Consider the following 144179-nt stretch of genomic DNA (forward strand, 5'->3'; position numbering starts at 1 on the left):
TTCTCGGCACCCCGCGACACACCTGGAGGCTCATTCCATGCATTCGAGAAACAGTCGTGCACACAAGTCACCTGGAGTGCTGCCCTGGAGGCAACTCGGATTGCCGTCCTCGCATCCGCTACCCTGCTGATCCTTCCGCAACACACCCGAATTCCTTTCCAAACTCTTTTGCCACCCAAACTGTTGGTTCCTCCAAAACCCGGATTGCGGATTCCCTAGCCCAACTCCTGGTGATTCTCCCCCGCCATAGTTTGATGCTCCAACGTGGCGCTGACCCTGACAATACGCTTGCCACCCCGGAAGAAGAGAAAATTTCGCGATCTAAACTAGGAAGCGGATACTTATTCCACTTACAATTCCGGAAGGCAATAGGCACTCTGCTTCCCTAACCCGGAGGCCAAAAATTAAAGAATCCTGGTGTTTTGGCCCGGAATGAAACTACACAGAGCATGGCCAAAACTTGCTAGATGGCAAACATAAGGTAGGCTTACCAGCAGAGATAGGTGATATCGACTGCATGGGTTGTGGGGCATCCATGCAAGTGCCTAAGATGTCCAGCTTGCTGCATATCAAGTATATGTGTTTTTGCAGATGACGACTCTCCCAAGAGGAAAGTCAGAGAAGAACTATCTGCAGGGATATAGGAGGAGCTCATAGTGGCCATAGCTAAGCTTTATTTGTTTTTCTGGTTTTCGGTAAGATCTCTTCTTCCTAGAAAGAAGGCCTGGCTTCAATGCACTCAAAGAATGTCCACTGTCTAAATTCATACCACAATTAATGTCAATAACATGGTGGCTGTCCCTAGTCAGAATGCGAGAAGTAAAAAAGCCAGTCTAACTCCGAGGTCCAAAGTCAGAAGTTTTGCATGGATTTGTGGGGGAGCCATCATGTTTGGTACTCAGGATGCAAAACTCACCAAGATGAGATTGATCGGAGTATCCTCTGAGGGGCTAAAATAGCAACCAAGGTGGACAACCAAACTCCATTAGATTCGGATGTACAGGAGGTGCCAAGTTTCTAGAGTGAATTCAGCATGTGCTACAACCAATATGCTAGAGCCGGGTAGACTTGGCTAATGGGTTGGAGAGTAGGCAAGCATTGTGCCAGCAATAAACATCGGTCTAGTGAATGTGTGACCTGTAGGCAGTGTGGCCAACACGACCATGGAACTCCATTAGATTCGGATGTACAGGAGGTGCCAAGTTTCTGGAGTGAATTCAGCATGTGCTACAATCAGTATGCTAGAGCCGGGTGCTAGACTTGGCTAATGGGTTGGAGAGTAGGCAAGCATTGTGCCAACACAATAAGCATCAGTCTAGTGAATGTGTGACATGTAGGCAGTGTGGCCAACACGATCATGGAACCAATGATTGCTTGTATCATGTATGTGGCCAATGCGGATTCCAAGGTCATAGCCTTCGGGTGTGCCCAAATGCATTGTTGGAGTAGTTCGGGAATGTGTAACACCAATGGCTCAAGCGGAAGAATGCACATCATACTTCCCGCCTTTTGAAGAGTAAAAAGAGGCTAAAGTAGTTTCTCAAAGATGTTTCCTCAGCCGTGGAATGACATTCCCAACACCCTTGAAAAGAACACTCCTTGTTGCAGGATATGGCGTGGACGATAATTGCAACCGAAAACTTCTTGTTTGATGTCAAGCATGCAATTGCAAACGTTGAGGATGAGGATAGTAGTTCAAATAGCAGTTTGGAGAGTGACTCTAAAGCTTTTGATGCTAATCCGAAGTCTCATTATGGTTTCCCTCATAATGGAGCAGATATGGCTGCAATTGACCATCCAAATGCAAAGTTTTTGGCTGCCCAAAATGTCCTTGAAGAGCATGGTGGTGATCAGCAAATAGTACATTGATTATATCCCCCATGTTAGTGATGGTAACTAGCATAAGCTGAATGAGAGCATGGTGGTGATCAGCAAATAGTACATTGATTATATCCCCCATGTTAGTGATGGTAACTAGCATAAGCTGAATGAGAAGCCTGTCTCTCTTCCCAACAAGGATGATACCGTATCACTTCCAAAAAAATCCCATTTATGATGAACTATATGTATGGCACATGTTCTCACCAAGCGGGGCAATAGAGGTCATGAACATTTGGGCTCAAATGTTTCCAGATTTTGTCTTTGTACCTCCTACATACCAACATCCACATGATCAATCCAGATTGGGTTTTGGCCAAGTGTGGCTAGATGCGAAATGTCCTAATGTATTGGAGAACAATCATCTATATAAGGATGCCCATCCTATGCCCAACAATCTGGCGAAGCAAGCTTTTGCAGAGTCTCCATCATATGCACAGTTGATGGGTGGCTGATTTACTGGATGATCCAGAGGAGGAAACTCTTGCTGGTATAGATGCACATGATGTATGTGGGAAAGGGTTGCTTTGGAATCCTTTTAATTTGGTTGATGATAACCCGATGGCATTGGCAACCCACACGAAGATGCCCCGATGGCATGCAACAGTGGTAGATGCCCATAATGGTTCATGGTGATTCCGCTGACCTAGTGGTTCATCCGGAAGATGCCCCGGTGGCATGCAGCAGTGGTAGATGCCCATGATATGGTTCATGGTGATTTCACTGACTTGATGGTTCATCTAGAAGATGCAGTGACCATACAAAATGAAGTAGAATCAATATAGGTTACCCACAAGAGCCGAACACAATCTGAATATGCAGGAGAAGCTGCTTAGAATCTTGGTGGGGATATGGTAGGGATCTTGCCTATATCCTTGCCAAGCGGAAAGCTCAATGTGATATGCATTCCATAGAGTCATGGTCATCAGATACTGTTGAGATGTCAAGCTCAACATGAGCTGACACTCACGAGGCGCCTACATGACTGTTTGACATTTATATCACTGGCGAGTTTGGTAGCTGGCATCGACATATCTTCGCTAGAGATTCGATAGCTGGACTACACTAACTAGTACACATCTACCCACTCCTCTTAGCATGTTCACATTATGGACCGCAGAAGATGAATTTTCAGCCTCTCACCTTGTGTGTTCTCTTCTAGGGTTTGTGTGAGTGTGTGTATGCTTGCAAGAGCTCAAGCTCTTCTCTCCCTTGCATCTTTTCATGGTATTAGAGCCTGGTTCATGCTAAGGACTGAGCAGCAAGAAAGAGAAGCACATGAAGCGGTAGCTCTTCGGGAGGCATCGGCAAATGAACTTCGATTGAGGAGAGCTTTCTTTGCAGTAGGAGAGCTACAAGGCAACTATATCGTCCACTGGACATAATTTTAGGGGCCGAAAAGGCGTTTCGAGTGTGCTTGGACCTCTATTTTTTAGTTCGCAAGCGTTCACAACAAGCATTGCGGGTAAGTTTCGATTCTCTGCAGAACTCTATTTTTGGAACTATAGGAAGGGCGATTGGTTGTGCAGACACTGTGCGTGTTGCAAAGAGGTCTCAAAGTTGCCATTGGGTGTATGTATGCAAAGTAAGGTCATTGGTTGTGACAATTTGGATGCAGTATGGTACCGCTGCTGCTGCTGCAGAGAATACAGTAGTTTGTGTAGGTCAAGCAGTAGTTTGTGTAGGTCAAGCAGAAGTGATGTTATTGGTAAATTTGTGTTGCAGAAAAGATGTCAAATGATGGAATAAACCAAATTGTTGCACAGAAGCTTGACAAGAACAACTTCCATGTTTGGAGGTTTAGATTGATAAATTTTCTAATGGAAAAAGGTTATACTGGGACTACATTGAAGGTGAGCATAAAGAGGCACCAGAGATACCAAAAATTAATCCAACTTCTATAGATATAAAAGAGTTCAAGGATCATCAAGGAGCAAGGAAAGTCATGTATTGGCCTTCTATCAGCATCATATAGGACACTATGATTGGGCATATATAGGATGACAAGTCACCTAAGGAGGCATGGGACACCTTGGTGAAGCTGTATAATACTAACACCAACAAGGCATGAAAGATTCAGTTGAAGAATGAGTTTCATACTGTGGAGAAGAAGAATATGTCTATGAATGATTATGCTTTGAAGATCAAGGGCATTGTGGAATCCCTTGCATCAATTGGTGTTTCTGTGGATGATGATGATAAGGTGGAAGTGTGTCTCCGTGGTCTCGGGCCATAATACAACGCGTTAAAGACGTCTATTCAAACTCGAGAGAACATTCCCAATTTCACAGATTTGGTGTCAATGCTGATCTTTGAAGAAAAGAACTTGGGTGAAGATCAACAGTCTTCACAAAACAAAAACAATTTGGAGGAGCAGGCCTTCTACACAAGTTCAGGTAGAGGAAGAGGTAGAGGTTGTGGATGTGGCCAAGGCAGTGGCCGAACAGGTAATCGGAATTACGGATAGTAGTAGCAAACAGTCCTAGGATTCACAACAACAACATACAGGTGAAAGAGACCAGTTTAGAGGCAAGGGAAGCTAAAGAGGTCGTGGTAATTGCCAAAGCCAACATAATGATACACGAGGTTGTTTTTACTGTGGTTAGCCTGGGCATGTGCAGGCAGATTGTTATAAGAAGCAGAGTCACATGCGAAATGGAAAAGTGCAACAAAACAACTATCCATCCTCTAGCAGAAATAATGAGGATAATGAGAGGTTGTTTGTTATAAAACATGTGGTTTAATGCTGTATATGTGTATGGAAATGATGTAGCATCATGTAAGGATGACTTATGGTATGTTGATTCAGATGCTTAGAACCACATGACAAGTCATGGTGAGTGGTTCAAGGAAATGAAGAGTCTTGAAAGACCAGGTTTTGTTAAAATAGGGGATGACACTGCTCATCCGATTGCCCATGTTGGAGATGTGCCATAGTCTATCAAGATTGTAAAGTGAAGTACCTTGTAGATATACTTCATGTTCTGAACATTACAAAGAATCTGGTTTCTATTTGCCAGATGATTGAGCAGGGTTTACAGGTTCGGTTTAACCCTGATGGCTGTTATGTAGAAGACTTTAAAGAGAAGTGCAGGTTGGTTGCAAAAGGCAACAGAGAGGGCAGAATATTTACATTGAATGTAAATATGCCTAAAGTGAGTGCTACAAAGTTTGCAAATGGTTCAGGAGTTGTCGTAGATACAGACATTTGGCATAAGAGAATTGGGCATGTAAATGTGCAAAGAATGAAGTCTATGCAGACTAAACAAATTGTGACAGGGCTGCCTAAGTTTAAAGTTGAAGGTATGCAGAAAGTTTGTGAAGCATGTCAATTTGGAAAGCAAACAAAACATGTATTTCCACATGACAGAGATGTGAGTAGGAATGTACTAGATGTTGTGCATTTAGATGTATGGGGTCTTGCGAAAACTATCTATGGGTACTACATAACATTCATTGATTACCACATGAGGAAAGTGTGGATACTACATAACATTCATTGATGACCACATGAGGGAAGTGTGGGTGTACTTCATGAAGGAGAAGAGTGAAGTGTTCACTCGTTTTCAAAATTTCAGAGTTATGGTGGCTGAAAAATAGATAGGAAAGCATGTGAAGTGCCTAAGGTCAAATGGAGGGGGAGAATACTTCTCTAATGAGTTCTCTGAATTCTTGCGAAAGAATGGCATTCAGAGACAATTTACATGTAGATACACTCCGTAGCAAAATGGAGTTGCTGTGAACGGAAAAACAGGCACATTGCAAAGATAGCACGAGCATTGATGGCAGAGAAGAATATGCCGCATAGCTATCGGGCTGAGGCTCTGTCTACAATTGCTTATATCGTGAACATGACTTCTACTGCAGCCATACATGATGTAACGCCAAAGGAGAGGTTTACTAGCAGGAAACCTGATTTGTCTCACTTGAAAGTTTTTGGATGTATTGCATATGTGCATGTGCCAGATGAGTTACGTACCAAGCTGGATCCAAAGGTTAAAAAATGTGTGTTTATTGGGTATCCCCTCGGGTATCCCCTCGAGCAAAAGGGATATAGATGTTATAATCTCGCTACACGTGAATTGAGGGTAAGCGAGGGGTAAGCAGGGATGTTATATTTGATGAGATGAGTAGCCGTGGTATGCTGCTGAAAAAGATGCTGTTGGGACTGATGTAAGTGGAAATGTGGTTGCATAGAATGCAAATCAGCAATCACAGTCATTGAGTGGACCAGGAGAGTCCTCATCCACCAGTGGTTGTGTTGATAGACCATGGAGTGGCAAGCTACATCATAATACCAGTTCTCAAAATGTAGTTGGTACATCACATAAAGGCAAAGAGAAAGTGGTTGAGCCCCTTGGTATATGCTTGATATTTTTGCAGGGCATTCTCTTGTTGATGGAGATACTAGTGGCTCGGAGATAAGCCTTGATGAGGAGCTTGGGATTCTAGCAATGAGGACACCTAGTGTGAAGAAGGCTATGGAAGCCATGAATACAAAGTTACGATTACTGGAAGAGTCAAAAATCCTGTGTAGAGGTTGACCTATGATGGTTATGTGGCACATCACTATGCGTATATGATGGCAAAAGTTATGTAGGTTGTAGAACCCACATGCTTTGATGAGGCTATTGGAAATGTGTGTTGGGAGAAATCTATGGATGAGGAATGGATGCATTGTATGGAAATGAGACTTGGGATTTGGTGCCATTGCTTGAAGGCAAGAAAGCTATTGGCTATAAGTGGGTGTATAAGGTGAAACATAACAGTGATGGTAGCATAAGCAGGTACAAGGCTAGATTGGTATAACCTTATGAACTGCAATAGATTAGAGTCTGGCGGTGTCCAGCGCTAAGAAAGTAGATGATAGAAGGGATAATGAAGTGGTTGATTACCATCTTTCTACCCCCAGGTTTAGATGCATTTTCTGCATCTGGTAAGTTTCTGTTCCACCTTGTTTAGCACCCACATCCATATTTGCTTAAGGGTGACCTTGAATCCCATGGGAATGCCCAATAATCTGAAAATTACTCCCTCTTCCAGGACTTTACAGCCACCTTGAATCAGCCCTGCAGTAAATGACTGAGCTAGAAGCCCTGCAGTAAATGTCTAAGCACTCCCAAAAGCACTTAATGCTTAGCTCAGTATTGGCAACCATGCTTCTGCTTGTGGATCTCTTATGTATGCTATGGTTGCTACACGGCCAGACATTGCTCATTCAGTGGGAGTAGTCAGTCGTTTTATGTCCAACCCAGGCAAAGCACATTGGGATGCTATAAAGTCTATTTTGAGGTACTTGAAGGGGACACTAGATTTGGTCAGGGAGAAAGTGTCAGAGAGCACACCATTGACGTTCACCCTAGCCGTGGCATTCCCAAAAAGAGTGCTCATCATCTAGATGAAGTGCTGACCTGCACCCATGTGTTTAAGGGATTCTAGAACATAATGCCAATCGAGCCTATCATAGGCTTTATCAAAGTCAATTTTGAAGAAGATGTAGTCCTGTTCCGATTCTTCTACATACTCCACACCCTCCCACAACGTGATAATGGCATCCAGAATGTACCTTCTTTTGATGAAGCCCTTCTGCTCTTGTCTGATCCAATTCTTTAGATGACTGGACAGTCTCAGCGCTAGGGCCTTGGCAAATATTTTGTAGGCACAGTTTAACATGGTAATCGGTCTCCAATTGCTTAAGTCATTCTTCTCCCCTTTCTTCTGGATAAGTTTCCACCCTTCATTGATCGGGTGAGGCAATGCCCCAAAAGAGACAGCCTCCTGCCACACCGCCAGTAAAGGAGACAGCAAGAGATCCTTGAACGTCTTGTAGAATTCAGCGGGCATGCCATCTATCCCTGGGCTTTTCCTCACCTTTAGGCAGTCAATGGCCTTGCCAATCTCTTTTTTGGAGATATTGTTTTCTAGCTCTTTAGCAAGTGTGTCAGGTATGGTTGGCTTCCTGGCCTGCGCAATGAGAGCAATGCAATTGAGTTGGTCATCGGTCACCCCTCCCCCTTTACTAAATATGTTGTTAAAGTACTGGAATACTCTTGATCTATTCCCTTCCTCAGAGGGGATATCCAGATAGTTAGGATCATGCAATGTAGGGATTGCATTCTTACATTGTTTGACTTTTAGCATTTTGAACATCTCAAGAGTGGGAAGGTCAGCTTTACTAGCCCACCAATCTCTAAAGAAAAGAAGGTCCTGCATACCTCCTCTTCTCTCCTAATTTCAGCCCTAGTACCAAGAACAGCTTCTTGAATAGCCGCATCTTCCTTATTGGCTGCCCTTTCCAGTTCTTTTAGTTTCAGATATAGCAGATCTCTTCTGTTTTTCCTGATTCTGGTTACCTCTTTCCTAATGCAAATCAAAAGAGCTTGGGTAGATTTGATGGCCAGACTCCAAGCCCTCGTCGGGGTAATGCCACAGCTGAAGAATTCAGTCCAGATTCTTTTGACTTCCTCCTGAATAATAGGCATTTTGAACAGGGCAGGATCCATGTGGAACCATTGATTAGAGACCTTTTTGTATGGTTGTCCAACACTAATATCACCAGGTAATGATCTGAGAGGCAAGTAGAGATGTCAGTTCTACATTCACATCTGATGTAGGAGTTACCGAGGGTTTTGCTAATGTATCCTCTGTCCAATCTTGCTTTCTTGGTCAATTTCCCATGGGCATAGTTCTGCCACGTGAAGTCTCCCATATTCCCTACGTCAAATAGCTCAAAGTGATCAGCAATGCGCTGCCAGGCTAGGAGCTCTGCCCCTTTAATGACATATCCCAGCCCTCTTAATCTGTCATTTTTGGATTCCACCATATTGAAGTCTCCCATTAGAATGATAGGATCAGGGACGCTTCTCAGGGTACCCAGGTTCTGATTTTGACTGCCTAAGGACCTCCAAGCATAAATCCCAATGAAGGAGAGGTTGTCATTTCAAATGCAGCCCGTTGATCAAACGTATCAATCCTCACGTCTTTCAGTTCATTCTGATGGTCCACATGCATACCCATAGCCACTCCTCCTCCAGACCCCTGATAGTGGGATGTGTAGATCCAGATGTGCTCTTTAGAGATGTTGAGCAACCTTTTTTCAAGCTCATCCCCGCTAACTTTGACTTCAGTTAGAGCTATAAAGTCAAATCTTCCTTGTTTCCTTAGCCATTGTTTCACTAGTTGGACTTTTGAAAGGTCAGTCAACCCCTTGACATTCAAAGTGGTGCATCTCATTTGCCCTTTTTCTAGAGTTGACCTTTTTAGGTCCCACTTTGGATGCAGCTTGAGGTGTGGTGGATCCAACCTGAGCATGCATTCTTTTCAAATCCTTGACTATCTCCATTTCTTTGGACAAGCCGTTTTCTGTATCAGACAGAGACTGCTCAACCCTGTCTTGCTCATCTCCCAACGGTCCACCAGCTGTCATTGCGAGGAGAAGGAGCACTTGGTCATGGTCCATTTGATTAGGTTCGGCCAAAATTCTAGATCTATCCAACGGTGTGGATTGACTGATCTCTTGGGAGTCAACCGAATCATCAGGGTCAAAGATGCTGTCTAATAAGGCGAAGGAGTTGGCAAATGCCCTCTGGTTTCCTGCCCTATTCTGTCTAAAGGTCTTCTTCCTATTGGGTACTGTAAACTTTTCTCCTTTTTCTTTTGAGGTAGAGGGAACAAGGGGAGAAGGCACAGTCATATTCTTATTCACTCCAGTAGGCTGAGCTTGGTTGATGGCTAGGGGAAGATTAGGGGCACTAATGTCACTCAAATTGGGGTATTTTGAAGGACACTCTCTGATAACATGCCCTTGCTTTCCACAATGGAAGCATGCATTGGGTAGGTGTTTGTATAGAATGCTTTGCTGGATGTTATACTCACCGCAATTGATTTCAATCTCATCAATAAGGGGCCTATCTAGATCCACTTCCACAAGGACCTGAGGATGCCAAGCTGGGTTGTAGTCATTCTTGGGTCTCATGCCTAGCACTTTCCCTATAGGGGAGACAATTTCTTTAAGCCAAGGGTACAAGTAAAAGGGCAGGTTAGGAAGCTCAACCCACACCGGGCAAGCTGAGGGTTTTGGACCTTGAGGGTTAAAGTTCTTGGACCAAAACTGAAGAAACAGAATGGGATGTTCCTGTACATCCATTGCCCTGAACCTAGGACCTTAAGGGCCATATTTGGGTCCTTGAATAGAAAGAGGTAGTACCCATTTGGGAGGGCTTGGATGATCTCTACCTCGATACCTATGGAAATCCAATTGTCTTTGACCCATCCCCTAAGGAAATCTACTGGTGGTCTTGGCCCAAACATTAACCCAACTAAACAACAGGCTGTGTAATCAATTTCCAACGAATGAACCAGCTCAGGTGGAAGACAAACCACAGGATTAATGGAAGAGGGTTTACCTGATGTGTCCTTAGCTGGAGCTTGCTTGTTGATTTGAGTCTCTTCTTCAACTTGTTTCTGCAGCAACATCAGATTTAGCTCTTCCACTCAGGCTTTGGACTCTTCCAACTGTTTTTTGGTGTCCATGAAGTCTTCTAACACCTGCTCATACTTCAGCATGGTTTCTCTGTTGCCATCCATGGCCGGGGGCCATTGTAGGAACTGCTGAAAGGCAGCTTGTGTGTTCTTAGCAGGCTGAGATGACTTATTCCCAGAGCAGGTTCCTTGTTCTTTGAGTAGAGTAGGGATTCCCCTCCACTCGGTGCCCATGCACCTGAGGGGGGGGTGCTGTGGAAAGTAAAGTACACAGAGGGCTTCAAGCCTCTTGGCAGGGCAGCAGCCCCGCAGAAGAGAGAGAGAGAGGCACTTAGCCGCAGCACAGCATCCTCTCTTCAACGGTCGATTTTTTTTTCCCTTCACGAGAGCGCTGAAGGATGACGAGCATCAATAACGCTATGGCCAATTTTATTTCCTGTTAATTTTAAGCCCATTATGTAACTATTTTTTGTTTTGCCATGCACTCCACTTCTTTTCTTTAATTTCATGGCCTTAGTATGTTAAAAACCTAGGTATTACTAAGTTTAATTTAATTACCAACTCTTAAATGAAATAAACCATTGATTTCTTTGTGGCACACAAAGCTTGTCGAGTCTATCTTTAAATCACCACTTTATTACATATTTAAAACTATGAGCTTGAAAAATGTGATGAATTACATTAATTAGTATTGATCGAGATAAATATGTAAATTATTGTTATGGCTTTGTCTGCGCTTGGAAATCCGCTGATCTCGTGGTCACGTATATCTCAAGTAAGTACTCTATCCGAGCTGCCGATTTCTGCTCGTTGATTTAAACTCACTTTGTCTAAGTCGTCTGTTGATTTTGCTCTTCTTAGTTCAAAAAAGAGCAGGGTTCCTTTTTTAAGCTTAAATATGAGAGAGAGAGAGAGAGAAAGAAAGAAAGAAAGCTATATTAAACGTCTACTAAAGACACAGTCGGCCAATGAGACCAAAGTGAATCTGTCACTGTCGCATAAGCTTCAATTATGTGCTATAATGGTGCGCTTACCACATGTAAACTCTCCGTGTGTGTGTGTGTGTGTGTAGAGAGAGAGAGAGAGAGAGAGAGAGAGAGAGAGAGAGAGATTGTATTAAACCTCTACAAAGGACCCAAAGGGTCTATGAGAAATGAGTACATATGGTCCATTGAATAACTAGATGTTGGGAGACATCAGAGAAAAGGTCAGTTGTGAGAAGAGAGCTGTAATACGCAGAAGCCACCTCCTTGACTTGCTAAGGCTGCAAGCTATGGAACCATCCGGCCTCTGAAGGGTGCACATCCCCCTCCGGCAGAAGTGGGGTCTGAGGTTGCAAACTTGCAAGAGAGTAATGATGGCGGATATGCCCTATCAACTACCTTTTTGTTGTAATAATTCTTTCTATTTGTTATGATCCTTGGTGCTAGGCTTCATTATGGTTGAGTCTGCCCTTTTATCTCCGGAGCTCTGACAAAAACTCAGTACACAGACCTTTGTATGAATGTATGTTGTGTGTGCGCGTGGGGTGTGTGTGTGTGTGGGAGCATATATTGATACCAAGTTCTACACCCACTATTGGGCACTGATGACGTTAGTGGAGATGTCATAGTATGTAGTCCATACTATGCATGATGGAGTTGATGGTTTATTGTCTTGTGGATTACTACCATGAGGTTAAAGATTGCACTTTCTTATAAGGCGAATTTGGACATGTTCCTAGATTCATCTAGGTATATATAACCTCTTTGCCTGTGTCAATGGTGGCCTTTACCCAATCCAACTTTCCAATGTCTTTAAGCAAGTTATTGAAACAATGTGCCGTGTATGGGCTCCATGTAATGTGCGGGTACCTGTGCTCTAAGGCCCCTGTTGCCTTGTTGGTACTCTCACCATCTGAAACAAATTGAACGACATTTTGTGGACCCACATACTACCCACATACTCAACAACCTCACTCCATATCTCACATAGCACAAGAGTAGTTTTTTGTCTCACCCCAGCTTCTGGCTTCTGTAGTGGATTTCCTCTACATGCTGCAAGAACGCCTTCCAATGAATGGCTTCGTATATCACTCCACCCGTCAGCCATTAAAGAGACCCCATTGTAATGCAGAGGGAATGGAAACAAAAAGGAAATAAGAGCTGAAAAATGGGGCTTTTTACTTCGCTATAGAAACAACATCGAATGGGGCTTTTTTTCTCACAGTTTTATGCACATGCCAATCTAGGTTTTTTTTTCTTCTCATACTTGTGGCTGTTTTTCTCACAGTTCAATGTGCAAATAGTTGGCCGATTTGGGCTTTTTTTTTTCTCATCACACCTATGGCCGTTTTTTGTACGGGCCACACATTTCGAAACAGATTCGATTGGCGGCCAGCCCGTTTTGGTCATTTTTCACTTGTGTACGGGCCACACCTGGTGGCTGTCTTGGGGCGTGTGCCCGTTTTGGGTTTTTTTAACGGCTTGGGGCCACGTGTAATGGGCGTTTCTCTTGGTGAGAAATTTCTCACAAGCCATAAACGCAAGAAACGCGTTGTTTTGGTTTGCAAGAAACGTTTCGCTGCGAGAAACGCGTTTCCAGCATGTCACCGGGGCAAAATGCCGTTTCAGCCCACACATATAGGTGTTTCCAGCATTTCCCGTAACTATGAGCATTGGTGCACATATATACATGGGTAGCCAAATCATCATATTCATCTGCTTTCCTCAGTGTAAGACTTCACGAAGTGTTAGCCAAGAGGGTAGAGTAGGTTGTTAGAAGTCATCTCCTGTCTATTTGTATACACCAGGGCCTCTGTTGTGGGTGTGCCCACCCGTATATCATTTTTCCACACTCCCCGTATTTTTTCCCATTTTTCCTAGTGGTGGGAGGGCTGCCAGATGATGCCAGGAGCACCCCATTGCTGGCCGACTGGATCTTCATCAGTCGTGGGCTTCAGGGCTGCTGGCCGACTGGTTTTGATCAGTCGTGGGCATCAGAATGCTGGCCGACTGCATTTATTCAGTCGTGGGATTATTTTCTCCAGTCGTGGGCACTCTTGCTGCTGGCCGACTGCCCTCTAGGAGATGTATATACCACCACTTTCTCGTTCAATGTTTCCGGGATCTTGTGTATAGAGAAGAGTTTACACACCTATCTCTCTGTGTTTCTTGTGCTGTTTATTTTCTGCAGTCTACTTGCTCTTGTCTACCCAAGTTTGGTTATCATTTCCGTTGCATGTTCTGACATGGTATCAGAGCCCTAGGCTCTAGGAGATCTTGGGCGTTTTTCTAAGCAAGAGGGGGAGCAACAGGTTGCTGATTGGTGGACTGTTTCGGGCTGAACAGGAAGAGAAGGTGCAAGAGGAAGGCAGGCAAAGGTGCTGGACAGCCACTTGCAGATTTTCAGATTTTTTCCCACCCACCCACCCTTTCAGGTTACTCTCCGCGATGGCAGATTTATTAGAGATGGCTGAGAAGCACGTGAAGATTCCGACTCTCCCCACGTTCCCAGTGGATCGTCAGTTGGACGGGTCCAATTACGGCATCTGGAAGGTCATGATGGAGTCGGTTTTGGAGTCATATGACCTTGCTGATTTTATTATCATCGGGGTGCCACGGCCGGAAGCTGAGGAAGGGGAGTTATTATCGACGAGGAAGGACCGCAAGGCACAGGCACACATGTGGGATCGTGTCAACGCCAGGGTCCAGTCGTTTATTTTCCTCAATTGCACACCACAGGTGATCAACCATGCGAAGCACATGACGCTGGCGAGAGGCATATGGGAGCACTTGGCTTCTTTGTATAACAGGGTGTCACCCATGAAGCGGATATCCTTGGAAGTGCAGATGCGGGTTATGAACCCTGCAAAGTCTTCGACGATGCGGAAACACATTAACAAGCTGCAGGCCCTTCAGCAGGAAGTCCTTCAAGCTGGGAAAGAGATATCATCCGAAGATATGGCCATCACGTTACTTTCCCACGTGCCTGGTCAGTATTCTGCTTTCTATTCCTTGTTGATCACGAGTGGCAGGCTCAGCACCATTACTTGGGAGGAGCGCCAATGGTCGAAAGGCCGTAATACCAACAAGGACAAAGGGAAGGCTTCACTGGAGAAGTCTTTTGAAAAGAAGCCTGATCCAGAACGAGAGAAGCTGAAGGCCGAAAGATCTTGTAATGATTGTGGCGAGAAAGGCCGAAAGATCTTGTAATGATTGTGGCCACTATTGGAGGAAGTGCCCTAAGCGGACAGGGAAGAGTGCTGATTCATCAGCCTCAGCTGCGAAGACTCCGGCATTTGTGCACTTAGAGATGGTGGACTCCGATGATTCATCATCTTCAAGCGAGGAGGCAGTTGGCTTCACCGCGAAGGATACCCGGGAATGGATTCTCGACAGTGGTGCTTCCAGGCACATGAGTCCATCCCGTGACTTCTTTCTGGATCTAAAACGGCAGTCAGGTCGTATCTTTATTGGCGATAACTCCACTATTCCGATACATAGTGAGGGCCGGATGGAGATTATTCCCAACGGCAAGGGGGGCAAGCATGCTTCCCGTGTTCTTTATGTCCCTGCTCTGGGTTTTCATCTTCTGTCAGTGCATGAGCTATGCAAGACTGGCTTTCGGGTGGAATTTGAGGAGCATTCAGTTGCTCTAAGGGACCGTGAGACAGGCAAAGTTGTTTGGGAAGGCGGTGTGGAGAATGGCATCTACAAGCTCTCTGCACTCTCCTCATTGACAGGCTCTCAGGTCGGAGATTTGTGGCACTTTCGTTTTGGCCACTTAAAACTTTGCCGCGCGCCTTCCGGGACCAGATGGTGGTTGGCTTGCCAGATGTTGGTATTAGGCAAGGACGCTGCAGTTCTTGCATACGTGGTAAGCAGCACAGGGAAGCCTTTCCGAAGCGGGCTTCCAGGCGGGCTTCGAAACCATTGGAGTTGATTCACACTGACTTGTGTGGACCACAGCAGATACCATCCTTGGGAGGATCTCTCTACGTCATGCTGCTTGTTGATGATTGTACCAGATTCACGTGGGTCTACTTCCTTTCCTAGAAGGACCAGGCTTTTGCTCGGTTCAAGGATTGGCACGTGATGGTGGAGAAAGAGTCTGGATTTCAGGTCAAGACTCTCAGGGCTGACAAAGGAGGTGAATTCTCCTCGACTGTATTTTTCCGGCTTTGTGCGGATCATGGCATCAAGAGGGAATTGGCCAATATTGGATCGCCTTCGGAGAATGGAGTTGTTGAACGTAAGAACAGGACTGTGGTGGAGATGGCGAGGACCATGCTGGAGCATTGTGATCTTCCTCGTCCACTTTGGGGTGAGGCTGTGGCAACGGCTGTCCATACCATTAACCGCTCTCCAACGACTTCTATACCCCATATGACTCCATTTGAGGCATATTTTGGCAGGAAACCCGATGTCTCGCACTTCCGTGTCTTTGGGAGTGACGCGTATGTACATATTCCGAAGAAGCAGAGGGGGAAGCTTGACTCCAAGTCCCGCAAGCTGGTATTTGTGGGGTATAACTCTCTTTCCAAGGGATACAGGTTGTATGATCCAGAGAGGAACGAGATTGTTGTCAGCCGGGATGTGGTCTTTGACGAGCATGTTCCAGCATCCACTGTCGAGGAGCCGCCACTTCTTGGAGATCCAGAGGAGTCTGATGATGATTCCCAGTCTACTACTCCAGTTGATCCACCTCAGTCATCACAGGAGGTTGAGCCCGCAGCTGGAGTTGAGCCCCCGCGATCACAGGAGGCTCCACGATCTGTTCGAGTACCTAGGTGGTTGTTAGACACCCTTCGGGAGTCAGGTGTCACGGAGCTACCCTCCGAGTGGACCACAGAGGACGGCCCTCGAAGATCACATCGAGTCCGAGATAAAAGCAACACGGCGGAGCTTCTTCAGGTGAAGTATGCTCTGATGTCTCGTATCATGCGGGATAAAGAGCCCACTTCCGTAAAGGAAGCCCTTTCACAGGATACTTGGAGGAAAGCCATGCAGGTGGAACTTGATGCCATCGAGAAGAACAACACTTGGGAGTTGGTACCGAGGCCGTCAAAGCGGTCAGTCTCGTTGGTGTCAAATGGGTCTTTAAGACTAAGTATGCGTCTGATGGGTCGGTGGACAAACACAAAGCCAGGCTTGTGGCTAAAGGTTATGCTCAGCGGCCAGGCATCGACTACGAGGATACCTTTGCACCGACAGCGCGGATGACCACGATTCGGACCGTTCTTGCCCTTGCTTCTTCTCAGAGGTGGCCCGTGTACCAGATGGATGTAAAATCTGCGTTCCTTAATGGTGACTTGCAGGAGGAGGTGTACGTTGAGCAGCCTCCAGGCTTTATTGTTCCAGGATCGGAAGGGATGGTTTACAGGTTACGTAAGGCCTTGTATGGTCTTAAGCAGGCTCCCAGGGCTTGGAATCAGAAGATTGATTCCTTCTTTATTCGGTCTGGATTTCAGAGATCGGTTGCAGATCCGAACCTGTATCTCTTTCGGGAACGCTGCATGGTCACACTCGTCATCCTTTATGTGGATGATCTCATTCTCACCGGCGGTCATGTGGAGCACATTGGAGTGACGAAGGCTGCCTTGTCAAAGGAGTTTGAGATGACCGACTTAGGCTTACTCCACTTCTTCTTAGAATTGGAGATCTGGCAGACCCAGAGGGGGTTTTTCGTCTCTCAACAGCGGTATGTTCATGAGTTGCTTGAGGCCTTTGGGATGGAGAACTGCAAGCCTATTACTTCGCTGATGGACCCGAACACAAAGTTAACCGTTACAGATCCTTGTGAGCCAGTTGATGCTTCGCAGTACCGGAAGTTGGTTGGTTCATTGATCTGGTTGCTGAACACCAGATTGGACTTGAGCTTCTCCGTGGGGCTGTTGAGCTCTTTTATGCAGACGCCATTGAAGACTCATTGGGACGCAGGATTGCGGATCTTGCGGTATCTTCAGAGTACGAAGGATCTGGGACTCTTTTACACAGGAGGGAATGGAGTCAAGCTCCAAGGTTGGAGTGACTCAGATTGGGGAGGAGATCCAGACACGAGGAGATCTACTTCAGGATACACTTTTACCCTCGGCTCAGGAGCAGTTTCTTGGAGCAGTAAGAGGCAGCCTACTATTGCCCTTTCTTCGACAGAGGCAGAGTATCGGGCTGCTTGTGGTGCTGCTTGTGAGGTTGTATGGCTGCGGAGGTTGCATAGGCGAGATTGGGTTTCCATAGAGGGAGCCCACAGTCATCCAGTGCGATAACTAGAGTTGTATAGCTATTACTCGGAACCCAGTTTTCCATGCCCGGACCAAGCATATAGAGATACAGTATCACTTTGTACGTGAGAAAATCTTGGCGGGTGACATCTTGCTACTTTATTGTTCGACGGAGGACAATGCGGCGGACCTCTTCATGAAGTCTCTACCTCAGGCTACGCTCAGGCGGCACTCCAGCTCCCTTGGGTTGGTTTCACAGCCAGGAGCTGAGAGGGGTTGTTAGAAGTCATCTCCTGTCTATTTGTATACACCAGGGCCTCTGTTGTGGGTGTGCCCGCCCGTATATCATTTTTCCACACTCCCCGTATTTTTTCCCTATTTTTTCCCATTTTTCCTAGTGGTGGGAGGGCTTCCAGATGATGCCAGGAGCACCCCATTGCTGGCCGACTGGATCTTCATCAGTCGTGGGCTTCAGGGCTGCTGGCCGACTGGTTTTGATCAGTCGTGGGCATCAGAATGCTGGCCGACTGCATTTATTCAGTCGTGGGATTATTTTCTCCAATCGTGGGCACTCTTGCTGCTGGCCGACTGCCCTCTAGGAGATGTATATATAGCCCCTCAGCCCCCACCACTTTCTCATTCAGTTTTTCCGGGATCTTGTGTATAGAGAAGAGTTTACACACCTATCTCTCTGTGTTTCTTGTGCTGTTTATTTTCTGCAGTCTACTTGCTCTTGTCTACGCAAGTTTGGTTATCATTTCCACTGCATATTCTGACATAGGTCACAGGATTGTGATTTGACGTCTTCATTCTCAGCCACTTGTACTAGAATTTCAATTGTATTACTTATTTCTTGTACATAATACAAAGTAGTAGCTTAGGACTCTTATGCATAGTTGTCTGCGGGACGTGTACCGCACCACAGGTACGTAAAAACCGACATGAAACAAGACGAGCGTACGGTACGAGATCCGGGATGTTTTTTTTTTCCATGATAGTTTTGCCATTGCGGAACGGTCTGTTTCGTACCTGATCGTTTCGTTTCGTACTTGGCCGGTACAATACAATAAAAAAAGATAGTTATTTGGCATTTTTTCTCACTATTTTTGGCATTGCTAACCGTTTTGGCCTCCTCCTTTATCTCTCCCTCCCTAGCCTCTCTCCTTCAACCCGCCATTCTCTATTGTCTGGTGTACCCTGCCTGCCCTGTACCCACCCACCCTTCGCTTAGGCCCCCAAGGTAGCAAGGCAACCCCCTTGGCCCCCATCTCTCTTTTTCCTCTCTCTCAAGCTCTCTAGGGCCTACTACCTAGGCTCTCCCTCTCTCTCTCTCTCTATATATACATATATATATTTATATATCTGTAACATGCGGAAGCTTCGGAGAAGATTGGTAACTTCAATGCTCAGAAATCAGCACTCTTTTTGCAACGGAATTAACGCACAAAACTGAATGAAGATGTGGAGAAAATAGAGAGAGAGAGAGGGAGAGAGGAGAGGACACAGTATTGGGTCCCAAATACCCTCTGTAGGGCCCCCACCACGGATGGTGTATTTGCTTTATTAGAATGATGTAAATCTGAAAAGAAAATACAGAAATCTTGACCTTTCTTGGCTGAGAAATCTCTGCCCTTGACCTGCAGTCCTCCACCCCTTTGCTTTAGCAACTTCTTGGCTTGTCTGGCCCTTGTTTGCCTTGGCTCTTGGTGAAATATGAGATAACACAATGGGATTGTGGGCTCACTATTTATACTACTCCATAAGCAGCAGTTGGCCAGCACTAATCCAGGCGGCCAGCATAGTTTCTGCCCACGACTGCAAAATCAGCATTAAATGCTGAATAAATCACATAAAAAGTTGTGCATCATTTCATGGCTGATTGGGCATCAGGCGCATGATTCTAGATGGGCTGGGCACTGAATCTAGACTGCCTTGGGGACTGGGCAGCCTGTATGAGCTTCCCCAAACTTGCCCTACAGCCTTATGAAAGCTTCATGTATTGTCGGCTGTCCCTGGCATCCCCCTAGGGCTCTCCTACAGCCCCTCCATGGCTGGTGGGTTCAGCCAGGGCCTTCGTGGCCCTCATGGGGGTGGTTTTACACTATCCCCATGCCCACACTAAGACTTGGGGTAGCCCTATGGGCTGGCCCCTATTCCTAAAAGCAAACCCTAACTATCTACACAATGATCTGGCATCCGGTACCATACCAAATACACAGAATCACTGTCATCATTCTAGAGGGAGACTCACAGCGTGGACTAGCACTGTTTCATGTGCAGGACAGTGCACACGTGACCTTGGACTCATGTGCACGACAATGCACACCTTACCTCGGATGACTGGGATGGATCCCTGGTTGACTCGTCCCGGACTGGGCTCACATGTGACCAGTTTACCATCCCAGGTCCTGCACCTTTTGTACAGATATGTCTACGTGGCATCCAAGTCCGGGATGCACGCGACATCCCCTTCTACTTAACTTGACGGAAGTTGCATAGCCTCCAAATAATCCGTCAATAACGCCGGATAGTCTTCAAAAAACTCTTTGTCAAGCCATACCGCTTCGTGGGTCCCTCGGTCCTGAAACTTCGTGAGGAACTGTCTTTGTCTTCGGTCGGAGCCATGCTTGAAACGGTGCAAAAGGATCTGTTCTGGAACCATAACTTCTGCTTCATCAATAATATCTGGTTCCGCCTCGTCTTTGACTTCTGAAGGGATTGGACATGCATATGGCTTTAACCAACTGACGTGAAACACATCATGCATAATCCAACTCGGAGGTAACTTTAACTGCATAGACACCTCATTAATCTTCTTCCTGATGGGAAAAGGTCCGAAGCTCTTGAAAGACAACTTTGGGCATCGCTTGCCCACCTGCTTCAACCCTTGCTTCATAATCTGAAGATAAACCCAATCCCCTTCCGAAAACTTCATATCCCTTCGGTCTTTATTAGCCTGTCGAGTGTAGGCCTCTTGCACTTTAGCCAATCTGTCTTTTACTGACTCTAAAATCTCCTGGTAAGACTCTGTCACTCTGTTCGCTTTAGGTACTGAAGACGAGGTCCTAGTCAACAATGACTGGAAAGGTCTTCCAAATGCTGGCTCTTATGGAGTCCTGCCAATAGCTGAAGAAAAAGAATCATTCAAAACAGCTTGAACTAAAGGCAAATAAGATTCCCACTTACCTTGCTGATCGTGGACAACACTTCAGCACATCAAAGGCCAACTGGTTGTATATCTCTGTTTGGCCGTGCGTCTGTGGGTGGAATGCACTGGAAAAATTCAATTTAGTATCAAAGTTATCAAACAATGCTCTCCAAAAATGGTAAACTTGGCATCTCTGTCTGACACTATGGTCCTAGGAATCCTGCCAATCGAGTACCAATGCGGAATGAACAACTGGGCAACATCCTCCGCGGTCACATTGGCCCTGCAAGAAATAAGCATAACAAATTTGCTAAATCTATCAACAATAGTTAAGCACTGCGTATTATGCTTACTCGAATTGGGAGGCAGATTCGTGACAAAGTCCATTGAAATATCTTGGAAAGGATCCTCAGGAATTGGCAAGGGTTGTAACAACCCTATCTTCTTTCCCGGAGGAGCTTTCACCTTTTGACAAATATCATAGCGTTGTACATATGTAAACACATCCCGCCTCATCTTTGGCCAATAATATTGCCGTTTCAATTTCTCCAGAATCGAATTCATGCCCCTATGACCACCAGTAATGGCGTCATGGGCATCATGGAGAAGAGCTGCCCTGAACGACTTCATGACACACAGTCGACCTTTGTAGAAAAGCCAACCATCACGTATCAGAAAGTGGCATGGTCCTGTGGCATCCAATGCCTGTTCCCACTGTGTACCGAATTCCTCGGAATGTGCGTACGTGTGCTTCATGTCATCTAGTCCTGTACCAACAAGATCGAGTCTGGTGGTCTGAATCGAAGTCACTTGTCCCTTCCTGCTCAAAGCTTCGGCCAGTGGATTGGCCTTTCCTGGAAGGTACTCAATCATACCACCGAATTGCTGGAATATCTGACTCCAGCGGTGTTGTCGATCACTCCACTGTGCACTTGGCATTGTCTGAATCTAGCGTAACACCCACTCCACTGTGCACTTGGCATTGTCTGAATCTAGCGTAACGCCTGATGGTCAGTGCGAACCTCAAAGTCACGGCCATAAAGAAAATGTTTTCAATGTTTCAAGGCCTGTATAACTGCTAGGTGTTCACGATCATAGACTGAGTAATTTTTCTCTGCAGGTAGTAACTTACGAGACATGTAAGCTACTGGATGACCATTCTGTTGTAACACACCTCCAATTGCGATGTTACTCGCATCGGTGATCACCTGAAATGGTTCGTCCCACGAGGCAAGTGCTAAGCAAGGCGCTTCTGATAAAGCCACCTTGAGGTTCTTGAATGCCTCCAACGCTCGTGGAGTCATTCGGATCTTTTGCCTTCTTGTCTTCATACTTTTTAGCAGATCGGTGAGATCCGCCGAGAGATCAGAAAACTTGTCTATGTGGGTGGAGTATGCTTGGCATATACCCACAAAGGATCTGATGTCGTAGGCTGTCTGAGGTACTTCCCAAATGACAATCTCGGCTACTTTAGCTGGATCAAGTCTGGATACCCTGTCATGAGGAAGGAGCCTCCAAGAAACAAACTCTATCATTGGTGCAAAGTTGATCCGGGTCCCCGTAGGGTTGGAGAAGCTTTGGAAGGAATGCGAAACGGGTGACAGTCTTCTGGGAAGCAGAATAGGGCTGGGGAGCGAAGGAGGCCTCTGGGTTTAGATAGGGGGAGGTTTAGATGGGGACTAAGGCTTTGAGGGGTCGAGAGGCGGCGCCGCGGCTGATGGAAATTGGAGCTTCGTCAGTATGAAACAACCCTTTGTATGTGTGTGCGTGAATGTAACTTGGTTGAACACAATGCTAATCAATACACTTAAATACAGTAAGATTTGATGGACACATGCTCAATACAAGAAGTAATTTGTTGAATTGACAAGAGACACACAATGAGCCGGAACGGCCGGCCCCTCCCTCTCCCTCAAATAAAGTATATTGATCTTGGGAGAATCAAGTACATGGTGTCATGGGCATTTCTGACTAGATTTTCATACCAATGCATATCAATACAGTATTGCAAACAAGTGATTGTCGGTGTAGACTTGCAACTTACACTATCCTCTCAAGTGCCCATGTTTCCTACCATCTGCTCTCTATTGTTCCACCAACACATGGTAGCAACAATCTACAAGAGAGCACGTAGGACAAGAGAACACTACACAGGGTATGTGATCTTGTAATCCGGTTCCTTCCTCCTGCTACTTGCTTCCATACTTAAGCATAAAAGCTTACCAATTGCAAGTAGAGTTGATGATAGTGGAAGTCTTCGCGATGGAAGTGCTTGGAGTGATGAAATCTTCAAATTGTCTCAATTCTTTGCGACAAAAGTCTTCAAGAGGATGAAGGGAACCCTAGGAAAGCTTCCCCTATGGTTCAACTTAAGAAAGGAGGGCTGAAATTAGGGTTTCAGCAAAAAGACTAGAAATTACAGCAAGAAAGAGAGCTGTTTTGCTGAATTTCAGTCATTGGGAGTGTGTAGGAGAGTGATTAGCACCCGGAAACACTCTTGGAAGCTTGGGAAACACCTTAGCAAGCTTGGATATGGATTCGGGAAGGAGAAAGTGCAGAAAATACAGCCCAAATGGCTTCATGAAGGAGACGCCTTCTTCTAGAGAGAGAGGGAAGAGTGAGGTGGTGAGTTGTCTACTCTAGGTGGCAGGCAAGTGCTTTGTGGAGCAAGCTAGAAAGGACACATGGCTGGTTACTCCCTTTGTACAAAGGGGATAAGGTCTAGGTGGTGGACATTGGGTTTTGTCTACCTCAGGACATCATTGTGTGTGAACACTGGGCTAGTCATAATTTATAAGTGAGTTTTGGTCGCCCAAAACTTAATTAAGTGTGAACACACTCACTTATAAATTAGTGTTAACTCCTAAGGCTAGGTTTATGACCAACACTTACCACCTGTCACATGCCACATAATCATGTCAGCAAGCAGACAGTTTCACATGCACGGTTCGCGGGCGGGCATCACCTTACCCGGAACTACACATTGGTCAAGCAAGCATGAAAACAGCATGCAATTTCAATTGCAAGCAAGCACATAAAGATGCTATGCAATGCAGCATTGGTTTGGACAATCCCCGTTCATGAGACTATACCAAAATAGACGTGCTCCATGCAAGTACACGAGGTACCAGACCCAGTGGAACACCAATCCACTGTCAGAATACGTAGCGGAGATGATGACCAGATCTGGGAACACGAGCAAAACGCATGCAAAAAAAATACAGCACAAGAGAGAGAGAGATGTAGGCGTGTAACTCTGCTCTATATACACAAGAAGATCCTGCAAAAGACTGAATGAGGAAGTGGTGGGGACATGGGGCCTATTTATATGCCCCATGTGAGCAGTCGGCCAGCACTGGTGGCCCTCCACGACTGCATGAGCAGTCGGCCAGCAAAAAAGAAGTCCACAACTGCATACATCCAGTCGGCCAGCAATACAGAAGTCCACGACTGATGTCTGGGCAGTCGGCCAGTCACAAGACTGCAGATGGGACAGTCGGCCAGCCACTAGGTGCTCCTACCAACCTCTGGCATCCCTCCACACCACTGGAAAAAAATGGGAAAAATAGGGAAAAAATTCGGGGAGTGAGGAAAAATGATAAAACACCTCATAAGGGTGGGCACACCCACAACAAAGGCCCTAGTGTATAAAACTAGACAGGAGATGACTTCTAACACCCCCTCTCAGCTCCTGGCTGTGAAACCAACCACAGGGAGCTGGGGTTAGAGTCACACGGCGACGGGGACGGGGTCGGGAACGGCAAAAAAAAACCTCTTTTTTAAAAGCAATTTAGAAGTTGTATGCATGAGATACATATAGAGACACACTTTGAACAAAATTTTACACCGAATAGACAAAAAAACAAGAGTCATTTTGAGCAAAATGCGCTAATAAAACATCGATGGCACACTGATTATGTGATTGATAGTCTGATAGATACAAAGAGATAAGTACATGCCTCATGGGCAGTGAGGGTTACAAAAAAGAGTGGGTACAAAATAGAGATACTAGATAGATCATAGATGATAGATCACAATAGATCATGGCCATTGGCAGTGGGCACAAAAAAGGTGAGATGGCTCAAGGCTCAAGAGTCAAGCCTCAAGCTCCTGAAGTGCTAGCCTTGCGGGAGGCTTGGAAGTCGAAGTCGTCGATGCCATTTGAAGCCTCCTCCTCCCCCTCAGGCTGTAGCTCCTCCTCTACCTCCTCAAGATGCTCCTGAGCTGCAGGATCCTGCTGTGCCATCTCCCATTCGGTGAAGGGATCCGCCTTCCCTGTTTTGCTGTCGCACATAGCATGCGCAAGTTAGCGCTCACAAAAAACCAAATCACTTGCCCTTTGCACTTCAAGGCGGTTCCTCTCCTTAGAGGCAATGTGACTGTAAACGCTCCAAAGTTGCTCCAAGCAACTAGAGCTCACAGCCTGGCTAAGGATGCGAATAGCCAAGCGCTGCAACTCCGGCCCATCTGATCCGTAATTCTCCCACCAAAGAGGAGACCCAATCTTGAGGCGGTCAAGCTGTGCATCTAAACATCCAAAAGATCCCTGCCGCGCCTTACTGAGATAGCTGGTCTCTGATCTTCCGCCTGATGGTAGGGTCGGGCTCTAAGCGCTCCAAAATGATCCGCCATCCCCTGCTTACTTCCTTGTCGGCCTCTTGCTTTCTGCCCTGGAACTCTGGATCAACCACAAAGGCAGCCACATGAAGAGGGGAGTAGTAGGAGTTCCACCTGGACTCACATAATGAGTGGATCTCCTCAAACTCGGCCCTGTCTGGCACAAGCTGCTCGAGTGACTCGATCATGCGATCCATGGCCTTATAGACCTTGCCGATACATGGTTCACGGCCGTCAATGACTCGTAGAAGGTGAACAATAGGCTTGACCAAGGCGTCGAGTGTCTTCACCTTCTCCCACCAAGCGGCATCGTCGGCGCGATCTCGGCACGTTCTTCCTGTTGCCGATTTTGACTCCGGCATGGCAGAAAATTCATCACTAAGGAAAAGCCCTCTTAGGGCTCCGCCACATGTAGACAAGCGGCCTAGCATGAGGAAGTTGTATGCAAACCTTGTCTCAGAATACTTGAGGAGGGAAAGAGTGCTCCTTTTAGAGAACTCATGTCGTAGCCTTTGGTGGTTGAGGACAAAGGATACAAGTTGGTTAGCCTCCTCAATGGTGGGTGCAATCCATGGCAAGGCACCTATGTCTTTGAGGAGGTTGTTGAGACAATGGGCCATGCAAAAAGAAACTATGATGGATGGATACATTGACTCAATAATGGTCCCGGTTGCCCTATTTGACGCCTCTCCATCCGCCACCATGCCGACCACAAGCTCCGGCCCAATGACCTCGATCGTGGACGCCCATTCCGCGGCAAGCACATCCACGGCCTTCCCAGTGCCACTCGCATCATGTGACTCGATGAAGTACACTTTGCCCCTTGAGTAGGCCACCACTCCATGGATGGAGCGCTTGCGCGTCACTCCATCCGTCTACAATGAGAGAGACTCCGTTAGTCTCCCACGTTGCCTTTGTATCCGCCGCCGCGTGCTCAACAGCCAACTTCTCCCTATCAAGCAAAGTGGTGCGAATCTTTTCCGATGAAGGTGGCACATAAGAGGGGCCATATTCCCCGATCTTTGTGGCCATCTCACGAAAGTAAGGAGACCTATTTCAAGTAAGGAAAACCATGTAGCATGTTAGCTTTTTTTGGCAATATGACAAATGCTTTGAAGCATGAGACATTCAAAAAAAAAAGAGTGAAGAGAGTTGAGTCTCGACTCTCACCGTGCCGCTTGAAACGCAATGTGGTCGTGGTAGAAGAACCTAGCCACCGACCTATCCACCTCATCCTTCAATTTTAGGTTCCAATTCTTGTTAAGAGTGGATTGACGGCGGATGGGAATGGAGGCACCCGATGTGGATGGAGTGGACTTGAATGGTTGAGAGCTTGAAGCAAGATTTGGGTTCCTCTCCACCTCCATTGGCGTCGGTTGCTCTCGTGCTCTCACCACATCATGAGGATCAACGGCAACATGTCACCCTCTCTTTGCCGCCTCGGCCACCTCATAAACCTTGAGCTTCTCAAGAAGCTCCGCTCGCTTCTCAGGAGTAATGCGTGCACAAAATTGCACTTGATGACCGGCCTCTTGCAAAAAGTGAGCTCGCACTTTGTTGGCGCCGCCACTTCTCTTGTAGGAACAAAGCTTGCAATTCCATGCCCTTGAACCACCGCCCACTCCACGACTAGTGTAGTGGACCTCATCCCACCATGACCATGTGTGCACCGCCGGCCTCCTTCGTGAAGAGCCCGCAACAGAAGATGTGGCGGCGGCGCCTTCACCTTGAGATGCCATGAATGATGATAGTGTGAGAGAGAGGGAAGAAGGGTGCAATAGAGAGTTGCAAGTTGCCGCTTGACTCTTGAGGCTTGCAAGTCTCAAGGGGGATGGATCATGGAACTTGGAGAGAGAGAGAGAGAGAGAGAGAGAGAGAGAGAGATGGCTTGGAAGTTGGCACAATGTAGATAGTATAGAGAGAGAGAGAGGGCTAACTTGCCACTTGGGCCTTGAGGCTTGGACAATGGAACTTGGAACTTTGGAAGCTTGAGGCTTGAGCAATGAGGCTTGAAGCTTCAAACTTGAGTGTGGAGAAAAGTCCTAAAGTGTGCCTTCTTTTATAGCTGGAAATTTGCCCGTTCCTGGTCGTTTTCTGACCGTTTATGACCGTTGGAGGCGTCCCCTGTCTGCGTTTCCTGCCCGTCCCACGTTTTGGGAACGCGTCCCCGGGACGACTTTCTGCGTCCCCATTCTGCACCGCGTCCCCTGTGTGTCCCCCCCCCCCCGTCCCCCCGGCCATCCCCGTCCCCGCGTCCCGCGTCCCTAAGGGCCGTCCCCGCGTCCCCGTGTGACTCTGGTTGGGGTGCCGCTCGAGCAAATCCTGAGATAGCGACTTCGTGAAGAGGTCCATCGTACTGTCCTCCGTCGAACAGAACTCTAGCAAGATGTCATCAACAACGATCTGTTCACGAACAAAGTGCCTCTAGATGACCATGGGTTCCTCCAGTGGAAGCCCAAACCTGTAATGCAACCTCTGCATCCTCACCACCGCACAAGCAGCATCACAAGCAGCCCGGTGCTCTGCCTCTGTCCGCGACAAGGCAAAAGATGACTGCCTCTTACTGCTCCGTAAAACTGCTCCTGGGCCTGAAGTAGATCTCCTCGTGTCCGGATCTCCTCCCCAAACTGAGTCACTCCAACCGTGGAGTCGGACTCCATCCAACAATCCCCTCCTGTGTACAAGAGTCCATGATCCTTCGCATGCCGTAGAAACCACAGGAAACGCAATCCTGCCTCCCAAAGAGTCATCCGCAACCATGAGCTCAACTGCCTCACCAAGAAGCTCCCGTCCAATTTGGTGTCCATCAACCAGATCAATGAACCATTCTGCTTCTGAGTCAAAGAGGCATCACACTGCTCACAAGGATCAACACATGTTACGGTGCACAAACAAGTCCCGGAAACCAGATGAAGACCACGCAAGGCCTTCTGAAACCTGTCAACCACCCCCTCTGAATCCGGAACCACAAAGCCTGGAGAAACCACCTCCTTCTGGAAGTAATCACCTGCCACTTGCCTAGCTTTCCGAAAGGTCCCCGTGGAAAGAACATCCTCACATCCCGGCTGCGAACCACTTTGTTGGTTGATGGCAACCACACACGGTAGCCCATCTCACCTTCATCACCGTAGCCAACGAAGGTGCCCTTCTCGGACTTAGCATCAAGCTTGTTCCGGTCTTCCTTGCGGATATGCACATATGCATCACAACCAAAGATGCGTAAGTGGGCATATGAGGACGGTTTGCCAGACCAAACCTCCTCAGGGATTCCACCTTTCAAAGCTGTGTGTGGAGATCGATTGCAAACATGAACTGCAGTTTTCAAGGCTTCTCCCCAAAAATCCTGAGAGAGATTAGCTGTGGACAGCATGCATCGAACTCTTTCACACAGTGTACGATTATACCTTTCAGCCACACCATTTGAAGAGGGGCTATAGGGGGGTGTAAGTTCCCTCTTAATGCCATTATCATCACAAAATTTCTGAAATTTAGTACTAACAAACTCACCCCCATTGTCAGTGCGTAAGCATTTAATCTTCACTCCAGTTTGAGTATGAACAAATGCATAAAACTTTTGAAATGCAGCAAAAGCATCATCCTTAGATTTCAACAAAGTGATCCATACTTTTCGTGAGTGATCATCCACAAAAGACACAAAGTACTTTGAACCACCTTTAGATTTAATGGGCATGCTGCATACGTCAGAGTGGACCAAGTCCAACTTTTCAGCCTTGCGAGAGGCACGAGAGGAGTAAGAACTCCTATTCTGTTTCCCATACAAGCAATCATTACAAAAATCAAGCTTGCTTCCTTTTGCATCAAACTTGTTCAAGGAGGACAAAATGGAGAGACCCTTATGGCTCATGTGGCCAAGTCTCTTATGCCAAAGCTCCATGTGGGAGCGTACCTCTGCAAAAGCAATAAACTTACCAGACAAAGCCTGACCATGAAGGCTATATAATGTTCCTTTCTTGCATCCTTTTGTAATCAGCCTTGTGCCTTTGGTCAATTTCCATGTGCCATTTCCAAATATGGCCGTGTATCCCAAGGCATCAAGCTGGCCCACAGACAGGAGACTGGTTTTCAAACCAGGCACATACCTCACATTTGGCAGCACAAACTCACTACCATCCTGCAAAGTCAAATTCACGGTGCCCATACCTTCAATATTGCAAGCATGATCATTCCCCAAGAACACCTTTCCTCGGGAGCCTGCAGTGAAAGTTGCAAAACACTCCTTGATAGGAGTTACATGAAAAGAGGCACCCGTGTCAATAATCCAAGTCTGTGAAAGCACATCAGATTCATACATCAAGGCATGAATAACATCTGGTTCTGTGACATGCAAGTTATGAACATCAAGAGCATTAGCAGAAAAAACACATAGCACATCATCTGAGTCAGACAGTTCCTCTATGACAACACCAGAGGCCACATTGGCCTTGCTCTTGTCCTTTTCGAACTCTTCTGCTTTGCTGGAATTACTCTCTTTTTCCTTCTTTTTGTCATTTGAATGATTGGATTTCTTCTTCCGGTCTTGCTCCATCTTGTAAAACTTGCAATCTGGCTTCTTGTGGCCTTTACGACCACACTGGTAGCATGTAACATCAGATTGCTGGCCCTTGTTCTTGCTTCTACCCTTTGAATTGGTAGTAGTATTTCCCTGCTTGGTCGTCCTCCCTCGTGAGACATTTGCAGAACCGCTAGTCTCTGAGGTCTTCCTCCGGATATCTTCATTGAGAATAGCACCCCTGACTCCATCAAAAGTTAGGTTGGGATTTGTCCCAAGTGACACCACAAGTGTTTCCCAAGAGTCAGGCAAAGTAGTGAGCAAAAAGATAGCTTTCAACTTATCATCAAAAGCAGGCAATCCAGAATCCTGCATCTGATTAAGCACCCCTGTGAAAGTAGTAATATGCTCTACTGCATTCTTAGAATCATCAAGTTGCATATTCATGAGTTTCCTGATGAGATGTACGTGGTTCACTGGCGTGGTGATCTCATAGGTGCTTCTCAGCTTCTCCCAGACGGCATAGGCTGTTGTCAGCCCTTTGAGGTCTACAAGAACCTCATCAGCAACAGCCATCTGGAGATAGGCAACGGCCTTTCTGTTCAGGATTCCCCATTCATCATCTGTCATAGCAGCGGGTTTGAACTGCTCAAGTGCAGTATCACATTCCCGCAGATAGAGGATATTCTGAATCCTCACCTTCCAAAGATCAAACCCAGTGTCTGCAAACTTCTTAATCTCTAGTAGACCCTTAAGATCACTTGTAGACGCCATGACTTATCAAACTGACACTTCAGAAAGTAAGCAATAGCAAGATGTTATGTACCAGATATGGGTTGAATGTAGGATGCTCGTAGATTGATGAAACAACTTCAAGTGAAGGAGACGGCGGAAGAGTATCACCGGATGTCGATGTAAACCCGAGGGGCAGTATGTTGCTGTCTTTTGGGGGTTGCTCGTAGATCCTGTCTGTTGGAGGCAACGTCGGCTGCTGCTAGTGGCCGTGGGGCTGCTGGCTGCAGCCCGGACTACTTGCTGGTGGCCTTGGGGCTGCTGGCTGCAGCGTTGGCTGCTGCTGGTGGTCGTGGGGCTGCTGGCTGCAGCCCTAGCTGCTGCTGGTGGTCGTGGGGCTGCTGGCAGCAGCGTTGGCTGCTGATGGCAGCCGTACAGCAAGGAGAGAACAAGGCAGCAAACGCTGCTGATTGCAGCAGCGCAGCAGCAGAAACGCAGCAAAGGGGGCAGCAAGGGAGAGGAAAAACGCAGCAGAAGGGCAGCAGGGGTGGAGCAGAAAACGCAGGAGAGGGGAAGAGCAAGAAAAAACCACAAAAGAGGCTCCTGCGTTAAAAAGAAAAGAGCAGCACTCTAAAAAAAAACGCACCAGATTGATGATAGAAGGGAGGTGTTTGACGCGAAAAACGCAGACGATCCCGTAGTAAATGGTGGAAGACACCTCTAACTCCATAGCTTCTGCATACAGCTTCCCTCCATAGCTCTGATACCAGTTGTTGGAAGAGAATGACTCAAACACAAGAGCTTGCAGCCAAGGAAGTGCAGAGGAGATAGAGAAGAGTGAGAGAGAGAGAGAGAACTCACACAATGCTCAAGAATATCTTGATTGTCTTGATGAGGCTCAAGGGAGACCTCGTATTTATAGTGATACAAGGGTAAAGTTAGGGTTAGGTCTAATATGGGCAGGCGCCCAACTTATGGGGCGCTCGGCGGACCAAATACAAAGAATGCCTTTACAAGGCCCAAATGAGGGCCAAATGTACAAGTAAATATATGGCCGCGAAGCTCTCGAAAAGAGCTACGCGATGATCAAGGTCCGGAGGCGAAACTGGGACTTTATACCCAACATGCCCAAGGGAGGCTCACATAGGCAGCAGGCAGGTCCACATGCGCAGTGGGCTGAAGGGCAGACAGGTTGGGCAACAACTATGGGCAGTCCTCTGTAGCTGAAGGGAGTGAGGAAGGGTTCTTATAGCTGCAGGGTCAAATACTTCTCCACAGCTTTTAACTTAAAATAATTGAACTTTTTTACACATGTTAATGCTGAGGGTGAAAGCGCTGACTGCCTTAACATATGTTGATGCCACTGTTTGCCTTGCTCTATGCGCTGTTCATTGGATGCGCCGGCTGCCCCTAGGTGTTGACCAACCCGTCTGCCCTTCAGCCCAGCTTTTAATAATGGCGATCAGCAGCAAATCAGCTCTGGAACATCAGAGCAGCTAGCATTTGTCACGTGCACACCCTTCGGGTTGCATGGTGACAAGCTGGCATCACATGATATCAGCAGCATCTACAGCATTGGAGGTCTAGTGAACCTGTTGGCAGCCACCGGTAGCCCCTAGGTGAACTAGACAGCAAGCGGCTGGGTACCACCGTGCATGGCATCAAGTGTGGACAAGGCAGAAGCAAAGCGCAGCATTTAATAGCACAAAATAATATTATTTGTCCCACAAAGCTGGCCGACCAGCACTCTAGAGGCATATATAACCATTCAGTCATTTTCAGCAAACATCAAGTTCATTAATCAGATTTTGAAGTTAACATTCAGCATCTCATCATGTAACATTGGTATTAGAGCACCTAGGGTAACCAGCCTCAATGCAGTCTAGAGCATATAGAATCTTCAGAATATGGGATTATTGTGTGTCTCTACCCCAGACCAGCTAGAATGCATGGTCATTCTAGTAGATCACTCCCACCCAACCTTCATCGCGCATTTGGTCGGCTCCCGTCTTCACTTGGCTACTTTTCACCTTAGCTTTCGCTTTGGCTAGATGTATTCCATTCATTCAGTAATTGCTTCCACTCAGATAAATACAGTATTAAAGATTTTACAAGTCATCATTATTACAGGCTTTAGCCTATATTTGCATTAGTGACCCTTCATTTGTATTTGCATAGCATGTAGGGTCGCATCATCTTGTGGGTCATTTTAGACCCGCATCTCATTCAGTCATGCATTAATCCTATGCATTCGCATGGCAGACAAGGCCATCGTTGGTTGTCGGGAAGAAGTTTGACACCTATCATCAAAGGGGAAAGTGGAATTTTGTGCATCAGTCGGCAGCTGGAAGTTCTCTTCCACATCACCAGTTTGCGCATGTCCCAGCAGATAAGTGGATCTTGCGTATGGTAGCAGGAAAGGGCTTCAACCTTCGCCTCAGGAGGTACGGAGTTTCATGCTTTCCCGAGATGATGTTTGAAAGGTTTCAACAGGCCAGCCAGTGGTGTGTTGAGTTTCCAAGCAGTTTTAGTGTAACATGTTACATGCAATGGAATTATGCGTAGATGAGGGATCATGTCACACAAAGTCTCACACCGCCTTCTTTATCCCGACTTTCGCGAGTCTTTAGCAATCCACTTTATCACTTCAAACTTTAAGAGATGAGAGAGAGAGATAGATAGATCTAGACACGTTATTGGGTCCCAAATTACCCACCGAAGGCCCCCCTTATATTGCTAGGAGTATTTACTTTATTATCTTTGAAGAGAATGAATGTAAGACTGACTTTGGACTGTAGATAAGCCAAACACAAGACCTTTGAAAGACCAAGAGTCGGGCTGAACTGCACCCGGCTGTAGAAGCACCAATGATGACCGATCTCAATGCCAATGCACTCTTCAAATGGAATGTAGGAAGGCTACAAACTGAGGCTGAGAGAAGGGCTGCTTTGGGACTGTTCTAGCTGAGTTTATACACTATGAATGAATGAACAATGCTGCGTTTACCTTCACTAAGATGGCTGTAGCAAACAATGTGATGTGTGAATGTTGAAAACTGCACAAGGGCTGATGCGCCTCCTTCCTTGGCTGATTTGTGAATGCTGCATTTTGCTGATGTGTGCCTATATGCTCAAGCGATGAAGCTCCCAAGTGATGAGGAGTGAATCGCTTCTCTTTGAATGATGTGATGATGATGGAATGAGCAAAGCAATGATATGCAAATGCAGAATGCTTTCTAATGCAAACCCTAAGGTTTCTACTGACTCTACATGCATGAATGATTCTCTCCAAGTGGGTTAAGGGACTTGACTGACAGACTGACACTCTAAAGTTGAGAAACGACCTACGTAGCTCATGCCTGACATATCTTAGACTAAGGATTACAATGGGGTAATATCAAATCCTAAAGGGTTCTACTGCTATACAATGGAGCACTGATGATGAGCCATCTTGTCACCATGCACTACAGTGCAGAGTGCATGTGACACATAGGCTGCATCGCCAGACAAGTTCCCGCAGTTCAGGACTCTTTGTTCATGTATTTCTCAGTTGCTCTTGCATAAGCCTCAATCCCCGCAGAAGAAGTATGGGGTTAGTGGCGTCAGTGGAGTTGGAATGAGTTGCCGGAATCAAAGTGTTGCAAGGTCTCCACCTTAGCAACAAGTTTAGCAGAAGGGAAAGTCACGTGCACGCCGTTCAGGTTGCACGGTAACAAGCTGGCATCACATGATATCAGCAGCATCTACAGCATTGGAGGTCTAGGGAACCTGTCGGCAGCCATCAGGGGCTTTCAGCCCATAGTTGGCAGCCCCTAGGTGAACTAGACAGCAGGCAGCTAGGTACCACCATGCAGGGCAGCAAGTGTGGACAAGGCAGAAGCCAAGTGCAGCATTTAATAGCTCAAAATAATATTATTTGTGCCACAAAGCTGGCCGACAACAGTACAGCTGGCTGACCAGCACTCCAAACTTCAAAGGCATATATAAGCATTCAGTCATTTTCAGCAAACATCAAGTTCATTCATCAGATTTTGAAGTCAACATCAACATCAACATCATAGATCTGTTCACAGATCTCATCTCACTTGTAATAATTTGCATCATTAATATAGTTGCATTGCATTCATCTAATCTCTCTACAATATTTTAATTAAGTTAATCAAGGCTGTGATTACTACGATCAACCCTCATCATGTAACAACATTCTTCAACAAAGAAAGATCTCCGCAGTTGTTTCTGGGGATTTGTATGAGATAAATATTCAGTAGTTTTCTTTCAGCTTTTAGGGTTGGCCATGGTTTGGCAGGCTTGTATTTAAAGCTATTTGCTTCCAGTTAATTTTGCAGTAGTAGAATTAGGTATCTGTTTGTGCAAGTTTCTTCTTGAGAGAATTAGGTATCTGCTTGTGCAAATTTCTTCTTGAGAGTCTTTGTTGCACTTTCCTTTCTGTTAATTAGCTGCACTTTAGATGGAGAGAGGCCTCCTTGCTGGAATTGATGGTTGGAATGGACTCTCGTGAAGTCAAGAATCAAGATGGCTTTTTGTTCGTACTACTTTGTATCCATGGTTGTATATTTCCTGCAAATGATGTATTATACAAGGCCTAACTTTTGAAGATAAGAGGGGAAAAAAGAAAATAAAAGGGAAATAAGGACCATGATAAATTTTCACAAAATTTTATGTTTTTTCATGTTTCATTATCTCAGGTCATAGTCATGGCAGATGAAGTTGTAGAGGCTGGAAGCAGACCTGCAGACTCTAAAGATCTACAGCAGCAAAGTAAAGCTCTAGACTCTCTTACAGATCATGTTGAAGACCGACAACTAGATTCAAACCGGGTTCAACAGGTACACATCTGCAGTCTCATGAATATTTATATTTTCTCAAGAATTGAAATTTCACATAAAGTTAAGTAGCTGAATATGGTGTGATTTTACAAAAAGACAGACCTTTGATGTGCAAAGACCTAAAGATTGTTGTGAGGGTCTGTTTCATTAAAGTAAGAAGTAAAGGACCTAAAGATTGTTGCGAGGGTCTGAAGTAAGGTGTTATGTAACCCGTCTGGGGTGTTTTAAGGAATTTTCTTGACTATTTAAACAAGAATCAAGGCAAGACAACATTTTATTGAATGATTCCATTATCCCAAACAACAAAATAAACAATAATAACATACTGGACACCACACTCGATTCCCCCTTTGGTATACTCATATTACAAAGGAGCATTTATGTACAACCTCGGGTGTCTGCAGGACCACCGGATTCTTTAAATGCTCGACCCCCCTTTCGTAATACTCATATTACAAAGGAGCATTTATGTACGACCTCGGGTGTCTGCAGGACCACCAGATTCTTTGAACATGAAACATAAAAACCATAGAGTAAACAATACCCAAGAAGAGTTCTGAAGGAACATTGTCCAAGGGTACCCTTCCCATACCACAATCCCTCATCTCCCATCTAGGAGCTGACATGATTTTCCTTGCCTAGTTACATGATGCCTAGTAAGGTGGAGGAATCTGCCACCTAATGCTCCACATCCTGCTCTACCTCAGGCCTTACTGAACTACACATGTACTTACCAACCCACTGCTAGAAACCCTACTGTACCTGCAGTATCTGCTGGAAACCCTACTTTGCAGTACTTGCTGGAAACCCCATTGTACTTGCAGTATCTGCTGGAAACCCTACTGTACAGCCTTCTGTACCTGCTGTACTTGCTGGAAACCCTACTGTACCTGCTGTACAGCCTACGGTACTAGCAGCTCTTGCTGAAAACCCTACTGTACTTGCTGTGCTTACAGTAGTACCTGCTGCACCAGATGTACTTGTTGTGAACCGGCTCCGCATGTACCTGTTTGAGTACCTGCTATTGGAAATTGCATACTAGTACCTGTTCGTGTGCGCCTCATTCCAATAGCTGAATGATAAGAATTATTATAAGCAAATTCCACCAAAGGTAAATATTCTTCCCATGAAGCTAATCGAGACTGAACATAATGTCGCAGCATTTCTTCCAGAATCTGATTAACTCGTTCCGTTTGTCCATCTGTCTGAGGATGATAAGCAGAGCTAAAGAGTAAATTTGTACCAAGAGACTTGAATATCGAAGTCCAAAAATGTCCTGTAAACTTTGGATCTCGATCCGAAACTATAGATTTTGGCAATCCATGAAGTTTGAAGATATACTGTATAAACAGTACTGCAATATCTGAAGCCTGGGCTGCTTTCTTGCACGGGATGAAATGTGCCATTTTAGAAAATCTATCAACCACCACAAGAATCTGTGTATTGCCTTTAGAAGAACGTGGCAATGAAGTGATAGAAGCCAAACTAATATTTTCCCAGCGTTCATTGGGAACTGGAAGTGGAAGAAGAAGACCAGCTGGAACTTGTCTGCTAGCTTTCATACGTTGGCATGAGAGACACGCTGTAACAAACTTAATACAATCTTGCTTCATTTGAGGCCAATAGTATGTAGCTGTCAAAAGACGATAAGTCTTGTTGATACTTTCCAAGATATATTGATGGATTTTGTCACAAATTTGCCTCCCAGTCCGGGTAAGCGTAATACGTAGTGCATAACTATTGTTGATAGATTTAGCAAATTTGTAATGCTTATTCCATGTAGGGCCAATGTGACTGTGTTCCATGTCAGTTGGTTGAAACCATATGTAGGTCCATTCCGAGACATAGTTAAAGACGAATCACAACCAAACATAGTTGGTAAAACTAAAGTGATCGTTCCAGAACAGATCCTTTTGCACTGCTTCAAGCACGGCTGCATCCGAAGACAAAGATAGTTCCTCATGAAGTGTCAAGACCGAGGGACGCACGAAGCAATTTGGCTTCACAAAGACTTCTTCGAAGACTATCCAGCTTTATTGACGGACTATTTGGAGGCTATCCAGTTTCCGTCAAGATAAGCAAAAGGGGATGCCACATGCATCCCGCACTTGGATGCCACGTGGACATATCTGAACAAGAAGGTGCAAAACCTGGAATGGAAACTGGTCCCATGTGAGCCTAGCCTGAGACGAGTTAACCAAAGTTTCACTCTAAGTGTCCAAGGTCAGGTGTGCATTGTCCTGCACGTGGAGAAGTGCCAGTTCATACTATGAGTCTCCCTCTGAATATGTCAGGTGACCTGAGTGTTTGGTTTGCAACCAGATGCCAAGCATCTGTAGGAAAAGCATGTAGGTTGCATGTAGAAGGGGTCCAGCCCTTAGGGCTACCCCAGAAGAGAGATTCTATCTCTTGAGTGGGCATTAGGTAAGCTCTACGCCACCCGAGAAGGGCCAAGAAGGCCCTAGGTCTTGCCCACTAGCCACCACAGATGGGCTAGGCAGGTTGTTGACCAGCCCAAGGGGCTTGGCCAGGCAACCGTCAGGCCCTAACATCCAGCCCATCCAGGCGGCCAGGCTTGATAGGCTGCCCAGCAACCAATCGGCCAAGGCCTAGGTGCTGCCCAGCAGCCAAGCACAGCCTGGACAGACAGCACAAGGCAACCAGACCAGCAATAGTGTGAAATGCTGGATTAAAAGGTTGCATGGACCAGGTCATGGGGGTATTTTCAAAACTGGCTGACCCCTATAAGAGCTAGCTGACCAGAAGATTTAGGGGTATAAATAACCCAAGCATAAATCAGCTCAATTATCTCATTATTCACAAGGGTTACTACAATCCAAGGGCCAGGACAACCAAGGGGAGTGCTACAGCCAAGGTGAAGAGTGCAGGTCAAGAACAAGATTTTATATGCAGAATTTGCATCATTCTTATAAAGCAAATACACCATTCGTGGTAGGGGCCCTACAGAGGGTATTCGAGACCCAATACTGTGTCCACTTCTCCCTCTCTCTCTCTCTCTATATTTATGCACATCTCTGTCTATGTTGTGCGTTATCGTCACCCGAACATTGAAGTTACCGATTCTTCCACCACGTTACGTTGGTATTCAGCATAAATGATCAATAATAAAAATCAGCATTCAGTCTATGAAATCAGAATCAGCCTTCATCCACTCCAAGCAACATTGAGTATTCTGCCAACATATGTACAGTCCTATAGCTATCCTGGACTTGCATAAGTGGCCCAGAAGAGTCTTCTACACTACCCTTTGATTGGTGGATTCACAATTGACACAAAGTCTTCCTCGTCCTTGCGTGGATTCTCAGTTGACGCACGGTCTTCCTTGTCCTTGCGCTAGGTAGTCATAGCTCTTGTTCTCTAGCATTGTACAGAAGTTCTCCAAAGAAGTAATATAAGCAAATACTCCTACTTGCAAGAGGAGGGGAAGGGGGGGAGTGGGGGCTTTCTGTGGGTATTTGGGACCCAATACTATGTCATCTACATTCTCTTCTCTCTCTCTACTCAATGAATGAACTTCCTCCTTGGCATTCATCTGTCTTGACGTTCCATCTCGGCCTTCAACACATTTGGCCATCTTCATGCATCCCTTGTTGACTTTGAGAGTGCTGTCCCACATGTGTTTGCTCCTCCACATATCCTATATGCATAAGCCTATTACCCAAAGCATCAGAAGCATGTGTACTACTCGGCTGGCCATGTGAACTAGGCCCTTTCCCACTCTCTGCATGGCTGTCCATAGTGTATGACAGCTGTTCACACGGAGCCCAATGCCCAAATGACTGTTTCCCAACTAAAAAGAGGGAAACAACCGTGTGGCGTGCTCTGATACCACTGTAACTCCATTGGCTAGGTGTGAAAGTCCTTGGGCACCAAGGTGCCGTCTCGTGAACAATACGCACGTGAACACTTAAATGTAATAGCCACAATGCACAAAACAACTGAAAGATACATCACTGCACAAGATAATATGCAAAAGACAAGCACTGCACAGTACACCACCACTGGAGCCGCAAATGGGCCAACCCCCACCTCAATACTGAAGTATATCATTGGAGTATTTTAATCTCTGTACAAGATTCCAAGTGCTTTCCAGCTAGATAATCCAATGCAAGTGCAAATATGAAGACAAGTTACTCAAACAAGAGTGTGTCGGAATAGATTGTCGAAGCCGGACTCATCCGAAAGTGTCAAGTTAGCCTAGCCACTAGTCTCATACACCTGGAGGGGAGTCTCATACACCTGGAGGGGAGTGAATGTGAAACTATCATTCTGAGTCCATGCAATGACACCTTTTCAAGCAGCTTATGGCCATACTCCACTTATTCCTGCCAACTTTGTTCTTCAACATAAAGTGGCTTTAGCAGACCACCTCATTCAGGAAATGCAAGATATTCTATTACAGATTAAGGATAAGATGATCAGCGTCCAAGAGCAATATCAACGCACAGCTGATAAGCGTCGTCGTCATATTGAATTTCAAGAAGGAGACTTGGTATTATTATATATTGCCCCTCATCGATACAAGACAGTGAAATCAATTTTCCCAAAGCTTCGCCCAAGATATTATGGACCCTTTCATATTATTAAGAAGAACTCATCTCTCAGTTATAAGTTGGAGTTACCACCTTCTTGGGGTAGAATTCATCCAACTTTCCACATTTCTTGGCTCAAGAAGTTTGTGGGCGGTGATTTTCTAGTTTTAGATCATTTGGATTATGTTCCAGAAATCAAAGATGAACACATACTCTTAATTCCAGAGATAATTCTTGATGTTAGACAGAAAGAAACATGACATAAATTCACTACAGAATTTTTGGTTAAATGGAGAGATCTTGAGGATTCCAACTCTACTTGGCAAAGTGATGAAGACTTATAGGAATATCCAGAACTTCTTCGGGAATTCTTTCAAAGACAACCATCTCTTCTTAGCCGGAGTCTTATTTTAAGTGGGAGGGAATGTCACGATTGTGACTAACTCTCTTAATCTCTCTTTAATTACTCCTTAATCCCTTATTAACTCAAAGGACACCTGTGAAGGGTCACATCCTTACACATGGGTCACTATCAAAGGACATGTCTATTCATTAAAAGACACACCCCTAAGTCCAAAGGACATAACCGTTGACACAAGAGCCACCCCTTCCCAAGGATGTGTCTCTTCACTTGTACCCTTTCGGCCTCTATTTAAGAAAGGCCCCTGTCTCAATGCAAACAACTCAATCTTTCTTACAGCATTTGTCTTATGTTTGTTAATTAAGTCTTGATCATGTTAATAAAGCTATAAAACCTTTACAACTACAAGTACAATAGGGTTTCCAACGGATGCTGCAGGTACAGTAGGGTTTCCAGTGGGTGCTGCAGGTACAGAAGGGTTTCTAGCAGCTGGCACCTAAATGGTAGCAGGTATAGCTGTGGGATGACAATCGACTTGCAGATGGGGAGGGACAAGGGGGATGTGCCAGCCTCACATGAGAGAGAGAGAGAGAGAGAGAGAGAGAGAGAGAGAGAGCCGTGTGCTTGTGTGGTGGGGAGGAGGTGGAGGGGTCTAACCTCCTAGTGCCTTGAGGCACTGCCCACCTTAAACTATGGTGGACACCTCTTTTTAGTGTCCACACACACTTATGTGCATTTACTTGGTCAAAAGAGTGCCCACAAGTTGGGCGGCCCATACATGGGTCCTTTGAAAAGCAAATGACTAGTGCCTTAAAAAAACCTTTACAAAAAAGAACAAAGGTTTAGATTAATATTTACCATTGTCCACACACACTTATGTGCATTTACTTGGTCAAAAGAGTGCCCACAAGTTGGGCGGCCCATACCTGGGTCCCTTGAAGAGCCAATGGCCACTGCCTTAAAAAACCTTTACAAAAAAGAACAAAGGTTTAGATTAATACTTACCACCTGTTCACATGCCACAAACCATGTCAGAATACAGGGCATTCACACAGTTCATGGGTGGGTGTTCCCTGCTTGTGAACTGGACACGAAAACAAGTCACGCGAAATTAGTTTCAATCAAGTAGAGATGCGTGCACATGCACTATGCGATGGATAGATCTCCCGTTCCTGGAACCTATAGATAGCAGGTTTTTCCAAAAGCATGGAATTGGCTCAGTGGGAAGCCCAAACTGGGATCCCTGACAAGTGGGTTCTATGTCCTAGCCACACTATGGGTGGCATGAGGCCTTGCCTCCGCGCGCCCCCCCCCCCCCCCCCCCCCCCCCCCCCCCCACACGGCTTCTAAACAATTGTCCTCACCTAAAAAGCCTCCAAATACGCCTGAAGAAGCTACGGGTAATCTCCTAAGTAGTCTTCATCAACCCATTTCGTGTTGATAGGCAAGTAGTTTTTGAACTTCACAAGGTATCATCTGGAAGGCTTACCACTAGGTAGCTTTCTCTCCTTGTGAAATACAATCTACTTAAGTTAAAGAACTTTCTCTAGCTCATCAACCTCTCGTGGCTCTTCTGTGAGGCTCTTTTGGCCTTGGCCCCACATACTTCCGCAATAGACTCACATGAAAGGCATTGTGAATCCTCTGATGATTAGGCAATGCAAGCCGGAAAGAAACCTCATTGATCTGCTTGATCACCTTAAAAGGTCCATAATACAGGATAGAGAGCTTAGGCCAAACTTCCTCCTTTCCTGGCCTCTTACAAAGTCTTGCTTTCTCAAAATTCAGCGGTACCCAATCATTCTCTTTGATGTCCACCTCTCTTCTATGCTTGTTGGCAACCCTCTATGCTTATCCTGTGAATAAGCAATAGCTGTCTGCACTTGTGTAAAGGCAATATCAAGATCTATGGCATACTCATCTGCTGCAAAGATCTCATCCTTGGTGCATAACATGGGTGGCAATAGCACTTTGCCATCACACTCCAAAAGAGACCCGTAGTCCTAGGATCTCTATCCCCCACAATATACTTAGGCATACCATGGTCTTTAAACACTTGTGCCACAAATATCTTGACCATATGCTTAGGCTTAATGGTCTTTCTAACCAACAACAAGTGTGCCTGCTTACTAAATCTGTCAACAATGGTCCAAATAGCAGCATTGCCTTGCTGACTACGTGGCAAATCCATGATAAAGTCCATTGCAATACCTTCCCATGGTTGTGAGGGAATAGGCAACGGCTAAAGCAAACTTGGAGCCTTTTGCCTATCAAACTTGACTTTCATGCACGTGATACATGCATGTACATATGCCTCAATATCCTTGCGCATACTTGGCCAAAAGAAATAGCGATCAATCATGAACATAGTAAGTATGATATCTCTATGTCTTGCATACGGAGGAGCATGGCACTCATCAATGACCTTTTGCCTCATGTTTGAGGCAACCCATAGACAATTATCCTTCATGAGATACCCCTCTTTGATATCATAAGAGGCATGTACATAACCAGTTATTAGATCAGTCCATATATGCCCAAAATAAGCATCTGTATGGTATATAGTTCACGCATGGCAGACAAGTCCCCATGTGAAGCAACTAACACTGTAGCCACATATGGCTTTCCAGACAATGCATCTGTCACCACATTCTTCTTTCTTGGAGTGTGCATAATTTGGAAATTGAACATGAACAAGAAGTTTTCCATCCTCATATGCTTCTTCGAAAGCTTTGTTTGTGTCAAGAAATACCTTAGGCTTTGATAATCTATCTTGACCATAAAATCAGCCCCAAGAAGGTAGTGTTTCCAAATAGTCAGGGCATGAATTACAACAAAAAACTCTTTCTCATAGATGCCCAAAAAACGTTCGGCGTGTGGGTTTCATAAGCTATGGCATGTCCCTCCTGATTTAGAATAGCCCCAAGGCAAGATGCATCACATGTCATGTGCACACCTATGTGCCACCCAAAGGCTAGCCCATGGCTACAACATTATTTAGCACCCTGTTTAGGGGTTGTTTACAGCCTTGGACGGCACTTAGGGCCAATGGACAGTATTAGGAGCCCGCCATGCTCCAGTCGGCCAGCATAAGTAGCAACCAGCAGCAGTAGGTCGTGGACAGATGGGCAATCGGCCAGCATACTGGACAATAGTGTAACCATGCGCAGCACTTAATGCTATCAAATAGCATTATTTTGACCCATAAAATAGGCCGGCAGCTACTGAAGTGGCTGACCAGCACCAATATACCATATATAAGCAAACGCTTAGTTGTCACGTGCATCCCGCACTTGGATGCCACATGAACATATCTGAACAAGAAGGTGTAGGACGTGGACTGAAAACTGGTCCCATGTGAGCCCAGTCCGGGATGAGTCAGCTAGGGTTCCCAGTCCGAGACGAGTCAGCCAGCATCCAAGGTCAGGTGTGCATTGTCTTGCACACGAAGCAATGCCAGCCCATACTATGAGTCTCCCTCTGGAATGATGTTAGGTGACCTGAATGTTTGGTTTGCAACCAAATGCCAGGCATCTGTAGGAAAATCATGTAGGTTGCATGTAGAAGGGGTCCAGCCCTTAGGGCTACCCAGAAAAGAGATTCTATCTCTTGAGTGGGCATTAGGTAAGCTCTACGCTACCCAAGAAGGCCATAGGTCTTGCCCACCAACCATAGATGGGCTGGGTAGGCTGTCAGCCAACCCAAGGGGCTTGGCCAGGCAGCCAACAGGCCCTAGAGGCAATCCCAGCCAGGCGGCCAGGCTTAATAGGCTGCCCAGCAGCCAGTTGGCCAAGGCCTAGTTGCTGCCCAGTAGCCACGCGGCCAGGGCCTAGGTGTTGCCCAGCAGCCACGCGCAACCTGGACAGACAGCACAGGGTGGCCAGACCACCAACAGTGTGAAACGCTGCATTAAAAGGGTATTTTTGCATGGACCAGGCTGTGGGGGTATTTTCAGAACTGGCTAACCTCTGGCAACATGTGGAGCATGAAAGATTTCTTGCGGCTTTAGACACAAAGGCGACACCAGCGGCTTCCTCAAGTCATCCTCTCGAGAGGATGAACTTCGGTAAGTATAATGGTAAACTCGACTCCACAACCCTTTATCCCTGGTTGCATCAATTTGAAGCTTATTTTGTAGCAGTTAGAAAGAATGATACTGACAGAGTGATCTTGGCTAGTTGGTATTTGGAAGGTGAGGCCATTCCTTGGTGGACCCAATGGGCTCATGCCCACACTAGATTAGGTATGGCGGCTAATGTCTCGGACGAGTTTGTCCTCGATCTTAAGTGGCGGTTTCTACCGCACCATTACCTTGAGCAACTCGAAGAGGAGTTCAGGGGAGCGTATCAAAACGCACAACCAGTCCTACAGTTTGCCAATAATTTTTGAACTTATGTTTGCAATTGGGCATATTTGACAAGGACAAGAAAGGGCAATTCCTTTATGGCCTTTGACACGCAAATCCAGTGAAAAGTGCATATGTTTTGGCTAGCCACCTTCGAGGCTGCACTCTTGCTTGCGTAGAATGTTGAAATGAAGTACAATGGCGGAAAGCCCAAGACTTTCCTAGCCTTCCACTCTCAAGGTACCTGCCTCCGGGGAAAAAGGCCAAAACCTGACGGGGTCTTCCTGGGACAGAGCACAGGAGCCGCTGGCTTCAAGAACTCAACCAATGCGCCCAAGCTTACTCCAAACCAAAAAGCTCAAAAAAGCAAGACCGGTGGGAAACTAAGTGTAGAAGAGAGCTCAGTACAAGGAGGGTAGGTGTTTCTTTTGTCACACAAAAGAACACACTTCTAAGGATTGTCCAAAGAAGATTACCACTCCACAAACTACCACCCCAGTCTTTGTCAGCCTTTGGCCTCTGGGAAATCCTGAGGTGAACAATCACTTACACACGGGCACTTTTTACCAGGTGTTGGCTTGGGTTTTTTCCCATGTGAATACCCCCTTGGTGTGTTGGGACACTTATCCCTAGGTGTACAGTACCCTGTACTTTCCACTCATTATCTATTAAGAGTACTTCCAACATACTTCTTCTCTCTCACATTTCTCTGTGTGCGTACTCTGTGTGTGTGCAGGCAAGCTCCCTCACCCAATAGTGGTATCAGAGCTTGGTTAGGATTAGGGTTTCCCCTATTGCCCACCTTCTCTGAGTTTTGGCCTATTGCACTCGTGCGCACGCTCTCCCTTAGCTCACACAACTTGTTGCATGCGCGGAAGCCTTGTTGTATTGATCCACAGCCCTAAGCATACTTAAGAACATTGATGTTAATTATTATATGATTAAGACACAGAAGAGAGAGATTAGTGTTCAGCTTTTCTTGTATTACTATGGTACAAAAAGGTGTCTTAATGCTTGTACATGATGTAGGCCCCATAGGCGTGACTTGGCCACTTCTACATGCTTCTAGCTGAAACTATATGATGAAATGCTCTACTAATGACTTGACTTTGCTGAAAATGACTACATGCTTAAATATTTTGATGGGACTGCAGTCGGCCAGTAGACCATCCTGTCGGCCAGCTTTGGTGGACAAAAAACTGTTCTTTTCTTCACTTAAATGCTGCGCTTCAATGTTGTCCACACCTACTGTTTGGCCATAATGATGTTGCTGCTGACCAGCTACTAGCTACTGGGTCCCTTTCTGGCTGCCGACAGCAGGATGAAGCCCCACTGTAGGCTGCCGACAAGGTTCCCAACCCCATGCTGATGATGGTTTCCATATTACGGCTGAACACCAGGATGTCGTCAAGATAAATAATGACAAACTTGTCCAAAAAAGGACGAAAAAGATCATTCATCAGACTCATAAATGTTGCAGGGGCATTGGTTAACCCGAATGGCATGACCAGATACTCGTAATGACCATATTTTGTGCGAAAAGCTGTCTTATATTCATCACCTTCGTGAATGCGAATTTGATGATATCCAGACTTAAGATCAATTTTGGAGAAGACCTTTGCATGGAGCAATTGATCAAACAATTCATCAATGCGTGGAAGAGGATACTTATTCTTGATAGTTAACTTATTAAGGGCATGATAGTCGATGCAAAGACGCATAGACTTATCCTTCTTTTTCACCAAAAGCACCGGATCTCCAAAAGGGCTTTTACTTGGTCGAATATGTCCTTTCTCCAAAAGTTCAGTAAGTTGTCGCTGTATCTCCTGAGATTCCGTAAAAGAAACACGATATGGAGCACGAGTAGGTGGAGCACTGCCAGGAAGAATATCAATAGCATGGTCGACTGGTCGACAAGGTGGGAGAACCACAGGAAGCTCCTGAGGAAAAAGATCCAAGTATGGAGCAAAGAAAGGTTGCCTGAGATACATCACTTTTGTATCTATGTCCTTGGGAGGGTCGTTGGTTGGATAGACCATTAAAAGTGCCGAGGAACAACCACTCTTGCGGACCCACCGTTTCAATTGAAGAGCTGAAAGGGTTGGTGTAGAAGGTTGGTCTCTGATTCCTTCGAGAGCCACAAGCATACCATTTTGAGCAAATTGTATAGAATGGTTCCGGAAACTGATCAAGGGATCATATTGATACAACCATTCTTGACCAAGGATCATATCATAATGTTCCAAATTCACGACTTGGAAATCCAATTTGTCACGATAGTGCTGAATTCGAGAGGAGAGGTGTTTGGCAATGGTGTTACACGAGGATGTGGAACCATCGGCAAACTCTACTTCATAAACAACAGTACTTGGAGAAGTCCGAATCTTCAATCTCTGAGTCAAGGTGATTCCCACAAAATTATGAGAACACCCACTGTCAATGAGCACCTAAATAGGGTGACTGGAAATAGAACCTTGAAGAACCAAAACCTGAGTAGACCGCTGAGGCAACGGTGAAGAGGCAGTTTGTGCTATAGCAGTAGCGGTAATTACTGAAGCATGTGCAATTGCATGGTGATTAACTGCACGCTTTCCTTTGTCAGCAACTAGGGGTTTCTCCGCAGAAATGGGGGGTTCAGCATTAGTATTCTGTCGATGGGTTGGTCTTTTGGGGGGCACTCAAACCAACGATGAGGTCCATTACAAATTGTGCACAATCCTGTCTTTTGTTGATCCCGTCCAGAAGGAACAGTAGAAGGACGACGATTGTGAGATTGGTCACGTCTTTGGTCCCGTCCACGATCCGAACTGCGTGGTTGGAAGGAGTGAGAACGTCAGAACTTAAAAGAGGACGATCCTTCTGATCGGCGAGGGTATTGAGAATTATTCCATTGGGGATTAGGCCGGGAGGTAGAAGAGCCAGATGACTCTCTGCGACTATCTCAGCTCATACGAGATCCATTGGTTTTCTGAAAGTCATTAGCTCGACCGAAGAGGCCGAATTTCGAGAATTAATGTCTGCAACGCGCTCGGCATATCGTATGGCATCGGCAAGATCGACAGGGTTATATTTCTGAACATCGGCACGCAGTGTGGGGTTAAGCCCTTCAACGAAGCCATGAAGTTCGTCCGCTGGGGACAAAGAATCAATCTCCAGTATCAAGTTGGTGAACTGGGAGATATAAGAGGCCAAGGAACCAATTTGGTTCAAATGGCGTAAGCGAGAACGGGATTGGAAATCGGCATTGGCAGGTATGAACTGCTTACGGAGGACCCACTTCTGGAGTTGCTGTTGGAACTGCTGTTGAGTTGCTGCAAAGCTGACTGCCATTCCGGAGGGGCTTGTATTTTAACAGGTTCTGCCATGAGAGGAGATGTTGATGTGGAGGCTTCAGGGTGATGAGGCTCTGGGGGTTTTTGCTGTTGATGACGCCACTGGGCTCTAGTAAGAACCGGCTGGAGAGTGCGGCATCTGGAGATCCCGAGAGGAGAGGCTACGTATTGGTGAAGCGGCTATAGACCATCGAGTATAGTAAGGGCGATCCTCTGGGACTGGGCTCGCACGAGAGTCTGCTACTAGAGAAGAAGGTACAGGGGTAGGGGCAGCTACTGGTGTCAAGGGTGTATACTCCGGTGTAGAAGGGCGCACCGTGAATGAAGATGGATGAATGTCCTCAGAATAAGTGCAATATTCATGAAAGATGATGCTACACTCGGGGAGGATAGCGCCCAGATAAGGATGACGCCTGAGTATAAAACAATAATGATCCAAATCCTGTGCAGAAGTACGAACACGGATCACCTACACGTCGAATTCTCGGAGGTGAGAAGTCGGTGTGGCTATCTGTATGCGGTAATGAGTGGGCTGGAAAAAGGGGGGCACACTCACTGGAACAGGGACTGGGACTGGTGGAGAAACACGGGTAGGAGAGGGCACTATGGACTGAGAGGGTGTATCCTGTAAATAACTGAAGTCATAGGTTTCCTCTGCCATAAGCCGTCGGAGAAGAGGGTACTGTGTGTCCACGTGATCGGAGAGGTGCTTTTGATCTCGTAAAAAGGAGTATTGGCCTTGGAGGAGTGGAGAGCCCGCAAAAGAATAAAATGGCGGGTTGCTAATATGTTAATACTCCACTTTGTGTGAAATGTGTATACTCAAGAAAATGGAAAAATCACACCTGAAGGAGGTTGCCATAATAAATAGTATTGCTAGAGAAGAAGCACCAAGGTAGTAGCCGTCAAGCCATGGAAAACACCAACTACACGTGGCTAGTCCAAACACCAACATAGAGCGCAGGAGCCTAGCAATGAAGAAGGCTGCTTTCGAGGAAGGGAGGCGGCAGCAAGTTGGCGCGTAGAAGACCAAGGCAGGCGCTGTTTCATAGGAACCTGTACGGTAAGTTTATGGTTTTTTTTTTTTTAATGCACTGGTCGGCAAGCCCTTGGGCTCTTTTTTTTTCTTTTTTTAGGTGCTGGTCGGCTGGCCGTTGGGTTCTCCTTTTTTTTTTTCCGTAGCGCTGGTCGCTGCCGGGTTGCTTTGCCGGGTCAAGTTGCCGGGTTGCCTTTCGCTGGTCAGGTTGCCGTTGGGTGCTGGCTGCCGGCTGCTCACGTGGCTGCTGGTTGAGGCCACGTGTATGGAAGGCTTAAGTATAAGCCTTAAATTATAAGGCTAAAACTTAGTTGTTTTTTTCGCCTTTTTTTTGTGTGAAACGTCACGTTAAAAAAAAAAAAAACATGAACAGTTGTCTTGTGAACAAGAAAAGTGGCGCCCCTTGGCTTGGATAGAGATTCAGCCCGAAAAGATGCGCTCAAGACCTCTAGAGGAATACGGGGCAGCATGCCAGCACATGGATGCAACCCTAGTGTGAGTCTCTGCTTCCCACTATTTTTTTTTTGTTTGAGAAAATTGGGGAAAAATGCTTAATCAAGCAAAATTGGCAAAATCGGGTAAAATTAAATGGGGCATTCTCTCTTGCTCTTCCATTCAACACTTGCTACACCCAATTTTAGGGTTTGGGCGGGCTGATTTTAGGGTTAGGGTTTGGACTGATTTTAGGGTTAGGGTTAGGGTTTGGGCATAACACAAGGCAGAAAGAAGTTTGCTCTGATACCACTGTAAAGCTTTTATAGCTTTATTAACATGATTAAGACTTAATTAACAAACATAAGACAAATGCTATAAGAAAGATTGAGTTGTTTGCATTGAGACAGGGGCCTTTCTTAAATAGAGGCCGAAAGGGTACAAGTGAAGAGACACATCCCTGGGAAGGGGTGTGGCTCTTGAGTCAACGGTTATGTCCTTTGGACTTAGGGGTGTCTTTTAATGAATAGACATGTCCTTTGATAGTGACCCATGTGTACGGGTGTGACCCTTCACAGGTGTCCTTTCAGTTAATAAGGGATTAAGAAGTAATTAAGGAGAGATTAAGAGAGTTAGTCACAATCGTGACAGCAGTACTTGCTGGAAACCCTAATATACTCGCAGTACCTGCTGGAAACCCTATTGTAAGCCTTCTATACATGGTATACTTGCTGGAAATCCTATTGTACCTGTTGTAGAGCCTACTGTACCGGTTGCTCTTGGTGAAAATCTTACTGTACCTACTGTGCTTACAGTAGTACGTGTTGTACCACAGGTACTTGCTGTAAACTGGCTCTGCGTTACTTGTTTGAGTACCTGCTATTGGAAATTGTGTACTAGTACTTGTTTGTGCACTTGTACCTGTTCGTGTGCATGTACATGTCTGTGTACTTGCACTAGGGAGGCTTGAGCCACGGTCTCTCCAAGGGTGTGAGCCAGCTCTGGTACAAGAGCGCTTGTTCATTCATGGTCTCAGAACAACAGTTTCGCATTCACTCCCCTCCAGGTATATGAGATTGGTGGCGAGGCTAATTTGACTCTTTCGACGAATCTGTCTTTGACACACTCTTGTTTGGGTAACTTGTCTTCATATTTTTTTTTCCGAGAAAAGATCCTTTCATTAGTTATGTAAAAAGAACGCCCGTAGGGCTACAAAAGAGATCTCTCCTGCTCCTAACATAGAGAAGAGCAGTGAATACATCATGGCAGCCCGGGAGACTCTCCCTAGGTGGTGCAAAATACAAGCATCAGTCTAAAGGACTGAGCGGCTAAATCATACAATGGGGGGGGAAAAGAGCCAAACAGGTGGCCTGTAGTGCCAACGGGGGGATCCCGTGTGTAGGGTGTAAAACGGGCCGCAGCGCCAAGTGGTAGGTATGAAAGGCCTGGCGCCGTAAGATCGCCTCATCCGAGTCTCCCCGGATGCGGTCGTACTGTCCTCGCAGGGTGTGGATCAACTCCTGCCAAATCCCCCGAACAGTCTCTGCTGGTGGCTCCAATCTCCCCTCAAAGGCCGTGAAGCACCGGGCCCTCCAGGTGAACCAGATGGTGAGGCTGCTGAGGAGCTCCCATCATAAATCCCTCTCCTGTGTCCAGCTGGCGGACGAGAAATCCGGTGCCGGAACCAGGCGAGGCTGGCCCCTAATAAATCTGATGGCCTGACTGCCCTGCTCCATCTCATAGCCCATAGCAGGCCCTGACGAAGTCGACCAAGCAGCGGCACCCCACGTAAACATACCCTCTGGAGAGAGGGGGGCCAGAATACGCAGCATCCGCAGCCAAATCTGCTGTGCCTGAGGGCAGTCCCAAAGGCAATGTCTCTGTGTCTCCATAGGGTGGCCGCATCGGACGCAGGCCGCCGGAAGACCGCTGTAAACAAGCCAAGTGCCAACCGCTGAGCCCCTGTGGGCGACCAGCCACTGAAAAGCCGAGATCCTACGGGCCTGTCGACTAGCCCAGAGCCGAGCCCAGAAATCCTCCAGGAACTCGTGTGATAGTCCCTGCAATCGCCAATGCCCCGCTGCCACTGGAGAAACCGTCCTCCTCGCCGTCAAGATATGCCGTCCCAGCCTAACTGTATACTGGAAAAATGTGATCTCTGTGGCCTCAAGGGATGCATAAGGATCATGCCACTCGTACTCTCCGGGGTCCCACTGCAGCCGGGCCAAGGGGCGCGCTGCATATGCCCATATGCGCCAATCCGGGAGCACGTCAGCAGGGTCGGGGTCAATATGCCACTTCCGAGAAGCGGCAGCCACCACCCGAATCCTCTGAAAGGTGCACTCTGAAACCAAAGGCGACTCCACCTCCACTCTCTGGAGTCTGCCCTCATCCTGAATCTCATAATAGAGGCATCTGCCATCCTCAGTGCTAGCTCTGACAGCAATCAGGATCTCCAACTGTGTAAAGGCTCCCATCCACCGTGGGGCCACTGGCTCGAGAGGTGTGAACCACTCCTCTGAAAGTGCCTCCTGAATATCATCCCAACTTGTCTTCATATTTGCATTTGCATTGGATTATTTGGTTGGAAAACCCTTGGAATCTTGTACACAGATTGAAATACTCCAATAATATATTGAGGGGGAGGGGGGGTCGGCCCGTTCGTGGGCCCAGTGGTGGTGTACTATGCCATGCTTGTCTTTCGCAGATTATCTTGTGCAGTGATTTATCTTTTAGTTGTTTTGTGCATTGTGGCTATTACATTTTAAGTGTTGGCGCGCGTATTGTTCACGAGACGGTGCCCAAGGACGTTCACACCTAGGTGGTGTAGTTACAACTAGCAATCTAGTGGTGACTCCATAGACTTTTTTTTCCCTGATTAGCTTTAGGCCCAAGATCCTCACGTAGTTACTGTTTTCACCATGCGTAGGTGCTTTTTATCTGCTCGTAGGTGATGCCGCCGAGGAAGTACCTTATGGGGTTTTGAACCCAAGACCTCTTGGCCCTACCTTCACCTCTTCAGCTACTATCACCTCATTGGCCCTGACTTCATGTTACAAACCCATGGATGGCTTGCAAACCTTCCCTAAGCTAGAGGTTAAGGCTCCAATCCCACAACCATGCCAGTCAGCACTGGCATACCACCAACGCCTGCTTGCTGAGGCCTTTGGCATGACCGTCTGTGATCCGTCGAATCCAATCATGCTCCCGATAGTAATCGTGGCCAATCACAAACCACATAGTGAATAACTCTCTGTGAACAATAATAACCGAAGTCTCACTTATATAGTGGCTACTGCTACTTTAAATAATTGTCCGGTCATATGTTGATGTAGGATATCCAAGTCGATGTCGATGTCTATGTCTAGGCACCATAGGGATGTCCACAAGTATCTCTCACCAAGCTAGTACCAGATCTAATATCCAAATCCAAATCCAAGTCCAGGAATCACTCGCTCATCTCGTGAGTAATCTCCACAACTCCTACAGCCTTGTCAATGAAGAAAACCATGGAAAAGCTCTTTCTGGCAAGAAAACTGATATAAAACCTGTTTTAATGGTTTTCAAGCAATAAAAACCTCCAAAAAGCAGTTTTTAGGGTTTTTGGAGCAGTTTTAGGGTTTCTGAAATTTTCAGTCTGTCAGCTCCACACATGTCTGTACAGTTCCACATGAATAAATTCCATGATTTGGTTCATGATCAAGTAGATGATGATGGAGAAGAAATGGATTGTGACAATCTTCCTTTTGGAGCACGTAATGAATCCGCCCCCTCTTGTGGCATCGATTTACGCACCAAAACATCCCCTGCTTCTACCCAAGATCCTGACTCTACAAGCCCATTATTGTCCAAATGTCGAAGTGCATAACTATCTAATTGAGGTATTTCCTTAGTACTTTGGCCTCAATTCCTTGTGTCACACATAACCTGGGTTTGCATCATAAGAAAACCCTACTTGATGACATAAAAAGTCACCAAATCTCTATTCTGCAATTTGTTCCAAAACATCTTTGAAATCCTCTTTGATAGCATAAGGATCCTTTATCAAAGTGAAATTTATATGGTAACCAATAGAAACCGCATAGCTTAGGGGTCTCCGTGATAATGCATCTGCATCCTTGTTGTCTTTGACATTCATAGGCCACAACAGTCTGCTTGGTTCAAGACTGCTCCAATGCAATCTCAACATGTTCAACCACATAACCAACACCGGTCCTTTTCTAGCATAAAGTCTCAATGCTTCAAAAGGATTTTGTTTCAGCTTTGGTCCACAAAGATTCCACAGCTTTATTTAACATGCAATGGGCTAAGCACCATTGCAAACCATTCGTCGAACTTCCTAGTATGATATCAATGTGATGATCTTCCGATCTCTCTAGCTTGATTGTCTTCCGTTCCCTTGCCTGTCTTGAGGAAACTGCATCTGAGAGAGCAGGCCTAGGAGTAGCTTCCTTGTTTCCTCCATGTGGAATAGAGCGGGTAGCTCTAGATTCTTCTACAATGATGACTCCGTTGTCCCGAAGATGGGCTTTAGCAACTTCAACTCCTTCGGCTTCGGTGGCTCGATCCTTGATAAAATCTTCAAATATTCGAGCCCTTCTTTGGTCCTTTTTCTTCCTGGCTCTCCAAACTAGGAATTCTTCATCTTGGAGAAACTATATGAACTGTTGAAAGCCATAGTACTCTTGTGATGCCATGGCCGTGGTTTCATGAGTAATGGATCGACGACCCTGGTTCCCATCTTGAAGTCCTGTATTGGACTCATAGTCATTAGGCCCTTGGTCTCCCTCTACTCTCGACATGGCTCCGTCACCCCAAGAAAGTTTCTTCAAGAGAAACCCTGCTCTGGAATAGGGATCTTGCATAGTACACCACACTACCACACTGAGTGGGGAACAGGCCCCGCCTCATTTCAGGAATTTATTCAGGAACAACCCATGGGCACGCTGGCTAGGATCAATACAATCAATGAATACAAAATAAACAGATATGCCGATGTAGGATATCCAAATCGATGTCTATGTCTAGGCAGGAGATCTCCGATGCTGAACACACCACGGGGATGATCCACAAGTATCTCTCACCGAGCTAGCATCAGATCTTATATCCAATCCAAATCCAAATCCAAGTCCAAGTCCAAGAATCACTTGCTCATCCCATGAGTAATCTCCACAACTCCTACAGCCTTGTCGATGAAGAAAACCATGGAAAAGCTCTTTCTGGCAAGAAAACTAATATAAAAACTGTTTCAATGGTTTTCAGGCGATAAAAACTTGAACAATCTGCCAAAAAAACCACTCCTCTGGAAGAGTAGACTGCGACGTGCTCCTTCAAATAATGGTTCCAAACCCAAGTGTAAGAACGCTCCCCGAAGTCGTATGTCGTGTTTCCAGCTTGGAGAAGATATGTAAAACCTCAAAACCAACCAAGATCACATCCTGAAGATAATCAATCCTAGGAGAAGCAGGCTGCTCCTCACTGGAACCCTCCGAGTCTATCTGCTCAAACTGTGTAACAAGAGTTGCCAAATGCTGAAAAGAAGCATCCTTTGGAAAGGTCGGCCTTGCAAGATGTAAAGACTCTGGGGTCTATCTGCTCAAACTCCGTACCATGAGTTGCCCAATGCTGTACATAAGCGCACTCCACTGAGGTGGGCATCACTAGATGAAAAGACCTCACATCCCTCTCTAAAAAATGATGTCGTCAAACTGGTACAAGCCCAACCGATTCGGATCCAAATCCAAAAAAATCTGGAAGTACCCTTGTGCCCCAAGCACGGTTAGCAACCACAGATCCAAAGCATCCCACCGGGTCCAAAAGTCCATCCTCCAAAACAACAAACCTTCACACCACATCAAACCTAATGCAGAATTGGCAGGAGGAGGAGCATCCTCAGAAGCATCACAAAGAGAGGTAGAGTTAGACTCCTCACAAATGACGAAGGAAAGCAGGAATATAAATTGCAGTGGTAACAAAGTCCTAAGAGCATCACTGATAGCAAAAGCTCTTCCATAAGTAGAATCAAATCCCAAGAATCAACAACAAACAAGTGATCCATGTGAAAGGATCACACCTCATACGCAAAACACCCTTCGTTCTTTGCAAATACTGCAAAGAACACAGGCTCGGACAAAATAAACTATGCTCAAGATCTCTGAAAAGATCACTACTCTCCTCCAAAATTTGTAAACTCCTGTCATAGAAGAAAGTCTCCACAGATGGGCCCCCTCTGAGTGTAGAGAACCCCTTTGGGAAGCAAAACACAGCCAAAACACTGCTGTCCAGAAAACAGCTCCCGAAACTTGATCCTCAAGTGAAGTAGTTGGAGATGGGCCCCCTCTGAGTGTAGAGAACCCCTTTGGGAAGCAAAACACAGCCAAAACACTGCTGTCCAGCAAAAAACAGCACTCCACCGCCAACAGAAGGCAAGGAACATGAAGAAACCAGGTAACTGTGTAGGCCAGGAACAAAACACAAGTATAGATGCTCCAAAATCAGCAAAACGCTGACTGAAATCAGAAATTCAGTGTCCTCAAGTACCAAACTGTCACCAAAGCCACAATCGACACAAAACCCCCTCGAGATGTGTCCACTCGAGAAGAAAATGCAGCCAACCAGAGGGCTGCGAACCTGAAAAAGGAGAGAGAGAGAGAGAGAGAGAGAGAGAGAGAGAGAGAGAGGACCTCTTGTTGAACTCATGTGAGGTCGTCGGTGGTTGAGAACAACAAAGGAGACCATGGTGTTGGCCTCCTCAATGAGTGGGCTGATCCATGGCAATGCCCGTATGTCCTTGAGGAGGTTGTTCAGGCAATGAGCCATACAAAAGGACACCGTGACATGTCCATACATACCTTGGAGGATAGCTCCCGGTGCCCTATTTGAAGGCTCCCCATCCGCAACAAAGCCCACTACATGCTCGAGACCAATGATCTCCATGGTGGTAGCCCACTCCGCCGCAAGCACATCCGCACTCTTCCCGGTGCCAGATGCATCATGAGATGAGATGAAGTACATCTCTCCGCGGGAATATGCAACCACACCATGAATACTCCTCTTGCGGGTGTTGCTTCATCTATCCACAACGAGGGAGACTCCGTTCCTCTCCCATTGCCGCTTTGTGTTGTAGGCCACTTGCTCTACAATGCGCTTCTCCTTCTCAAGCAATGTAGTGTGCAAGCTCTTGGATAAGGGGGATGTATAGGTTGAGCCATACTCCCCAATCTTCTTAACCATGGCCTTGAAGTATTCCGACCTATTCAAGAAAGCAATTTACTAATGAGAAGGGGACTAGTATGATGAAAACATGAATGATGAATCAGCGATGATTGATCGCACTTACCTAGCTGCTTGAAAGGCAATGTGGTCGTGGAAGAAGCGGGCCACCGCCATATCCACCTCCTCCAACTCGGGGTTTCAATTCTCCCCAACTGTAGACTATCGCCATGGGCCACGCAAGGGTTGAGAGGCCGTGGAGATGGAGGGTGCCGGCGTGATGGATGGAGCAACATTCCGACTCGATGGTGAAGGTGATGGCGTGCATGATGCCAATCGGCCCTATCCACCACATGACTCCATCGTAGAGGCTTGAGTTCCTCTCCCCATCATTGCAGGATCCACGGCCACTCATGGTGTCCTTGCCACTTCGACCGCCTCGTAGACGGCAAGCTTGTCTAGAAGTTCCCGTCTCTTTTTGGGCGTGACATTCGTGCAAAACCGCACCTCATGCCCACTCTCATGCAAGAGGTGGGCTCGCACTTTGTTGGCGCCACCCATTCGCCGGTACGGGCAAAGCTTGCATGCCCATGGCCAAAAACCGCCTCCATGAGTGGATGGGGTGTAGTTAACCTCCTCCCACCATGTCCATCGCGTTGTCCTTTTACGGGAAGCCCGGGCACTTCAGGAGGATGCCATGGTTAAAGATGGCTTGTCACTTGAAAGTTGATAGCTTGAAAGAAAGAAAGAAAGAAAGAAAGCTATATTAACATCCTTTGGAGGCCAAATGGCCTATAGGACAAGAAAAACATCCATATTACATTCCACTTTGGGCATCGGTGCCATGATGGAGAGAGAGAGAGAGAGAGAGAGAGAGAGAGAGAGAGAGGCTTGAGGGAGAGAGACTAGAGACTAGAGTGCTTGTGTGAGAGGCTTGGAAGTTGAAAGAGGCTCGACTCTTGAGGGAGAGAGACTAGAGTACTTGTGTGTGTGTGGCTTGCCGCTTGAAGCTTGACTCTTGAGCAACGAGCAATGAGACTTGTGGCTTGAAGGCTTGAGCCTTGAAGGGGTGTGTGTGTGTGCTTGTTCTTATATAGATAAGACTTGAAGAGGCAAGGCAAGAGGGCCACTATGGCCCTTGTGACTATGGGCCAAAATGGCCCAAAGGCCCCCAAGACGGCGTCCCCAACGGCCATAAAACGTTCAATGACCGTTAGACTGTGCATTGCCGCCTCCCACACTATCCTTGCCCAACGTTGCCCCCATCCCCCCGTCCCTTGTGAGGGACACCTCAGGAGGGGACGTCTAACCGTCCCCGTTCGTGATGCATCTCAAAACGATGTCCCCACGTGCCATCCTTCCGTCCGCAGGCGTCATCCCCCACATTGTCCCTGCCCAGCACCGTCCCCGTCCCCTTGTCCCTTGTGAGGGACGCCTCAAGGGGGATGTCCGTTTGTCCCCGTTCCTGACGCATCCCGAAACGGCGTCCCCATGTGCCATCTGTCCCCGACGTCCCCTGTGACTATAGTGCAACTAGCCAGAATTCCGCGACATCAACAACCGTTATTCGAACTCAACTGCATTTTAGTAAGTATGATGGTAAGAGTGATCATTTATTTGTCAATCAATTTAATGCATATTTTCCATTGGCAAAGCTAACAAATCCTCAAGACAAAGTCCACGTAGCAGCTCCCCACCTCACGGGTGAGGCAATCACTTGGTAGTAGCATTGGTCTAGTATCCATATAGACCACATCACAGGTGTCACAACTTTTCGCTAGGATACCTTTGTCCATGACCTAAAGACCAGATTTCTCCTTTCCAAATATTTGACCAACCTGGCAGATGAGTTCTATGGACTCAAACAAAATGGCTCACTCGTGCTTCAGTTTTTCGGTAAAGTTATAACTTTAGCACAACAGTTAGGGTTATCTAAGCAGGCCAAGTTGGATCAATTCATTCCCCTCATACACCTCATCGTTTTGCTACAGCCACTTTGGTGAAGGTAAAACGCAGCTGTTTCATTCATTCATAGTGCATAAAGAACAGTCCCAAAGCAGTCCTTCTCTCAGCCTCAGTTTGCAGCCTTCCTACATTCCATTGGAAGAGTGTATTGGCATTGAGATCGGTCATCATTGGTGCTTCAACAGCCAGGTATAGTTCAGCCTGACTCTCGGTCTTTCAAAGGTCTTGCATTTGGCTTATCTACAGTCCCAAGTCAGTCATACATTCATTCTCTTCAAAGATAATAAAGCAAATACTCTTAGCAATAGGAGGCGGCCTTTCAATTGGTAATTTGGGACCCAATAAAGTGTACAGATCTATATCTCTCTCACATCTCTTAAATTTTGAAGTGATAAAGTGGATTGCTAAAGACTCGCGAAACTCAAGATAAAGAAGGCGGTGTGAGACTTTGTGTGACAAGATCCTTCATCTACGCATAATTCCGCTGAATGTTACAAGCATTGCATTGCCCATCGAATTCTTGTATTGGCCCAAATTCAATAACCTTTATGTTCCGATCTGTCAAGTTTGTGTTGAGCTGTAAGGTTGATTCATGTTGTAGCTCTTTCTGATCTTGCACCATGAGCATTCCTAGTTCTTGTGCCTTTTGTAGGCAATGGCATCGATTGCAGCAGATGCAGTCGCAGACAGAAATGCACAACGGTTGAGGTAACTTGTTTCCTTTGATTACTACTGACTAGTCAGTCATCCAAATATGACTGAGGGGTGGTTGTAAAACTCCTTTTTTTTTAATCCAGGTTTTCATTATTATTTGGCTGGATTTACTGTTTTACTTTTACGAAGCATCCATGTAGTCTTATAACTTATTTCGGTTTGTAGTAAAAATACCTAGTGTGATTTCTTTTGTATCAGAGACAAGGAGCTGGCGGCTGTCAAGATCAATGCTGCAGATGTGGAAGTGATTGCCAATGAACTGGAGGTACATTTCGGTTCTATAACACATAGATGCAGCTGTGTGCTCTTTTTGTATGCATATATTAGAAACCTCTCTTTTTTACAGCTTGACAAAAAAGTGGCAGAACGGACACTACGAGAGCACAAGGGCGATGCTGTGGCTGCCATACGGTCCTTGCTACATTAGAGATCTGCATATTTGAGTGATGAAATAACAGAGTGGTGCTTTTAGACTATGATTGTTTTGGGTAGAATCACAAAAACTCCCCTTTGCATACACGAGTCTAGAATGACTGACAAATTTTTGGAATTAATCTTGCATCCAGTGAGAGCACAAATGAGAAAAGGTTTTCACACTTCTGAGACTCCAATATCAATGCAATTTGTTGCCTACTCAATTTTAGTGTCTTGATTTTATTGGTTCCACCTTCATTATTGCCCTTCACAAAGAAATTATGCCTTTTTTAAACTTAAGAATGGGCTCTTTTTTGTAAATATCGTGAAGATGAGTGATGCCTTGCCATTCCTTGAGAGTCTCTCTCTCTCTCTCTCTCTCTCACACACACACACACATACCCTTGGGGACGTTAATATATATATATATATATATATAAAACCTATGAGAACCAACCATACAGATGCATGCTATATGTGTTAATATAGCAACCTATGAGAACCAATCATACAGATGCATGCTTTATGCAGTGGTAATTGAACTATGGATGGATGTCGTTCTTGATAAAGGATAGATGCCAATGGTATTGTCTCTTTTGCAAACAAATATTCTTATGTGAGGCAAGCGTGCCCCATTAGTACTTCTTGCCAAGCCATTTTTTTCTCAAAGCCTAAAACACACATTTGAAGGTGCCCATCACTTCCATTGGCTAATTTTTATAAAACGGGAGGCATTTTAGGATTTCTACAATCATGAATTTTATATTTGACCACACATTCGTTTACATTTATTGTGTGTGTGTGTGTGTGTGTGTGTGTGTGTGTGTGAGAGAGAGAGAGAGAGAGAGAGAGAGAGAGACAGACAGAGAGAAAGATGGATCATGTTGATGATGTATTCTCTATTGTCGTTGAATCGTAATGATAACCCTCGAGGGTTTCCTTTTACAAGGGGATTGCTTTGACCTCAAAAAGATAATCTCCTTGTGTACAAAGCTACACTTGGAAATTAGTCTACATAGATGAGATATGTATATCAGGAGTGGCAAATCACATATAGGAAAAGATGTAGTGAGCTGCATTAAGAGGGGTACACATGCCATATATGTATGGGTCCAATTACACAGCATCCCCAAGATGTATGTAGTAGCATACTCAAAATTTATATTTTAGAAGGGGAACACAGTCTCGTTATTATATGTACTACACAAGGACATAGAGGATTTCTCTCACATAAGAGTAATAGGGAGCCTCAATACACAAAATTAGAGAAACAAACCTAGATGCTAGACTTCAATTAAAATGCAATAATTCTTTTGGTGGGATTTGAGGATATATATATAGGTGCAATTACATAGGCAACCTCAAGCTATATATATAACGGTTTGCTACCTTCCCTCAAAGAAATTAGCAAAAACTATGTGCAAGCCCTATGAACATGAAAACCCACAAAAACAACAACAAAAACAATAATTTAATCTAAAAATTAAGCAAAAAGCATTCTTTTCAAAAACAAAAAAGAGAGCTATTCCACACCAAATCTCACACAAATCACCATCAAATCCACATCTTTTTTATGGAAAAAAATTAATCAAGATAATGGGCAAAAGATTATGCATAGATTAGAGGCAAAACGATGGGGAAAAAGCCAAGGGATGGCTCCCCGACATAGTGGCACCAAAAATGTTATGGCTCACCCTAACCCTCCTTGAAACACATCCAAAAAGAGATTACTTGGTGAACCGCAACTGTCGTGAGAATCTTTCAAATGGCAGAGCTTGTAACCCTTGAGGTCTCCAAGCTCTACAACTGCTTGAGAAGCAATTCCATCGCGTCTCTCGTGAGCGTTGTCACACCGCCACGTTGCACTACTACGGGTCCTCATTCCTCCTCTCACCTCACTTCACTCACACACACTCACTAGCATACATTAGGAAGAGAGATTAGTAAGAGGATTAGCAAGAGCAAGACTCAATTGCACAATGGGAGAGTATGTTATATTATGAGAGAAATTCACTTATATACATGGCCATAAGTGTTCACACTCACTTAAACTGTGGCCAACCGGGCACTTTAGGCTCATAAGAGGCCTAATGCTATTACAATGACTACTCATAATATATCCATGGGGCTATGAGTGTCACTAGCTCATCAATTATCAAATGGCTAGAACCTTAATCTCACAAGGAATATATACCACTAAGGTTTTATGTCACTAACACTATCCAACAAATGGATACACACCCACAATAGCAAGCACAACGCTAGAGTCTGGTTCTCCACAAGAGCCCACTATAGAAGTGCCTTTACCACGTGGAACCAAGTTCAAGTTCTTTTCTTCGTTTGGACGAGGAATAAGGGATGCGGGAAGGGTAAAGAGCCAATGCCTCATCACAAAGAGATCTACAAGGACATTCACAGAACGTGTCCTCAACCTCAGTGAGTTTGCAACCTCAAGGCTAGTGTGGCCGAGAAGGACAAGTGCCATTGGAAACCGCATAGCCCAACCCCATAGGGCAAGAAATCTCGCATCCTAAAACATAGGGATGCAGGAAGGGTAAAGAGCCAATGCCTCATCACAAAGAGATCTACAAGGACATTCACAGAACGTGTCCTCAATCTCAGTGAGTTTGCAACCTCAAGGCTAGTGTGGCCAAGAAGGACAAGTGCCATTGGAAACCGCATAGCCCACCCCATAGGGCAAGAAATCTCGCACCCTAAAACATAGGGTCTCATGCAACCATCTCCTTAAGTTCCAACATTAGTGAACATCTAAAAGATATGCTGAGGATAGCATTCCAAATGGGAAGGGGGGTTTCAACCAACCTTACACCTAGAGGCTCATAGTTGGGAAAAATCAAGCCAATTCACATCTCAAGATGATGACCAAATTTGATGGGCCTGGAGATCCCATTTAGTACCTAGAGAAGTTCAATCAAGTTTGTGAGGCCATGGGACAAATTGATGATCCCACCAACATCTGTTCATTTGGACTTTACCTTGAAGGCAAACCAAGTCAATGGTTTAGGTCACTAAACCCACTTGAAAAGGCCATCTAGTGAGGTCTTTCATAGTGGGATTCTTGCCCAATGGGGGCCAAATGGAGCCTTATTGCATATATATATAACCTCAAGCAAGAGGAGGGAGAAACCACGCACGAGACTACATTGCTAGAACCAAGTATCTCCACATGAGTTGCAGCACTCACGAGAGATTGGATGACTTATCGCTCATCGATCGATTTATGATTAGTCTTAAGAGCAAGAGGCTTCATGACTTATCGCTCATCAATTTATGATTAGTCTTTGAGTGCTGCGTCGGCGGCAAGGTAATAAACCTAGTAGACAACTACAAGACTTTCGGATTAAGTTTCCACCACATATTTGTGGTGATGAATTTTTAGAGGAGAGCTATACAAAATGACCCTCGGAAGACCTTACATGAGAGAAGCAAGGTTAGTTTATGATTGGCAAACCAATCACATATATATGCATACAGGTAACCAGTCCTTAAAGATAAACTTGAAAATAGGGAAGACATCCTATGGGTCAAGGCATTTTCAGTCTGACACAACTGTTTGAACTACTTCACTCAACATCTATATACGTTACAACAAGTTGTTGGATAGTGAAGATGAGAACCAAGATTACGAACCTTTCCCAAAGCCTGACGACTCTGAGAATGGGTCCATGTCTTGGCAACCATGGATACTCTTCCAAAAAATCTTAGAATAAGGTTTGCACGACTAGAGTGGACGAATTCACCTTCCTATTCATGCTTAGTGTAGCATCCCTCTTAGGAGCCAACATTGATTTTGGGCTTGGAGTAGATATAGTGATTCATCTGGTACTAAGGACTCCTTTGTAAAGGACAAATTCTGTGTTTTCCATAGCCACTTGGCCAAGAAAAAGGAAGCCACATAGAAAGCCTAAGAAGTATCTTTTTCTATGAAGACGGATCTTCATTGGCTTTGCTAGCTTGAGGCCATGGATTCATATGAAACCTACACCCAACAATGGGAAACTAACTTAAACAAGGTCACTTTTCAAACCAAGATAGTGGTCTCTAAAACTGACGAGGAGCCCACGATCTCCAAGCAAGCAAGCTTTGCCAAGATGCCCAGATGCAAGCTCAATAAGGTTAAGGCAAAATTCGAGAAGGAAGCAAAACTCAAAAAGATCGACAAGCCTCAAGAGGAAGACCTGACGCAAGTGCCCAAGTACTTCAAGTCCTACAAGAGAAACACGATGGTACACGGCGAGAAGGCTCAAAGGATCTTGTGTGGAGAGCCACATGCCTCATATGACGGCCCCGATGAGGTCATGGAAATAAACCTTGTTGGCTTGGGTGAAGAACCTAAGCCAAAGTTCATTGCTAGGGACCTCACCCTTGAGCAAGAAGGAGAATTGATTCCCTTACTCAAGGAATTTCAAGACATGTTCTCACTTGGAAATATATTGACATGAGAATTCCTTCGGAAGTAGTGAAACACACCATCCTTCTGCATGAAGGCACAAAACCATCTAAATAGAGAGCCTACCACATTAATCCCAAGTATGCTTCAATGGTCAAAGAAGAGCTAGACAAGCTCATTGATGCGGGATTTGTGTACGAGATCAAGCACACCAAGTGGGTGTGTCAGCGATAGTGATCATTTCCAAAAAGAACAAAAAGCTTAAAGTGTGCATTAATCTCAAAAATATTAATGCCATCATAGTTCACAATCACTACCCCTTTCCCTACATAGACATATGCTAAAAAGAGTCGTCTCGGAGAAAAAGCTTATAACTTCTTACATAGCTTCTCATGTGATAACCAAGTGATGATTGACCCAGCTAACCAATACAAGATGGTGTTTGCTACAGAATGGGGAACCTACGTGTATCATGTCATGCTATTCGGCTTAACCAATGCCCCTGCCACCTTCCAATTCTTAATGTATATAGCCTTCAAGGATCTCCTTCAGAAGATCTTAAAGATATTCATTGACAACCTATGCATGCACTCCAAGTGAAAGGAGCATCTTGCTCATCTTCAGCTAGTCTTCGAAAGGTGCAAACTTTACCACATCTCATTAAAGCCACTCAAATGTCAATTCTAGGTTAAACATGGTGCCATCCTTGGATATATCATCTCCAAGAATGGCATCTCCATGGATGAAAACAAGATTCGTGTGATCCACTTGTTAACTACAAAGGGGTGCAAGGATTCATGGGGCATGTAGGATATTACATAATATTTATCTTCATGTATGCCATATATGCCATACCATTGTATAAGTTATTGATTATCTTCGAATGGACAGATGAATGTCAATGGGCAACAAGAAACTGAAGAGGGCATTAGTAAGTGCACCCATTCTGAGATCCCCTGATTAGGGAACTCATCTTTCATGTGCATATAGACGCTTCAACCTTTGCTATTGGATGCGTGCTAGCATAGCCGAGGAAGCACAACATGGATTTCCTTGCTACCTTTTGTTACCTATCAACTTAATAACACTCATCATAACTACACTACTAGTGAAATAGAGAGGTTAGCCATGGTATATGCCTAAAGAGGTACATGCATACCTATTGGGCCACCAAATTTTTGTTCTTTGTTGTCAATCATCAAGCATTGCTATATTTGGTTACCCATGGTATATGCCATGAAGAAGTACATGGCATACTTGCTATGGCCACCAAATTTGTGTTCTTTGTCAAGACCACCATCAAGCATTGCTATATTTGAAGCCCTAGGTGTAGCCCGATGAGTGAAAGTGCTTGCTCATCCTTGTCTTTAATGAGTTTCCATAGCTTTTGTTGCATGAGGAGATACTTCATTTGTGTAGCCCAAGTATGGAACCCTTCCCCAGTGAATTTTTATTGTACTTGATGCCATTTTTGAAGGTCTGACCCAAGTTTACACTTAGGTAGTGTCTAGTTGCTTACAATGTGGTGAAATATGCTCAATGTAGTGACAAGTGCAAAGAAATGAGCTGAAAATAGCTAAAAAATGGTTTAAATGCCTAAATGTGAGATTTTTTTGCTTAAATTGACTAATGCAACCAGGTAGAGTGGATCTTAGGTGTCGTTGCATCCTCTACATGACCAATTACACACAATAATAGGCAACCAATATATCACTTTGGTGGCTCTCTCATGTCACGACTTTAAAGGCTGTGCCTATTGAGGAGTGACATTTTCTTCCAAACGCTCTGGATCCTTCTCATCACTTGAAATATACTCCCAATATCCTTCTTCTAGAGCATCCAGAAGAAAATGTCATTGCCTATTGAGGAGTGACATTTTCTTTCGAACGCTCTGGATCCTTCTCATCACCTAAAATATACTCCCAATATCCTTCTTCGGAATGCTCTAGATCCTTCTCATCACCTGAAATAAACTCCCAATATCCTTTTCCCCCATAAGGAAGTTCCTCATCCTAAACTTCCATGCTTGGAAGTTATTCTTATCCAGCTTCTTGCTCATAATTTGGAATAGATTGTCCGATATGATTATGAAACACTACTTGCAAAAACTTTTACACTTACATAAAACCTGCAATCTTCAATACAACGGTATTATAAACCAGTTAAACTAGGTTGTTGATTGATGTAACTATATACATCCACCAATAACCTACAAATCTCATATTCTTTACATACACTGTCCTGTAACCAATTTCTACTTCACCTTTTCACCAAATCAAAAATTGGGCATACATAATCAAAATTGACTCTTTCACATAGTACCAGCAAGAAAAACTTGCAGAGCCAAAACAAGGCCCGAAAACGTGCCGAAACGTGTAAAAACTCAGTTATAACAAAGTTAACTATGCACAATAGGTCTTCTTCCTTCACCCAAGAGGATGCCTCAACCTGAGATAGTGACTTTCGTGTCTACTTGTAGCTCTCCCAAAGGTGCTGCTCCAAAATCAAAGATAGAAAGAGATGGAATTACCCTTACCCATGCACCGCTTCCTTTGCTTGCCTTACTTCTTGAGCGTTTCATGTGAACCAGCGCTCTAATACCATGAGAATAACACAAGAGAGAGGATGAGCTTGAGCTCCTTACAAGAAAACACACACAAAAGTAGACAAGCACATAAGAGAGATGGATGGCTGGATTTTCTTCTATTCTCTTCTCTTCTCCTACAACCATTAACATAAAGAGATACGAGTATATACTAAAAGAATAGAAGAAAAGAGTACATAATATGGCTGAATATTTTTCTATTCTCATTAATTTAAAGAGATAAGAGTGCATACCATAAGGGAAGCACTCTCCTACTATATAACATACAAAGGTCTGTCCATAGTGTGAACCCAACTATGTGAGCTGGCACTAACTATGCCTTACTCTAATAATCCAAATGTTGTTGTCACACAACTTGTCATCCACCACTAGCAGCATATTAACCATAATCTCACCAACCATGCTAATGCCATAAGTGCGGTTCTATCATCTTGGCATGTCACCAATATCCGCACTAGTTGAGCTCAATTTCTCAAGATTGTCAAGCTTATCCCCTCAAAGGCGAAAGTATCCCAAATACATCACTACTTGCCATTTCAACCTAAAAATCACGAATTTCTGACACAAAATACAAATGTCCCAACAACCTGCATGTATTATTAGTGCTCTTGAATGCAACTGAGATAGCTACTAGTATATCACTGATGATAAAGAAATCTGCAAAGTGTATAAAAATGACAATGTAGAAATGTTATTGGTAGGAATGCAATAGTCGATGACAGTGATGATGATGCAAACAAAGTTGTTGATGATGAGATCGAGATATAATTAAGCTAGAGGAAGGAGATAATTTACGATAGCATAGCAAGAGCTAAATATATCCATATGAGAAAATTTACGATTACATAGCAAGAGCTAATATATCCATATGAGATGCAATTCCCAATAAAGATAAATAACCTATTACTGATTGACCAATTCATGATTGGTCTAAAGAGCAAGAGGCTTCACAACCATCTCTACACATCTAGACAGTACATCTTGCCAATATGTAAGATAGGGATGTAGAAGTTGGTCACCCAAACCAAGAGATAAGGCACATATCTAAAGCCTCGGTAGCTAAGTGACTCCAACTGATGCAAGGAGAAAGGTCTCTAGTCAAGGACAAGAGCATAGATAAGTTGGTAGATAGATTACTCAAGAGGCTAACATTGGCAAGGTTATGCTCAAGAGTAACTTCAAGGCCAACCCTAGCTACTACAATCTTGCAAGACGAACACCACCCTCATTTATTTCAAGTTAGAGGTATAGTATTTTGAATAATTTGTTATCGAATCCATACAAGCACGAAGTGTCCTCTTGTGCTAAGGCCATGCCACAACACTTTTGCGCTCATTGCTAGTGCTCCAAGAACCACAACAAATCTCATCATGGTACTAAGGGGAACCCAATACTATGAACTTTGGCACCATGCCAGATGCTCCTAGTGCTAAGGCCATTGGGCCTACTAGCCCTTATAGCCGCCCCTCAATTGGCTTATTCTCTAGGGTGTGCGCCTACCACCAGAACCCCTTACCAAAAGAGGTATGTACAGAATGACACTATAGTTGTCATACTTAACCTCCGGTATTACTATCCTAATCAATTCCTCGAACAAATTGCATCAGTATAATCGTACTTGGTGACTCTACCTACAAATCTAGAGAGCTTTTAAAGGGAGAGCTATGAGGCTTATGAGTAATACGACCTATACAAGTAGTATGATCCCTATAGGTATTGCAAAAAAATATCCAACCATAGCTTATGCATCCTTATTCAAAGCTATGGTATAACAACGAGTGAGTGATATCAACATTACAGTGCATACTCTCCAACCATAGCTTATGCATCCTTGTTCAAAGATATGGTACAACAACAAGCGGTAACCTCAACATTATAGCGCATAGGCCACTGATTCATGCTTTTGATTTAAAGGCCCACACCATATGTATAGAATGTCCTCATTAGAAGGCTCCTACAATCAATCCCTTAAGTGCTCCAACAAGCACTCTAAATCCACTAATCATAGACCCCAATGTTATTCCCTCTAGTGGCACATGTTGCAGGTGCACATTCAAACACACATGTTGCAGGTGCACATTCAAACACACATACAAGGATTGTCTCAATATAGTGAAAATTTCCATAGTGGTAGAAGCATCAACCACTTTAACAAGCCATAACTTGTTAAGTGTACATAGAGGATTAATTTATACAGCCCTCCTTAATAATATAACAACGCTCCAAGCCAAGATGAGGGCAACATCCAAGGCTGTAAATAAAAGAAAGATTAAGCTTCATCCTCAAAAGCAAGCATTTAAGAAGCTTGAGGTGTAAGCCTCAAGGCTAAGGTAACCCTTTAAAATGTGTCCATTTATAAGCTAGTGATGTGTGGATATAGGCTAATAATGGGCCGAGGTGCTTTTTTCCTCTTTAAGAGGTTTTTTCCCTCGACGAGCATGTGTACACACCAATAATAGCCCATGGCCTTTTTTCCCTCTTTAAGAGGTTTTTTTCCCTAAGCATGTGTACACACTCTTATGAGTGTGTGTAAGTGACCTTATTATGTCACTTCACTTGTAATTGACTCATTTTCATCTATCTATTTTGAGTATTATGTTTCTCTCTATCTCTGCTTACTTGATGTATCTATGTGTGTTGCTACCTTTATCTCCACTCCAACAATTTGCAACAGAGCAATTTCTCTCATCATCACCTCCTCGAGCTTCTCTTTTGCTTAAGCTACCTCTTAGGTAGCTTAAGTAGAGAAGCTACCTCTTAGGTACCTTCTCTACCTCTTAGGTAGAGAAGGTATACCCTATAGTGTGATGTTAACTACGCTTTTTTACCTTTTGGGCTATTTAAGACAGGTTTCGAGGATTGTTTACATGCTTTAATGTTTTTGCAAACATCTCAGGGAAGCATCAGTTTGAATTGGTTTTATTCAACTTTAGGTTTTCTGCATTGCAGCACATAGGGCCATCATCATCGCTTCTCCGTCATATAGGTTTGGGTGATGGAACTCCATATCTCTGCTTGTTTGTGAGGATTTTGAAGGTATGTCTCAAGACTTCTTGTGTGGTCTTTGCAAGTAGATATAGTGACCTAAATCACTAGCCTACTTTGCCTTTTCAAGCCAAAGTTTAAATATGCAGACCTTAGTGGGATCATCAATCCTTTCCATAGCTTTGCATACTTTTTCAAAATTTTCCAAATATAATGGGATATGTATTTCCATCAAATTTGTCGCGCAAGTTTGATAGGTGGATTAATGTTAATTCCATGGTTCGAGGTGCCATATGCATGGCAACCTCCCTTCTTAGTTCTAGTGCCATCCTGAACATGGTTTTTGGGCATATTCTCATGGATGGTTGGACATAACCTTCTTTCTGGGCACTTGGATCTATTAGGTGGTTGTTTTGGTACCTTGTCAGTTTGGACTAGTTCTTTACCTTTCTCTACATTCCCTATCGCTCTGAATGGAGAGGAGCTGGAACTTGGTTGTGCAATGAAGAAATGTCCAAAGTGGGATCCTTAGAGAGGTACATTGGTGTTGCGGATTGCCTTGTGGGTTGGTGGTGGGCTATGGGTTTACCTACCCCCTAGTAATGCTACAAAAAAAAGATGTTTCCCATTCGTCATAGTGGCAGTAATGCGAATATACTTGGTTGAGGCCACCATCAATGCCAAAAATTTGGAAAAGTGTGGCCTCAATCAATGCCAAAAATTTGGAAAAGTGTGGCCTCAAACCTAGTTAAAACTAGGTTAAAATTTGGAAAAGTGTGGCCTCAAACCTAGTTAAAACTAGGTTTGAGGCCACACTTTTCCAAATTTTTGGCATTGATGGTGGCCTCAACCAAGTATATTCCCATTACTGCCACTGGACGAATGGGAAACAACCAAATTTTTGGCATTGATGGTGGCCTCAACCAAGTATATTCCCATAGTTTATCTAGGTTTGACTAGGTTGAACCTTGAAGGTCTTGGTTTCTCTCCCTTTTTCACTAAAAGATGCCCAAAGATAGGATGGTTCCACACCCTTTCATGAAGTTCATGGCACAATTCATTGATCCTGTTGGTGAATTTAGGGCTTGGAGGACCATAGGGCTTAGAGGATTGTGGTGTCCCCTAAGGGCTCCCTGGTTCGTTCCTTCACCCAAGTCTACATCTATTTGCCTTATTTCTTCCCAGGGTGCCTTGCTTAAGGTAGGCTTGATGGAAGCTTGTCTTCTTATCAAGGAATCACTTTGCTAAGTGTTATGGTCATTTGATGGGACTAATAGATGTTTTTGAGGATGTATGGTTTGATACACTTCGGATTGTCATTTCTAACAATTAGCCTTGTAAATTAGGTTTGCATCAAGAGTTTCTCTTGTGAGCGAGTGAGACAACTTCTAGCACTCCCTCAATAATTTGTTGAAAATTGGGGGCCACTTCCTGGGAAGTCACCCATCCGAGTAGTGTTCGCGCCATGCACGCTTAACCTCCACCACTCTAATCCCTTCCAAGCCATAAAAATTGGTGGAGGAGGGATGATAATGGCCCTAGTTTTCTATTATTTATGTATGATCTCATTATCCCTTGCACTATGCAAGTGGTATGTAGACATGTAGACGGCCAGACCTTCCAACACGCTCCCTTGACGACGGCCAAGGCATAGGGTACCCAGAGGCTCTTATGACACTTGGCTCATAGGTCTGCTTAATCTCACAGAGATGTCACCCAACTATTTCAGCATATGCTTGCTTGAAACGTGATTACTCTCCGAGCATACCAGCACGACGTAGCCTTCTTAGTCGTACACACACTTGGACTTCATTCAGCTCCACTGAGAGGAATTGGCATGTCAACCATCTCCTCTAATAACATCCCAACATGCCCTCCTTGGCTCTAATACTATGTTGAAAATCGGGGGCCACTTCTCGGGAGGTCACCCATCCCATTAGTGTTCACGCTTAACCTCCACCACTCTAATCCCTTCTAAGCTACAAAAATTGGTGGAGGAGGGATGATAATGTCCCTACTCTTATATTATTTATGTATGATCTCATTATTCCTAGCACTATGCATGTGGTATGTAGACGGCCTACTGGGGTGGCCATAACCTTCCGACAGTTGGCAGATAGCTAATTCAAAAGGTTCAGGTAGTTGAGGATGTTATTAGAAAATAGCACATACAAAAATGGCGTGATTTTGAGATTAGGCCACTCATACAAACTTAAATAGAATCAAAACGCGATGGCACAATTGGTTTTCAAAATTTTTAACACTTTTGGAAGAGAGAGAGAGAGAGAGAGAGAGAGAGAGAGAGAGAGTGACTGGCATAAAAAGTTTCCTCCCCCACCCCCCAATGTGGCGAGCTCACCACACTAGGGGGAGAGAGAGAGAGAGAGAGAGAGGAAACTTAAAAAAAAATAAGAATGTTACTATAACTTTTTCCTAATGGAGAGGGATTTTTTAACTTATTTTTTTATTTTTTCTCTCCTCCATCCCCAAGTGAATTTTAAAAATATATAATTTCTTAATTTAATTTATTTATTTTTTCTCTCCCCCACCCCCCAAGTCGCAAGCTCTCTCTCTCTCTCTCTCTCTCTCTCTCTCTCTCTCTCTCTCTCTCTCTCTCTCTCTCTCTCTCTCTCTCTCTCTCTATATATATATATATATATATATATATATATATATATATCACCTCGGTTCTCTCTCTTGCTCTCTCTCCCATCCATGCTCATCTCTAATTTTCTGCTAGTCACTCTCTCTCTCTCTCTCTCTCTCTCTCTCTCTCTCTCTCTCTCTCTCTCTCTCTCTCTCTCTCTCTCAGAAGAGTAAATTATCTAATACTTTCAGTTGCAAAGAAAACTACTTGCAAACATATAACAAAGAAAAATCAGTACATAGGACTAGGTCTAGTTTTCCCCCACATACAAGAGTAACCCCACGCTTCCTCTTGGTGTATTTTAATCATATTCACTTGAAATATTTTGTGGAGCTCAAAATAGCTTCTACTTTTACAAATATGTCGACTTTAAACAAAAAAAAGCGTACTTTATTGAGCGTGCAATTCTATCTACTCAAAATAGGTGTAAACCCTTAACCATATGAATATGTACAACCTTTGTAATAAAACCAAATGTCCATAAGGGAAGCTTTCATATATCTAAATAAATATATCCAGCACTGACAATAAATATGAATGCCACCCAAAATAGAATAAATGGTGTGCACTGCACAAAAGCAAGTAGTAATCCGATGATACCCAAAGTTAAGTGTCTAAAAATCTTCTTAACCACTAGCTCACCTTCGTTATCCAACCCAAAGATCTACACTTACATCAACTATTCCAATCAAGTAACAAATTAATTGATTATAAATACAAGCAACCATACAAAACTTGATAAATCAAGACAATGCAACCCATACTCTCATGCATGTATGAAATCACCCACGTACGTGTAAAGTAAGCTATGATGCGGCATTTAGAAAGGCGTCCCAATCTAAAATTATTTAGGAGAATTCATAAATAATGAGAAACATGGGAATATTAAATTCCCTGAACTCCTAACATGCCACAAGAGTAAGAAGCAACTATCCTCAATTGTCACATGATTATGGGTGAGTATCAATATAAGATGAAATCAAGGATGGATAGACAGCGAGGGTATGATCAGGAAGCTATTCGCGAGTATAAATATAAGATGCAATCAAGGATGAATAGACATCAAGAGCATGATCAGGGAGCAGTTGAGCCTCTTCAATGGGGTGGCCTTTATACTTCACCAAATATCTCTGATAAATGTTTTCTTTTCTTGTTGTTGGCTGCTCATGGTCTAAAATTATTTCAGGTTCTATGATCTCAGAATCTTCTTCTAACAATAGAAGGTCATCATAGACTATGGAAAGCTTGTCTCTGAATGCTCTGAATGGTCTCAATATGCTAATGTGAAAAGAGCTATAAATATGCCAATGGGATGGAATATTTAAATGGAAAGCATTGTCATTAATCTTCATGAGAATCTTGAATGGGCCATAAAATCGAGGAGATAATTTAAGTGCTGGGTGTTTCGCTATACTTTTCAATCTTCTCTTTTCTATGTGAAGCCAAACATAATCACCTTGAAAATTTGTTGGCTTACGTCTCTTATTGTCTTGGGTTACATATTGTGTTTGGGATTTAGAGGTGGCTTCATGTACTTGTCTAAAAATGCAAGTATAATCTCAAACATTAGGAGCTTTATTGTTGGTGTCGCCATTTTAGTGGCTTGATTAAAAGCAAGGTTCGAATTCATTGATTTGGATTGCAGAAACTTGGTCTAGCACTTATAGTGGACAAGAAATTTTCCAAACTTCTTTGAAAGCCTCAAGAAAATTTTTAGAAAATTTAGGGATTTTTTTGGGTACTTTTAAGTCTTTTTAGGCTTAAAAATGGCCTAAAGTGCTATTTTGGGCTCAAAAACTTACTAAAAATCATAAAAAAATACTATGAGTGATTTGCAACCCTTGCAGAGCTATCAAAAAATTACCAACATTTAGATACAAGGCTTTTATGGTGATTTTTAAGCCTTTTTTGAGCTTCAAAGCTTAAAAGCTTATATTTTTGAAGCTTGAAAACCATGTTTTGAAGCAAAAACAAAAATTGTGGTTGAGGGAAGCTTATTTGTAGCCACTATGAATCCTTGATTAGGGGAAGGAGATGAAAATCAAGATTTGGGTGATGTAATAATGGTTTAGCAATCTCTAAGCCTAGCTAAACACATCTATGAAGCTTGATTTTGAAGAGGGTTAAGCATGAAGAAAGTGGTTTTGGGATTTTGAGTGGATTTGTGAAATCACAAATAGTTTTTCACCTCCTTTTACTCTTGTCATTACCTAATGGACATAAAAACTATGTAATTCTTCAACCTTTGAAAGAAACTCCTTCAATTAAATCAACTTACCTCAGGTTTCTTCCTCTTGCCTTCAAATTACTTCAAGCTTATACAAGTACTTTATGTCAGTTAAGTCTTCTGATACCATTGTTAGAAGAGAAAATTACCTAATAATTTAACTCACAAAAAAAAAGTACTTGCAAACACATAACAAAGATAAATTAATACACATGATTGGGTCTAATTTTCCTCCACACACAAGAGTGAGCCCACATTTCCTTTTGGTGTATTTTTAATCATATTCACTTGAAATAGCTTATGAGGCTCAAAATAGCTTCCACTTTTTCAAATATGTTGAATTTAAACAAAAATAGCTTGTTTTATTGAGCGCGCAAGTCTATCTACTCAAAATAGGTGTAAACCTTAACCATATGAATATGTAGAACCTTTGTAATAAAATCAAATTTCCATAAGGAAGCTTTTATATGCCCAAATAAATATATATGCTCTGCTGATAATAAATATGAATGTTGCCTAAATGAATAAATGACACACGTTACAAAAATCAAGTAGTAATCTACTACTAACAATAAAATCAATGTCCATAAAAGGAAGCTTTCATATGTCCAAATAAATATATCCACTAACAATAAATATGAACACCACCCAAATGAATAAATGGTGCACGTTGCACAAAATCAAGTAGTAATCTGTCGTCGACGCACAAATTGGAATGTCCCAAAATCTTCATGACCACTAGTCTAGTGATGTGAAACTAGAGATGTGAAAAAGAGGAGGAAAGAAGATTGAGAAAAAGTAGAGAGGTATGGGTATAGAGAGAGAGTAGTTGTCAAAAAAAGCTTGCTTCAAACTCACACTTGGTTTATGTAAGTAAAGAAATGATTGATGATTGTTTTTTGTTAATTTTATGTGCTCTTTTGCTACCTAATGCATACAATTCATGGACAAGAAAAAACAACTTCCACACTCTAATCCACAAGATTGGAGTTTCTAACTATAGTTTTCGGAGTGGATCTCACCCATATTCACTAAGGCTAAGCAAACACTTGACCTAATGCAATGAGATATAAGGCTTTTGGGCCTGAACCTCATGTAAATAGCCAAGAAAATTCCTTTCAAAACCTACAAATCAAATGTTATAATCCTAATGCAAACAAGATTGAATATGTGGGCAATTTGCTTAATTGATATGATGTGATGTTTTTGTTGAGAAATGTGGTGCCATGGAGCAGCACAAGGAAGGTAGGGAGTGAGTCACATAAGCAAGAGAAGAAGCATGCACATTAGATAAAGGAATATACTAAGGGTCTAATATGAAAGGTTGATTTGTATTATCACTTGTAAAAGGTGAAGTCAATGGTCAAAAGGTGACACATGGAAAGCACAAGGTTGCACATGTAGTGTGAGCATTAATGAACACATGGTTGGCACTAGGGTGCACAAAAGGCATGGATTAGAGTCCTTCCCAAGACTATAAATATGGGTGTATGGAATTTGATTATTGCAATGATATTATGGAGTTTGTGCCTTAACCATTGTGTCATTGATTAACCTTTATCTTAATCTCATATTAGCATTTTCTTAGTCTTTTCATTATGGGCTTAATCACTTGCTATGAGCCACCTTAGATCCACATTTTTATCAGTTTTCTACTAAGAGGAGAGATTAATGGAAGAGATTGGCCCTACAAAGTAAGTCTTTTATGGTGATAGTTGGCCAATTACAAGATTAAAATTGATCAAGTGCTGTAAAGTTGTGTCCGAAATCATGCTACATGAAGCCCATCAAGGCATTAGTGTGGCAAACACCTTTCTAGGGAAATTAATGGCCAAATTGCTATTAATGGTAAATATGCATTGGTTTATGTGTAAAGCTACGCATACATGCTGAATAGTTTTTCTTTCTTCTAACCATTGATTTTTTTCGGATGGGGTGCAAGTGAGGTTTTTTCCTTGGGATGGTGATTTTACTTCAATTGACCTTTGCAAAAGTTTGAAGAAACTCATTCATCTATGTACTTGATTCATTTGTCTTACTCTACTCCTAATAATTCATTGTTTGGGAAACCCATAGTAGGACTATACCTTGATCTTAAAGTGAGAAAAAACTTTGCATTCATGGGGTGACTCAATAGCTATCTTACACATACTCAAAATATAAAGAAATCCATGAACAATAATATTATTAATTACTAGAGTTTAGGAATATTATATAATATCCAAGTCAAATCCCATTGTTGGATTGGTGAGATACATTGATTCAAAAATTTTAATGCATCTGCATTGTAGGCACACCCAATAAACAAGTGGGCCATTGTTTTTGGCTCCTTTTTACATCTTGGACATAAACCATCTCCATAGCCAATACTATATGCACGTGCATTTGTCCATAGTGCTTTATGCATGATCAACCAAAGTAGACAAGATTTCTTTGGTGGCATGATGGGCGACTAGATTTTTTAGAATTTAAACCCCCATTGTTTCCTATCCCATAGCAGGTTCCATCGATTATTCAGTTTGCAATGTAGCGTTAGATCTTGAGATGGGATAGAGGGAATACGTTACAGGTTCTGTTTGGATTTCCAGGAGAAGGCCTTGTGTGATAGAGGGCCTTTAAGCTAGAGAAAAGCTAGTCTATCATCAGGCTGTAAATGCATTCTATCCTTAATAGTAGAAGGTCCGCTGCAGACAGTCTGTACATTGTGCATAGTTCTTGATCCGATTTCTAGCTACCCTTGACACTGCACCACTCATCCTCCCAAGTTTGGATCCCCTTTTTGCGGAGTTTAAATGCATGTTTATATTGTTCTACATGGATATTGTTCGCCATGGCAATAGAGGACCAAATCGAATCCAGATGTAAAATATGTACATGTTTTCTAGATTTGTTGTGCAATTGAATTTCCGGTTTACATCTGTTCCACTCTCGCCACATTGCTTGGATCAGAGGGCTGCTCTGTCATTTTATTTTGACCGTACTAAAGCAAATATTCAGCTTTGGGAGTTTCTTCCACTAGGGGAAGCCTGTAATATTGTATTGTTCCACATTTCTTTTGAGAAGGATGGCCCAATCTTCTTGAGGTGATAAGAAACTTATGATTATCCATTTAGCTGCCATTCAATCCTTAAAATCCACGATGTTGGGAATTCCCAATCCTCCCTATTGTTTGGGTTTGTTACAGACCTTCCAAGCTACTTTAGGAATTTTCATCTCCTCTAAATTTCTTGACCAAAGAAAATTTTTGCAAATCTTTTCTAATTGTTTTAAGTTAGAATTTGAGGGGTGCCAACAATACAAAAAATATTAGCGGTCAGGAAGAGGATATGCTTGAGCACTAGAATTATGCCTGTAAAGCTGTGCTGCATGCCTGCTCAATGTCTGAATTTATTTTGTATTTTATCTAGGATCCATTGCCATCGTTGATGCATAGAAACCCCAAATCCCATCGGGATTCCTAAAAGTCTGAAAATTTACCCTTCATTCAGAAGTTTATATCCTTGATCAAATAGCCATCGTGGTGGATCTTCCAGCATTGTTCTGATTCCCATTTTAGAATGATTTATAATGGATCCTGATGCCAAGCAAAAGACATGAAGGCATTCTCAAAAGGTGCTGATTGAGTCGGGGTCATTGTGAATAAGACCATTGGTGTCATTTGCAAACTGTGGAGACAAGTCTGGCCCTTGTTGTTTGGGAGATGGATTCCCTTCATAAGTCCCTTTTCCATGGCACTTTGGACTAGCCAACCTAATGCATCAGCAGCAATTACAAAGAGAAGGGGAGCTAAAGGGCATCCTTATCAAATGGAGTGGGTCAATTTAAAGGATTTAGTTAAATTATCATTGATAGTTACCCTTGCCATGGCATTTCCAAAGAGTACTTGCACCATTTTCTTGAAGTTGGGTCCTAGTCCTATATCTTTGAGAGATTTAAGATGAAGTTCCATTCTAGCCTATCATAGGCTTTGTCAAAGTCTATTTTGAAGAAGATAAAGTCCTGGTGGGTTTGTTGAGCATGTTCTACTCCCTCCCAAAGAGAAATAATGGCATCAAGAATATACCTTCCTTTGATAAAAACTTATTGTTATAGTCCTATCCAGTCTTTTAAATGACCCATGAGCCGGTGATTGGTCGCCAATTAGAGAGCTCCTCTTTAGAGCGCCTCTTGTGGATAAGCTTGATGACTCCTTCATTGATGCAAAAAGGAAGGGCTCCAAATCTTACTGATTCATTCCAGACTTTAAGAAGAGGAACTAGTAAGAAATCTTTAAATGTTTTAAAGAATTCTATTGGAGGGCCATCTAGACTAGGGCTTTTACTGTTCTTCATGGTCATAATGACATCCTCTAGCACTCCACAAGAAAGGTTAGATTCTAGAGTGCCTGCAATACTTTGGGAGACTGCTTTTTCTGCAATCTGCAACTGTTTGCATGGCTGCTCTTCTTTCTTTTGGCATTCCTCTATCAATTAAAAAAATGGTAGAAAAGTGGCCCTTGATGGTGTCAAGATTTTCTACTATTGGCTCTGCACCACAGACACCATGGCACCCACTGCCTTCTTTTTGAGAGGATGGAGTACATCTCCTTTGATGGTCGATCCATTTTGCCAGCCCACCACTCTCTAAAAATGAGTCTAATGTGTTGGCATTGGATTTCATCCTCTTTTTTTAAGTCTTCCCTTATTTTGTTAAGATGATCTCAAAGATGGATTTGCCCTTGATTTATTTTTGATTCAAGATTCTACAGCTCTAAGCATTTTAGTGCTCTTCTCTCAGACCTAATTCTAGTAACTTCCTTCTTAATGTCTATATAAGCAATTTTTGAGAATCTCACCTCGTGTCCCCATGCCTTGGTAGGGGATCTAACAGCTTTCAAATGAGTTGACCATCTCAATTTGAGATTAGCACGAACCATCGGGAGTTGAAACAGTTTGGGGTCCGTATGGAACCAGCTTGTTTTGACCTTTTGGGTTCCTTGCAAAAAGGAGCAGAGAATAGGGTAGTGGTCCGAGAGGGCTATATTGAACTGTGCTTTCACTTTAGTGTTAAAGAATCTATTACTGATTGCTGTAGATGAATATCATCTGTCCAGCCTTGCCTTCCTCAGTCGGTTACCTTGTCTCTCGTTTCCCCAAGTGTATTCATGGTCACATGACAAGTCTTGGAGGGCATGCAATCCTTTCAAATCTAGACAACTAATCTTGTCAGAACCTCTGATTGTATGGCCCAGACTTAACAGTCTATCTTGAGAGGATTCAACCATGTTGAAGTCCCCTATAATGAGATGGGATCTACAAAGTGCATTAGAGATTCCCATAGTTGTGCTTTGGAGACTACCAAACCAATTGCATAAACAGAAACCAAAATAAACTTGAAATCATGATGATCCAGATGGAGAGCCACCCATTGGTTATGAGGATCACTTTAATGAGATTTATAGAAGGGCATCCAAGAGTTGTTTAGACCTACAGTAGTACCTCGAGCTCCCTGGGCATGGTTAGTACTGAACCACTTATGTTGTTTAGATATATTTGCAAGGTTCTGTTAGAAGAGGTTTCTAGCTGCTTTCACTTCTTGAAGACAAATGATTGTCGCTTGGATATTGGTTTGAAATAGCTAGCTTTTTATTACTCTAGCTCTATTGACATATAAGAGGCCTTTGGTATTATAAGACAATATGTTGAAATCTATCATATTTTTTTATTTTTTGGGGGGCGTTTTTTCGATTCATGGGGTCTTTTTTTTGTGGGGAGAGGAGAGGCCATCCCTCCAACTTGAGATTGTCTTCTTTTTTGGGCTGTTGACTCAACCTTGGATTGACCAGCATTTCTAATGATTTGTTTTACTAGCGCCAAGGAGGTTAGTTTTTTATTCCTGGGAGGGATTCTTCCTCAGCTTGAGAGGGGCCAGGGTCAAGGTTAAATTTGGACACATCTTGGATTGACCAGCATTTCTAATGATTTGTTTTACTAGCGCCAAGGAGGTTAGTTTTTTATTTTTTCCTGGGAGGGATTCTTCCTCAGCTTGAGAGGGGCCAGGGTCAAGGTTAAATTTGGACACATCTTGGAAGTCCATTTCTTTAACCTCTGTCTCCAAGTCACTTCCTTGGCTCTGAGAGTTTGGGACTTCTTCATCCTCCTCATCACTAGATGGATCTATACTATTTAGAGTAGGGTCAGAGATATCCACCAAGAAAGGAGAGAATCTATTGGAGTTAGGTTTTCTTGGCTGATTTCTAGAGGGTTGAGATCGACCTTGCATTTTTCCTCTCTTGCTGCCCACCTATTGGAAACCCTGGATATCCTCTTTGCCAGCTGTCTGATTGATAGGAGCTTGCACCGGTGGTGGCGGGAACTTGATTGGGAATTTCCTAATGAAGTGACCATTCGACCCACAATGGAAAGATGCTTTGGGCACATTTTTAAAGATAAGCGGTTGGTCTAGGATGACATTTGATCTAGTATCTATGACAATGGATTCCAGGAGTTCTTTGCTCAGATCTATTTCTATTAGGGCTTGAGGGTGCCATCTAGGGTTAAGTTCTACGTTAGCCCTAACCCCAAGAAGCCTACCTATTGGTTCGAGAAGGAGTTTAATTAAAGGATGTAGGTGTAAGGGTAAGTTTGGCAGCTCACAGGGCAGAGGGTCGGTTTAGGCCCGACTGGGGAGAAATTAGGCGACCAAGGGAAAAGGGACAGAGGGGAATTCGTGATTACCCATTGGTGGGCCCCCTTCTTCTTTAAACAAGAAGCAGAAGTAGTTATTTGGAAGAAACTGGGTGTGTTCAATGACAAGGCCTCGGGTGGACCAATTGTTTCTTATCCATGATTTCAGGACCTCTACAGGAGGTCTTGGTCTGTAACATAGCCCAATAGGAGCACGCGTCTAGTAAACTCTTTGTCATTCGTGAACTAAAGTTGTAGGAAGAGAAATAAAGAGCTTACCGTTTCTATGTTCTGCAGTTTCTCCTTCAACAGCTCCATTGCCTCGTTTTGCGGGTGATGTTGGGATCCAATTCTGCTCTCGCTCCCCCATGCTTCTCTAGGAGGACGACTTTCAACTGCATCGTCTCTCCCTCCGTAAGGTAGAAGCTCCGAGCCTGGTCTTCCTCCAGTCTCCTCCACTTGGGACTGTAGCTGGGGCCAGCTTGCTGTTCCATTGGTATGCAGAGAATCCACCAGAGAGGGTGCTTGATTGGGCCCTATAGATGTGTGAGAGTGAGGGAAAAACATACTATTATCATGCATAGAGATGGGCGATAGATGGGTGGTAGGAGAGGGGGAGTAGCCAAAAAGAGTGGCAGTTTGCATGTCCACTGCATGGTTGACATGTGGAAATAGAAATCCCGATGTTTAACGAATCCTACCTTCATCATGATGAGGGAGGAGAGGGTCGCGGAGATCATCATGACAGAAACAGTCCGTCTCGTTGGGGGATGCCTGAGAGATCAACTCTCGAGGTCGAGGGAGACTCGCCAGTACTTGGTTTGGTTCCTATGGAGCCTGTTTGGGGTCCGTTCGGTCTAGCGGCCACATCGGGACAAGTGCGGTACCTCCCCGCTTCTTAGCGATGTGGCCAGACTGTGTAAGGACTAGTTTGGGGAAAGAGCGAGTGGTTGAAACCCTAGTTGAGAGCATCCGTACACGTACAAATGTCAGAACGCTCAAAGTAGACCCCCATAATTATCTTCTTCTCAATCAATAGCTATCTTACACATACTCAAAATATAAAGAAATCCATGAACAATAATATTATTAATTACTACAGTTTAGGAATATTATCTAATATTCAAAACACAGACACATACAAGCGTATTCACTTTACGTATCTAATAGTGTAATTTAGTACATATTATATATAGAATCATAAATAAGGTCACTTTTTCAACTCCACATTTGCTAAAAATATAAAACATGGTATAAATGTGGAATAAAACGTTATAAAGTTATAAAACGTGGAATACCAAAGAGCTTTATTTTTCTTTTTGAAAAATGCAGCGTTGGAGAGTTTTGTCCCTTTAAATTCCTACAAGGTGCGCACTGTGGGAGAGAGAGAGAGAGAGAGATGACTAGCAGCAGCCTCGCTCTTCCCTGTCACCCCTCGCCCACTTCCTCCCCGCTTGATCTCTTCACTTCGAGAAGGATCTCGTCCCCTCGCCTTCGCTCGCGGTTATGCCCTTCTGCGCTTCATAAAGACGAAAATGGAGCAGTGTCGGAGCCCTCTGTGCAGGTATGTAATCTGTGGCTTCATCCACTTGCTAGTGAAGGAGAAAGCTGTATTTTCTCTCTCATTTGAGAGAGAGAGAGAGAGAGAAGTTATAGGGTCATTTATAGCAGAGGAGTTTGAGAGAGAGAGAGAGAGAGAGAGAGAGAGAGGTATTAACGTCGGTAGAATGCAACACAAGGGCATATACGACCAACAGTGGGACTTGAACTCGGGTGGATCATGGCCTCTATTAGGGTCCTCGCACTAGAGGGGAGAGAAAATAAGTTCAACTGCAGCAATACTTTTTTGTGTGTGTGTGTGTGTGAGAGAGAGAGAGAGAGAGAGAGAGAGAGAGAGAGAATTTTCATGGCTGAGCTATGGGGATGGATCCAGGTTTTTGAAAGCACCCCATCTGTCCTACAGCAATCTGATCAGCTCGCCATGCTCGTGCCAGATAGCCCAGGAGGCACCAGTCGTGCAGGCCTCTTCCGAACACCCATCTCAGGTGGTGTCCAGAGCGCAACACTAGCGCATCGTCTCCCAGACCCTGCTGTGGCTGTGCGAAACCTCATGGAACAGGTACCATTCTCATATGTGAACCAATCTCTATTTCAAATATTAATTGCTGGAAAAGCCAAGTAAACGAATGCGGTAGACATTGCTTTTGGCAGTGTTAAGAAACAAAATTGGGCCAGTTATTTTTGCATAGCGGTTTCCTGAATCTCAGAATTTATCAAGGGAATTGTGAAGGATTCATCACAAAAGGGGGGGAATCTTTTAAGTTTACAAGCTCTGGTCTGGACTTTCCACAGGGCAGCAGCCCCTCCTCTCCCTTTTCTATGGGGAGTATTTGCTTCATTGAATGTGAGTGAGTCCAAAACTGGTGGAGAAGTTCATTCCCAGATACCTCAGCTGGCACTTTGAGAATAGGGTTGGGAACAAAGTTAGGAAGCCATGTGTAGTCCTGCCTCAGCTGCAGGAATTTGCTGCAGTAGGAAGGTACACAATAATTTGCATTTGCTGGCTGCTCGGGCTGAATATGCTGACCTTCTTGGTCTTCCTGCTTATAGATGAGGAGAATGCCAAGAAGTTGAATCTCTGGCCACAAAGTGGTGGACTCATTTGCATTTCTATATTTCTCAGTTCTTTCTGGTCCATTTACATCACTTTTGAGTCACATTCCTGCTTTGATAGTTAGTGCGTGTTGCTTTTGGGTGGTATTTGCAACCAATGTGAAACCACCGAACTCACGTTCACTTTATGGCCATCGTTTCTTTCTTTACATGGCTCACATTAGGGTATTTTAGTCTCTTCACCCTATCCACAACACATATCCATAGTCAAGGCCACATGCACTTGGAGAGTGATGCATGTGACATTGTCACATTGATTCTCCTTGGGCAGCATGTCATGACTACTGGGGAACACTAGGGTTAAGGTTGAGTACAGAGTGTTGATCCATCTTAAGCCGTGTTTACACATGTTGTGAGTTCAAGCAGTAGGAACAGCATGGGTTTACTGTGGACGTACAAGTGTCAAGAAATTCCAGAACGTGGTGGCATTTGGCCTAGGAGAGTGTCCGGCCAGGATCAAGAGGAGCATTATTGGTTGGATGGAGTGAATTCAGCGTAGACAAGTGTGGAGGAGCATGGGATCAGTTTTGGGCAGCGCTAGCAAGGCTCAGCCAGGGGCTGGGCATGGATCAGCCCATATAAGGTGCAAAAAGGAAGGGGAATACTTGGGATCCTTGTCTAATGTTATTGTCCTTGGCAAACCTCTGATGGGGTACCGATGGCGAATGAATAGGCGAGTGATATCCTTAGTTGTGGCCGTTTACTTGCACGAGATCAACATGCAAAATTTACTGAATCGGTTCACAATGATCATGCACTGTGTGTTTTGAGATCCGAATGCAGCAAGAAGAGCTCAAACAAAGTCCATATTGATATGTTGGAAAGGACCTTCGGGAACCCTCCTTGTTTCATATGAGGAACCTTCACTTTCTGGCATATCTGGCATTCTTGGACATGTTGATAGACATCTTGTCTCATCTTAGGCCAATAGAATGATCGCTCAAGTTTCTCCAATGTACTATTGATACCACGATGACCTACATCAGAGAATAGTTGAAGGCAGCAAGCGAAAGCAGAGGAGAGACTTGGAGGAGCAACCAGCAATGATCCAACACTTGAGTAAAATGATGAATGAATTATATGGCAAAAAGCCTGTTCTTATATACATCATGAAGGGGCTGGTCGGCCAACATAAAAACCCATGACTAAGGAAGTCCACGATTAGGAAAAAACGCCTAATAAAAGGTGGGAAAAATATCCATAAATATCAAATAAATATTCTAAATAAAAGGGATCAAACGGGACTAGAGATGATCATTCCAACACCTCTTAGCTCCAACATAGTGGTCCGACTCCCATACAGGTAAGGAACTGATCGATAGTATCTTGAGAAAGAGGTTTGGTGAAGAGATTAGCTAGGTTGTCTTGAGAGGGACAATACTTCAGAGAAATGATACCGTTAGCGACCAGATCACGAACAAAGTGAAAAGGAACCTCAATGTGCTTGGTCCTGCCATCATCCATGAAAAGATGAAGACTCATGAAGTACATGCCAATGCCAAGGCACTCCGGCTGTTTGTAAGAATGCGGATGGAAGAGTCTGAAAGAACATCAAGATTACTCAGCATCTGCATCAACCATAATAGCTTGGAGCAAGTATCCAAATAAGCACGGTACTCAACCTCAGTGGAAGAAAGAGAAGCTGTAATCTGTGTGAGGGCAAAAGAATGGAAGGACCAGATATACGAGAGATCAAAGTAAAACCACACAGCATGAAATATGTGAGTGAATATATATAAAAAGGTGAGTGCAGATATGTACAAGAGCCCTCATATGAGAGGTGACTTTGAGCAAAAAGAAGACCAGTGCTGAAGCAGAGAAGGACTTCGGAGCTGAAGCACGGTCGATGACGAAGGCTCGCGTCGATGTGAGGCAAAGCACTCCGAGGTGATAGTGGCAGCAGAAAAAGGTAACGTCGATGACGATGATGGTGGTGCAGTCTCTGATGACACGGGTGCTGCGTACCTGAAGCAGAGAGGGCTGCCGTCCCAAATGGTGCAAGCTCTGGTGACACGGGTGCTGCGTACCTGAAGCAGAGAGGGCTGTCATCCTAATGTAGCAGAGAGGACTGCCGTCCCGATGTAGCTGAGAGGGCTGCTGTCCTGAAGTAGCATAGAGGGTTGCTGTCCTGAGGGCTGTGCCAAAACGCACGAGATATGCTGAATGTGAGCCCTGATGTATGCGTCGGAGAAGGCTGAGATAAACGCTGATATAAACCCTGATGTAAGCCTGATGTAAGCGCAGATGTGGGCTGATGTGAAGCGCTGATGTGAGCTGCAGCAAAACGCAGATGTCTGCTGAAGAAAAAGCTGATGTAAGCTCATGTATAAATGCTGATATATGCTCTGATGTAGGTGCTGGCATATGCTGAGATGAAACATAGATGTGAGCTGATGTAGGCCTAATTCAAGCGCTAGAATACAGCCTGATGTTGGCTGATGTGAGCCTTGAAATAGGCTGCTTGGACCAGCAGAAGAAAATCGCAGATGAGAGCCTCTTCTTACCTGGTATGGCAATGAAGTGGTACACTGCATGATGAGGTATGGGCAATGCTATTTATAATAGAGGGGTGTGCTGGTCAGTCACCATAAAGGTGTAGGCCAACAGCCAAGACAAAAACCCCAAAAATATAAAATATAAAAAAAATCCAAAAATTCCCTTTTTAGGGCTAGAAAAGTCATGTTTCTTCACCCCCTCTCAAGCCAAAAAGGGAACCATGAGAGAAGATGAAAGAAGATGAAGTATGCTAGGGTCCCACACAAACACAATGGTAGAAGGAATGTATCCCCCTCTGGAAACAAGATCTAATAAAGTCGGAGAGGGCGATCGTGATGGCAAAGGTGGTGTGGATGAGGTGATGTGCATGGGTTGATCGTCTCCCAAAGTATGATCTTGAACAGGATTCTCCACTAAGTAAGAAATCCCATTCCCTATGTGGTCCATATCAGAGTTTGGAGAAGCATCTTCTGGTGAGAAGAATCGGTCCTCCGGGTGTGCGGGTAGACGATCCATGCTGTGCGCTCTTGAGGACTTCAATCCCTTTGCTCACGATAGCTCTGATACCATGTGAGAAAAGGACGGAAGGACCAGATATAAGAGAGATCAAAGTAAAACCACACAGCATGAAATATGTGAGTGAATATATATAAAAAGGTGAGTGCAGATATGTACAAGAGCCCTCATATGAGAGGTGACTCTCAGCAAAAGGAAGACTAGTGTTGAAGCAAAGAAGGACGTCGAAGCTGAAGCACGGTTGATGACGAAGGCTCGTGTCGATGTGAGGCAAAGCACTCCGCGGTGATAGTGGTAGCGGAAAAAGGTAACGTCGATGGCGATGATGGTGGTGCGGTCTCTGATGACACGGGTGCTATGTACCTGAAGCAGAGAGGGTTGCCGTCCTGAATGGTGCGAGCTCTAGTGACACGGGTGCTACGTACCTATAGCAGAGAGGGCTGCCGTCCCGGTGTAGCAAAGAGGGTTGTTGTCCCGATGTGTAGTAGAGAGGACTGCTGTCCCAAGGGCTGTGCAAGGCTGAGATAAACGCTGATATAAACCCTGACGCAAGCCTGATATAAGGGCAGATGTGGGCTGATGTGAAGCGCTGATGTGAGCTGCAAGAAAACGCAGATGTCTACTGTAGCAAAACGTTGATGTAAGCTGATGTATATACGTTGATATATGCTCAGATGTAGGCGCTAGGATATGCTGAGATGAAACGCAGATGTGAGCTGATGTAGGCCTGATGCAACAGCCTGATGTTGGTTGATGTGAGCCCTGAAATAGGCGGCCTGGACCAGCAGAGGAAAACGCAGATGAGAGCCTTTCCTTGTAGGCGGCGAGATGGTACCTGATATGGCGATCAAGTGGTACATTGCATGATGAGGTATGGGCAATGCTATTTATAGTAGAGGGGGATGCTGGTTGGTCACCATAAAGGTGTAGGCCAGCAGCCAAGACAAAAACCCGAAAAATATAAAATTTAAAATAATCAAGAAAATCCCTTTTTAGGGCTGGAAAAGTCTTGTTTCTTCACACCCCCTCTCAGGCCAAAAAGGGGACCATGAGAGAAGATGAAAGAAGATGAAATATGCCAGGGTCCCACACAAACACAATGGCAGAAGGAATGTATCCCCCTCTGGAAACAAGATCTGATAAAGTCAAAGAGTTGACCGTGATGGCAAAGGTGGTGTGGATGAGGTGATGTGCATAGGTTGATTGTCTCCCAAAGTATGATCTTGAACAAGATTCTCCACTAAGTAAGAAATCCCATTCCCTATGTGGTCCGGATCAGAGTTTGGAGAAGCATCTTCTGGTGAGAAGAATCAGTTCTATGGGAGTGCGGGTAGACGATCCATGCTGTGTGCTCTCGAGGACTTCAATCCCTTTGCTCACGATAGCTCTGATACCATGTGAGGGCAAAAGGACGGAAGGACCAGACCACACTGCATGAAATATGTGAGTGAATATATATAAAAAGGTGAGTGTAGATATGTACAAGAGCCCTCATATGAGAGGTGACTCTGAGCAAAAAGAAGACCAGTGCTGAAGCAAGAGCCCTCATATGTACAAGAGCCCTCATATGAGAGGTGACTCTGAGCAAAAAGAAGACCAGTGCTGAAGCAAAGAAGGACGTCGGAGCTGAAGCACGGCCGATGACGAAGGCTCGCGTCGATGTGAGGCAAAGCACTCTGAGGTGATAGGGGCAGCGGAAAAAGGTAACGTCGATGACGATGATGGTGGTGTAGTCTCTGATGACACGGGTGCTACATAAACGCACAAGATATACTGGATGTGAGCCTTGATGTATGCGCTGAAGAAGGCTGAAATAAACGCTGATATAAACCTTTACTTAAGCCTGATGTAAGCGCAGATGTGGGCTGATGTGAGCTGTAGCAAAACACAGATGTCTGCTGTAGCAAAACGCTGATGTAAGCTGATGTATAAACGCTGATATATGCTCTGATGTAGGTGCTGGCATATGCTGAGATGAAACGTAGATGTGAGCTGATGTAGGCCTGATGCAAGCGCTAGAATACAACCTGATGTTAGCTCATGTAAGCCCTGAAATAGGCGGTTTGGACCAGCAAAGGAAAACGCAGATGAGAGCCTCTTCTTGTAGGCGGCCAGATGGTACTTGATATGGCGATGAAGTGGTACACTGCATGATGAGGTATGGGCAATGCTATTTATAGTAGAGGGGGGTGTTGGTTGGTCACCATAAAGGTGTAGGCCAGCAGCCAAGACAAAAACCCCAAAAATATAAAATATAAAATAATCCAAAAAATCCCTTTTTAGGGTTGGAAAAGTCCTGTTTCTTCACACCCCCTCTCAAGCCAAAAAGGGGACCATGAGAGAAGATGAAAGAAGATGAAGTATGCCAGGGTCCCACACAAACACAATGGCAGAAGGAATGTTTCCCCCTCTGGAAACAAGATCTGATAAAGTCGGAGAGGGCGATCGTGATGGCAAAGGTGGTGTGGATGAGGCGATATGCATGGGTTGATCGTCTCCCAAAGTATGACCTTGAACATGATTCTCCGTTGAGTAAGAAATCCCATTCCCTATGTGGTCTAGATCAGAGTCTGGAGAAGCATCTTCTGGTGAGAAGATCGGTCCTCTAGGAGTGCAGGTAGACGATCCATGCTGTGTGCTCTCGAGGACTTCAATCCCTTTGCTCACGATAGCTCTGATACCATGTGAGGGCAAAAGGACAGAAGGACTAGATATACGAGAGATCGGAGTAAAACCACACAGCATGAAATATGTGTGAATATATATAAAAAGGTGAGTAGATATGTACAAGAGCCCTCATATGAGAGTCTCTGATGACACGGGTGATGCGTACTTGAAGCAGAGAGGGCTGCTATCTCCCGAATGGTGCAAGCTCTGGTGACACAAGAACTGCGTACTTGAAGCAGAGAGGGCTGCCATCTCGATGTAGCAGAGAGGGCTGCTGTCCCGATGTGTAGCAGAGAGGGCTCTTGTCCTGAAGTGTAGCAGAGAGGGCTGTTGTCCCAAAGGAGCAGAGAGGGTTGCTATCCCGAAGTAGCAGAGAGGGCTGCTGTCCAAAGGGCTGTGCCAAAACGCACAAGATATGCTGGATGTGAGCCCTGATGTATGCGCTGAAGAAGGCTGAGATAAACACTGATATAAACCTTGGTGTAAGCCAGCGCAGATGTTGGCTGATGTGAAGCGCTGATGTGAGCTGCAGCAACACGCAGATGTCTGCTGAAGCAAAACGCTGATCTAAGCTGATGTATAAAGGCTGATATATGCTCTGATGTAGGCGCTGGCATATGCTGAGATTAAACGCAGATTCTAGCTAATGTGGCCCTGATGCAAGCGCTAGAATACAGCCTGATGTTGGCTGATGTGAGCCCTAAAATAGGCGGCCTGGACGAGCAGAGGAAAACGCAGATGAGAGCCTCTGCTTGTTTGCGGCCAGATGGTACCTGATATGGCGATGAAGTGGTACACTGCATGATGAGGTATGGGCAATGCTATTTATAGTAGAGGGGGATGCTGGTTGGTCACCATAAAGGTGTAGGCCAGCAGCCAAGACAAAAACCCCAAAAATATAAAATATAAAATAATCTAGAAAATCCCTTTTTAGGGTTGGAAGTCTTGTTTCTTTACACCCCCTCTCAGGCCAAAAAGGGGACCATGAGAGAAGATGAAGTATGCCAGGGTCCCACACAAACACAATGGCAGAAGGAATGTATTTCCCTCTGGAAACAAGATCTGATAAAGTCAAAGAGGGTGATCGTGATGGCAAAGGTGGTGTGGATGAGGTGATGAGCATAGGTTGATCGTCTCCCAAAGTATGATCTTGAACAAGATTCTCCACTGAGTAAGAAATCCCATTCCCTATGTGGTCCGGATCAGAGTTTGGAGAAGCATCTTCTGGTGAGAAGAATCGGTCCTCTGGGAGTGCGGGTAGACGATCCATGCGTGTGCTCTCGAGGACTTCAATCCCTTTGCTCACGATAGCTCTGATACCATGTGAGGGCAAAAGGACGGAAGGACCAGATATACGAGAGATCAGAGTAAAACCACACTGCATGAAATATGTGAGTGAATATATATAAAAAGGTGAGTGCAGATATGTACAAGAGCCCTCATATGAGAGGTGACTCTGAGCAAAAAGAAGACCAGTGCTGAAGCAAAGAAGGACGTCGGAGCTGAAGCACGGCGGATGACGAAGGCTCGCGTCGATGTGAGGCAAAGCACTCTGAGGTGATAGGGGCAATGGAAAAAGGTAACGTCGATGACGATGATGGTGGTGCAGTCTCTGATGACACGGGTGCTGCGTACCTGAAGCAAAGAGGGCTGCCGTCCCCAATGGTGCAAGCTCTAGTGACACGGGTGCTGCGCTCTTGAAGACAAGAGGGCTGCCGTCCCGATGTGTAGCAGAGAGGGCTACTGATGTATGCGCTGAAGAAGGCTGAGATAAACGCTGATATAAACCCTGACGTAAGCCTGATGTAAGCGCAGATTCAAAGCGCTGATGTGAGCTGCAACAAAACGCAGATCTCTGTTGAAGCAAAACGCTGATGTAAGCTAATGTATATACGTTGATATATGCTCTGATGTAGGCGTTGGCATATGCTGAGATGAAACGCAGATGTGAGATGATGTAGGCTTGATGCAAGCGCCAAAATACAGCCTGATGTTGGCTGATGTGAGCCCTGAAATAGGCGGCCTAGACCAGCAGAGGAAAGCGCAGATGAGAGCCTCTGCTTGTAGGCGGCTAGATGGTAGCTGATAGGCGATGAAGTGGTACATTGCATGATGAGGTATGGGCAATGCCATTTATAGTAGAGGGGGGTGCTGGTCGGTCACCATAAAGGTGTAGGCCAGCAGCCAAGACAAAAACCCCAAAAATATAAAATATAAAATAATCCAGAAAATCCCTTTTTAGGATTGGAAAAGTCCTGTCCCTGATCACTTACCCAATCAGTGTCAAAGTATCCAACAAGCTCAATGCCGCCTCTGAAAGAGAGACCATAGTCCAAGGTACTAGATAAGTATCGAAGAACTGTGAGAGCGGCCTACCAATGAGGAGGATGAGGAACCTCTATGGTAAGCTCGGGGTGAGACTGGGAATCATCGGAAAAGGGTTCAACAAAGTGAACATTGTAGGAAATCACTAAGGACGTCGTCTCCGGGTCCCATAATCTGTAAGCTTTGGATTGAGAGCTATAACCAAGAAATTTGCACTTCTTCAATTTGAGATCAAATTTGGACCTGGCACAAAATCAGGGTTATGAGCATAGGCATCACAACCGAAAACCCTGAGATGTGAAACTAAAGGTTTCTGTCGTGTAAAAGCCTCCTCCGGTGTCATGTGTCGTGTAAAAGCCTCCTCCGGTGTCATGTTAGCAACGCCTTTGTGGGAGAACGGTTGATCATGTAGACAGTAGTGGTCATAGCTTCTCTCTAGAAAGAGAGGAAGATGAAAGCATGGTATGGATCATCTCTTGAATGTTAGCACATTCATCCCTAGATTCTGCTCTTTTATGGTGCCCATTTGCTCCCTGACTTATGAGACTTGTAGTGTCTCTTGCTTGGGACTGTTTTGCTTCAGTATATTCAGCATAGTTCTCTCCATATCTCTCTCTCTCTTGCACTCTCTGTTCAACACATTCTAGTGCCACTCTGCTTCCGCTCTATGCACTCTTTCATTGAACAGTCCTGCTTTTGCGTTCAGCCACGCCGTTTTCCTGTGGAGTGCCAAGTGTGGAGAATTGATAGCCAATACCTTTCTGTGAACAAAAGTTGTGGAAGGCTTTGGAGATAAATTCTCCTCCATTGTTCGAACGGACTTGTCAAACCTTCTATGTGTTGAAAAATGTGGTGCCAAAGAGCACAAGGAAGAGATAGGGGGTGAGTTGAGTGAGCCAAGCAAGAGCAAATTCTAGCATGAACCACATAAGCAAAGGGAATTATCCCACATTAATGGACAAGCCCAAGGGTGCACCTCATATAAAAGGGGGCCATTTCAAGCAATGAAATCATATCACTTGCACCTATTTGAAGTTTCTCTATATGTCCAAGTTAATCTATCTTGGAGTCTAATTAACTTGAGTGCAATTTAATTAGCACACACTCATCAACATGAGTTCACTTAGGTATCACTCACCTTAGATTAGTCATGTTAATTGTGTTGTCATTAGAGTAAGATTAGGAAGTTGATTTTCATTAGGAGAGCTCAATCCATGCTTCTCAACATGGTATCAGAGCCAAGTTTAGCTCTCCTAGTTTAGTTCATTTCATTAGTGTTTGAGTTAGCTTAGGTTTAGGAGAGTATATTAGAGAGTTTAATAGGGTTTGATCTGTAAGAGAGAAGAGCTATGTGAAGTTTTCAGCTCTAAGAGAGAAAGAGAAAATCTAGTAGCCAAAATCTTATAGAAGAAAAGTCTCTATAATGAGCACCATTTGAGTTGCCAAAGAGCCCAACAACGCCAACAAAGATCATTTTCAAACGCAGCTCAAGGCAAGAGTTGCGGCAAGAACAATATCGTCGTCAGGGAGGTAAAGAATGCCTAGCTCAATACAAACATGAATTGGCCCTTGATTACTTTTGGTCGTATGAAGAGAAGATAGCTTGGTACAAATGATAACTAGAAGAATATGCCGCAAGGCTTTGGGAAGAGCAACAAAACGTCGAGTCCACCTCCAAGATAGTGACACAGTGTGTGGTGAAGCAATTACTTGCAATGGCAGTGGAGTCACCTCGAGTTGAGCAACAGCCCCAGATCAAAGATCGTTGATCTGAGTGAGGGAGAGCTTCCAAGGCAGGAGGAACTCCTGAATAATGCTATCACAGATGAGGAGATTCCAACAGATGTTTCATTGCTAGGTTTCCAATCCTCGAACTTAAGCCATAGAACTAGGAGGTAGATCTCTCCGACCCAAGAGGAGGCCGAGGTCAATCGTTTTGTGCCCAGGGAGCTTAAGACGACTCTCTTCGAGTCGATACGGAGAAGGATGAGGCTACATCTCTTGTAGAAGATCCAGTAACCAAGCCAGAGATCTTGGAGATGGAGGCGGTGGATATGGAGCTGAGCCTACGGATGGACAGGAACAAAAGTGAAGCAAAGTGCATGATATTCCCTAGTGCCTCAAGTTTAGCAGGAGGGGATGTCACGTACATCACCCATGTGAGTGCCGCGTGGATATGCTTCTTACTTACAGCCACCTTCTAGGCAAAGTATGTGGCAGAGAAGGCCTGTTTGGGGTGTTTTGTCAACCCAATAGGTGCCCTGAGAGGTGCCGAGGACATGCACCAATGGTTGGGATATATTTTGGACACAATATGAACATGTTTAATGACATTTTTGATGAGGCTTTCTTGAAGTGTGGGATATGCTAAGTCCTTGACTAAGTCAAAGGTCTGCATGCCCCAACATGGCCAAGCTTGACATAAGTATTGTTTTAGCCAAACTATTATTTCTTCTTCTCCTTGTCCTTCTTCTCTTTGTCCTCCTCCTCTCTTTCTCTCTCTTGTGTTTTAGACTAGTTGTCATGCTTGTTACATTATAACAAGCCGAGTTTTTGTTTCTTAAGCTACTCAATGAGTCAAGCATCAAGGAGTTGCTGTGGGTTCTTTAATGCTTTGCAAGATTTCCTCATATACTCTTTGTTCTCTTTTAGTTTGTTCAAAAGTGCTTTGCTAGCATGTCTTTTTAAATGTGTATGAAGGTATATATAAGACATGCTGAGTGGACATTAGGCATGATATATAACACCCTCCCTTAATGCTTAATGTCCTCATGATTTGAGACATATTGTCGTGAAAAGCTCTAATTCCAGGAATAAGTATAGCAAACCTCATGGCATAAAATCATTACAAAGTCTAGGCAGAAAGGCGATAACAATTTAGTGACAACCCATGACATGAAGAATAACAAGACAAACATTTGAAGTTTTACGCCTGAGTAGGAAGAGGGTTGAGAAGGAAATTGGTGGTGTATATCAGCAAAAAAAAAAATTTTGAATTTTTCAAAGAATTCGAAGTTGCATTATCTTGAGTTTGTTACTCAAAGTGTCTTAATGTGCATGCTGATGCAGGCCCGCTTTGCTCATTTATCCAGCATAATGTCACGCATGCATCATCGGCGTAGAGGGTATCCGTACGCTTCTCTTGTGGACTTTGCACCAGATGCCTATGGACGTAAGGTGTTGTCTCTTTTGAAGGTTTGTCAATGTCAAGGGTTGGAGGATTCCGCCCATCATTGATAAAAATTTAACTAAATTTTATAAAGGCTGCAATCTGGAAGGTGGTTCTTTTTCTGATGTAAAGGGCAGGGCTGGTATAACTGCGGACCAAGCATTACTGTGTAGCAAAATCTGTGCTCTTGAATAGATGGTTGATTTCATGAGATTTGCAGCTAAAATATAGATTGGATTTTAACTTTCGAACAAACAATTACACATTTTCTAATGAAAAGCCAGTTTTTTTTTTGGGGGGGGGGGGGATATTCATACGAGGGTACATTATGTTTTTGTGACAGACCCTATCTTTTCGCTTTCACCTCTAGCAATACACACACGAAACCTACTAGCTGATCCCCGGTGTTCGTTGCTTGTTCAGGTAAGTCCTTATGTTCACAACTACTGCTCTACAATATTTGTTCGGCATTGTGTTTGTCTTTTTCTGTCCTTTATCCTTGTACTGCACGTGAGTTTGACTACCCTTTTTAAAGTGAGATTTATCCTTCTTCCATGTTTATTTAGTGTGGCTTCAGAATTTGGAGTAAACTGGTTAACCAGCTGCAAACGTCTTCATACTCTCCGCAGTCATGTGTGCAGAGGGCCCACCAACAGCGGACGGGCACCTAGGAATTTTGGTTGGGTAGAACAAGCCTGACTACTCATAAACACTCACAAAAAGACAATTTATGTGGGGCCAGGTCTCCACCTCCAGGCTAGCCATTAGCCCCACCACATTCTGTTGTCTTGGGGGTTGGAAACTTTTTCTATAAACACAGCGGTCCGGACCTTTTGAAAAAGCGCCTTGGCAAAGAGGGAAATGGGCACTGGATGGATCACCTTTTTGGGAGCTTTGTCTGCGGACTCATCTGAATGACCTCTTAATCATACCCTTGCACTAATTGAACCCTAGTTAAGAAGTAGGTAAAGTAATTTATCTAACAGTGGAATTTTCGTGATTTCGCCTACAGAATCCAGGCTGGAGTGGACTTGCCAATGCTAGAGTAACACTTTTTGGAGATGTTTACCCCCTCAGTGCGGAACAACAGGTGCTTTTTGTGGAAGAGTTTCTTTTGGTTGCTGCAGTTTCTTTTTTAAAAACCTGCCTTTTTAAGTTGTGCCCTCTACATTTGGTATCAGGAATGGGCTCACAATCATTTCATGGCCAAGCACCAACAAGCTGCTTCACAGCAATGGCGCAACTTTGACTACTTCAGAATGGATGTTATTAGGTTGCATTTTTCTTCCTGTATTTACTGTCACGGCAAGGACATCAGAGCTCTCTTCTTTGTGCTGTTTGTTTTGAAAATCATGTCGACCTTGTTTTTGCCAGTGACATATATTTTATAGGGGGATTTGGAACTGTTGCGTGGGTAGATGTGAAGGCATATGAGTCTGCAAAGCCGGATATCATTGCTAAACATGGCTCTGAGAAAATCTTAAAGGTTTTTAAAATTTACACACTCTTTTTTTCTGTCTTTGTTAATGTTTTGCATTCAGGGCCTTGCTTAATTTAGCATTAAGTTTTGTCTTGGTAACAGGAGTTGAACAACACATTCTCGGAACGCCTTAGGAATTCTTTTGCGGTAGATTCAGCTGTAGATGATGCAGCCTTTATTTCCATAGACTGCAAAGGAACAGATGTGCGTGTGCGTCAAGGGGCCCAGGCAAGTGGTGCACATATATTGCACTCAAAATCCATCAGCTTTGTTTGTGTGCCTGTGTATGTATGTGTCACTCTGCTGTCTGTACTGTGTGTTTGTCTTTCTAACACTTGTACTTATGACCCTTTGCTATTGCAGTACAATGTGCAGAGGTTGTCATTCAGTGAGGGTTTCTCTGTGGAGACCCTTGATCAGGCAGTGGAAGCCCTTGATGCCGTCTTAAGGAAGGGGGCAAAGCTATTTGGCAACATCTAGTCCTAGAAATCTTTGATTTTGAGATGACCTTTGGACTGGATGGACAACATCCATGTTCTTCTACAGTCAATGTATATTATATGAGTGGAATTGCTGTACCCAAAGGTTTTTCACACTGAACAAAGCTCTTTACTGTGAGGGTAAAGTCAGGTTTGTTATCAGCAGAAGACTTTTTGTTTTCGAATCGTCACAAGGCTGTGTCAGCTTATAACAGGTTCAAGTATATATTGGATCTTAAAGTTACGGTAAGCAGTGTTTGATTTGTCCTTCTGAAAGAATTATTTTGGTGCAACTTGTCACCGATGTTTTTGCTGCATTTATTGCTTTCAAGTGAGCTCTTTCCATATGCATAATGCTAGCCCCTATTTCAAGGCAATAGAAGCGCTGAGGCTGGTAGGTTTACTACATTTAAGGCATAATGAATATCCAAGGTGTGTGGTGAGAGTACCAACACGGAGTTCAAGTGGTAGAGAGTCTTGACTTAAGCCTTTTGGCTTTGGATTGGCACATGTTTGTGTGCCTTGAGATTTCGGGCTCTGAAGTGGCACTTGAGAGAGCCAAGCTCTAGTACGGAAGCGCCGATGTTGTGTGTGGTTCTAGAATGCCGGTGACGTGTTCTCCCAACAAGAGGAAAATTTGGATATTTGTATTGTGGGACTTATTTAGTCTTGCCCATTTATTTGGGATATGATTATGATATTTGGACTTATGGGACTGTTTTGTCTTGCCCATTTATTAGGGACATGAAGTAGTACACGGGTTTCATGTGATACTGAACCATATCTGCACCTATTATTTTGTATGACATCATCACCAACACGTTTCTGTACAGCTGATGGGGCTGGCGTTTTGCTGTTTGAAGAATCCTGAGGTCACCATGGCTACGTTTTAGTGTGTGAAGAGCATCTTGCACTCTTGGCCACTGTCCGAACATCTCCTAAAGGGTTGGCAAGCTTTGGAAAGCATTGGACTTGTGGACCCCAGGCGCCTCCTTGGTTTCAGGTAATCACATGTCCAGAGGACTCTCTTTGCCACGGGTGGGTTGGTAGGTGCATGTGTAGATTCCTAACCTAGAAGTAAGACTGGGTGTGGTGGTGCATATAGTTGATCTCAAGAGGTAAGATAGGGTGTGGTGTATTGATATCTACTGTCGTTGTTGTCAATCTGCACAGCTTGTGTACTGTGCCGTATAGTGTGACCTGTTGCACTCTGCCGTACAGAGACCGTACCTGTATCTACAGTTTTGTATGTGCTGACATCATCACCTGCACATTGCCGTACATCTGCCACAGAGTTTACATAGCATCCTGACTGCGTTTTGGTGTGTGAAGAACCCTGAGGGCTGCCTACACTCTTGGTTGTTGAAACCTCTCCTACAGCATTGGAAAGCTCTGGTAAGTGCTAGAAAGCTTTGAAAAAGCGTTGGCCTTGTGGAACCGACGCGCCTAGGTGGTTTCAGGGAACCGACACTAATTAAGCTTTGGCTTTCATCTCTTATTGCCTTCCATGATGATGAGTTTTTTGAGAAGTCAAAGCTGCATTTTGTGTCTATACACTTGAAGGAGAATGCCTGGTTGGCAGAAAAGCTTTCAGGGGACTCACCCACAACTTTGGAACAACTTCAAGGCTAAGTTTTGTGCTTAATTTTTGCCTCCTAACTTTGAGCAGAGCATTGGCTTTCCTAAAGGGATGGTGAATCCGTCACTTCCTACATCATTGACTTTTGGAGGGTACTTCTACGAGTCATTCCTTTCATGATGAACTCAAAGGACGAGGGAGGCCAAAGTTTGGGTTTGGACTCTTGCATATCATCAAGAAAAGCTTAGAGTTGTACCCAAATAGCTCTATGCAATGATTGATTAACTCTGGTCTTGCTACCTCTAGAATTTGCACATTGATTGGTTGCAAAAGAAAATTGATTCTAGCATTTGCCAAAACGGGAGGGACAGAGCTGTCCAGCATCAACATCATGGACAACCACCAAAGAAGAACTTTAGGGACAACCACCAAAGACTTTGCTTCCAAAAAGAAGCCGGGGGCTAGCGTTCTAGTTATGGGTTGATGGATGAGAAAAAGTGTGCCTACTTCAAGGAAAGCAAGTTCTTGATGCAAATGTAAGGATTATAAAGCCCAACATTGCCTCGAAGCAAAGAAGTCATGTGAGGATATAAGAAGGAATTGTGCTCATGTGATCGTAATTCACTTGCTAATCTCTTTAACCCACATTATATCAAATGACATCAACCAATTTGTCTCTCTATATTGCGCAACATGCCTGGAGGAAAATTGAAAAATCAACACCTACAAAAAGAGTGAAGTAAAACCTTTATAGGGATCATCAATTGGGTTTATGATAAGAACACTCATCAAATCTTGAAGCATTTCATCCACTAGTTGGTGAAAATCAAGCCTTTTCTTTGTTTTGTCAATAATAGAGAATTAAGGCTAATTATGTGTACTAATTACCACCATTGAGGGATGTTGGGAAGTTACTATTTCATGCTATATCCCCTTTGATTTGGGCATTCATTTGCATCCTCCAACTCGCACTACATTTTTGCTTATGTCATTAAGGAGAGAATTGTACTAATGGTCATTAAGGAGTGTCAGTAAGCACCAAATCTCTGTTGTAAAGAATTAGACACTGCCCTAATTTGAAAAACCAAAGGGTAAGACCTTCCTTCTCATAAAAAATGGCACCCACTCTATGCATTCAGATAAGTTGGATGGTCAAGGTTTCCAATCAGGGGAGGCATTTGGAGTGTAGTAAATGGGAAAGGAAAGAAGCCTAGCACTAGAGATGCGAAGCTTACATGGGTCACTAGAGATGACAAATCTTTTTCAATCATTGTGTTGGCACTTAGTGACAACTACATTCATCATATCTATGACATAGATTCATCTCTAAAAGCATGGAATAGGCTAGAGGAATTTTTTGGGGCAAAGGGCAGAAATTCTAAGATTGCATTGAATATTGAGTTCATTGAGCTTAAGTTGAACTCTCATGAGTCATTCATTGCCCATGTTAATCATATGAAGAGTCTCATGACTCAACTCTCAGCTATATGGGGTCATGATGATGTAGTGGGAGTCTCATGAAGAGCATGCCAAACGAAAGTATGGTCATCTACTCTCTCTCTCTCTCTCTCTCTCTCTCTCTCTCTCTCCAACTTGGTCACTTAAGGCTTCCTAACCAGGTTATTTAAAATATATAGGCCCATGGAGCTAATAATAGTGCAAGCAAAATTGGTTCTGGCTTTTATCTAAAAACTTTAGTGTTCTTAGCATATGCTCCAATAATGCTTCTTTTCACACATGATATAATACTTGCAATACATATCCCAATACATATTCAACACTTGGCTAAAATAAATAAGACAAAATGGGTGGATAGCACCTGGCCAAATATATAACATCCATGTGACACCTCAATTGAAGTCCTCACATTGTCTCCATTCCTTATGCATGTGGCATCGTAAGAATTGGTATGCTTGCACTGTTTCATAACCTAAAAATCAAATTAGTTGTTAAAAATCAATTGAGAGTGATTATTACTCCAACATGATTCCTATAGAATGAACAAACACAATAGGGTCAAAGCTTTTCTTCTGTGCTCAACAACAATTGTTGTGTTGCTTCCAGTGACCTAGCTTCTCTTGCTACAAGCAAGATGTTGTTACTATCGACATCCACAAGTAGAGAATTCAAAGACATCTAGAAGGGTATTTGTTGTCAAAGAATATGGAAGGAAGCAGTCCTAACACCCTTTCCATAGATGATTTGTAGGTATACTATCTTGCATTCTTCATGTTTTGTTGTCAAAAAGTAGTGGCATAAGTCTCTACCTTGTACCACTATTCTATATGGCAGTCTAAGGTAATTCCATGTTGCATTATCTATGCTTTATGTCAATTATACAATAGTATGATAAAGTATTATATAGCAATGCCTAAAAGTGCTATATGAAGAAAAGGGAGAAAGAATATAATATATTCTAGAGAGAGAGAGAGAGAGAGAAAGAGAGGAGATTCTCTTTTTGCAGAAAGTGAATTAAAGTGAACAATATTCGCCGTCCAATTGGTGCTTGCTCATAGACTAGTTCCTTTGATGGTTGCAGGTCATGACCATGGTGTATCATACTCGTAATGGTTATTACGAGGTCAAGTGTAGTGGTTGGGTGGATGGGCATTGAACACCCTACTTTGGAAACTCTCTCAAGTGTATAGTGGTCGGGTGAACGCTCTAATTTGGTAACTCTCTCAAGTGTAGTGGACCTAGTTCGGTAACTCTCTCAAGTGTAGTGGATTGGGGGATGGGCATTGAACACCCTACTTTGGTAACCTAGGTTGGTAACTCTCTCTCTCAAATATAAAGATTTATATTAGATTTGATATAATGTTGTATTTGGTAATTATACTTAAGTTGTAATTTAGAATCTTGATATTGGTAGGTGATGTACTAGGGATAGCATGTACTAGAGAGAGAATCATTTATATTAGATTTGATATAATGTTGTATTTGGTAATTATACTTAAGTTGTAATTTAGAATCTTGATATAGGTAGGTGTACTAGGGATAGCATGTACTAGAGAGAGAATCATTGCTATTGTACTAGGGATAAAACTTTAATAATTCTTACAACTTACTAAATTTAAATTTTCACATTTAATAACTCTTATTAAACTTCATTTTTACATTTGCTTTTGCTTTTTTGTATTTCATTTAAACTTTTTTTTTGTATTTCATTTAAACTTCATTTTTTACATTTGCTTTTGATTTTTTTGTATTTCGTTTAAACTTCAACATGGGTACTCAAATGTTAATTTAAAATTATTTTTTAGTTAATATTATTCATAATGATTAGTATTGATGTTTAGATAAAAAGAGGAAAAAAAGAATTAAGCTTCATTGTTTTTTATTCATAATGATTAGTATTGATGTTGAGAATAACAATGCTCTAGTGGACTAGTTAGATAATCTACCAGTCTTAGAGTAAGTTTGAAAATTTTGAAACTCATTAGGCAAGAAAGAATAGTCCATTTGTGAAGGACCATATGAAGAATTGACTAAGCAAGAAGGTAGAATAAAAGTTGATTTATATAATATGCTTGGGTTAAGGGTCACAAGATATCCAAGGTGTATGTAGATGGAGGGGCTGAAATGTGTGTAATGTCAGAGAGGACTATGTACAGGTTAGGTCTAGAGGTCGATTCCCCATCCACATTCAAGGTTAATTTGACCAACAACTCTAACATAAAGTGTTTGGGTGTAGTTAAGGGTGTAAGAGTCACGGTTTGTGCAGTAGAAGTGGAAGTTGACATGTATGTGATTTCTAGCAAAGGGAAGGGCTATCCCATTATACTAGGAAGGCCTTGGCCCATAGCCATGAATGTAGATAAAAGGTGGGGAATGGGAATTTGGTGCTAAATCCATATGGATCTAAGGGGTCTTCTAGCCAAAAAAATCACTTATGATATGTGCAAGGGTGAAGAAGTTTCCATAAACTTGGTGCCCGTAGTGGTCTTGTGCTTGTTAGATATCTTATCTCTAGACAACAAATAAGCATCTTGGGAGTATGGCAACTACAATGTTTCATTGTTTGACAACCGTAGTGTTGTGTTATATTATTTAACAACCGGAGTGTTGTGAAGTTGGTCCGTAGAGATGCAAGCGCTCATGTGTGTGGTCTGTAGAGACTCATGCTCTCTTGTGTGGCTTCTCACATGCTAAACAGTTATGTTTCATAAGAACTATGAAATATGTTCAAAATTTAAACATGGACCCAATGTGGAACAATATTTTGTTGCAAAGATGTTTGGGTCAAGTAGATTTAAAGATTCGTTTGGTAATCTCAAATTTGGGGTTCATAGTAATCCCGGGCTCGGAATCAGGGGATTTCAAGTATGTAAAACCCAAGTATAAGGACATTTACATTTGGGGTTCACCGTGGTTAAGTTGAGTACGTAGCTACTCCAACTAAATTGGAGTAGCTACCTCTATTCCAATTTAGTTGGAATAGAGGTAGATTCCATCTATTCGATAAATTTGGGAAGTACATGACATGTAATGTCATCTTGGGAAATATCCGGTGAATTTCTTTCTTTTCCCCTTACCATTTTAAGATGAAATCTTGAATGAGGTGGTTGGCCATGAACGATATCTTGTTTCTGATGGATACTTAGGGTATTTCTAGATCAGGATAACAGAAGAGGACCAAAGGAAGACCACATTCATCATCCCTTGGGGGAGTTTCGCTTATAGAGTCATGCCATTTGGTCTTTACTAATGCACCTGTGCTACATTTCAGAGGTTCATGAATTATGTTTTCCAACCATTCTTCAGGTCATCCATAAGAGTTTTAATAGATGATTTTTTCATATATAGCAGCATGATTTTACATTACCAAAAGGTGGAAGAAGGCTTAAAAAGATTGTTCCAGCTGCTCGATGGACAATTGACTCCAGAGAAATGCCACATTGTCCAGGCGCTAGGGTAAGGCTCTTGGGTCACTTGGTTTCTTCACAAGGTATAAAAGTGCAAGATCTCTTAGCACTCCCGTCTTCATCTAATGCAAGGCAGTTGGTCACATTTCTTCAAAAGGTATAAAAGTGCAAGATCTCTTAGCACTCCCGTCTTCATCTAATGCAAGGCAGTTGGTCACATTTCTTCAAAAGGTCAGGTACCTTGCCAGATTTATTCACTTTCTTGCACGAATAGTTCACCACTACAAAGACTCACTCAAGAGAGTACATTTACATGGAATAATGATAGTGACAAATTATTTAATGAATTAAAATTCAGGCTTAGTTCTATTAAGGAAACCTTACCCTAACATGTCGTGGGAAGTTTCCTATTCGCTGAGCTTGAGCAAGGCTCAAGAGCTCCACCATAGCCGCTCGTCACCGCCATCCTCCCTCACTCATTATCACACTGAGACGGTTGCTCTAATCCTAAGGTTGCAAGATCTCTCGCGAAGATCATGTGGGATCTCCCGCGGAAGACGATCGCATTGGTTAGCTCACGAGAGAGAGAGAGAGAGAGAGAGAGAGAGAGAGAGAGAGAGAGAGAGAGAGAGAGAGAGAGAGAGAGAGAGAGAGAGAGAGAGAGAGAGAGAGAGAGGAAACAAGTGATTAGCACTAATCACTTCCAAACCCTAACCCTAAACACACCAAGAGATTAGTGTTGCAAGAGAGAGGGAGAGAGAGAACACTCTACTTCTATTGCACAAATGGGAGAATGAGTTAAAACAAGAGAAATTAGCTTTTATAGTTCCAAGCCTTTTCCCACTAGGCTGCCTGGGAGTAAGTGATCCGGGGCACCCAAAACATAGTTACAAGGCTTTTTTCTATGGTTTGGCCAACTGACCAAGATCCTCTTGTCTGTCCTTTGAAGTTCAATACTTGGGAGCATTTTTAGGGCATTTCCCTCATTAAATGACGGGGTTTACAATATAGCTCAGGCACCCATTACATAAGTGTACAGACATAGTTGTTGTAGGAATGTATTAACCAATATGTGGTTAACAAGTTCTTTACCAATCATCATGCCACCACAGTGGAATTTGGCTTTCTATGTTTGTCCAAGTGTTGGCTCTCACGCAGTTGGTGCAGTGCTAATGCAAAAGGATCCAAAGACAGCTTTTATGTATCCAATTTACTTTTCAAGCAAGGTGATGACAGAGTCTGAGAGGAATTCTCCAGATGTTGAGCAAATGATGTTGGCTCTCATGTTTGCAACCAGGAAGTTCAGGTCTTACCTTTTGCCTAAACCCTTTGTTGTTTTAACAATTGAGAACACATTTCCTTATGTGGTTCAGCACATGAATATACACCAAAGATTGCAAAGTGGATCTTAGAATTGCAAGAATTTGAGTACACCTTTTGGTAGAGGATAATACCTCAGCAAGCTTAGCGGATGTCTTAACATACCACTATCATGAGAAGAAGGTGGCCCCAATAGCAAGGAAGGAGTCAGAAGATCCAAGTGTAGAGGAAACTCTTATTAATGCATTCACATTATATTTTGATGGAGCTTACAAGAGGAAGACCGACTCTACAAGAGCAAGGTTCATCATTCTAAGCTCTGAGCAAGAGGTGGTCCTTCAAGAAGGTAAAATTCTATCTAATGTCCATTCAAAAAATGAAGCAAAGTATGCCACTCTTAAGATGGAATTGGAGGCTTGTTTTAGGACATAAAATCACAAGGTTGGTTGTGAAAGGAGATCCCATGTTGTTAGTAAAACAAATCCAGGGTGTTTGGGCATGTAAGAATTATAACCATTTGAGTTGGCTGAGGCAAGTCAAAAGCCTCATGTAGAAATTTCAAATGATTAAAATTGAGCATGTGTCTAGAAGCAAAAATAGGGATGCAGATGCATTGGCAAATCAGCAGCTAGATGTCATAATTGGAACAACAAAATTCCAAGAACCCAAGTTTCAAAACCGCGAACACTTACAAGAGCTCACCCACTTCTTGCTTTCAGGAGAATCTAGTCCTCTCATCATCAACAGGCTAGAGGCATGAATGCCTCTAGCTCAAGGAGAGAGCTAATGATCCAGGGTTTTTTAGACCCACCTCTCATGCATCTAATTCCGACCGGAACCCTGGCATATGCTTGTACATAATGGCTTGTGTCCTCATTTTTCTCTTTCTATTGACGTACTTGTATACCCTGCTCTTGTTTGCAAACTTCATGGGAATGGGTTGTTTGGGAGGCCATCCCTTCCTATTTTCCCCCCTCACTAGCTGACCAGTATACTAGAAGATTCTTATACAATGCCCTAGCTAGCAAGAGGGTCTAAGCCTACTACGGTGTACCTAAAAAGGACATCCATATAATTCTCAAAAGGGACATTACTATTTGTACTATGGAGAATAATATTTATTTATTTGATATTCATATAGGATTTTTTAAATATATATACCCATTCATGTTTATCTTTACCAAATTAACAATAGTTTAGTAACAAAAACTTAAAAAGCTACTTTTTATATAGAAATTGGTTATAGTATTTGCCAAATAGTATGTATGCCGCCCTATAGTATTTGCCAAATAGTATGTATGCCGCCCTATAGTATTCTCCAATAGTATATATGCGGTATCATATAAGATGGTTCTTCTTGACAAGTAAAAACTAGCCGGGGTGGCATCTCGATGTGCTTGAAAAATGGTAGTTAGTGTTTTTTTTTTTGCCAGAACTATAAAAAGATGATTGAGATTTTTTATATCCCCCTTATAAAACCAACACATCGTATAACTCTCATAATAAAAAATAGGTAGATTGAGGAGTTGTTTTTAGCTTAATAGGCAAAATAGTCATAATGTTGGATGCCATGTGTGGATATCCATCGTACCTTAAATGATGACTCCCTATGGTGCTTTCCCATGTTTAGTTTTTCTTACAATTTCCAAAATGAACAGCCTCCACTACTTGCATGCCTACATTTTGTATGAGTTATAATTATGAATATAAACTATGAATTTTTTAAAGCTATTTTTCATGTGATATGAATATAAACTGTGAGTTTTTAAAATCTATTTTTAATGATATGTTAATGATCTTATTATAGTCATGAGTGGAGATAAGTTTTGAAACATTTTTTTTCACACTTGTATATTTTGATTTGACATAGGGCTTCTAAAAGCTTCTTTTTGTTTTTGTTTTTTGATCCAGGGTCAGAAACGAGCACGCTCATAAAAGCTTCTATGTAGCACAGTATATAGCAATCATGAATGCTATATTACGTGATGTAGATACATCGTGCTATATAGAAATCATGAATGCTATACATGATGTAGATCCCACTAGTATGTAGATACCATTGCTATACATAGCAAATATAAGAATGCTATATATCAATCAAAGCAAAAAATACCACTGCTATATATAGCACACATAAGAATGCTATATGATGTAGGAACCATTGCTATATATTAGACATACCAATAATATATATATAGTAGACTGTATAGACAAGAATGTTATCAGCAACATCACTTAACAAACATAAGAACACTATATAATAGTAGTATAGCAGGCACTATAATCGACATAAGAATGCTATATTGTGGGTATATGATAGACACACCCACTATATCAAACTAATATAGCATGCAATAAGTTTACTATATAGTAGCCATAACTACATTTATAACTACTATATAGTAGGCATGGATACTTTTATGACTACTATATAGTATGTCATACACCTGCTTTTATAAGTACTACATAGAAATCATGCTTAATTTATGATTGATAACAATCTATATAGGAGTACTACATATAGCAATCTATATAGGAGTACTATGTAGTACTCCTATATAGATTGATAACAATCTATATAGGAGTACTACATATAGCAATCATGCTTGGTTCATGATTGATAGTAGTCTATATAGTAGTCTCATGTCTGCTATAAAGTAGTAGTGCCTACTATATAGTGTTCTTAATATGTTTGCTATATTAGTTGTGGTGCATGTTGCTTCATCTATTATGACTGCTATATAGCATTCTTATATCTACTATCAGAGTCATAAAAAACAATTAGTCATAGCAATGGTGCCTACTTTATTACTACATATAGAATTCTTAAGTATGAAATCTACTATATAGGATTAACATGTAGAATTTGAATTCTTAAGTATGTAATCTACTATGTAGGATTACCTGTTTATGACTGCATATAGAATTCTTAGAGTCTATAATGTACTATGTAGCTTGATTCGATTGTTATAAAATAGAAAGCAGTCAAATAGCAAGCAAATTAGTAATTTAAAGAACTAATGTAGTAAACGTGAGTGCTATAAAGAATACATGAGATTAGTATTATTAGGTTTACTATATAATAAGAGCAATATTATAGGCACAACATAGAACCAAAACTGTTACGAAACCAATTGGCCTATTTTTCTTGGCCATCTAACAGTGTGTCCATCTAACATCTAGCTGTAGACAATCCAACTATTAAATTTCTTAGTCAATTATTTAATTCTTCTCGGCTAGCTGATTCTCTTGGCCCTACCTCAAGTACTTTACCTCACAAATTGGTTAGAAATATATACACCCAATTGGTTGGCTTTCTTAGCCATCCAACCAACTAGCTAGAACCCATCTTGATGATTCTCTTTTCCAAAATGAACTAGATAACTGTTTAGATTCCTAGCCAATTAGATTATTCTCTTGGTCACTATCTTAGTATTAGTATGAAACACAAAACAATTAGCTAGTTTTCTCGGCCACAACTAACCCATTTAGCTAGTAACTAGGTGAAGGATTCTCTTTGCCATCCATCCATCCAAGCCAATTTCCCAAATAGTCAGATGATTCTCTTGGCTTAACCAGCAAGATGGTTATCCAATTTCCTAACTAACTAACTAGCTGGCCTAATCTCTAGCCAAGCCACCTAGCTACTTGTGTGCAACATCCATTTTCTTTAAATCATTTTATTCTTCTCTTTTGTATTTTTGTAGGGTGTATGAAGTTTTATACTTTTATTCATTTTTATGCAACTATCATGCATAAGACTCTTTTACATATATGCAAGAGTCTTGACTCTTATATATTCTTAATATGCAATATCATTGTGTTTTAATGTACATTGATGAGGACCCATTGAAAAAGACAAGCCTATAGGCAATTGAGAGGCAATTTATGGTGATAAATTTACAATTGTGATCCTAACCAATTCCTAGTCTTCTCGTAAGATTTATGTATTGGTAAGGTCTTGGGACCACAAACATATCATCAGTGCAAGCATAGAGCTTGGGTCCGCAATTGTGTTTTAATGTAGGTTGAGGTGTTGCCCCCCCACATTATCTAGATGGTCTTACTATTATAAACATCTCACTTAGTATACATAAATCTTGGGTATTATTATTGTAAATATCTAACCACCAAAAGTATGGGTTCTAATGCATGTTAAGGTGTTTGCAAATCTAAGATGGGGCCATATTGGAGATAGGGAGAAAGAATTGGAAGCCCATCTTGGAGAGGATGACACTGAATAGATAACAGAAATCAACGTGTGCTACATGCCCAATACAAGTTTTTGTGCATAGTTATTGATATATGTCACTTTTGCCTCGAACAGAAGTGTTATACATGTAACTATTTAAAGACATAATATATGCATGTAACCCTTTAAATACATAATTTCTAACTATTTAAAGACAGTATACATAATATTTATAAATTTTTACCTTGGATAAAACAGAAGTGTTATACATGTAATTGTTTAAAGACGTAATATATACATGTAACCCTTTAAAGACATAATTTCTAACTATTTAAAGACACAATATACGTAATATACATGTAATTGTTTAAAGACATAATATATACATGTAATTACCCCTTTAAACACTTTTGCCTCGAACAGAAGTGTTATACATGTAATTGTTTAAAGACAACACTTTTGCCTCGAATAGAAGTGTTATACATGTAATTGTTTAAAGACATAATATATACATGTAATTACCCCTTTAAAGACATAATTTCTAACTATTTAAAGACACAATATACATAATATACATGTAACTATTTAAGACATAATATCTAACTGTTTAAAGACACAATATACATAATATCTAACTATTTAAAGACAAAATATCTAACTATTCAAAGGCATAATAGACATAATATATATAAGATACATGTAGCTTGTTTAAAGATTTAATCCATGTAACTATTTAAAGACATAATACATATCACTGCCATAGGCCAAGTGTAACATCAATAGCTTAGCCAACCATCTACATATTCTCTACATATCTATAAGCATATGTAAGGATGACATTGAATAGAGAACACATATGTTATGTGTGTGTTTAAAATGTATTGTATCCATTGTAAATTCAGGTCCAAAAACCATGATTCGAGATGGTGGCTCTATTGGGTCTTCACCTGTATCCTCTTAGCTAGTTCGGATCTCTCAGGGGCGGCTTGGCTTCACTAAAGTTGATTTCATCCTTGCCGCTATTTTCTTCTCTACATCCATACCTACTAGGAACTCCTTGGTGCTGGCTATGAGCAAGTTAGCTTCTTCTAGATCCTCTAAGAGATCTTCTTAGGTGGCTTCCAAGGGCAATGGTGCACATGTGATGTGGCTCAATACCATTGTTAGGAAATATGGGTTTACCACCTTGTTTTGGTGCTCGTTAAAAGGTAGGTGTAAATCTCTTTGTGGAGGTAATAGTCCAAATCATCCTTCAAGTTCATATGTATCTTATGAAGCTTGTCTAAAGTTTATGCATGTCAATATGGTTGTATCTATCTACACTGGCTTTATTTGCATAATCATTGACACGACCCTGCCTATCAATTCATCTTCTGTGTTCTGGATGTTAGTGTACTCCACCCCATTGTTGTTGAAGACTATCTCCTTGAGCATGGTATCAAAAGGCATGTCCTTCTTTTCCATGTGATGAGTGTGGGTGGCCAGGGGTAGTTACATGGCTTCTTGATATCCTCTTCATGGATCATTACTCTTCTTCTGCTCCCATCGGGCAGTATCACCTCTCCCGTCTTTGTGCTCTTGTCATAAGATTTGATAAATTCAGCACAAAGGGAGGTATTAATCACCTTGGGGAGCTGTTTTGCATATTGATCAAGGCCAATTTCCTGGAGCTTATCTCATACCTCTAAGCTAGTGTGTCCAAGAAAAGTAGACACTTGGGAGAGTGGTACTAGGAAAGCAACTTTGCATATTGATCAAGGCCAATTTCCTGGAGCTTATCTCATACCTCTAAGCTAGTGTGTCCAAGAAAAGTAGACACTTGGGAGAGTGGTACTAGGAAAGCAACTTTTCCTTTTTGTGTTGTTACCTCTATGTTGATGATGGTCTCCGCCACATCCTATAGGTATGGCCCAAGGTGGGTAAGCTTCTTGGCCCGAGATAGTTTATTTTTGGCCTTCTTCTTGGTGGGGGTAGTGCCTAAGAAATCAACACCCCGATCGAGAATAGTGACTGCTTCAAGTCCACTCAGTAAAAGCGATATTGGAGTGAAATTATCTTGCCACAGTTGGTGATGCCTTTTAGGATCTATTATGCATATTTTTTATTTTACAAACCATACAAGACCACCACTCAAGTAGATTGAGCATCTTGTCTAAAGCTTTAAAGTGCCAAACCCTTAGCAAGAAAAGGATATCTTTGCATAGCTCATCTAGTATGAAGTAGTGAGCATCATCACTAAATCTTTGAAGTGCCAAAACCCTTAGCAAGATAACTTTGCATGGCTCAGGACAAAGTAGTGAGCACATGAAAATTGAAGAACCCTAAGGAGACTTACCTTGGAATTGAACCTCTACTAACCCGGATTCTCTAACATGGCATGCAAGCCACAAAGAGGTTGCCATTGTTGCAGAGGTCAATTGGCTCGACTCTAATGAAGCAACAGAAGCCCCAACAAAAACCCAAAGGTAAAAAGGAGCCTAGCCAAAAGAGAGAACATGAAGTCACATAAGAATTAGAGAGGCCAAAGAAAAGAAGAAAGTTGTTTGTCACCATGAGCATCAGGGCCAATGATGAAACAATCACGCCGCTAAAAAATAGATACTTATACAAAAGGGGCAAAGACAAATAAGAAGGGGGAGGACACCAAGGAAGAGGCATTTACATTACAACGGACAAGGCTATGATCCCCTCTCAATGGTCTAGGTAGTTTAAAACACTTTCTAAAGAAGCTGAAAAAGGCCTTAACAGAAGAGGGAGCCCCCCTCACTTCAGAGCCAAAAGTGACAAATGCTTATGGAGAGTCCATCATTTTTAGAACTCTCAAATTATTACAAGCCCACGCCTCCAAAATAAAATAGTATGAAGCATAGCTCTAGGAAGCGCAAACAATAATAAGAAAGTTAGAAAGAGAGAATCAGCACATGCAGGGCTCAAAAGATTTGTTGGAGGTCAAGTACGAAGAGCTTATGTAGTCTTATACCCAGTAGCAGGTCGTGCTTTCATAAAAAGTCAACACCTCACGTTACAGAGCCACCGAGCCAAAGCTAATTTTGTTAAGCCAAAAACACAAATCCCAAGAACACACTAGAATGCATTATACTCACATAGACAATCTGTTAATGGAGATTAGACTAGAAAGACTAACTTATCATGGGGATGCTCAATGATGCCCGTTTAGAGCTTTCCAAGGGAGGCCCTCCAGCAACCATATAATGTAGCTAACCAATGTAGACTGCTCCATCATCATCACTCCAGTGTTTTAGTACGCTTACATTGGATACATCATGATGCGCTCATTTGAGTGGGGAAAATTAATAAAATATTACAATAAGTGTTAAAATACCCACTTGGGTGGATAAAAAATTACAAGTGACTTTCAAAAATGGATTCGACGATGCCCGCCGCTGTCACTTGTTCCGCTTAGATGGCCTTCAAAAAAATTTGTAGGTGGGCTTGCCTAAACTGCATGCTTAGTTAACCGCCATTGGTTTTGTGGTTAACATCTCCCCTTATCTTGAAGTAAGTCTATTCTTGGACCTATGCCGAGAAGTTGAAGTCCTTAAAGATTGAGGATAGATCACTAGAGGTACCTTTGAGCTGTCATTATAGAAGCTGCTCTCTTCAACAGTTGTCAACATGAAAGACAACAAGTGAATTTTATGATATTATAGGCTATTGTTATACGGATGAAGCTTTGATCTAGGTGCGTATGCACGTCCATGGGTAAAAAACAAGAAAGAGTGCCTAATGCATGCACTTGAAAGATGGAAGTGCCTAAATACTCCACAAAATATAAGAACAATATGCTGTGCAAAAAGAGCATTCAATGGGTAATCCAGGCTAATGAGTTATACCAATGGCCCCCCATCCCACAGATGTACTTGGATGGCTCCTACTATATCAAGGTTTGTATCCTAGAACTATAGTGCATAGTGCATGAGTGGGTAATCTTTTTGGATTTTAGAGTTTTATGCTTTTTATAGTTTTGTATTATGCAATTATGTACAAGAATGCTATGCATGACTTTTTGCAAGACTGTCTTTGACCACGAATAATTGCAAGTGACATTTAGACTCTTATGCCAACACCTATTTTAGCAACTTATCTAGCATGCAGAAAGATTTAAAGAATGAAATGTAATTGGCAGAACTATGCTAGTGGTTAGAAAACCAACTAGCAACTCTGAGCAAGACTATGCTAACGGTCAAAGAACCAACTAGCAACATCAACTTGAACTCTTATGCCTTCCCTATTTAAGTGAGGTGACTAGCAAGACATACTTACAAAAATTTATAGGCCAAATGTTGCCAATGTACGTGTCATATCTCCAAAGAATATTATGTTCTTCTGAAAGTCCTATAGGGAGACCAAAATTCAGTATCCACCACCATGGTCTCTAAATCATAAAGCATGTGGCCTGGCAGAAATCTTAGATTATGGAAGTAGAAAGCAACTTGATCTTCATATAAGAGTTCCTCCGTCTTCCATTTGGTTTCTTTGATTGAAAGATCAATTAAGGTAATTATCAATTAAAGGAACTTGGTGTTGGGGCCACAAATGAAGGGTCGGGTATTTATCTCCCTTCAAGATATCTGAGCCTCAAATGTTGGCCCATCTTGCAAAAGTGGCAAAGATAGAAGGGATAAACAAGGGATAATTAAAGCTATAATGAGAGTTATTCTCTCTTTTATCAGCAAACACCTTTCGAGTCCACCTTCTTAGAAAGGGCATATAGTATGAGTTAATTCTTAAGCTCTTGGAGGAATTGTAATAAATAAGCATAGGCATAATGTTCTATCTTAAAGTAAGGCTATCTCCACTCTGGTTGCTCTCCTTCCCATACATTATACCTTTGACTATACCGTTGTGGCACTATGTATCCTCCCGTGGTTTTTTTGGATGCTCTTTCTTCCACCACTCAAATGTAAATTCTATGAGGAAGGAAGGAAATAGACTGTACATCTAATACGTCAACTAGATGAGGGTTCCTAAGAGACGTACCCTTAGCTAATGGTTCCCATTAGTCTACCCCCTTCCATTTATGTAATCTAACATATTCTTTTATATCAGTAGGGCCTATGGGCTATCATTTGTGCAGGTGTTGGGACTCCTATCCTAGGGTCATATACAACAACAAGCATGCAATGCACAAGGTCTAATTGCCATGTATAAATATATATTCAGTGCTATTGAATAGGGTTCTGAAAGAAGGTGTGCAGGTGTCTCTCTATCAAAAAAATGTCTACCAGTAAGGGGGGCTTCCTAGAGTCTGCTGACTCCACACTATAGACTAGTTACTTGTGAAGTATCATGTCAAACCGATAAGCCTCATTATGTGCTACCCTAAAGAGCCCCACTATTAACACAAATCAATTTTGGGATAAAAGGCTAATCTACACTTCTACCTGACCCAAACTTACTCTTATCTGATGAGGAAAAGATCGAATATAGGTACACTTAGCACTAGGGACTTCACACATGTTAAATCCCAATAATTATGGCAACTATAGCTTGCTATTTTTAGAGCAAATCTGGATTTAAACAACCATTATAGCACAACGAGGCTCTAGCCTCACTCAAACTGGTTACAAAGAAGGTCAAAATGAATTTTAAAGGAGATGGACCTTAATACCGAGACTTTGGTATACGGTCTACAAACATGGCAACCCTCTAGTACATCAAACCATAGTCTACAAGCACGGATTTCAAACATGGCAACCCTCTAGTACATCAGACCACCAAAAGCAATTAATCTAAGCAGTTGAAACGTGCAATAGACGCTACACACATGCAACTAAATATTGCTAATTTGGGGAACCTATGCTTATCTGATCACTGTAAGATTTGGCAAGAGTGTTTATATCATCATGGAGTAAACACACCCTAAATCTCATCATGGAGTAAACACACCCTAAATCTCATCCCAATTCGACATCTGGAGCATACATACTATTTTTAGTAGACAACCAAATTAAGTAAGTTTTTAGGGTTAATTCTCTAATTTATTATTTTTTATACTTAATCACTAGCCAAATCAATGAGCAGCTATTTTTAATTATTTTTTGAAAAAGCAAAGCTGTAGACTACCTATTTTTTGAAAAAGCAAAGCTGTAGACTACCTATTTTTTGACCCGTCCTATACCTGCTTGAGACTTGATGGATCCCAAACTTGGTCCATTAGTGACCCTTGTTGACGTGCCAAACATGCCTGTAAAAACTTGGCCTATTCCGCATGACATAGATCGAGATATTTCAAAAAGCATCTTTTTGCACTTATCTTCAGTGACCGTAGACCCCACACATAACCGTACGCATAGCAAGGTATTTAGCTAAGGTAAATGCCTTTATATGACTTACCTTGTTACACCTACCAAAGAACCTAGACTTTGAATGCACATAACATAGGGCCCCCCTTAAGAGCCACTCAGACAGTCTAAATTTTTTACTCCAAAGCCTCAAAACACTAATTTATAGATTTTCACTAAGTTGAACTAAGAATTGGATTATGATCCAAATATAGAAGTTTCTCAATTTGATGAGTTCTTCAAGCTCGTGTATTTAAATTCTAGTTTTCCACTTGTTATTTTTAGCATGTCTCAACTTTCATGAAAAATTTCACCCTAAAAAATGCTATTTTGGGCTATTTGAGCTTATCTTCTACACCAAACTTGCCAGGCCTAAAAGATTCTTGTTCCTTACCAATGCAGCTATCACTCTACACTACTATACCTATGCTTTCCTAGTTCCTTTCTCTTTCCACACACTCTTAAGAGTGTGCAATATCTAGGAGAAGGCAAGGGGAGGGGTATCCTGGTACTTCTTAGAGGTGGCATCAACCTTCAAGATTTTAAACACCTTCAATAAGTGAAGGTAAAGGGCCATCAAAACTCGTAAAGTGGGATCATATTTTTTATCGAAAGCCTGACCAAATCCTAAGTAAAAGTAGGAAAATTTATAGAACATACAAACACACTTATCTTATCTTTTCACAACACTATATGAATTGACATGGTCTAACAGTAGCCTTTAAGTGCAAATAAAATGTTGATGAAAACTCAGACAAGTGCGACCGGATTGAAAGGGAGAGCCAAAAAACAATAGTTAGAAGTCCCGCGGATGAGCTAAATATAGATGTTGATGGGTGGACAATCTTGCACAATTGCTCAAAATCCTAGCTTAGAAATGTAGGAGAACACAAAGAAAGGATCAACGTGTGGAGGATGACATATGGGCCAAAAAAGTAATTGTCGGTCTTTGTTTACCATGTGCCAACATGTTATTCCATCTTCCAAGAGCCAAGAGTAATGGTGGATGAGTATTGGATTAGGAGAAATGGTAGCCTCTATGACCTTCAATTATGACCCACTCAGAATCCTCAGTGCATACATCCACTTTTGACCTAGACCTGAAGACGAGAATGATAGAGCTTGGTGGTGTTACAATAAAGTTAAAACCCTCCATCAAGATAGTGGCAGAAGTGTTTAGACACTACGAACTAGCTTGAATCATTCCAATTACATGGTGGAGGAAATGAACATTCACAACCATGTCAAAAGCAATAAAGTGAGTAATGTAGGGATTCCGTTTGAATACATTTTGGATGAAGACCTGAGGAATGCTAGCAAGGCCTTAAATTTGTTCACTCAATTGAAGTACTTAGATATACATATTAGGATTTCACCTAGGCACTTCTACTTGTTCATTCATAGAGTGAAAGAGGATTGGGCTTATACCTTACACAAAGCTCTCATGGCTTACTTTAGGGAAGCAAAAAGGATAGTGACTAACCCTTATGGATCCAAGAAACTGGTAACTAGAAAAGAGGTGAGTCCCAATCCTATAATTGATCCTAAAATTCAAAACCCCAAAAAACATAATAGACTAAAGGATTATGTAAGGAGCTAGATTGCTAACCCTTAATACATCAATTGATCACCTATGGAGCTAAGATGCTCCTAACTAGAAAAGTGGTGAGTCCCAATCCTATAATTGATCCTAAAATATAAAACCTTGAAAAGCAAGGACTAAAGGATGATGCAAGGAGCCAAACTACAAGTAGCATCATGTTGTCTCCTACCTCTAACCTTGGAGGTAGCACTCAGCTAGAGTTACCGAGAGATAAATGCCACATAGGTAAAGGTAGTGAAGCAATTGTATACAATAGTTGCATAGGAACCAAACCCGATGAATAATATTGACAATGTTCCACTAGAAGAGATTGTGGTCAACATATAAAAAGGCACAAGAACCTAAAGCAATCATAAGCACATAGATGTGGAACCATCCAGCACACCAACTAAAAAGAAGCAAACTAAAAAGGTACAAGAACCTAAAGCAATCATAAGCACATAGATGTGGAACCATCCAGCACGCCAACTAAAAAGAAGCAAAGGATCGAAGAAAAATTATATCCAAAAGTGATATAGGCTAAGAAACAGGTCGCATATTCTTTAACTTGAAGAAACTTGAATAGCCTAACAACCAAGGTGACATGCTTATTTATCTCTCTTAGCTCCTAGTCAAATTTTTCTATAAACAGAAGGCTACAAAGAAGGAAGTTCTTAAGTAGAGAAGCAGTGGGAAGAAATTCATAGGCTTGAAGCCAAGGTAAAAGGACATGAGCAATAAGAAGAACTTGTCATTACACTTTTATCTAAGGTAGAAGAAGAAAGAACATTGGTAGAAAAATAGGAAACTATATGTCAAGTGGCACAGGAGGCAGGTCTAGAGGAAACTAGACTAAAAGCAAAAGAGGCAGGTCTAGAGGAAACTAGACTGAAAGCAGAGGAATATGCTAAAATGTTGGATGAACTAAAGAAGAAGTAGGCCCAACTAGAGGCAAATTACAAAAACACAAAATAGGAATTGAAAGACAAAAATAAGCAAGTAAGCATTGTTGAAGCCTAGTTTGGAGCAACTTAGGGCTGAAAGACTGTGTAGGGTCTTGGACACTAGTCTAATTGATGGATATCTACTGTCATATACACTTGTAGCCCCAAAAATCTATATACAACTTACAGGATATTGATATGCTGCTTAACCCTTTCCATGGTCACTCTACAATTAGAGTTTCAAAATTTGACTTTGGAGAATCTTTTATGTATGTTGTCTTACTTACCCAAGTATGCAATCCCCGTTCTGGTCTTTGGGATGTTTAATGGGGATTTTAGATTAAGAACGAAAGTAACATCTTATTTGACTTTAGAGAATCTGTTATGTATGTTGTCTTCCTTACCCAAGTATGCAATCCCCACTCTGGTCTTTGGGATGTTCAATGGAGATTTTAGATTAAGAAATGAAAGTAACATCTTACATCTTTCCATGCATCCATTTGTACTTCAATTCAAGGCTTGGGTGAAGTTAATTACTCTAACACAAGTCTAGGAAAATGAGCCACCTTTGAGTTTAAAAGGAGCTCCAAGATCAATTAGAATGGACACAAGATAGGTTATGTTGGTTTGAAAACTTATGGTATACAGGATACAAGGGATGTTTATATGCATATGATGGGCAAAAATAACATAATGTATCACCCCTTGGGAGTAGTCAAGTTACTTCATCACTTGCATAATTTTTTGCACAATTTTTTATAAAGTATGCTCAATGTAAACATATTAATGATTTGATAGACTTGGTCAATTAACCACTTGTGCAAGAGTCAAAAATAAGGGAATTATAAGAGGTATACCAAAATTTGTGGAAGTTCCAAGGGGATGTCCATGAGAACGATAACAGGTTGGAATACCTTACATACCCCATAGTTTTAAAAACCCGATATACTACTTGGAGCATTTAGTTACACTTGAACCCATAAATGCTTTTGTTGCTTTACCTCTCTTACAAAGCTAAGGTCATGAGCCAGCTAGAATAATGGGAAGATGATGAGGTATCAATTCAAGAAGATGTCAGCACATGCCAGCCCTTCACAATCACCAATGGAACCCACTAAGTACCAACTATTCAAGGAAGGTGCTACTATTCTTGATAGCATTTCAACTTTGTTTAGTAGAGAAGATCTCTTTGAATAAATTCTATACAAATTATATCTATAGGTCATCAACAAATAAGGTAACCCATGGTTGACACCAAATCTATTCTTTAATACTCTCATGTAGATTGCCACTTTTGATCCCATTGGAATGTATGACCCTAAGATAGGATTCCCAACACCTCCTATACAAATGCTCCTATACAAATGATAGCCCATAGGCCCTACTTAGTTTATCCCCCTACTAATATGAAAGAATATGTGAGATTACATAAATGGAAGGGGGTAGACTTATGGGAACCATTAGCTAAGGGTATGTCTCATAGGAACCCTCACATGGCTGACTTATTAGATGTATAGTCTCTTGCCTTCTCATAGAATTCATATTTGAGAGGTGGAAGAAAGAGCGTCCAGGGGAGGATACATAGTGCCACAACAATATTGTCAAAGGTCCAAAAGGATGGGAAGAAGAACAACTAGAGTGGAGGAAGCCTTACTTAACGATAGAACGTTATGCTTATGCTTATTACAGTTCCTCCAAGAGCTTAAGAATTAACTCATACTACATGCCCTTTTCCAAGAATTCCAAGAAGGTGGACTCAAAAGGTGTTTGCTGATAAAAGAGAGAAGAACCCTCATTGCATCTTTAATTATCCCTTGTTTAACCCTTTTATCTTTGTCACTATTCACGAGATGTGCCACAAATATATACTTGCATGTGCACCATCACCTGGAGAGGGTATGTAGTGCTAGGATATGGTGTATGGAAAGAGGTTAACAGATACAAGCATCAGCCTTCCTATTAGCTCTAGCTTCTAACCACTTGGTGAAGTAATCAATGACTACTATGATGTAGCGGGCTTAGGTTCTCTATGTGATGAGACTAATAAGTCCAATAAAATCAATTCCCTCTTTTGCAAAGAGTTGCTAGACAATTATTGGGGTGAGGGACATCCGGTTTCTCTAATATGGTATAACAAATCGTTGGCACTCATTATCGTAGTCTTTGACAAACTCAATTGTATCACTAAACAATAATAGCCCCACCATAAGCTTGCTTGGAGAATCTTTTGTGCGGTCACTTCCCAAGCAAAGTATTCTCTAGCAATTATGGAGTGTGCTTCCACTAGAACTATTTAACAAATTCATCTTCACGCGTATACACCTCCTTAGAATATCATCTCTTTACCTAACTTGTAGAGTTGTCTTAATATGGTGCAGCTACCACATCTTATCTTTATTTAATGGTCCATCTGGAAAAAAAGCATAAGCAAGTTATTGTGAGATTTCCTCACTCCACTCAGGCACCATGTCAATCTTCAATAAGCACACATCCACCGAGAGATCATTATCGATTCCTATGGGCATGCTCACCATTAGGGATCCATGACAAATCATTAGCTCTAATACATGTTGTGTTCCCTATCTTATAGTGACCATAAAGTCAAACTCCAAGAGTAGGAGCAACCATCTTATAATCCTTCCCATGGCGTAGGACTTAGATAGATCACTACCTGACATGTTCCATAAACCTTTGTACTCGCTTGAAATTTATGGGTGGTGAAAGTTCCAAAATCAACTTCACTTTGCCATCATCTGTGGAGATACCATTTTTAGACACAATGTATCTTGATTAAACACCATGCTTGATCCCAAACTAGCATTTCAATGGATGCAAAGATATTTGATACAATTGACACATTTGAAATGCTTTTCTTAAGCAATCTAGGTGGTCTTTCCACTGAGAGTGAGCATAGACGTCATCAATGAAGACTTCTAACCACTTTTCTAGATAGTCCGTTGAAATGTAGCAGGGGCATTGGTTAGTCCAAATGTGCCTCCCATCATTGTTAATGCAGTTTTGTGCTGATCCTCGGGTGCAATATACACTTGGTTATATCATGAAAAGCCATCTAATAAGCTAGAAGCTTCTTTCGCCAACTACTCTTTCTAACACATATTCAGTATATACGATAATGGATAGTGATCTTTTTGCATGGCTGCATTGACCTTTTTTAGGTCCACACACACTTGTAACTTTTTATTTTTCTTTGGCACAATTACAATGGGTGATACCCAATTGGTGTGCTTGATTTCATAGATGAAACCCGCTAATAAGTTTGTCAATTTCCTCCTACATAATAGTAGAATACATGGGGTTTATCTGATAAGGCCTTTGCCTAATTGGCCTTGATCCCTTAATGATAGGAATCGTGTGTTACATCACTTCAAGTGGCACTCCTTCATATCTGTGTATTTCCAAGCAAAGTAATCCTTATATTCTTTTTGTAGCTCTACCAATTCCCTTTCTTCTTTAAGGGTTAGGTCTTTAGCAATGAACATTGGTTTGGGATCCTCCCCAAGTTTAGCTAAGTCCACCTCTTTGACTTCAATAGGTCTTTCATAAGAGATTCCCTCTTGTTCCTCCTTAAGAATTGGGCTCTAAAGTGGACTATTCACCCACTAGATATAGTGATCAGGGATTGGCCTAAGGTTCTGCCTTAGGTTCGATATCTCGTCTTCCTTGGCCTCCCTTTGGACTATTATCTTCTTGGCTTCCCAGTCTGCCTCGGCCAAGGCCTTGTTTTGCTTATGCCTTTTCAACCTAGAAAGTTGTGGCTCAACTTTTATTAGGGCTTGGAGTTCCTCTCATACCTTACCAATGGTAGTAATCTTTTCAAGCTCTTTGCTCCAAGCCTTCAAGAATTACTTGTACACTTTGTTTCAAGGATTTTATTATTTTTAAGCTTTTGCTCACTTTTCCCTTGAGCCTCTCTAAGGAATCCCTTGGCTATTTTAAGTTTTTCGAAATTTTTGAGCCTCTCTAAGATCTTATTCATCCCTTTGTTATTGAATTGACTCTAGAATGTCTAATTCCTTTTTCTGTCTCCCTTATTCTATTTGGGTATATTGTTTCAAGGATTTATTATTTTAAAGCTTTTGTTGACTTTTCCCTTAAGCCTGTCTAACAGCCTGTCTAAGCAGTCCATTAGCTATTTCAATTTTTTCGTTTCTGTGGATAAGTATTCTCCTGTGCCTTTTGGGATTGTTGATCTTTCTAGGGCCATTTGTTTAGGAATTATCTTTATAGGGACACTTCCTTGACCTGTGACCTCGTTGAACCTATTTCTATTATCCCTTCAAACACCAAACCATCCTCGATCAGCACCATAAGTCACCCTTGCCTACCCTTTTTTGTCATCTCCTCCTACCTTTTTTAGAGGTAGAGCACTGATGAGTGGTGGAACATCTACCTTATCTTTGTTCATCTAGTGGGTTTGGGCATATGTTAGCATGTTTAATGGTGCTACTAATGATAACATCCACCTTATCTATGTGTGTCTGGTGTATTTGGGCATGTGTTAGCACATTTAATGGTGCTACAATGTGTCTTGGTCATACACTAATTAAGCAGAGACTTGTTGAAGGATTGGTGAAAGTTGATGCTTTCATGCTTGCCTTATATGGACACTCGTTAATTAGGTGATCCACTCCATCCTTTGTATAAGTAAACGTTCAAGCTATGATAGCTTATTGTTGCAAAGCTTACTACTGAGCAAAAGTACCCAGTTTGTGTGGGAATTATACTACCCCATGAGATCCCTAAAAATGGAAGCATTGTATTGGGGGCCTTCGGGTTGTTGTGTTCATGTCTCTCCCCTTCCATTAGACAGAGGTTTGAAACACAAGCACCAACTCCTTATATAACATAGAAGTTAGGTAAAATATCCTATGGCTCCTCGTAATTGTTATGGTTAATTTTAGACTCACACATATATTCACTTTCTCCCAGTTGTTATTTAATCAAAACTTGATTGATCAAGGTAATCTTTGTGTTAAAACCCTAAAATCTCTCTAGATAATTGTTATGCATAAACATGCATAAATCAGGCATAAACTCATCCTCCCGACCACCCCCTGAGCCCAAGGGATGCACACATGAATTATAATGAAGTACATCATACCTTTACCTTGATGTCCCATACCATCAAGAGGTATAACTCCAATCCAATAGCATGAAGCTATAGTGTAAAATGGTAGGTGAGTAGTTATGATCCTCTACACAAGAGAACATAACATAACCTAGCCTTAAGATAACATCCAGAGACCATAGCCCAAGCCTCAAGATAACATCAAGAGACCATCCCTTGAGTGTGCCCCATGCCCCTATTATATAGGAGGGCCCTCAAGTGACTCTTGACTCTCCATCTCCCATGTGTGACCTTTGGTGGATGCCTAACCCTAATCTTAACCCTTAAGGTTAGTCCTAACCCATGCTCCACTAGAGCTTGTTCCTGTGCTTCCATGCTCACAAGCCTAATGTGGGTTGGCCTCCTAGTATATGCACACATAATGTGCATACAACATACTTCCCCTCTCTCAAAACACTCTTGCAATGAAAAGAAGGAGAACTGCACTGAACAATATCAACCGACTCCCAAGTCGAGTCCTCTATTTCCCTATCTCTCCACCTAATTTTAACCTTAGGGATTAGTCAACTACAAAGTTTTCTTTCCCTGAATTCAAGTACCTTATCAAGTTCATGTGGACCATAGGATAAATCTTCAACTTCAATGAGTTCTTGAGGAGAGTAATTGTGTTATCCTAACCTCCCAGTTTCCCTTTCAATCTATTGATATGAAAGACTGGATGAACTCTAACAATTGGAGGTAGTTTAAGTTCATATGCAACCGTGCCAATTCGAGGTATAAATCAAAATGGACCACAATATCTAGGAGATAAATTTGAGCATTTTCCTTTTGACAAAGTCTGAAAATCTTTAGAAACTTTTAAATAAACCAACGCTCCTGGTTCACAAGACCAAATTGAGCGTCCTCTATCAGCATAGAACCGTGCCCTATCCTGAGCACTCCTGATAGAATCCTGAGCTTCGGTCAGCATTTTCTACATATCACGCAAGAAATCCCTCGATGCATCAAGCTCGATGTCCTTAAGACCAACATCAATAGGTGTCCTAGGTTGATACCCATACATAAGCATAAACGGACTAAAACCAATAGCCGTATATTTAAAACTGTTATAGGCAAATTCCATCATTGAAAGATATTTTTCCCAATTTGATGCTTTTGCAGAGATATATGCACGAAGCATATCCTCTACAATCTGATTCATACGCTCTGTTTGCCCACCATCAGACTACTGCGGATGATCAGAGGAACTCATACTCAAAGTAGTTTCCTCTTTTAAACCATTCAGAATAAAGTAGGAAAACATGGCATTATAACAACAGGAACCAAGTATCCATCGGCAACCCGACGTACCCCACATCTGCTTATGGAATTATCGGTGTCCCGAGTTACCCATAGAAACATAGAGAGTCATTAACGTCTCGATGAGTCACATATATCCATCCGTAAACCATCAGGTTGACTGTATAAATCACCTAAAGTACAAAACTAGAGAAAGAAATGCCAACAAAGGAAAAATCCAAATTTTCTTAATCCGAACACAACAAGATAAATTCGTTCAACTCTAAAGAAAGAGATTTCAACAAATAAATATGCCGACGAGATTACACTCATCAATACATGTAGGCTATAGATAAAAGAAGTTTATCTAGAGAATGCCTACACTAAAGCTTCAAGTGAATTAAGAAAATGAGATTGTCTTTGAATTAAGAAAATGAGATTGTCTTTGAATGTTGAGGTCAACATGCCAAGTGATGTAAGCAAAGCAACAATCTTGAGTCCAAATTATCCCATAAGATAATATATGTGAGGGATCGCTAGCGTCCCATACCACCATGATACTACCCATACATACCTTAACAATTTAAAACTCCCTAGTATGCCGTCTAGGAAATATAAATAAAATCTTGTATAAAAGGAATAAGATGGCCTTATCCCAGACTTTTACATACTAAAACCTGTCTCTATATACCTGAGACCACATCAAGGAATAACTCTTTCCGAGTACATCATTAGAAAAGAATTTTGAATTATTGGCGCCTTTCTAATGATAACTACCCAATAAACACACTAAAGATAGGGTAGAAAAATAACTCACCTAAATACATGAGCAACTAGGTATCCAAATTGGAATATGTACAAGAGTACAAGCAATATACTCCAAAATTATGTGCAAAAAACGAAGGCAAATGCTACCCTCAAAGCACATGAAATTATCCAAAAGATCAAAAGATCCTTATAAAACCATGGATAAAAGCATATAAGCTCCTCAAATCCATGAAAACCATAGTTGATCATAACAATCAATGCATGCCATCTAATGGTCATTAATCATGCCAAAAGAAGCATTAAAATTGGTGGCCAACTCATCAATCCGGAGTATATAAACGTGGTGTCGTTCAAGCAAAGCTCCAAAGTAAGCAAGTGAAACATACGTGTGTAACACTCAATAAAAAACCCCTAGACACAAGTGATCTAGGCAAAACCTGATGAGTCATATAAAACTTGGAAAACATCCAATAAAATCCACCAAAACAAATAGATCAACTAACCCATGATAGAACTTATATTAGGCTTAAGAAATTAAGCACAGATCACACTTAAATAAGTGCAAAATAAATTATCATGGAAAAGCATCAAAGGTGAAACACACTTTGAACATAGGTTCTAGCCATCATTGAAGAAATTAATGAACATGTCCAAAAAGAAAAGGCGCCTTTCTAAACAATGGTAAAAAATCATGAAAATATCGTTCAAAATTAATCTAAACAGAAATATCTACTAATACGAGATATAATCATATTAATAATATGCAAATAACCCGCATCTATCTAATGTCAAGACGAGAAAACGTACTTTAATATTAAATAACCCTCGAAAATATTAAATTCTCGAGAAAAAAAATTATCATGATTTTCTCTTAATTTTTCCTAATTTTATAGGGCCTCAAACTACGATAATTATGAATTCCACCAAACCTATCTTATGGCATTCCAAACCTATCTTATGGCATTCCACCAAACCTATCTTATGAATTCCACCAAACCTATCTTATGGCATTCCAAACCTATATTTTTTCAAAAAAAATAGCAATTAGATTTGCCAAAAATACCATTGATATTTTAGAAATACCAATTTTTAGGATTTCTATAAATAATTTCTAGAATATTTATTATTTTTTCTAAGAATCCCATCATTCACAAAATTTCCAATTCCGCCCGACAATTCTCAAATCCAATGAAAATTTATAATTTTTATGGATTTTCTAATTTTCTGGGCCAAAAATATATTTTTAAAGGAATTTGAATGGTCACGGGTGCCCAAATGGACACACCACATGCCAAACACTAACCCCACATTTTCCAAAAATTTAAAATAACCTTTGTCTAATTTTTTAGGAATTTTTTAAAATTTTCAATTTACCCCAAACGCATTTAAAATACGAACGGTCAAAAAATTTCGAAATCCCAATGGTTTTTCCGAAATACGGAAAGCCAACAGTTTCAGAAAAATCAAAAGACAAAAAAAAAATCAAAAAGTTTTCGGTATCCGAAAGGTCAAAAGGTTTTCCGGAATTCGGAAAGCCAAAAGGTTTCCCAGGAATGCGAAAAGCCAAAGGATTTCAAGAAAATAATTTAAAAAAATTTCCAAAGAATTTTTTTCTCAAATCCCATATTTTCTCATAATTTTCAGGCTTTTTTTTCAAGCTTTTTTGAAAAAGATTCAAAAGCATTTTTTTTATTGGAATTTAAAAACTCATTTTTTTAATGAAAAATTTAAAAAAAAACTTAATAAGCTTTTATTAAGCTTATAACTCAAAAAAAAATTTTACGAGGGTGGGGCGATTCCCCTCCCCCCACGCGTCGTGCGCGCATCAGTGTGGGAGAGAGAGAGGAGGGTCTCCCTCTCCACACTCCTCTCTCCTTCTACTCCAATCTAACCTTCTCTCTCCACCCCATCTCTTCTCTCTCTGTTAATCAGAGGTTATTTTTTAATTAATCTTGTTAATTATAATTAACTCCAATCTAACCTTCTCTCTCCACCCCATCTCTTCTCTCTCTGTTAATCAGAGAGGTTATTTTTTAATTAATCTTGTTAATCATAATTAACTCCTAATTATAATTAACATTAATAAAAAATGTTCTTTTTTAAGAGGTGTTTATACGCGTGAGAGAAAAATAGAAGAAAATTTGGAATTGAGAGATGAAGAGGGTCCCACGCACACGAGAGAGCATTCAATGCATCAACATGCTGCCCCCTACTGCATTTCAACAGAAAATCGGTAGAAATTTGATCGCATACCCGTGGAAAAACCCGTAAAAATGTATTAAAAATACATAATGCTCCAAAAATTCTTAAAAAATTAGAAAAAAATTCCTTAAAATTTTAGAAATTTAGGGAATCCATTCTACCAAAAATATCCACAATAAAATATGTGATATTTTTGTAAAAATTTTCATTAATGCTTATTTTAAACCATAAAAAACAAGAAAAAATAGCATTAAACTCATTGAATTCCCCCGCAACGTCGATTCATCCATTGAATAGTAGTAACACACATTCCAATCGCCATATCGATGATCCACGTGTAAATCATCAACACAAATCAACAAAATAACATTTTTATTAGTAAATATTAAAATTTACTTCAAAAAATATCAAAAATTACAATAAAAAAGAAAAATAACAACAATTAACTAGAGATTGCTCTGATACCACTGTTAAAACCCTAAGATCTCTCTAGATAATTGTTATGCATAAACATGCATAAATCAGGCATAAACTCATCCTCCCGACCACCCCCGAGCACCCAAGGGATGCACACATGAATTATAATGAAGTACATCATACCTTTACCTTGATGTCCCATACCATCAAGAGGTATAACTCCAATCCAATAGCATGAAGCTATAGTGTAAAATGGTAGGTGAGTAGTTATGATCCTCTACACAAGAGAACATAACATAACCTAGCCTTAAGATAACATCCAGAGACCATAGCGTAAGCCTCAAGGTAACAACAAGAGACCGTCCCTTGAGTGTGCCCCATGCCCCTATTATATAGGAGGGCCCTCAAGTGACTCTTGACTCTCCATCTCCCATGTGTGACCCTTGGATGCCTGACCCTAACCTTAACCCTTAAGGTTAGTCCTAACTCATGCTCCACTAGAGCTTGTTCCCATGCTCCCATGCTCGCAAGCCTAATGTGGATTAGCCTCCTAGTATATGCACACATAATATGCATATAACACTTTGGTAGAGGTGGTGGAGGTGGTAGGACAGGTGGTGGTAAGGATACATCGGGTGTACCCTATAAATTCCTCGTCTGTATCCTTGTCCTAGAAAGGTTATAGGTCTTGTATTACCATGTTGGGAGGTTGGTGGTGCTGGTAGAGCTAGAGTTAGTCAAGCTACCAACACTTGTGCTAGTAGTTGGGCACCATATCTACACATTGACGTCTCATGATTTCCAAGTCATCTATAACGTGTACAATAATACAACAATGGTTTAGGTCATAGATGCAAGCATTTATTACTCGTATGATTTTGTTTTCATATTGAACACCAGAATAACTCCCTTCTTGGATAAAGATGAGCATTATTAGGAGGTTCCCTTATCTCTTTCAGCTGGACCTTCTCTAGAATTCTGATGCAAATTCATCGATAGTCATGCTTTTACTTGCCTATCCTCGATGTTTGAGTTAAAATGACTTAACACTTGGGATGGTTTAGTTGAAGATGAAGCCTTATTTTCCTAAAGAGACTGTTGTAATTCTGACATGTTATCTTTAAATTCTATGGCCAATTTGTAGCATGCATCCCATGTGGTTGGTTTAAATAAGAGCAGATAGTTATGCATTCTGGGATCTCGTACTCCCTTGAGGGGAAGCATGGTAATAATTGATTATTGGTGGTGAGCCCCTCTCAAAGCTTACAGTAAGAATTCAAGTGCTTTAGATGAGAGACATAATCCCTCATTGACTCATGCTCTTGCTGCTTGATGATGTTGTAGAGTTATGCCACTAAGCGCTCCACTCGTCACACCACTTCTAGCAAATCTTGGCACAAAAACACTCTTAAGATGAGTGAAAATAGATTTATCTTTAGGCTTAAACATCCTATACCATTGGTGTGCCTTCCCACCTAATGTTAGAGAAAAAGAATAGATCTTTGTGTCCACATGTTGGATGGGGTCCACATCTCCATTAAAGCTTTGCATTAGTTTAGCTATATGATATGGCTTCATGGGATTATGCCTTGGGGAACTTCCCAAGTTGTAATCATTAGCATGTTAGCTCATAAGCTAGTTCAGGGAACTATAAATTTCCTCTCCCTCTTACCCTCCCCCTTCTTGGGTGAATCTCTTTGTGATACTCCTCTCTACCTAAGTTTATGGGGAAGGATGAAATTTCAGCATTCAGTGCTTCTCCCCTTTAGGGAAACCTATCTTTCTCCTGCAAAAACCATAGCCTGCATGTGAGGAGGGAATTCACGATTGGTTATCAACTCATTAATATCTTCCTTAACAATACAGCTATTTTTTGGGGTTTTTCCTTTTTTCTTCTGAATTAGATCTTGCTAGACCTATAAGGGGTAGCCCTTGCCCCCACTCAATCTTTAAATCTTCCTAGATTGGCTTTAGAGAGGAGGCATTCCCTTTGCCAATGCTTGTGCTAGGGCTTGGGCATGTGCCTTACCCCCTTTGATATCTCCTTCTCCAAAACATTCAGCTCTAGGATTAGCCCTCTTTCCCTATATATCTTTGTGCATCTAGTTCTTGTTTTCGTCAGTTGGAAATCTGTAAATGTTTTTACGCCTCTCAAAACTTTATTTCTATCTCCATTTCTTTGCTTGTAGGGAAAAAAAATTTCCCAATTCTAGTGATACCCTCTGCATCCCTCTTAATCCTTGGGGTGTAAAAGATTGGATCTTGAGACTAGTTCAAGGTTTCTCTCTGGATAAATGTTTCAAGGGGAGGTGATGTAAGCACCATCCCTCTCTCTATTGGAAACCTTGAAATGTTGCTCTCATTACATGACCCTCGTCAATAGAGTGAGTTTGTTGTTCAATATCCAGTTGCATTCCAAATAATCCTTTAGCAATATTCAACAGGTCAGTGAATAGTGTAGGGGAGTTGGAAAATCTCTCCTCCACTTTCTGATCAATAAAATATGAGCATCCACTACTATTCTTGCTTGAATGTAGACCTCTCTAAACAAACACACTTTGATGTGTGCTAGCTGTCGAAGGGCCAAATCCAATACTCCTCTGGTATGAAGATCTTGGGTAATTCGATGCACTATCATCTGGAGAGACTTTGTCTCCCATAATCTTTAACCTTGAAATCACAAGTGGCAATGGGGTGAGTATGTTGGCCATTTTAGAGTCTAGTAGGTTTCTATTGGTGTGAACAACAGCCCCTTCTACGTGAACATCACTTATTAAGGTCTAGGTCAAAAGATAAGGCTTCATGCCTATAAAAGTAATGAACATAGTGGAAGTATTACCATAATTCATTTATCATTGTGTTGTGAAATCTCTCTCTCTCTCTCTCTCTCTCTCTCTCTCTCTCTCTCTCTCTCTCTCTCTCTCTCTCTCTCTCTCTCAAGCACCATGGAATCTCAACTTAGTATTAGAGCTACACTATTTACCTCTTACCTGTGTTTTTCATCCCACCATGCTCATGCCTGGCTAACCCTTTTCCCCATGCCATCATGCCCATCTACTTTTTTAACATTTTCAGGGTTTTTTATATTTTTTAGGGTTTTTATGTTTTTAGGGATTTTCTTTTTTAAGGTTTTTATATTTTTAAGGGGTTTATATTTTTAGGGTTTCTATATTTTTAAGGTTTGACATTTTTTTTTCATTTTCAAGGGTTTTTCACATTTTTAGGTCTTTTGCATTTTTTATGCCTCTACTCTATAGCACTGACAAACCTACTGTGCATTTTTTATGCCTCTACTCTATAGCACTGACAAACCTATTGTGCATTTTTTATGGTGGCTGCATTTTCACCTGTCCATCTCCCACTACTATTGCCACCTCTGCTCCCACCATAGAGGAGGATTTGTAGATTAGCAAAATGCAAGCATCTACAGAGACCGATCAACAAAACACAACCATCTACATCTACAGAGGCCAACCAACAAAACATAACAAATGCAAGCATCTACATCTACATCTACAAAGGCTGATCAACAAAACACAACCATCTATATCATCATCATGTGTGATGATTCCCTACATCATGAAAACACAAGCATCTGCTAATGTAGGCTATCCTTATTTTCTTGAGGCAAGACTTGGCCTACTTAGAGGAGCAAGGGGGAATTGCTTTGGTATGCTAATGTAGGATGTCTTTGTTTGGCAAGACCCAACCTCTAAGTCGTTTGCAAAGACCATGCTTGTTAAGCCTCTCATCCATGCTTGTTGAGCCTTTGATCCATGCTCACTACGCCTGCTTGCTAGCCTCTAAGTTTGAAGCGAGAAGAACCATGTCTTATTCCTTTGCTAGTGTTATAGGGACTATTAAAGACTATCCAAATATTACCTCCATCACTCCAAAGTGGGGCTTGTTAGGTATTTTGGAGTCTAGTAATGTGTCCATTGGTGTGTGCATACCCCCTTTTAGGGTGTGTGAATAGCCCTTATTAATGTCTAGTTCAAAAGATAAGGCTTAATGCCTATACAAGCAATGTAGATAGTGGAAGTATTATCATAATTCATTATGATGTGCAATCTCTCTCCATTGCTCTCTCTCTCTCTCTCTCTCTCTCAAGCACCATGTTATATTAAAGAGAGTAATAAATGAGTCCTACATATGTGTGCACCCATGGTTAACCAGCCCTTCACATGATGAAGTCAAATATTGAACCCATTGTTCATCTAGGTGTCCACCCAACCAAAGTGGAAATGGTGAGTAGTTTCCTAATGAATGGGTCTTACACATGCACCCATGATTTAGCACTTCACATGATGAATGTGGTCAAAATAAACCCATTTTTCACCTAGGTTTGCCCCTATTGCTCACCCTGAGAAGCCTATACCGTGCAAGATCCAACACCCCTAATGAAACCTAGCCTCTCAAGATGCTATGTGCCTAGCTTTATAAGACGTGTAAACTACTCTTACATCTTGTATATACCATGGGAAAAAGAAAAGCTCAGGAGAATGGGCACAAGTGTTGTTTTCCCTTTAAAATAAAAAATAAAAAATAGCACAAGTGAAACAAGAGCTTCGCCATAGCGCAATTAGTTGTAGGTAAGAGGTTAGCTAGCTCACTCCTTTGTATATACCACAAGTGAAACAAGAGCTTCGCCATAGCGCAATTAGTTGTAGGTAAGGGGTTGGCTAGCTCACTCCTTTGTATATACCATAAGTGATAGTTATGGGAATTAAAATTTATCTTGTATTCTGAGAGAGAGAGAGAGAGAGAGAGAGAGAGAGAGAGAGAGAGAGAGAGAGAGAGCGCAAAAAAGCCATAGAGAGAGTATGTGTGGAAAGAGAGGTAGAGATAGGTGTGTGATAAGAGTGTAGAGAGAGCACGTGTGTGTGTGAAAGAGAGAGAGGTGCTAGAGAGCTTGATTAGAGAGAGAGAGAGAGAGAGAGAGAGAGAGAGAGAGAGAGAGAGAGAGAAAGATTAGCCTCTCCAACATCATCATTAGCCATAGCGAGCCAACCCCGACTTCTCCAACAACAAGAACCTCTCCCTTGACCAACAACATCAAAGCGGCCCCATCGCTATAACACCAACACAAGCCATTGACCTCGGCACCCCAACCAACATCACCGGCACACCCCCAGCACAAATCCCATCATTAATGAACCGAGACATCGGCAAATTCAAAACAAGGCCATCGGCCCTCACCATAAGCGCTCTGTTGCCCGCACAAATGATAAACCCAAGGTCTTGCTTCATTAAAGCCACCCAACAAAGCAAAGCAACCAACCTCACACCAAACCTGACGCTAGCAATAGCAACAAGGCAAAATTTATAGTGGTGGAAAGAGGTGGCCGATATGAGAAGAATTACCTCATTTGACTGCTATCAGTATTCTACACTTGATCAATGCAACACCGATATCCCTGTTTTTGTTGATAGTAAAGGTAAAACACTTCTCACCCTCCTTTTACTGTTTAGTTTTTTCTCCCCACTAAATGGGTAGAGCACTCTGCATACAACTGAATGTGTTTGTAGATACCCTCCAAGACAAAAAGCACCCTTGGGAAGTCCAACACCTTTTGTCTGGACAGTTCAAAACCCTTTCTAAACATGGCCAACTCACCATGACACTTCATGAAAACGTAGCACTACCCACATAGCACTTCATGAAAACGTAGCACTCCATGACACTTCATGAAAACGTAGCACTACCCACATAATGACCGTCACTTCCTGAAAACTAAGTATTTAATCCATTGGACATAAGTAGCCTTCATGCACACATCATGGTAGTACAATGCCACATTCATATCGTTACCCTTGCATAGGGAGCCTAGAAAAGTGGCCTCTAGATATTTTGGATCCATTTGTCTCCCTCACCTTTCAAGACAATTTGTCTCCCTCACCTTTCAAGACAATTCTAACTCTCTCAACCCCAAAAATGCTATACATAGTCCGAGGGCTACCTACTCCATGCCCAAGTCAAAACCCCCCTCAGAAACGTCGTTCGGGTCACCTACCTATTGATAGAATTCCATGCCATATTCCAGTCACCTAAAGTAGCCCCTTACAATGATAAAGTCAGGCCAATCCCCATGGGGGGCCGAGTCTCCCTCTTACCCTACAATAAATTGAGTCCTACCATAATACGAACAATTCAGGGGAAGAACTTCAACAACCTCTACTACGCCAAGGTCCATGACCCCGCTATCGTTGGCACATGCCGGTCCTTTGAGCTCATTATCCTTTTCCTTAAGGAGGTGCCCAAGGACAAGCAGGGCTAGTCTTCCATCTTAATGAGTGAAGGTCCCAACTTCCATTAGTGGATACAACTTTATAGCACATTGTGGATACACCTTCCATTAGTGGATACACCTTTATAGCACATTGTCAAATACCATGGCCACAGAGCCTGATACTGGTTTTTAGAATCCCTTTGAGATCATGCACCAATCTGGTCGATGGCTTTCATGCAATCCCTACATCAAGTCTTTCTATGAGACTAGTGGCATATTTGGTACCAACGTGGTCAACCCCATATCGGGTCCTCTTTACTACTTTCCATATTCTTTATGGGCCCACTTTTAATACAAAACCTTATGCAAGTGTACTACACAAGCTTCTTGAAAAAATTTGTTGAAGAAAGAGGAATTAAAAGTTTCAAAGAAAGCAATGTATTGGAGTTTTCACTAGAAGAAGAAGTGTCTAAATGGGCCTAACTTTTGCCCAATGCCCATGCACACTACCTGTATGCAATAGACACATGGGCTCGGCATGTATTAGACACATAGGCATTGTTCTTTTATGAACATATATTGAGCCTCGTCGTTGACAACCCTCCAAGTATATTTCTAGATGGGGGGACCATGGCGAACGTAAGCCTAGCCCATGGTACAACCCATCGCCTAGACCTCCCTCAAAGCACAGAATAGCATGGACCTTTTATGGCCTCGTCTTCAATCACACCCCCCATTGATCCACACCACCTCTATCCCAAGTGTTGAGCAACACTAAATCCCTTGAGCCATAGAGGGTGCCTAACTCCATTATAGTTATATGCAAAGCCATGAGAAAATCTGTTGTCATGCCTTGAAACTCCCTAAGAAAAGGGATGTCAAAGAAAGCAGCAAAAAGAGTGGAAGATAGCACTTGATTTGGAGAAGTCTTCATGTTCGAGAAGCCCACACAGCAAAAAGAGTGGAAGAAAGTATTTGATTTGGAGAAGTCTTTGTGTTCGAGAAGTCCACACACCGTTTTTGCCCATTGTCCCCCATACATATGTCACTTAGATATTTCACTATGGGCATCACAATTTTTTCACTTCTCACATCTCATGGCACACAAAAACACATGCACCTGCAATAACTAACCTTGTTAATGCCAACCCTCTAGATCCATCTCTGGATGGGGGGGACCATGATAGGCATAATCTTAGCCCATGGTACAACCTATTGCCTGGACAACCCTTGACCTTACAAGTACATCCAAAGAGATTCAATGCATGTAACCTGAACTCCAATTCATTAACAACGCAACCTCAACTTTTGCAGCTCTAAATCAAGACCCAGTCCCAATGACATGCTTCACCAAGGTTAAGGTAAGCTCTTGACTTGAACACCATTTAAACCTAAGCATCCACGTTATCAACCTACATTGTGAGGGATTCTTTCTCGCCACCTTAAGACCTTCAGCTTATGCCTTGGAAGACAACTTCATAATGGCAACAAGGGGACTCTGTGTACAAGGTTGGTAAAGCACAAAAGAGCAAGCTGATTTAGGCCCAAGGTAAAAAAGTTATCTAATTCAACAAGTGGAGAAAAACATCACAAGGAGTGTGATATTTGCCAAGGAGAAGAACCAAAAAGGTTGAGAAAGCCTTCCTATGAGAACGCCAATTGTCTAAGAAGTTTGAGGGTCCTAAACGGCAAATCTAAGATGGTGTGGAGAGAGCGACTAAACTTGGACCTTGGAATACAATGATTCTGCCTTAAAAAGGTCACTGGTTAGAATCTACCTCAAGTAAGGATATTTGGGATGAAATGAGCCAATTATGCGTAGAAGCAAGTAGTGGAAACATCGAAACCCCTAGAAACAAGAACTACCACAGTCCTCCGAGCCCTAAATTCATCAATTGACTTAATAAATAGTGTTATTCACTCCGTGAAAAGGGTATAAAACCACCCTATCTTTGATGGAAGCTCCAATGAAGGAGCAGGAGTAGTAGGACTAAGAACCTCAAGGTTCACTCATTACAACAAATCAATGCAACAAAGCAGGACTATTAACCACTTCCTAGGTTAACATGGTTTCACCCCTCCAACTTCCTACCATAAGTCACCTTGCCATCTTACTTGCTCTCGAATGGACAATTATCTTTTGTAAGATAGTGCTAGAACATATAAAGTGGCCTTATCTTAAGCGTAATTTCATGTAGGAAAAGTCTAAGGATTTCATATGTGTACTTGCTGATTAAGACTAGTAATAGTGAACCAAACCATTTTTATGTTTGGCCAGCCTAGTATAAAAACTAGTCACTTGTATGTAAAGCAAGGGAAACATCAAAACCTTGGAATAACAAGGAGCTATGTAGATAGAATTATTTTATGAAAAGGTCATTAAACCACCCTATCTTTGGGCGAATCTCCAAAGAAAAAGCAGGACTAGTAGGACTAAGAACCTCAAGGGTCACTCATTACAAACGACGCATCACTTCATAGGTTAACATGATTTCACCCACTGGTTACCTTGTCACTAGTCCTACTAGTACTAGTAGGACTAAGAACCTCAAGGGTCACTCATTACAAACGACGCATTACTTCATAGGTTAACATGATTTCACCCACTGGTTACCTTGCCACCTTACTTACTCGAATGGGTACTTATGTTTTTTAAGACATGGCTAGAACATATAAAGTGGCCTTATCTTTAGCTTAATGCCAAATAGGTAAATTCAAAGGACTTATGTGCGTACTTGCTTAAGACTAGTGACCGTACTAGCTTAATGCCAAATAGGTAAATTCAAAGGACTTATGTGCGTACTTGCTTAAGACTAGTAATAGTGACCGTACTAGCTTAATGCCAAATAGGTAAATTCAAAGGACTTATGTGCGTACTTGCTTAAGACTAGTAATAGTGACCGTATTATTTTAAAGTTTGGCCAGTCTAGTGTGAAAACTAGCCATTGTATATAAGTAATTTTTTACACTAAGAAGTACACATTTATTCCCTTACAATAGAATACTTATGAGCTCTTCTCTACTCTATTCTTGCTGGCATGTATGCTATTGGATTCTTGCATGCTAGATGGTAACTTGCTTGAGTATGTTTGCTTGTAGACTTCTCTCTTCCATTAGCTTCTTCTTCATCTACCTTTTGTGAGAGAGAACCATTGCAAAGCACATTCTCTTTTTACCTCCACCTAAGCATAGAGAACCCTTCATTTTCCCTCTTAGTAGTGAAGGAGCGACAAGGAGTGAGGATGCAATAAACAAGCTAGCGCACCCACACTAGGCATATGATTTGATACGGCTAAGTTGAGCTCTTGACTTGAACATATTTAGGGACACCAATGGGGAGGACAAGCCTATGGCTTAGGCTCTGTTCATCCATCCATCTAAGCTATTGGAATCACCCAATATTTCATGGTGTTGATTAGGAGGTCACACTCCAAAAATCACCCAATATTTCATGGTGTTGATTTAGGACACCAATGGGAGGACAAGCCTATGGCTTAGGCTCTGTTCATCCATCCATCTAAGCTATTGGAATCACCCAATATTTCATGGTGTTGATTAGGAGGTCACACTCCAAAAAACATACAATTTTGGAGCTTTGTATGTCTTAGTTTATTGTTTTTTACTTGGTTTTAAAGTTTGTTGCATTCTAGCTTCAAAAACCAAGCCATACCAGCTCATGGGTAGGGAGACATGAGCCCACACTCTTGCAAAAAAGATGTGATTCAACACACGTGAGCTTGGACACATGAGCCATGGGTCTGGAGGCATGAGTGAACCAAACGTAAGTAAACTATATGTGAGTCTAGAGGTAGGCATACCTAATATTATACCAACCAATTAAACTTAAAGACTTATAAGGATGAGGTAAGGACATACCCACTCATATCCCTTAAGACTTGTAAGGACATACCTACTCATTTCCTTTAAATATTTTCCTATCACATATAATTTGTACCAATTACAATTTCCAAGAAATGTTCTTATCCTTTATAATTATTGGGGTATTAAGTATAATTATTGGGATACAATCTGTACCAACTATAGTTTCCTGTCATGCAATTTGTACCAGCTACGATTTCCAAGGAAATTTCTTCTTCTTTACAATTATTAGGGTATTAAGTAAATTATTACCGAATAATACTAAACCAATCTTAGCCGATTTCATAAAATTCCATGCCCAAGTAGGCCTATTTCAAATAAAATATGTGATTCTAGTTCATTAAAAAAAGCTATGAGTCTAAAGGCATGATCCCACATATGTGAACCTAGAGACACGAGTCTATAGGCATGACCTAGAGACATCAAAAGAAGGTTTTAAAAACACCAAAAACTCAAACTTTAAAAAATGTAGCTTGATAGAAGAGACGTACCTAAAATGTAGCTTAATAGAAGAGACGTACCTAAAATTGAGCATAATAGACATATTTAAAATTAATTTCAGACTTGCTTCTTCAAGAATCACTAGAGGTTGTTTCACTTGAGTGAAAACTCTGATCTAAACTCATGAACTCAATCGAGACTAATTGTTGCAAACAATAATATAATCAATTATAATGCATCAAACCATAACTTTCTCAAAACCCACCTAGCCTTAGGTCCTAACACTCAACATAGTTCTCCCTATTAAAAAGGTAATAGCACTCAACATAGTGTTTTCCCCTATTAAGAAGGTAATAGCACTCAACATAGTGTTTTCCTGTTAAGAAAACAAAACACCTTCGACCAACACTCAACACAGTGTTTCCCTATTAAGAAAGCAAAACACCTTCGAATCCATCTGAAATGAGGAGCTTTGGTATGAGATGTGTCAACTACACACGAGCAAAGGAATAGCAAAACCCCTAGAAATAGGAATGCTACGACCCTTCAAGCCCTAGCTTCACCAAAGTGGCTCTATATAAATAGCATCATTAACTTTGGGAAAATGGTATTAAATTTCCCATATTTGGGTGAAGTTTTACATAAATGAGAGTAAGACCAGGAACCTCAAGTTTTACTCCCTTAGAAGAAGTGGTCAAAGCAGTGTTTTGAACATTTATTGTCAATCTAGAGCTAGCTTTATCCTAAGCAGCCCAAAAACCATTGTTTAGGCAATTAGGACAGCACAAATACACTTAGCATCAATCTTGAATTACGTTTATCCCAATAAGCACAATAACTGTTGTTCAGGCAATTGGGACAACACAAATACACTTATTGTCGATCCTAAGCTGGGTTTATCCCAAACAGTATAAAACACCATTGTTGAGGTAATTAGGACAATGCAAATACACTTGGCCCACTATAATGGGCATAAAGGTAATTAGGACAATGCAAATACACTTGGCCCACTGCAATGTGCATAAAGGTGTTTGCTATATATCAAAGAAATGCCTTCCTCTTTTATGACTTGCTTCCTTTATATGCTAATGCCTTCAATGTTATAAAGATTGTTGTTGCAAAACCTATATGCCTTGCTCAATTTTCTCTTTGGATTAAGACATATATGTCCATGAAAGGGATCAATTTTATACATTTAGAAATGTTTGGCACATAACATTCATATCTCAATTTTATACATTGAGAAATGCTAGAACACAACATTCATATCTCATTGCCTCTAATGAAACTCATGCTTGCTTCTTTGTTTATGACTTGCTTCCTTTATATGCTAATGCCTTCAATGTCAGAAAGATTGTTCTTGAAAAACCTATAAAAGATTGTTCTTAAAAAAACCTATAATGAGATGGAGATATCTAGGAGAGCTCATCCTATGGCTATGAATTCCTCGTTTAGATGTCAATTTAACCGATTCATCTTTCCTATATGTTAGATTTGCGATTATTTGGTCTACCCTCTACTTTTTAATGCAAGATTATTTGGATTAATTTACTTTGAGAGTAGTTGGGTTATTGTACTTTTCCTATATGTTTGATTGTAGTTGTTTCGCTTATTTGGTTTACCCTATACTTTTGAATGTAAGATTGTCTAGATTAATCTACTTTTGAGTATAGTTGGGTTGTAGTTAAGATTCTTTAGAAAGATATACTACTATATGCAAGATTGGTTTCAATAGAGAGAAGAGTTCAAATTGCTTGTGAGTGACTATATTATTTTATTACTCTATTCCATTCAAACCTTACTCTCTTCCATTTAAACCTAATTGTATTCATCTTTTTTATTCAACCATTAGTAATTGGTGATGCCTTTACACTACACCATGGTAGGTGTTTAATGCAAAAGCCAAGAGGGTTCACAATGGCCTCAAACATCTCTTAACAAGAGGCTTTATTTTCCTATAACATTATAGTTAAAATGATCAAAAGTATCTCAATATGAAACTTAAAAATTTAATCCAACAACCATAATATAATTTCCCAACAACTTTAAATAGATGGACAATCAACTGATAAAAACTTGATATTTGAGATCAAGGTCCCAACGCAAGAAACTTAATATCAAGGTCCCAATATAAGAAACTTGATGGTTATGATTGAGTTTCCCAATGTCACCCACCTTACTTTTCTAATATGTAAATGGATTAAATTTATCATTTCTATTGGATCTTCGTTTAAACATGAGCATTGCATAAAAGGGAAAATGATATATCAACTTACCTAATTTGATACTTATCATTCTATTAAAAATTTCGGTTTGAATGTGTGGATTTACTCTATATATAGATTAGTTTAGGTGATAAAATATAATAAATATTTAAAATATGATTAATTTAAAATTTATCATTTATTGCTTCAACAAAGTAACAATGTTAAAGAACTTTGTGCATAGCACAAATGAAGGGATTCTACGTATTTTCCATAGTTGTAACTTTTGATGTTAAGTTTTAATGTCCTATTTTATGGTGACCAATGAAAGGTAGCTCTAGTTTGCAAGCAACTTAATAAGCTTGTGGCATTGTTGATGGGGGCACATTGGGGATGTTTTCCTTTTAGGATTATGATTGTATCTTATCAAAGCTATCCTCATGTTCACTTAAGAACATCAATAGTGGACAATGAGAAGATAAAGAAATAGCTATGTCTTATAGTTTAAGCATTACAATTACCATGCCAACAAAGAAAACAACCAAAAATTTACTTTACATGGTACATGTGTGAATTTCTTTTAATTAGAGAAGCCAACAAGTAAAGCTTTGTGGGTCAGGACAAGATCCAATGGAAAATATTAACTTCAAAAAAAGAGAAAAACTACACTCATTTATCTATAAAGACCATAGAATAAAGTATACATTTACAATCTAAAAAATAGGAATTTACAAAGGGAACAAGATTTTAGAGCTTACTTTTGTTATTTTATGTTCTTTGTTTTAATAAGGCACATTTTAAAGTAAATTCTACTATGCCTTTATCTTTTAATGAAGGATAGTCACAATAAAGTCCATTCTACTACGCCTTTGTCTTCAATTCCACAAATTAGAGTGATGATAAATGATCAAAACTTTGATCCATATTTTGCATACAATCGTACAAACTCAATTTTTTTAGTCTTGAATATATAGTTGTTGTTAACTAACTTCTAAAACACTTGTTTATAATGCCCTCCTCTAATCATGGCATGTCACCACCCTTTTCTTGTTTACAATGTCCTACTCTAATCATGTACTTTTCTTTCTTGCATGTGAAGTCCCACTTTCATTCTTTGTCAACAATGTCCTACTCTAATCATGTTATTTTCTTTCTTACATGAACTCCCACTTTCATTCTTTCCATAGAAATAGTGTAGCGTGCCTCTAAGGTTAATATTACTCATAAGTTAGCGAAATACAAAGTTATTTTATGCTTTTTTATGGATTTTTTTAAGTAGTGTTATGATTAATTTTTTGAGGACAAATAGTTTGAATAAAGTATTGCTAATTATTGTTAATACTTTTTTATCATGTCTTAAAACAATGAAGGGTGCCTTAAAAAGACAAAAATATCATGCCATACGAATCTATTAAAGTGCCCAATTCCATAATATATGTAACTTTATTTAATATCCAACATCCTTTACTTTTTGATTGACATCATGTTGTATGTCACCTCCAATTTAGGGCTCAACCTAATTTACTTTTTTATTGACATTAAGTTGTATGTCACCTACAATTTAGGGCTGAAACTAATTTACATTCAATTAACACTATGTTGTATGTCACCTCCAATTTAGGGCCCATAAAATACTTGCGGCCTTTCACGAGTCCCCAAGATAGTGGAAACTTCAAAAAAATTAGCATTTACCAATAGCTATTTATTGATATTATAATTACACTTTTCAGTTATCTTTTTTTTATTAATTATAGCTAGTATGGCCTTATTTTATTTTTTTAACTCTCTCGAGCGAAAGCCAAAATTGATACCACTCAATCTAGAGCCCAATAGCTTAAATTCGTAATTCTTTTAAGAACCCATAAAAACAATATATGTTTGCAAGTGTTACAATAAAAAATATAAGCAATTTACGAAACAAAATGTACAAAATGTCATGGATATACAATAAATCAAAGGCAATAAAACTTTAAAGTCATGCTAATGCTATACACATTTACATTTAGCTAATCAAGTCAATTCGGATATGATCACATGGGTAATCAAATCAAAGGAAATAAGACTTTAGAGTCATGCTCATGCTTTACACATTTACATCTAGCTAATCAAGTCAAATAAAATGGGTAATCAAACCAAATGTGAACACAACTAGTATACTCTCATCAAGGTTTCATTTGTTTTGCAACACTTAAGAGGTACTCTTATCATAATCATGTAAAGCTTATTCAAACTACAACTATGATGCCAAAAACTATCAAGTCGCATAGTTAATTAAACAAAACAAAAATGTTATTATCAACCTTGAGAATAATCAATTTACATGGTTGAGCCTAATGTCTAATTAACTATTCACCTATTGAATGAAACATGATAAAGCTATAAAGTTCATCAAATATGCAAAGGTCCTTTATAAAGTTCATCAAATATGCAAAGGCCCTTTGTAATTAAACAATGACCCCTCAACATACTATGCATTTAGAGACTCTTAGTTAAGGTTATGGTTGTGTTTCTAAAATGAGAAGTTTAGGGAAAAATTGGGATCTAAGATTTCATATCTCTTAAATCACTTAGAAAAATTGCACAAAAGTTGAATCATATATATTTGATATCAAACATTAATCCAACATAAACATGACTTTCCTATACACAGTGATCTAGCCAACTTCAACGCTTTGTTTTGTGGAACCCTTCTGATAAATCACATTTATTTGTCTTGATTAAAAGTCTAAGCCATCTTTTATGAAGATAATTAATCAAGAAAAACCCTCGAAAAACAAGTCTAGGTGATGTGGATGTTAAAGCCGATGGCATGCACCAAAAAAATAAACTATTATCTTCTTAAAGTTCCTGGGTTTATAGTGTCGTTTTCTAAGTAGATGTTAGCATCAAACAAATTGCCTATCTCCTTTAAATCGCTAGTCAAAATGCACAAGAGTCTTTAATTCAGTATAAACATTACTTTCTTATATATAATAAAGCACATTTATTTATCTTTATGTTTAATTCAGTATAAACATTACTTTCTTATATATAATAAAGCACATTTATTTATCTTTATTAGAATTCTATGCTCCTCTTTTATGGAGCAAGAACAAGTCAATTCATTTAAAAATATAGGTGAGGTGTGAATGTCAAAGATAATAGACATACGAAGAAAAATAGGCTAGTTTGTCTTCTTAAAGTTTGTGGGTTTATGGCTAGCACCTATAGAGGGTACTCTGAGTTGGACTATTGCAAACCATTTGCAACCAAGTATGCATTTATCTTCTCATACCATGCTTTGGGATCCTGCTTAAGGTTATATAAAGCTTTTCTTAACCTGCACACTTTAGAATTATGTTCCTTCTTAACAAAACCATACGACTGAGATATATAAACCTCCTCATGCAAATCACCATTCAAGACAGCAATCTTAATATCCAACCGATGTACATTCCAACCATGATGTGCTACCAATGCAATAATACACCTTTCAAGAATGATGTCCATTGCATCTTGCCTAAAAATGCACCCCTCACATACATATTTGACGTGGGCCTCAACCTTTGGCAACTATGACATCGTTTCTTACCTTTTAAGCCGCAACAAACTGCTAAAATTCAAGTGACCAAAGCGGGCATGCCATAGATCTGTGCCACTCATAACACATGTGGTAGTAACTGAATAAGCAATATGTGCTGATCTCTCATACCTATCCAACCTGTAAAGCCTATGGCTTAGAGTACTAGATATCTCAATGATGTCTCCATCACTTTGATCATG

General features: G+C 42.1%; 2 protein-coding genes and 1 pseudogene across 3 annotated transcripts; 2 read left to right on the forward strand and 1 right to left on the reverse strand.

Annotated features, from left to right (window-relative positions):
- Positions 1-11038: 11038 nt before the first annotated feature.
- On the forward strand, positions 11039-60001 carry LOC147617589 (uncharacterized). Its single transcript, XM_086775880.1, has 5 exons — positions 11039-11134; positions 35273-35413; positions 59302-59357; positions 59562-59628; positions 59710-60001. Exons 1-5 carry the CDS (start codon positions 11081-11083, stop codon positions 59788-59790), a joined length of 399 nt encoding a protein of 132 aa, XP_086632006.1. The 5' UTR covers positions 11039-11080; the 3' UTR covers positions 59791-60001.
- LOC147617590 (uncharacterized) lies at positions 24811-25748 on the reverse strand (annotated as a pseudogene).
- Positions 60002-82621: 22620 nt separating the features above from the next.
- On the forward strand, positions 82622-97453 carry LOC147617591 (non-canonical heme oxygenase HOZ, chloroplastic-like). Of its 2 annotated transcripts, XM_086775881.1 has the most exons (9): positions 82622-82881; positions 83251-83436; positions 95064-95166; positions 95507-95586; positions 96176-96253; positions 96345-96436; positions 96538-96649; positions 96746-96871; positions 97007-97453. In XM_086775881.1, exons 1-9 carry the CDS (start codon positions 82717-82719, stop codon positions 97121-97123), a joined length of 1059 nt encoding a protein of 352 aa, XP_086632007.1. In that variant the 5' UTR covers positions 82622-82716; the 3' UTR covers positions 97124-97453. The 2 variants fall into 2 exon arrangements, with proteins under 2 accessions (XP_086632007.1, XP_086632008.1); XM_086775882.1 differs by lacking the exons at positions 95064-95166; positions 95507-95586.
- Positions 97454-144179: the final 46726 nt, after the last annotated feature.

The sequence above is a fragment of the Cibotium barometz genome, chromosome 36 (genome assembly GCF_041138505.1).
Source record: "Cibotium barometz isolate CiBa-2024 chromosome 36, ASM4113850v1, whole genome shotgun sequence".
In the NCBI taxonomy this organism is placed as follows: Eukaryota; Viridiplantae; Streptophyta; class Polypodiopsida; order Cyatheales; family Cibotiaceae; genus Cibotium; species Cibotium barometz.

Bases quoted from the DNA above. Each gene is read 5' to 3' on its own strand.
- LOC147617589 (XM_086775880.1), top strand. From the start codon at position 11,081: ATGGCTTTGTCTGCGCTTGGAAATCCGCTGATCTCGTGGTCACGTATA. The intron at 11,135-35,272 runs GTAAGTACTCTA...TCATTATCTCAG, and splicing joins CGTGGTCACGTATATCTCAA to GTCATAGTCATGGCAGATGA. The intron at 59,358-59,561 runs GTAACTTGTTTC...CTTTTGTATCAG, and splicing joins AGAAATGCACAACGGTTGAG to AGACAAGGAGCTGGCGGCTG.
- LOC147617591 (XM_086775881.1), top strand. From the start codon at position 82,717: ATGACTAGCAGCAGCCTCGCTCTTCCCTGTCACCCCTCGCCCACTTCC. The intron at 82,882-83,250 runs GTATGTAATCTG...GGATGGATCCAG, and splicing joins TGTCGGAGCCCTCTGTGCAG to GTTTTTGAAAGCACCCCATC. The intron at 96,254-96,344 runs GTGCTTTTTGTG...ATTTGGTATCAG, and splicing joins CCCTCAGTGCGGAACAACAG to GAATGGGCTCACAATCATTT.